Raw genomic sequence first — 118,085 nt, forward strand, 5'->3', positions numbered from 1 at the left:
CAGGAGGCAGCCCGCCCAGCCCACCGCCCTCGCCCTCCCAGGCACGCCCCTGGCCCTGAAGCAGCTGCCCAAGGCCTCCACGTCGCTGCGGGGCTTCCTGTACGAGTTCTGCGTGGGCGTGTCGCTGGGCGCGCACCCCGGCGTGGTGGCCGCCTACGGCATCGGCATCGAGTCCGCGGACTCCTACAGCTTCCTGATGGAGCCAGTGCTGCAGGGCGACCTGCTCCGCCTCATCCGGCCCAAGGTGGGCGCCTCAGCCCCCGGGGGCCGCTGCTGCCACCGCCCCCGCCCTGCCCCGCCCCCTGCCCCCCGCCCCCCGCCCTGCCCCCACCCCCCGGCCCGCCCCCCGGCCTCCCAGAGCCACCCACACCCTCAGACTGGCCAGCCCAACCGGTCCCCACGGGGCACACCGGACCAGCCCTCACCGTCCCCATGGGCCACACCAGACCAGCCCTCACCGGTCCTCATGGGGCCACACTGGGGTCCATGAGGTCACACTGGGTTCCATGGGGTCACGCTGGGTTCCATGGGGTCACGCTGGATTCCATGGGGCCACACTGGAGTCCATGGGGCCACACTAGGTTCCATGGGGTCACACTGGGGTCCATGGGGCCACACTGGGGTTCATGGGGTCACACTGGGGTCCATGGGGTCACACTGGGGTTCATGGGGTCACACTGGGGTCCATGGGGTCACACTGGGTTCATGGGGTCACACTGGGGTCCATGGGGTCACACTGCGGTCCATGGGGTCACACTGGGGTTCATGGGGTCACACTGGGGTCCATGGGGTCACACTGGGTTCATGGGGTCACACTGGGGTCCATGGGGTCACACTGCGGTCCATGGGGTCACACTGGGGTCCATGGGGTCACACTGGGGTCCATGGGGTCACACTGGGTTCATGGGGTCACACTGGGGTCCATGGGGTCACACTGCGGTCCATGGGGTCACACTAGGGTCCATGGGGTCACACTGCGGTCCATGGGGTCACACTGGGGTCCATGGGGTCACACTGGGTTCATGGGGTCACACTGGGGTCCATGGTGTCACACTGGGTTCCATGGGGTCACACTGGGGTCCATGGGGTCACACTGGGGTCCATGGGGTCACACTGGGGTCCATGGGGTCACACTGGGGCTCCCTGGTCCTCACCTATTTGAGACTTGGTTCTCCTGGGTCGGCTCCCTGGGGGGAGGGGGAGAGAACCTGAATTTGCCAGAATCCCCTTCCCTCTACCTGAGGGACAGCAGCCTGCCCTGCCCCTGTACCCCACCCTTGCCCCTGCCCCCGCCCCCGCCTCTGACCCCGCCCCCGCCTCTGACCCCGCCCCGCCCCTGCCCTTGACTCCGCCCTCTCTCCTGCTCTGACCCCGCCCCGCCCCTGACCTGCCCCTGCCCCTGCCCTTGCCCCCGCCCCGCCTCTGACCTCACCCCTGCCCGCAGGAGGGGCTCCCGCAGCCCGCGGCCCAGCGCTGCGCGGCGCAGCTGGCCTCGGCGCTGGAGCACATCCACGCGCGCGGCCTCGTGTACCGGGACGTGAAGCCGGAGAACGTGCTGGTGCGCGACCCGGGCTGCGGGCGGGTGCAGCTCGCCGACTTCGGCCACACGCGGCCGCGGGGCACGCTGCTGCGCCTGCGCGGGCCGCCGCTGCCCTACACGGCGCCCGAGCTGTGCGCGCCGCCGCCGCTGCCCGCGGGGCTGCCGCTGCAGCCGGCGCTGGACGCCTGGGCGCTGGGCGTGCTGCTCTTCTGCCTGCTCACCGGCTACTTCCCCTGGGACCAGCCGCGCGCCGCCGACCCCTTCTTCGATGATTTCCTGGCCTGGCAGGCCTCGCGCCTGCCCGCCGACCGCCCGCAGCCCTGGTTCGGCCTGGCGCCCGCGGCCGACGCCCTGCTGTGGGGGCTGCTGGACCCCGAGCCGCGGAGGCGCAGCCCCGTGAGCGCCGTGCACGCCTACCTGGGCCGGCCCTGGAGGCAGCGGGCCGGGGAGGACGGGGAGGCCGAGGCGCTGGGGGACGGGGAGGAGGGGGGCGGAGAGTGAGGCGCAGCCTGGGGCCCCCGCCTTGCCCTGGAGACTCAGAGGAACGGGGACCCATATCCCTTCTCCTGCGGGGTCTCCGGCTCCCTGTCTGCATGCGCGCACCTGCCTCCATCCACCCCAGGGCCTTTGCACTTGCTGCACCCGCTGCCTGCAGAGCTCCCGGCTCCTCCCCTCGCCTCCTGGGGACCTGCAACGCTTCCCCTGGGCCCTGGGCTCTCCCCGCCCCAGGGGCCCCAGCCTGGCGTCACCACCCCACTGCGCTCTGGCACCCAGTCCCCGCCAGCTGCCCCGTGTGCGCTGCTGGGGCCTGAGCTCCTGGAGGCGGTCCGGCCTGGCCTGTGCTCCTGTGTCCCAGCAGCCGCAGCCGCAGCCGGGGGCAGAGGCCTGTGCAGTGAGGGGGCCCCTGTGGCTTTGCCCGCCTCCCCCCCTCCCTCTGCTGGGGGTGCCCTCTTGGCGGGGTGCCTTGTCCTCACACCCCAGCCCCTCCCTGCAAATAAAGTCCACCTGACCCCTCCGCTCCGTGAGGCTGTTGGTCTGTCAGCTCAGGGGAGGGGAGGACACTGCGCGTGCGTGTGTGTGTGTGTGTGTGTGTGTGTGTCTGTGGGTGTCTGTGTGTGGGTGTCTGTGTGCGTGTGTGTGTGTGTGTGTCTGTGTGTGTGGGGGGTGTCTGTGTGTGTGTGTCTGTGTGAGAGTATATGTGTGTGTCTGTTTGTGTGTGAGAGTATATGTGTGTGTCTGTGTGTGTGTGTCTGTGTGTGTGTGTCTGTGTGTATGTGTGTCTGTGTGTGTGTGAGTGTGTGTCTGTGTGAGTGTGTGTGTGTCTGTGTGTGTGTCTGTGTGTGTGGGAGTCTGTGTGTGTGTGTCTGTGTGTCTGTGTGTGTGTCTGTGTGTGTGTCTGTGTGTGTGTGTGTGTCTGTGTGTGTGAGAGTATATATGTGTGTGTGTGTGTGTGTGTGTCTGTGTGAGTGTGTGAGTGCGTGGGGAGGGGCAGGGAGGGGGCAGCGGCCGGCGCCACGGCCCGTCACCAGCTGGGCCCCGGCCCCTTCACACCTCCCCTCGCATCGGCCCCCTTGGCAGCGCGCTGTGTGCAGACACTCCGTCTTCCTCTCCGCGCCCGCCTTGGCCGCCAGCCCAGCGCGAGGCTACAACTAGAGCTGGATCCGGTGTCACTCCCGCCTGGCCCGGGCCCACACCGGGGCCTGCTGGGCCGCGGCACCGCCGGGGGGGGGGGGGACTGTGTGTGACCCCAAGGGCCCTCTGAATCCAGGTTCAGTTCCGAGGCTGGGACACGGCCCCTGTCCGGGGCAACCCCGGCGAGCTTCCTGGAGGAGGGGGCGTGGGCGTGCACGGCGGAGGGCACGGCCAGGGCCTCCTGCCGCCTTATCCAAAATCTGAAACGGATCCGAAATAGCCTGAGCCAGCGGGCCAAGAATGTGTCCCCAGAGCGGGGGAGGCGGGCGGAGGGTGCGAGGGCAGGAGGGCAGGGGGCAGAGGTGGCGCAGACGGTGTTAATTGGTAGCGGCAGCTGGGGCTTAGCTGGGAGGTGACAATGACAGGGTGGCTGGGGCAGAGGAGGACAGAGGCCCAGGGGAGGCCTGGGGGGGGCAGGCGTGCTGATTAAATATTCGTTAATTCAGTGACACCCCGATGCTCACTGTAATAATACTCAGGGCCCGGGAGGCTCCTCAGCTTGGGGGCAGAATCATTCATCGGCTGCCTCCTGCACGCCCCCTACTGGGGATCGAGCTGAAAATCCGGGCAGGAACTGAATCTGGGACCCTTCAGTCTAGAGGTTGACACTCTAGCCACTGAGCCACACCAGCCAGGGGGAAATATAGGGCCAGGCATGTGCCCTTGACCAGAATCGAACCTGGAACCCTTCAATCTGCAGGCCGACGCTCTATCCACTGAGCAACCCAGCCAGGGCAACATGTAGGGTTTCTTAATTAAAAAAACAAAACCAGCCCAGCCAGTGTGGCTCAGTGGCCTATGAACCAGGAGGTCACGGTTGGATTTGCAGCCAAGTGCATGCCCCTGGGTCCCCAGTAGGGGGCGTGCAGGAGGCAGCCGGTCAATGATTCTCTCATCGGTGTTTCTCTCTCCCTCTCCCTTCCTCTCTGAAATCAATAAAAGATAAATAAAAAATAAAGTGTTTTCCTTCTCCCCTGTCTCTACTCCGTCTCCTCCCTGTCTCTCTGTATCTCTCTCCGTCTCTCTCCATCTCTGTGTGTGTCTCTGTCTCTGTCTCTCTCTGTCTGTCGCTCTCCATCTGTCTGTCTCAGTCCGTCTCTCTGTCTCTCTGTCCATCTCTCTCCGTCTCTCTCTCTGCATCTCTCTGTGCCTGTCTCTCTGCATCTCTCTGTCCCTGTCTCTGTCTCTGTCTCCCTCTGTCTCTCTGCATCTCTGTCTCTCTCTGTCTCTCTGTCCATCTCTCTCCGTCTCTCTCTCTGCATCTCTCTGTGCCTGTCTCTGCATCTCTCTGTCCCTGTCTCTGTCTCTGTCTCCCTCTGTCTCTCTGCATCTCTGTCTCTCTCTGTCTCTCTGTCCATCTCTCTCCGTCTCTCTCTCTGCATCTCTCTGTGCCTGTCTCTCTGTATCTCTCTGTCCCTGTCTTCCATCTGTCTCTATCTCTCTGTGTCTCTCTGCATCTCTCTGTCCCTGTCTCTGTCTCTGTCTCCCTCTGTCTCTCTGTCTCTGTCTGTCTGTGTCTCTCTGTCTCTGTCTCCCCCCCCCCCACATGTATATAATAAATATCAGTTGCTGAGCGCAGCTGTCGCTGGCAGATCCTCAGGGCGCGGGATCGAGGACCGGGCGTCTGCCAGCGGGAGGGAGGCCAGAGCCGCCACCGGCTTCCCTGTCCCGCCCTCGTGCTTACAAAACGCAAAGTCACAAGCCAGCACGTCAGGCGACACCACACCGGCAGGGCACCCTGCTTGCGGGGGAGGTTTGGGGCGCAGGGGCGGCGCCTGCGGGGCCTCTGTGGACGCGCTCTCTGCGGGCGGATCGCGGGGTGCAGTGTGGAGCACAGACTGGGGGTGACCTCGGCTGCAGAGCTCTGAGCCGCGTCCCAGCTACACTGCCAGGGACATGGGCCTCGGGTCCGCTTGATTCTTCGGGGTTTTCTTCTTATGTCAGAGAGGAAGGGAGAGGGGGAGAGAGAAACACCCATGATGAGAGAGTCACGGATCGGCTGCCTGCTGCACGCTCCCCCTCTGAGGATCCAGCCCGCCACCCGGCCATATGGCCTTGACCGGGAATCGAACCCGGGACCCTGCAGTCCTCAGGCGGACGCTCTATCCACTGAGCCACACCAGCCAGGGCTCTGTGGGGTTTCCCATGGGGAGGCCAGGTCCCGGGTGGGGGGCGCGCCCTCTGCCCTCTCCCCCTGGGTGTCTGCTCCGCGTCTGCCCACGGCTGGCTCGCGGGCCGGGCCTGCCTCGCTACTGTTCTCAGGTTGTTGCGAGGTGGCGGGCATGGCCCCAGGGCTCAGCTGTCCCGAGGGAGGTGCCCGGGGCCGGAGCCAGCCGTAGTGGGGGCAGGCCACCAGCCTGGCCGCGGGCCCGGGGCCAGATGTCCGGACTTAGTGGCCTGGCCAAGCGGGGATAGAGTGACCGGCTAATTGAGCACTGCCTCTCGGGGCTGGCAGGAGGTGCCGGGCGGGGGGCCTTGGGCCCGAGTGCCCGCCAGCCGCAGTGACCCCGAATCCTCAGCGGGGCCCGGAACCCACACTCCCCCGCCCCCCGGCGGGGCCGTCTGGGGTGACCCGGAGCCAGGGTTCGCCTGCTCCCCCGAGGCAGGAAAGGGGAGCCTGAGAGTTCCCCAGCTGGGGCGCATCCTGGGCTCCCGGGGGAGCCCGAGGGCCCAGGAGGGCGCGGGGAGCGCGGGCGGGAGCGGCCGGCCCTGCAGGTCAGCGGTTATTTAAGCCTCGGGGCTTAGCGAGGCCCGGGACACGGGAACCCACTGCGTGCTCCTTCGCCTGTTGGCGGGGCGGACGGCCCATCTATCAGGACCCCCGGACAGCACCCCCCCCCCCCAGCATGTAACTGGACCCCGTTGGCCTTTGCAGGGCTGCGGGGCGCCAGCTCCCTGACCTTCCAAGACCTGTGAGCCAGGCTCGGACCAGAGCGTGGAGGAACAGGCCTGCAGCGGCTGCCAGAGGCGGCAGGAGCCAGGCCAGAGGAGGGAGCCCCCCAAGTAGAGGCTCAGGACAGGAGCTGAGGTCTCGGGGAGCACCAGGGGCCACCCAGGAAGCCCATCCCTGGAAGCCCAGGCCGGAGTCCGCGCAGGGAGTCCACGCCCTTGGGGCTGAGTTCCCGCTCTGCTGTGTGGCCTGAGGCAGGAGTACACCCTCTCTGTTGCCTCCTGAGTGGGGGGCTGTGGGGTGCAGCCAGTGTTTGGACAGGTCCTAGCCTCAGACTACTGAGAGGGCACAGTCCTCTCATGGCCATGTGCACGTCCCAGCGTGGAGGGCAGAGCCAACCAGCACCGTGACAGCCAGCAGCTGTGCTTGTGAGCTTGAACCTGTGGCCCCAACACGTGGCCCCTCGTGCTGAGTGATATCGGCTGCAAGTAAACAACGCTGGACCAGGTGCATGTAACGGAGGAGGATGGAAACCCATGGGAACGCTGTAAACATCCTGACCACGCCCTTCCTTTGCCTGGTGGCCTCGGCTGTAAAATAAAGACTCGGCTTGTTGTCCGTCCGTGGCGCTGGCGCTCGCTCTCCATCAGAGAGAACAGGGTCCCACCGGGCCCCAGCTTTTATTTTCTTGTCTGTCTTTTCTCCGTCCTTCACCGGCCCCTCTCAGGCTCACCCTTGGCCTTGCTGGCATGGCACAGGGAGCCAGTCCCTCCCTCCCTGGAAGGGCTGTGGGAGGACAGGGATACGGAGGGCCTGGGACGTGGCCTTGAACCCAGGGGAGCTGGCCTCGGGCACCAACTATCTTCTTACGAGTGAATGCCCTGGGTCAGACCAGCCTGGGTGCCCACGTTCCCCGTGGCCGGAGCTGTGACATAGGGATAAGTACGGTGATGCCGTCACATGATGAGCACACACCCAGCACCAGCTCCGTGTTGAGTGCTCTCAGCAAGCATCCACTCGTCACCTCCTCGTCGCACGAACCCAAGGCTGCCCCGGGTACACTCGGGGAAGCGCTGACACGGGAGTTGAGCCACCGGCTCAGGCTCACACCCAGGAGGGCTCCAGCCCAGGCACTCAGGCACCTTCTCCCACGTTCACACCTCTCTGCTGAGCTGGGGACAGGGCGCTCCTCGGCCGTGTCTACGGAGGGAAGATGACCTCACACGCCGGGCTCAGAGGCTCGGAGCGGCGTCCCATGTGGGTGTGACTCCCGGTCAGGGCATGTGCCTGGGGTGCAGGTTCCATCCCCCGGCGGGTGTGTGTGTGTGTGTGTGAGGCAGCCGGTGGGTGGGTCTCTCACAGTGACGTTCCTCTCTCTCTCTCCCTCCCTCTCTGAAAACAAAGCCACGTCCTGAACGCAGAGCCATGGGACAGGCCCGACGAGCATTCGTCATCGTTGTAACTGATGCTCTCGTGCCTTCCCCAGGCCCTGCAGGGTGTGCAGTTGGCGGCCGGCTCTCTGGCTCACATCCGAGGGTTTCTGCCCTCTGGGAGCTTCTTCAGCTGTTATATCATGACGATCTCCATCATCATCACTGTTACCTCATGGCCATCGCCATCACGATCATCTTCAAGACCAGCGTCACCTTCGTCACCACTACAATCATCTGCACCATCACCACCACCATCACCACGATCATCATCATCATCTCTATCATCATCACCACATGATCCTCACCACCACCACCACCACCACCTTGATCATCATCTCCATCACCATCACCATCATCATCTCTACCACCACTACCACTATGATCATTATCGCCATCATTATCTCCAACATCATCTCCACCATCACCACCACCATAACCATGATCATCATCATCATCACCACATGATCCTCATCATCACCACCACCACCACCACCACCACCACGATCATCATCTCCACCATCATCACCACATGATCATCATCATCACCATTATCTCCAACATCATCTCCACCATCACCTCTACAATCATCTCCACCACCATCACCACCACCATCGCATGATCCTCTTTATCACCATCATCTCCACCATCATCACCAATACAATCATCTCCACCACCACCATCACCACAATCACCATGATCATCATCATCATCACCACCATGATACTCTCTATCACCATCATCACCACTATCTCTTCATCATCGTCACCACCATAATCCTCTCCATCACCATGATCTCCACCACCATTATTGCCACCATGATCATCTTCATCACCATCACCACCATCATCATCTCCACCACCATCATCCTCACCATCACCATGATCATCATTGTCATCATCATCTCCATCATCACCATCATCACCACCATGATAGTCATTTTCATCACATCCCCACTATCATTATCTCCATCACCATCATCACCATATCACCATCATCTCCACCATCATCACCACATGATCCTCATCACCACCACCACGATCATCATCTCCACCATCATCACCGCCATCATCACCACATGATCATAATCACCATTATCTCTAACATTATCTCCACCATCATCACCTCTACAATCATCTCCACCATCACCATCATCATCTCTACCATCGCTACCACCATGATCATCATCGCCATCATTATCTCCATCATCATCTCCACCATCACTACCATCACCATGATCATCATCATCACCATCATCTCCAATATCATCTCCACCATTGTCACCTCTACAATCATCTCCACCACCATCACCACCATCTCCACCACCATCACCACCATCTCCACCACCATCACCACCATCACCACCATCACAATGACCATCATCACCACCATCATCTCCAACATTGTCATCATCATCATCTCCAACATCACCATGATCACCACGATAATCATCTTCATCACCATTCCCACCATCATTATCTCCGTCACCATCATCACCACCATCAACCTCACTAGCATCATCTTCACCATCAGAATCGCCATCATCACACTCATCACCATGACCACCCCCCCCTCGCCACCTGGCCCGGTACCTGTGCCATTCACAAAGGGATCAGCCTTGCGATTCCATCTCTCCGGGGTTCCTCCGGTCCCCCAGAAACGTGACCCACGCCCGGTTTTTAATGTGATTCTTTGGTTTTCCGGTTTCGGTTGGGGGTGCCTCACGCCCCTCCAGTCCCAGAGCGGGTCACACGTCCCCCCGGAGCGGCCTCTCTTCCTCCTCGGGGGTGGTGGTGGCGGGGGCCGCGGTGCTGGGGGGCCAGGCGACCTCGGCCAGTCTCTTCACGACCTCGCCCAGCTGCCCCAGGCCCTGGGCAGCCTCCGCCAGCGGGGCCAGCCTCAGGTCCAGTGCGTGGCGCTCCCGGCGGTCCTGCTCCAGGGCCAGGGTCAGCGCCTGCAGCTGGCTGCCCACGTCCCTCACGGCAGCCACCAGCTCCCGCAGGGCCGGCGGCTCGCAGGCCATGACCCTGAGGGCGGGCGCCGGGGCCTCACAGGGGCCCAGGGGGCCTGGGCTCCGGCCGGGGCCCGGCCCCGGGGACACGCTGTCCGGAGGAGGAGGCTGAGCTACGGGCCGGGCCGTGGGGGGCAGGCGGGGGTCGGGGTTCGCCGTGGGGTCAGAGGCTGCGAGCGGGGTCTGGGGAGGGGGCGGGGCTGGCCCGTGGCGCTGGCTTCGGGGCGGCTTCAAGTCCTCCGTGGACGGGGCGTCCGCGCCTGGGGCGGGCGAGGGGCTGGGGGGGTTGGCCTCTGAGTCCGGAGGGGGCTCTCGGCCCGGCACGGGGGACGGGGAGGGGTGAGGGGCCCCCATGAAGGTGGACTGGGGGTGCAGGCTGGGCTGGGCTGTTGGTGCTGGCGTGGGGGAGGGGAGTCCTGTTTCCGAGGAAGTTAAATGGGACTCAGTGGTGACCACAGGGGCTGAGGTAGGGCCAGGAGCCAAGGCGGGGTGAGCAGTGGTGGTGGGGTGAGGGGTCGTGGTGGGGTGAGGGGTCGTGGTGGGGTGAGGGGTCGTGGTGGGGTGAGGGGTCATGGTTGGGTGAGGGGTCGTGGTGGGGTGAGGGGTCGTGGTGGGGTGAGGGGTCATGGTGGGGTGAGGGGTCGTGGTGGGGTGAGGGGTCGTGGTGGGGTGAGGGGTCGTGATGGAGTGAGGGATTGTGATGGCATTTGGGGTCGATGTGGGGTGAGCAGTTATGGTGGGGTGAGGGGTCGTGGTGGGTAAAGGGGTTGTGGATGGGGGAGAAGCTGTGTCTGAGTGCGTGGTCGTGGGGGTATGAGGGGTGCTGGTGGGGTGTGGGATTGTGCTGGGGTGAGGGGTCATGGTGGAGTGAGGGATCCTGATGGGGTGAGGGGTCGTGGTGGGGTTAGGGGTCGTGGTGGGCTGAGAGGTTGTGGTGGGGTGAGAGGTCGTGCTGGGGTGAGAGGTCGTGCTGGGGTGAGAGGTCGTGGTGGGGTGAGGGGTCGTGGTGGGGTGAGAGGTCGTGGTGGGGTGAGGGGTCGTGGTGGGGTGAGAGGTCGTGGTGGGGTTAGGGGTCGTGGTTGGGTGAGGGGTCGTGCTGGGGTGAGAGGTCGTGGTGGGGTGAGGGGTCGTGGTGGCGTGAGGGGTGGTGGGGGCGGGGCCTGTGGCGTGGCCTGGGGACCCCGCAGGCTCCGGCACTGTGTTGGGGTGCAGAGCTGGGTCAGATCCGGGGCTCAGCCCCGAGGTGGGGGAAAGGCCAGTGGCGGCAGCTGGTGCAGAGGGGTCCGAGGTCAGCTCCTTGGGCACGGTGGGCGGTGGGGTGGGCGAAGGCCCGGGGGTCAGCGCTGGGCCCCCGGCGGCCTCCAGGGTGGACGCCGGCAGGCGGGGGGTCACGGTGAGGTCGGCGCTGGCCCCGGAGGCGGGGTCCGCGGGGGGCGAGGCCGCGCGGGCGGTGGGCCGCGGCGCCGCGGGGGAGGCCACCGGGGGGCCCGGGGAGGGGGCGCGGGGCGCCGTCCTGGCCGCCGTGGGCCGCAGCCGGCGCCCGGGCCCCGGTCTCCTCCCAGGACCTGGGGGAGGGAAGATGGACAGCGAGGTCAGCCTGCCCCGCCCGCCCCACCGCCCGGGCCAATCGGAGAACGCGGGGCCTAGTGACGTCACCGGTCGCCGGCAGATTGGCCCGGCCTATCGCTCCCTCTTCCCCCGCCCCGTCCCCGCCTCCGATGTCTCCACGCGCCCCCTGGCGGCCGGCACTGCGGGAGGATGCCGGGAGGATGTGCAGATGGGGGGTAGGGGGCGTGTGCGGGGCAGGGGCGCGGGTGAGAAGGTGGGAGGCCGGGATGCGGAAGTGGGGGAGATGGGAGGGGGAAGGGTTTCTGAACCTGGGTCACTGGCATTTGGGGTGCTTCCCTGTGACTGGTTGTGGGACACTATCCCTGCCCCCCCCCCCCATGAGGCTCCCGGTCCCGACAGACAGTCCAAACCGTCGTCAGAGCGTGCGCATCGCCCCAGGTGAGGACCCTGGTGTAGGGAGTAGCCCTTGTTTCGGGGTACACCTCTGCCGGGCCTTTCTGGGGTGAGGCTGGGTCTCTATTGGGGAATTCGGGGTCCATCTCGCTGCCCCATCCCCTCGCCCCAGCCACGGGCCTCACCCGCGTCTCCGCGAACCCTTGGAGCTGGAGAGGGTTCCCCCTGGCTCCTGGGGGTGCCGGTGGTGAGAGTGGGCGCAGGCGCGCCTGTGGTGGGGGTCCCCTTGGCCGCGGCCCCTCCTGACGGCGTGCTCGTTACCGAGTAAGACTCAGAGCTGTCCTCGCCGCCTGCGGAGACATGGAGAGCTGGGTGTCCCCACCCGGAGGGAGAGCTGGGTGTCCCCAGCCGGAGGGAGAGCTGGGTGTCCCCCACCCGGAGGGAGAGCTGGGGCCCCCGACCCGGAGGGAGAGCGGGGTGTCCCCCCGGAGGGAGAGCTGGGTGTCCCCGGAGGGAGAGCTGGGTGTCCCCCCCGGAGGGAGAGCTGGGTGTCCCCCCCGGAGGGAGAGCTGGGTGTCCCCACCCGGAGGGAGAGCTGGGTGTCCCCCCGGAGGGAGAGCTGGGTCCCCCCGGAGGGAGAGCTGGGTCCCCCCGGAGGGAGAGCTGGGTCCCCCCGGAGGGAGAGCTGGGTCCCCCGGAGGGAGAGCTGGGTCCCCCGGAGGGAGAGCTGGTGTCCCCCGGAGGGAGAGCTGGGTGTCCCCGGAGGGAGAGCTGGGTGTCCCCGGAGGGAGAGGGAGAGCTGGGTCCCCCGGAGGGAGAGCTGGGTCCCCCGGAGGGAGAGCTGGGTCCCCCAGAGGGAGAGGGAGAGCTGGGTGTCCCCGGAGGGAGAGCTGGGTCCCCCGGAGGGAGAGCTGGGTGTCCCCCGGAGGGAGAGCTGGGTGTCCCCCGGAGGGAGAGCTGGGTGTCCCCCAGAGAGAGAGCTGTGTGTCCCCCGGAGGGAGAGGGAGAGCTGGGTGTCCCCCCCGGAGGGAGAGCTGGGTCCCCCGGAGGGAGAGCTGGGTGTCCCCGGAGGGAGAGCTGGGTGTCCCCCCCAGAGGGAGAGCTGGGTCCCCCCGGAGGGAGAGCTGGGTGTCCCCCGGAGGGAGAGCTGGGTGTCCCCCCCAGAGGGAGAGCTGGGTTCCCCCCGGAGGGAGAGCTGGGTGTCCCCAGAGGGAGAGCTGGGTCCCCCGGAGGGAGAGCTGGGTCCCCCAGAGGGAGAGCTGGGTGTCCCCGGAGGGAGAGCTGGGTCCCCCGGAGGGAGAGCTGGGTCCCCCAGAGGGAGAGCTGGGTGTCCCCGGAGGGAGAGCTGGGTCCCCCGGAGGGAGAGCTGGGTCCCCCAGAGGGAGAGCTGGGTGTCCCCCCCGGAGGGAGAGCTGGGTGTCCCCCCCGGAGGGAGAGCTGGGTGTCCCCACCCGGAGGGAGAGCTGGGTGTCCCCCCCGGAGGGAGAGCTGGGTGTGTCCCCCGGAGGGAGAGCTGGGTGTCCCCGGAGGGAGAGCTGGGTGTCCCCCCCAGAGGGAGAGCTGGGTCCCCCGGAGGGAGAGCAGGGTCCCCCCTGTGTGTGTGTGAGTGGGGGCCGCAGCCACATACACGGACTCAGCCAGACGCGGCCGAGCTGAGTCTGGGGAGAGGACGGCGTCCTGGGCCGGCAGGGTCTCTGCCCCCCGGCAGCGCCCTCCCTCCCTGGTCCTCCTGCAAACCTCACCCCTCCAGCCCTGGGCGTGAGGGTTCCTGCCCAGCTACACCAGCGCCCTGCTGGGCCCGCAGCTGGTGCTCGGTCACAGCAAATCCCTCCAACAGCCAGTGCTCTGCAGCTTCCACACTTCCACACGCAGCGTGCTCACTGCCTAGGGCCGTGGCCGGCAAACTCATCCGTCAACAGAGCCACATATCGACAGCACAACGACGGACATGTCTTTGGAGAGCCACATTCTTTTAAACTTAAACTTCTTCTAACGCCACGTCTTCCAAACAGACTCGCCCGGGCCGTGGTATTTTGTGGAAGAGCCGCACTCCAGGGGCCAAAGAGCCACAGGTGGCTCAGGAGCCGCAGTTTGCCGGCCACGGGCCTGGGGGTCCCCCTGGCTCATCCTCCCGCCTGCTAGTTGTAATCCCGGGGGAGCCACAGCTGAACCCCCAGAGCTGGAGTGCAGAGCTCACGTGTGGAATGACTTCAGTCACTCGGTAATCTTTCCCAGTCCACGGAGCAAAATGTGTGTGAAACCGTTTAAAATGGATCTCAAGTCCGGCCGGCCTAGCTCAGGGGTTGCACGTGGACCTATGGACCAGGAGATCAGGGTTCGATTCCCAGCCAGGGCACGTGCCCAGGTGGCAGGCTCCATCCCTGGTTAGCAGGAGTGTAGGGGGGGGGGAGGTGTGTGGCGTGCAGGAGGCAGCTGATATTGATTCTCTCTCATCAATGATGTTTCCATCTCTCTCTCCCTCTCCCTTCCTTTCTGCGATCGATAAAAATCTATAATCATAAAAGCATAATATGCTAATTAGACTGGACGACCTTCCAGACGAGGGAAGCCCAGGTCCCGGGAGCCAGAGGGAAGCCAAAGACCTACAGTTGCACGAAGTTTGTGCATCAGGCCTCTAGAGAGGAAAGGAGAGAGAGCTAGAAACATCGATCAGCCGCCTCCTGCACACCCTCCACTGGGGATGTGCCCGCAACCAAGGTACATGCCCTTGACCGGAATCGAACCTGGGACCCTTCAGTCCGTCCGCAGGCCGGTGCTCCATCCACTGAGCCACACCGGTTAGGGCGGGGCTCCAGTGTTGTTGTTGTTGTTGTTGTTGTTTTAATAAACCAGATCAGCCGAAATCGGTTTGGCCTGTGGACTGAAGGGTCCTAGTTCGATTCCGGTCAAGGACATGTACCTTGGTTGCAGGCACATCCCCAGTGGAGGGTGTGCAGGAGGCAGCTGATCGATGTTTTTCTCTCATCGGTGTTTCTAACTCCCTCTCCCTCTCCCTTCCTCTCTGTAAAAAATCAATAAAAACATAACAAATAAAATAAATAAACTGGATCTCAAGCGTGGCGCCTGAGTTCAAGTTCATGGTCGCTGAGCCTGGCTGAAACCTGGGCGTCCGGACAGGAACTACGTCACCCTCTCCACGTGCCCAGCAGAGTCAGCGAGCAATCCTGGATCCCCGCCCCCCAACCCACACACACACACACACACACGCACACACACACACACACACACACACGCGCGCGCGCGCGCGCGAACCCTGGAGCTGTTTGCCTCAGGAGCAGACACTGAGGCCCAAAGAGGCGGAGTCCTGCTTTTCAAGGTCACCGTGCTAGTGAGGCTGGAATTCATGTCAGCCTCCTCCCACTCGCTGCTCACCCCACAGCATCCCCGCGCCTCCCTCCAAGTCTCCCCATTCCTGAGCTCGCAGGTGGGGCTGTCGGGGTGTCCCCGGGGCGGGTGCAGCTCTGCTCGGACCCGCGCTCAGCACTGCCTTCTCCCTCCAAGAGTGACAGGGGCTCCCGCCCGCCCGCCCGCTGGGACCACCTCCCGCACCTGTACCCGCCTCCCGCACAGCTGCACGAGCCCGCCCGTGGCCGTCCCGCCGCGAGGGGGCGCTGTGGGATAGGGAGGCGGAGGACAAAGGACCTGCGATCCAGGCTGCACGGCGCCCCCATAGCATCACCTCCAGAAACTGGATCCCAGCATAAACCCTACTTCCCGGTTTGCCCCCATTTCCTCCCCGCACAAACGGCAGAGCCTCCAGGGCTTGCTCCTCTCCCCCTTCCCCTGCACAGCTCCACCCCGGACACCCACGGCCACGCCGCGGGGCCACAGCGCCCTGCGCCCGGCTTCTATGGCCGCGGGCGGGCGTGGCCAGCCGGCCAATCAGAGGTGCAGAGCGTCGGTGACGTCATGGGATGCGAGGCAGATTGGCGCTAGCTCCTCCCACTCCTCCGCCCCGCCCCTCTGGCTTCGGGCTGCAGTGTGCGCATGCGTACTGGGCTGGGAGAAAAGGCGGGAAAGGAACGAGGGGCGTGGTCCTCCGGGAACCGGGAAGCAGCCGCCGGACGGGAGGGGAGTGGCAAGGGTTCGAGGCCGCGAACGGGGACAAAATGAGCTGGAGGCGGAGAGATGCGCAGCCGCAGAGGTGGAGGGAGGGAGACGGGGGACCCTGCTGGCCAGGGCAGGGGTCAGGCTGGGGACAGACCCTCCATGCAGGTGCCCCCGCACCTCTGAGCCACAGCGCCACCCCCACCAGGGCATGCGCTTGCAGAGGGGTCTGAGAGAGCCAAGGCTGGGATGATCACGTGGCCATAGGGTGGCCCCGGGGCCCTGGAGTCCGGCTCTGGATCAAGGGTGCAGGCTTGGGTATCCCAGCAGAACCCCAGAGGCCCCGGTATGTTACTGGGGGGACATGGGCTGGGGCTGGGCTCGGCCCGATCTCTTCTCAGAGGTACACGGGGTCCCCTCTCCCAGGCTCTGGAGGAGAGCCAGAGGCGGGGAAGGTGTTAGGGCCCCTGGAGCCGAGGAGGCATGCCCGCGGTTTCTGCCACCCAGGCCACCCATCAGGAGGGTCTTTGTGGAAACCCTGCAGGGTGGGGGGTGCACGAAGACCCCGCCCCCTGGCCATGCTCCTCACCTCGGCCCGGGAGGCGCCTCCACTCTGGGGAGCCCACCCCAGGGCTCCGGGTGCTGCGCCAGGAGGCCGTGTGTCCGGGCGCCCCTGCAGAGGGGGTCCCCCGGGCCAGGTCCTCCTCGGAGGCGGGGTCCCAGGTCCAGGCGGGATAGTCCTCCTCGTCGGCGCGGCCTGGGGAGAAAGCGGGGAGGTCTGGCCCCGCCCTGCCGCGGAGGTCCCGCTGCGGAGTCTCCGGAGCGCCCCCAGTACCGGTGCAGGCCAGCACCACGTCCTCCTCGTGGCCGCAGTTGTGCCGTCCCCAGGCCCCCGCGGGGCAGTCGCTGAGCGAGGCCTCCGTGCCCTTGCAGCGCACGTCATCCAGCCAGATGGGCCCGGAGCCGGGGCCGTAGTGGGTCTTGCCCACGCGGGGGCGGACGCGGCCGCAGCCCAGCTCCCCGCAGGCCACGGCCGCGTCCCGCAGGTCCCAGCCGTCGTCGCACACCGTCCCCCAGCGCCCGGCGTGCCACACCTCCAGCCGGCCCGCGCAGCGCTCGGGCCCGTCGGCCAGGCGCACCCGGAAGGGGCCTGCGGCGGGAGGCCCCGGGTCAGGAGGGGTCACCCGGGGTCGGCCTCGCCCCTTCGCGCGCCCTCCACTCACCTGACCCCCCGGGGGAGCCCCCGGTGGGGGAGGGGGCTGGGCCTCCGGATGACTCTGGGGTCTCCACCGACGGCTCCCCAGGGGGCGGAGGGACCCTCCTGCCGGTGGCCTCAGGGATCCCCTCTGTGGGATCCCGGCTGGTGGGCGCCGTCACAGTCTTAGAGGTTCGCCCCCACGGGGCTCCGGGGGCCGGCGGGGTGCTGGTGTGGGAGGCCGGCTCGTGGGGGGCCTCGGTGGTCAGGGCTGGGGTGGTCCTGGAGGTCAGTTCCGGGGGGCCCCGCGTGCCCGGGCCCCTGGAGTGTTTGGTGGTCGGCGTCAGGGGGGACGAGGGGGTCGGCCGCTTCGGGTGCTTGGGCGCCCACTTCTTGGTGCTCTTGGGCGTCTTCGCGGAGGCCCTGGTGGTGGTCTCGGGGTCCCCGGGGCTCGGCCCTGCGGAGGGCTTGGTGGCCAGCTCCCCCGGGAGCCAGGCGTCCGGGTCTCTGCCCAGGCCGGGCAGCCAGCTCCAGCTGAAGGGGTCTGAGATGGAGTCCAGGCCGGGGGTCCCTGCGAGGAGGGAGGGAAGGCGGGCACAGCGGCTGACCTCAGGCGCCAAGGACGTCCTGCTGTGCCCCGCCCCTCCTCTCAGCGCCCCGCCCCAGTCAGTCACCAGGCTCCCATTCATTCATTCATTCATGCATTCATTCATTCTTTTATTTTCCTTTTCATATTTTTAAAAATATATTTTTTTTATTGATTTCAGAGAGGAAGGAAGGAGAGAGAGGTAGAAGCATCCATGATGAGAGAGAATCATGGATCGGCTGCCTCCTGCACGCCCCCCACTGGGGATTGAGCCCACAACCCAGGCATGTGCCCTTGGCCGGAATCGAACCCGGGACCCCTCAGTCCGCGTAGGCCGAAGCTCTATCCACTGAGCCAAGCCGGCCAGGGCCTTTTCGTATTTTTTAAATATATTTTTATTGCCGAAACCGGTGTGGCTCAGTGGATAGAGCATCGGCCTGTGGACTGACGGTCCCAGGTATAATTCCAGTCAAGGGCATGTACCGTGGTTGTGGGCACATCCCCAGTAGGAGGTGTGCAGGAGGCAGCTGATCCATGTTTCTCTCACATCAATGTTTCTAACTCTCTATCCCTCTCTCTTCCTCTCTGTAAAAATAAAATAAAATAAAATAAATCAATAAAATATATTTAAATATATATTATTGATTTCAGAGAGGAAGGGATAGAGAGTTCCCTGCCTCAGTCCTTCTGGCTGCCTTCTCTCCCTGTCCCCATGCCCCTGCGTCCCCTTCCTCTCATCTTGGGGAGGACAAAGCTCTCCCTGTTGTGGGAGACTTCCCTGACTCGGGCAACTCTGCCACCTGGTTGCTGTGTGACCTCGTGCAAGTTGCTCAACCACTCTGTGCCTCAGAGTCTTCATCAGCAAACCGGACCTGGTGCCCGCCAGCCTGGCCTTCCTGTGGGGCGTGAGTGCGGCCACGTGTGGGCACACACCCCGCCCGGGCCGTGGGCACGCAGGCGGGTGCTCAGTGGACGTGCCCGGGGACGCTCGCTCCCGCCCCCTCCTCCAGGAAGCCCTCCGGGCTCCTCACCGGTGCACGCGACGCCGACGTCCTCGTTGTGGGCGCAGTTGTGCTTCCCCCAGGGCGCGGCGGGGCAGTCGAAGAGCGAGGCCTCGCTCCCCGCACACCTCACGTCGTCCAGCCAGATGGGGCCGGAGCCCCAGCCGAAGCGGCCGGCGGAGGGATCCGGCTGCCGCGGCCCCCCGCAGCCCAGCTCCCGGCACACCACGGCGGAGTCCCGGGGGTCCCAGCTGTCGTCACACACGGTGCCCCAGCGCCCGGCGTGCCACACCTCCAGCCGGCCGGAGCACCGGCTGGGCCCGGCCACCAGCCGCAGCTGCGGGGAGCCTGGGGCGGGGAGGACAGAGAATCAGGGCGGAGGAGGCCTCTGCTGTCCGAGCCCTCCTCCTCCCGCTGCCCTCCCTCCCTCCCTCCATGCTCCCTCCAGGCAGCAAGCGTTACCGGGCCTGGCTGTGCCATCGGCACTGGCACGGAGATCAGGGGCCAGGCGGGGCGTGGTTGCTTGGCAAGCTCAGCATAGAATCGCCAGGTGACCCGGACACCCCACTCCTAGGGGCCCACCCACCAGGGGAACGTGGCTCTCAAACAGACCCCGGATGCAACGGCCACAGCAGCTCTGTTCACAGCCAGAGGCTGGCAAAGTCCTAAAACGCCACCCGCGGGTAAATGGCCCCCAGAACCGGGCCCGTCAGCACATGGAATATTACGCAGCCAGGAAAAAGGAAGGAGCCCTGGCTGGTGTGGCTCAGCAGATAGAGCGTTGGCCTGTGGACTGAAGGGTCCTGGGGTTTAATTCCCGTCAAGGGCACAAGCCCGGGTTGCAGGCTTGATCCCCAATGTGGGGTGTGCAGGGGGCAGCTGATCCATAGTTCTCTCATCACTGATGTTTCTATATCTCTCTCTAAAAATCAATAAAGTTAATAGTAATAATAATAAGGCCTAGATTTCGAAACACAGCCATGGCTGACCCAGCCTGGCGCCTGCCCCCTTCCCCTCCTCCTGAGACAGCCTCTGAGCAGGGGGAAGGCACTGCGGCCCCTGGGGGCAGGGGTAGGGGCTGGGGAGCAAACAGAAACTGAGACCCTGTTTGGGGGAGCAGAAGTGACTCACCAGCTTCCGGCCCAGGCTCCCACGGGGCCGTGGGGGAGGCCAGCGGCGGGGAGATGTCTGCGGTCCTGGAGGCGGGGTGTGCCGTGGGGGGCGGGGGCCTGGAGGAGGCCTCCCTGGACTTGGAGTTGTTGCTGCGGGCAGCAGAGGCCGTGGGAGGGACATAGGCCAGAGGCATACCTGGGGGGCAGGCAGGGAGGAGGGGTCACCACTCCCCATGAGGCCCGCGGCCTCCAGCCCCTCCGCCAAGGCCCCGCCCCTTTACACAGGCCCCGCCTCCCACCTGGCCCCGCCTTACACCACATGGCCCTGCTTCCCGATAGGCTCTGTCCCACCGCCGCTGGCCCCGCCTCTCCACCCCAGGCCCCGCCTCCCACCACAGGCCCTGCTCCCCACCACAGGCCCCGCCTCTGCACCACAGGCCCCGCCTCCCACCACAGGCCCCGCTTCTCCACTACAGGCCCCGCCTCCCACCAAGGCCCCGCCTCCCACCACAGGCCACGCCTCTGCACCACAGGCCCCGCCTCCCACCACAGGCCCCGCCTCCCACCACAGGCCCCGCCTCCCACCACAGGCCCTGCTCCCCGCCACAGGCCCCGCCTCTGCACCACAGGCCCCGCCTCCCCACCACAGGCCCCGCCCCTCCACTACAGGTCCCGCCCTCCCCCATCACACGCCCCGCCCTCCGCCACAGGCCCCGCCTCCCTGTCACAGGCCCCGCCTCCTACCACCATACCCCGCCCTCCTTCACACGCCCCTCCTACCACCACAGGCCCCGCCTCTGCACCACAGGCCCCGCCTCCCACTACAGGCCCCGCCTCCCACCAAGGCCCCGCCTCTCCACTACAGGCCCCGCCTCCCACCACCGGACCCCACCTCCTCCACAGGCCCTGCCTCCCACCACAGGCCCCGCCCCTCCACTACAGGCCCCGCCTCCCACCAAGGCCACGCCTCTCCACCACAGGCCCCGCCTCCCACCACCGGACCCCACCTCCTCCACAGGCCCCGCCTCCCACCACAGGCCCCATCCTCCTCCACAGGCCCCGCCTCCCACCACAGGCCCCATCCTCCTCCACAGGCCCCGCCTCCCACCACAGGCCCCATCCTCCTCCACAGGCCCCGCCTCCCACCACAGGCCCCGCCTCTCCACTACAGGCCCCGCCTCCCACCACAGGCCCCGCCCCTCCACTACAGGTCCCGCCCTCCCCCATTACAAGCCCCGCCCCTCCGCCACAGGCCCCGCCTCCCGCCACGGGCCCCGCCCTCCGCCACAGGCCCCGCCTCCGGAGATGAGGTCTCCCCGTGGCCGGGCAGGCAGGAAGCGGGAACGGAGGGAGGGGGGCCCCGAGGGGAGCACAGCCCCACGGGGCGCCCTCCGCCGCCCCCCACGGAGCCCTCACCGTCGCACACGGCGCCCGCGTCCTCGCGGTGGTGGCAGTCGTGCTGGCCCCAGGGCCTGGCGGCGCAGAGGCGCAGCGCCGTCTCGTTGCCGCGGCAGCGCAGGTCGTCCAGCAGGATGGGCCCCGCGGCCTCGCCGAAGAAGGCGCCGCCGGGCGCGGCCAGCGCGGCGCCGCAGCCCAGCTCGCGGCAGGCCACCGCGGCGTCGCGCAGGTCCCAGGCGTCGTCGCACACGGAGCCCCAGCGGCCGCCGTGCCACACCTCCAGGCGGCCGGCGCAGCCGTGGGGCCCGTCCGCCAGGCGCAGCCGCGGGGCCGGGCCTGGCGGGGACGGGCGCACCGTGAGGCTGCCGCCCGGAGGCTGCCTGCGGGACAGGCTCCCCGAGGAGGCCCGGCTGAGCGCCCGCCTCCCCCTGCCTGCCGGGCGGGGGCCGGGGGCTGGCCGGGCTCCCACCCCCCGCCCGGCCACCCCAGCGGAGGGCACGTCCTGGGCGCCGTCCAGCACGTCTGCCCGGCAGCCCCGGCGGCGCCCAGGTGCCTGAGGCCGGCGGCTGCAGACCTGGCTCCCGGCCCGCCCCCTCCCCCTTCTCCCTGGGAACGTGCGGGTCCAGACAGCAGGGATGCTGGGGCCAGAGCTGGACGCCACTGGGGGCGCAGCGCATCCCTATTCCTGCCAGAATGGGGGCGGGGGGTCACCCCCACTCAGGGCTCCAGGGCAGAGAACGCCTGCCTGCAGCGTCCGGGAACTGGAGGTGTTCGGGCACCTGTGGCTCCCTTCCCGCCCCTCCTCCATGGCATAGCGGGAGCCTCGACTCCCCTCCCTTCCCCGGGAGGGGCCCCCTTCCCACCCGGGGCAGGTGGAGGGACCTCTCATCCTCCAGCCCCCCGCCTGGCTGGCTGGCCTCGGCCCCCCCACCCCCCCATCCCCGATGCCTGAGGCCTGGCTGAGGGGGGAAGGGGCCGGGGGCAGGGGGAGGGGAGGGGGGCCCAGGCTCCCGCCGCGCACGCACCTGTGCACACCAGCCCCGCGTCCTCCGTGTGGTCACAGTTGCTCCGGCCCCAGGGGCTCCGGGGCCAGTCCCGCAGGGCCTGCTCGCCGCCCCCGCAGCCCACGTCGTCCATCCACACGGGCCCGGAGCCGGGGCCGAACCGGGCGCCCCCGGGCGCGGCCAGCGCGGCGCCGCAGCCCAGCTCGCGGCAGGCCACGGCCGCGTCCCGCAGGTCCCAGCCGTCGTCGCACACGGTCCCCCAGCGCCCCGCGTGCCACACCTCCAGGCGGCCGGCGCAGCCGTGGGGGCCGGCCGCCAGGCGCAGCCGCTCTGGGGGACACACAGGGGGCGGGCGGGTGAGGCAGCCGGAGGGTGCTGGCCTGAGACCCCACCCCACCCCCGCCTGCCAGGCCCTAAGGACAGCGGGAATCTGAGTGGGGGTGGGGGTGGGTGCTGGGGGCAGACACCTGGGGGCGCTGGCCCATCAGGAAGGGCCCCGGCCTGCCTCTGAGTCCCAAGGGCCACCGGTTTTCGTTGGTTTGCTTTTAGCAGTTTTTATTTTTTATTTTATTATTATTATTTTATGTTTTTTTTGTTTTGTTTTGTTTTTACAAAGAGGAAGGGAGAGGGATAGAGAGTTAGAAACATCAATCAGCTGCCTCCTGCACACCCCCCACTGGGGATGTGCCCATAACCAAGGTACATGCCCTTGACTGGAATCGAACCTGGGACCCTGGAGTCCGCAGGCCGGCGCTCTATCCACTGAGCCACCCCGGTTTCGGCTGCTTTTAGCAGTTTTTAAATGGGATTTTAGAGAAAAGAGGAAGGGAGAGGGAGAGAGAGACAGCAACATGGACCTGCACCACCCTCCCCCCCCCTGCAGTCCAGTCATGTGCCCTGACCGGGGATCAAACTGGCAGCCCCTGGGTCCCACCGCCAGGGCCGGAGGCCGCTGGTAAGCAGGGATCACCTGCCCCCCCATCTGGGTCTGCGGGGGCTCACCCTGGCGGGGCCCTCCGGCCGTCAGCAGCGGGGCCCTGGTGGACTTGGCCTGCTTCGGGGGGCGGGGGCTCTTCCTCCGGGGGCTGGTCTGGGGGGTCCCAGCCGGGCGGGGCGCTGGGAGGGAGGCAGCAGGGAGGGCGGTCAGAAGCCTCTCACCCCTCCTGCCGGGACTGTGAGGGGACCCCCGGGCTGGGGGGCCCGGGCTCCGTCTGTCCCAGGCCGTCCGGGAAGCCCCCCCCCCCCCCCCCGTAGCTGAGCAGAAGCGGGGTGCGGGCCAGCGGGCGGCTCACCCTGCGTCACGGGGGGCTCCTCAGAGCTGGGGCCCAGCTCCCCGGGCAGCCCTGGCCAGGGGTCCCCGGCCAGGATCGAAGGGGGGTCGTCCGTGTCCCTGGAGTTGGCCACACGCTGACCTGCCGAGAGCAGAGTCGTGGGTCTGTGGAGGGCGGGCAGGCCCTGGGCCCTGGAGGGAGAGCCCAGGGGTGTGTGGGGGGGCGGACAGGCTCTGGGCCCTGGAGGGAGAGCCCAGGGGCGTGTGGGGGGCGGGCAGGCCCTGGGCCCTGGAGGGAGAGCCCAGGGGCGTGTGGAGTGTGGGCAGGCCCTGGGCCCTGGAGGGAGAGCCCAGGGGCGTGTGGGAGGCGGGCAGGCCCTGGGCCCTGGAGGGAGAGCCCAGGGGCGTGTGGGGGCCGGGCAGGCCCTGGGCCCTGGAGGGAGAGCCCAGGGGCGTGTGGGGGGCGGGCAGGCCCTGGGCCCTGGAGGGAGAGCCCAGGGGTGTGTGGGGGGGGGCGGGCAGGCCCTGGGCCCTGGAGGGAGAGCCCAGGGGCATGTGGGGGGCGGGCAGGCCCTGGGCCCTGGAGGGAGAGCCCAGGGGCGGGTGGGGGGCGGGCAGGCCCTGGGCCCTGGAGGGAGAGCCCCCCCCAGTGACGGGCCGAGACGCGGGGCCTCACCTGCACACACGGCCCCCGCGTCCTCCTCGTGGGAGCAGACGTGGGCCTTCCAGCCGCGGTGCGGGCACAGGCCCAGCCGCCCCTCGCCGCCCCGGCAGGCCAGCTCGCTGAGCCACACGGGCCCGGCGCCCTCCCCGAAGAAGGCGCCGCCGGGCGCGGCCAGCGCGGCCCCGCAGCCCAGCTCGCGGCAGGCCACCGCGGCGTCGCGCAGGTCCCAGCCGTCGTCGCACACGGAGCCCCAGCGGCCGCCGTGCCACACCTCCAGGCGGCCGGCGCAGCCGTGGGGCCCGTCCGCCAGGCGCAGCCGCTCTGGGGGGCGGGGCGGGGGAGGGGCTGTGACCGGGGGCGGAGGTGGGGGCCCTGGGGCCGGGCTGTCCTGGGGCGGGGCTGCAGACCACCCCCTTCAAGGCGCAGGCATCAAACCCCACCCCGTTTGTGCGGGGCCCCTGTCCTGAGGAGCCCTCACTCTTGGGGGTCAAACTGGCTGCTGTGGGGACCCCCATCCTGGGGCCCAGGAGAGCTGGGTGAGCCCCTGGTCCCTGTTGGAAGTGGGTGCCGGGTGCCTGGGTGGATCTGGGGGGACAGGGGCCTGAGGTCGCAGCCGGATGGGGGGACAGGGTCCCGGGGGAGGGCAAGGCCAGGAGCGGGGGCGGTGAGGAGGGGACACTTACCAACCGCCTGGATCCCCATCAGAGCCGCTGGGAGGACGGGGAGGGGGTGACACGGTGAGGGGCAGGCCCAGGGTGCTCCCTCCGCACAGGGCCCGGCCACACACACACACACACACACACACGCATGCACACGCATGCACACGCATGCACACGTGCACACCTCGGAACCAGCCTCCCGCCCGAACTCTGGGCTAAGGCAGGGCCCAGGCGCCAGGTCAGGGCTGGGGCCCAGGTGAAAGGTCGGGTGGTGGGTAAGGCTGGGTCCCCGGGGCCAGGCGGGGAGGCACGTGTGTGTCCTGCACCCCCCAGCACCAGGGCTGGGCCCCGGAAGTCTGGTCCCTCCAGCAGTGAGCTCAGGGCTCAGAGGGCGGGGCCAGGCCCCCCTCCCGGGGCCCCCCCGGGAGAAGGGGTCACTCACCCAGGAGGCAGGCCAAGACCCTCATGTCTGCAGAGCCCGGGGCAGGGATGGGGCGCGAGGGGGTGGGAGTGAGCGGCGAGGGGAGGTCGGACGGAGACGGGGAAGACGGGAAGACGGGACGGGCCGAGGCGCCCTGGACCCGGGAGGAGCAGGCGGGAGCCGGACGCTCTGCCAGGAGCGAGAGAGGCTGCCCGGGCGGCAGCCGGGGACAGGAGGGGGCGGGGAGGGGGCTGGCCCGGCCGAGGCCTGCGGAGGAGGGGGGTTGGGGGGCGGGAGGGAGGCTGTCCAGCTGCAAACACCCACACAGACGCCGGCCAGCTCCCGGGCGGGCGGGCGGGCGGGCGCAGAGCCGCTCAGGGGCCGGCTGGCCGCAGGGAAGGGATGGACGGAAGGACAGAAGGACGGCCAGGGAAGTGGGGGGGGGGGGGGGGGGGGGGGCCGGAGGCCGGGTTCACAGGGGCTGCTGAGCTCGGGAGTCAGCAGCATGAGGGCTTCCAGCCAGACAGCAGGAAGGACCTCCTGGCTGGGGACTGGGAAGCCCTCTCCACTCCGGTGCAAGCCGGGGGACCTCTGTGCACCCTCCCCGCCCCCCCCCGCCCCCGTCCACTCCAGGAGCACCGGGCGGTGGGCGGCGGACGCAGGGAGGGAGGTCGAGGCTGGGCGGGGAGGGCGGCTGCACTCACCCGCAGCGGGCGGGCGGGCGGCGGGGGGCGGGCGGAAAACTTGGGTAATGGGGAGCGTGAGTCAGCCGGCTGGCTAGGAGCGGGTGCTGTGAGCTCATCACCTCCCCGGCTCCCAGGCCAGCACCCCCCCCCCCCCAACTCCGACGATTAATGTCAACTCGAGAGGAAGGAGGAGCCAGACAGGAGAGGGCGCGGAGACAGCCTGGAAAAGGCATCAGAGAGGGAGCGGGCTTTATTAACAGCGGGTGTAAAAACCAGATGGGTCCGGCCCTGCTCCCACCTTGGGGGGGTGGGGCGAGTGGAGAGGGGGGGACGCTGGGCTGCGCTGTCTGTCGCCGCCTCCTCCTCCTCCTCCTCCTCCTCCTCCTCGCAGCCTCTCCAGGAGACGGCTCTGCTCAGCTGCTTCAAACACGGGCATCAAACCCCACCCCGTTTTGGGGGGAACCCCTGTCCCAAGTCCTAACTCTTGGGGGGGTCACACTTGTCCGGCTTCCTCTCCTCCAGCGGAGCGGCTCCCAGGCCGAGGGCTGGGGAGGTGCAGACCTTGCAGTGAGACAGGCGGGCGGGCTCTCGGCACAGACGGAGGCGGGAGGCGGGCAGGCCACCCTCTGAGTTCACACACCACACACGGGCCTCTGCCTGGGGTGGCCTGTCGGCCTGAGCTCCCGGGCCCCGGGCGAGGCTGGGGACGCGCACAGGGAGGAGGTGACCGTGCCCGCGCACAGTAGGTGGTCACGCGCACAGTAGGTGCTCGGGCCGGAGTCACAGGTCCTTGCTGAACTCCCTCACCAGCGCGTAGCCCATGCAGCCCCAGCTCCCTTCGGCCTGGTAGCCGCAGCCCTCCAGCATGCCCGCCACGCCCCAGGCCACCACGGCCACGGGGACCACCAGGCGGGCCCGGGGCTCGCCGGCGCCCCCCGCCCAGGCCCGCGCCCGGGACTCGGCGAAGGCCAGCAGCCGCCGGCCCACGCCCTGGCGGCGGTGCCAGCGGGAGACGGAGAGGCGGGTGACCCGGGCCCCGGCCCCCGTGTGGGAGCCGGGGGCCAGGGCCAGGACCCCGCACACGTCCCCCGAGCCGCGCACCGCCACCCAGGGCCCCCCCAGGCCGCCCGGCGGGGGCAGCGAGCCCCAGCGGGCCCGCAGGCCCAGCTTCAGGGCCACCACGGCCAGCAGCACGGGCAGCAGCAGGGCCAGGGCGAAGGAGGCCAGGACGAAGCGCAGGCCGCTGCTGGCCGCCGCCAGGAGCAGCAGGGTGGGCGGCCGCGTCAGGGCGTGCAGGGCCACGCGGTTCTCCGTGTCCCTCACGCCGGCCTGCGGGGGGGAGGGGTGGTCCGTTACACCAGGGTCCCTGTGGGCACCGGGACTAGGCGAGGGGGCGCCTGAGAGGGGGACCCGAAGGGGAAGGGAAGGCAGAGGGGTGGGCAGAGGAGCCCGCGCACAGTAGGTGGTTGTGCACACAGTAGGACCACCTGCTCTAGGCACCCGCCAACACCACACGTGACACACTGGGCTTGGCGTGAGTGAGCGAGCCAGATGAGCCGGGAGCTCCAGGGACACCCACATCCGGGGAGGGTCAAACAGGAGGCACCAGGGAAGGCCGAGGTCAGGACGGGACAACTGGACAGGGGACTGTCCGGGCCAGAAACCGCGCATGCTCTGGACACGGGAGAGGAGCCCGGAGCACAGGGCTGAGGCCCAGCCGCTGCTCTGAAGAGTGCGGGGTGGGAGGCGGGGTCCCCCAGAGCCCGGGCGTTATTACAAGCTCCGGACGGGAGGGAAGGGAGGCGCCAGAGGGAGAGGGGGCCGCGCTGGAGGCGCCTCGGGAGGAGCTCGCCTCTCGGGCCGGGCCGGGCCCTCACCTTCAGCATCTCCAGCACCAGGGCCTTCTCATCCTCCCTCATCTCCCGCACCGACAGGTGGCTGGGGGCCATGGCAGCCCGCGCCCGGGAGCAGGCGCGCACCTGCTGGGAGCAAGGTCAGCATCAGGCAGGCGCTCTGGTCCCCACGCGCCCCCGACCAGGGCGCTGAGAACCCCGGGGGACCCCCCTCCGCCCAGCGACCTTCCTGACGTCTCCCGGGGTCCTGCACCCCCACTCAGGGGCCGTGGTGTTCAGCGATCCGCCCCCAAATGTCTCGCCACGTGGACGCCAGCACGGAGCTCCCTCCAGGGCTGCCCTACGGGGGGGGGGGGGGGGTGTCGGCGAACCCCCGCCCGCGGCCGGGCAAGGACCGCGCTCCCCACGCCCCTCGCACAGTCGCCCCAGGACAAGGACCTGCAAACACCCCCGCGAGCCGCTCTGATCCTTTAAGGTGTAGGGGTGCAGGGTTGAGAAGGGGGGTGGGGGGTGGGGGACCGCTGGCGGAAGTGACGTCAGACTCGCGCACTGTGGGGGCGGGGTGGTACCTACAAGGCCTTAGCAACTGTTGCCAGGCTGCCCGGCACCTGTGCGCGGCGGAAGGGCTAAGGCGGCGAGGAGCCTCCGCGGGGATGGGGTCGGGAGGGACAGAGAAGGGATCAGCCCGCGGGACGATGGGGGCGGACACCAGCGGGGAAGCGGTACTTACCGGCCGTGGAGGGGGTTCGCACGCTCGCTCCCGGGTTGCTAAGCAACCGGAGCGTGGTGTAGGGGCGCTGACGGGAGTGATGGATGCTCATTGGTCATCCGTCCCGGGCTGCGTCACCCTCCTGAGCTCACTGGCTCCCGAACTCGCCCACCCGGGGCCCTCCGTCCCCGCCCGCTGTGCTCAGCGCCCTGGGGTGCAGGCATCCTCCACGCACCGCTCCGAGGGGGGGTGTGGGTGAGGAGCAGGTGGGCCAGGGTTCCAGAGTCCACACACCCCCCCTTCTAGTGACGGGCATCCTTAGAGGGTAAACAGCGAGCCGCAGGCAGGAGTGAGCCTCCAGGTCCCCCCGCCCCCCGGACCGCCCCACCCCGCCCCCGCCCCCAATAAAGCAGCGCGCAGGCCAGGAGACTCTGGTCTTTATTAGCGGCCCGGTCCGGCCCAGCCCGTGTGCCCGGGTCTGTGAGAGGCGGGAAACGGACCAGTGGTTCCGCTTAAAATGTGTGCACCAGCTGGACCGCGGGCAGGGTCTGGACAATCTGGATGGAGGGCAGGCCCTGCGCGGCCATGCCCCCCGGCGCGGCCCCGGAGGGGACCACGTGCACCATCTGGGAGGCGGGAGCCCCGGGGAGGCCGGCGGGGGCCGGGGCAGCGCTGGGCGGCGGCGGGGCCAGCAGCTGCAGCGTGGCGGCCCCGCCCCCCACGCCGCTGTGGTCCAGCAGCTCGGAGGCCGGGGCGCTGCGGATGATGAGCAGCTTCTGCCCGGGAGGCCCCGGGGCGGGCGGCTCGGCCAGCCCCGAGGGCAGGGTCTCCACCTCCTGCACGCACAGCTGGGTCTGCTCCCCATCCGCCCCGCTCAGCACCAGGACGCTCTGCAGGCCCTCGTCCGTCTGCAGCGTCTCGAAGAGCACGTCCTGCACCACCCCCGCGGCGGCCTCGCCCTCCCCGGGGTCCCCCGGCCCGGGGCCCGCCAGCAAGTCCTCGGCGGCCCCACTCTGGACCACCAGCAGGTTGGGGGCCTCGGTGGTCACGGCCCCGCCGCCGGGATTAGACAGCTGGCCCGCCACCGGCTGGAGCTGCACCGTGGTCACCTCCTGCGCCGGCTGGAGCTGGACGGTGGTCACCTCTGGGGCCGGCTGGAGCTGGACGGTGGTCACTTCCGGGGCTGGCCGCAGGGGCTGGAGCTGGACCCCACTCAGTTCCGGCGGCCCTCCGTCCCCACCGCCCACATTCTGCAAGAGGATGAGGCTCTGCCCACCCCCGTTAGCCCCCACGCTGCCCCCTCCCTGCACCGCCAGCCCCCCAGGGCCGGGCAGCCAGACTACTCCAGGCCCCGGCCCGGTCTTCCCCATCGCCCGCAGGCCCTGCCGCGCCTGGCCACCCCCGGCCCCCGCACTGGGGGAGGGCAACAGGATGAGCTTGGGGGGCGGGGGCGGGGGTGTGGGGGGCTGCACGCTGCTGGGGATGAGCTGCAGGCCCTGGGCGGTCTGCACCAGGAGGAACGTCTGCGAGTTGGGGGGTGCGGGGCCCAGGGGCGGGGCCTGGCCCGGGCCCCCGGCCACCTCCAGGGACAGCGTGGCCTGGAGGTGGGGGAGCACGTGCACGTCCTGGGTGGCCGGCGGGGCCGGGGCAGCGGCCAGCGGGGCGGGCGCGGGGGGGCCGGCGGCGGGCGCGGCGGGGGCCGGCGGGGCGTGCGTCCTCAGGTGCCGCTGCAGGTAGGCGGCCATGACGAAGCTGCGGCCGCAGACGGGGCAGGAGAAGGGGCGCTCGGCCGAGTGGGTGCGCTGGTGCAGCAGCAGGTTGGAGGAGTGCGTGAAGGTCTTGGGGCAGAGCGGGCAGCGGAAGGGCCGCTCGCCCGTGTGCACGCGCTGGTGCTGCCGCAGGTTGGAGGTCTGCGCGAAGCTCTTGCCGCACACGCCGCACGCGTGGGGCCGCTCGCCCGTGTGCACGTGGCGGTGGCGCCGCAGGCACGACGTGTTGCGGAAGGCCTTGCCGCACTCCCCGCAGGCGTAGGGCCGCTCGCCCGTGTGCAGCCGCAGGTGGTACTGGTAGTGCGACGACCACTTGAAGGTGAGGCCGCACTGGCCGCACGTGAACGCGCGCAGGCCCGTGTGCACGCGCTGGTGGATGGCCAGCAGCGAGGAGCGCTTGAAGGCCTTGCCGCACTCGCCGCACTGGTAGGGCCGCTCGCCCGTGTGGTCCCGCAGGTGGTAGCGCAGCCCCGAGGAGCCCTTGAAGGCCTTGCCGCACTCGGCGCACTTGTAGGGCCGCTCGGCGGCGGCGGCGGCGGGCGCGGGCGGCGGGGCGGGCGGCGGCGGGGCGGGCGTGGCGGGGGCCAGCGGCTCCTGCGGGCAGGTGACCTCGGCCGCCTCGGCCTGCGGGGGCGGGCGCCCGGCCGCCGCCTCCTCCACGTGGCACTGCTGGTGCGCCAGGAGGCTGGCCAGCTGCGGGAAGGCGCCGTCGCAGCTGCCGCAGCGGAAGGCCTGCCCGCCCGCCGCGCCGTGGCTGTGCTGGTGGCGGGAGAGGCCGGCCACCGTCCGGAAGGACTTCCCGCAGGGCAGGCAGGCGAAGCCGGGGGCGGCGGCGGGCGGGGGCTGCGGCTGCGGGGCCGCCGCCGTCGGGGCCGCCTTGGGGGCCTCCGGGGGCGCGTCCTGGGGCGCGGGCGGCGCCTCGGGCCCCGGGCAGGGCTGGTGGTCCAGCAGCTGGTCCTCGCTGCCGAAGCCCAGCTCGCAGCCGGCGCAGCGGTACACCAGCTCCACCGTGGTCTCGGCCGCGGCCAGGAAGAGCTCGGGCAGCGCGGGCGGGGGCGCGGGCGGCGGGGGCGCGGGCGGGCTGGGCGCGTGCAGGGCCGGCTGCAGGTAGGCGTCCGGGAAGACCTTGGGCGGCGGGGGTGCGGGCGCGGGCGCGGGGGCGGGCGCGGGGGCGGGCGCGGCCCCGTGGGTGCGCTGGTGCAGCTGCAGGTTGGAGGAGTGCGTGAAGGTCTTGGGGCAGAGCGGGCAGCGGAAGGGCCGCTCGCCCGTGTGCACGCGCTGGTGCTGCCGCAGGTTGGTGCTCTGCGTGAAGCTCTTGCCGCACACGCCGCAGCTGTAGGGCCGCTCGCCCGTGTGCACGTGGCGGTGGCGCCGCAGGCTGGACGAGTTCTTGAAGGCCTTGGGGCAGTCGGGGCACGGGTAGGGCCGCTCGCCCGTGTGCTGGCGCAGGTGGTACTGGTAGTGCGACGACCACTTGAAGGCCTGGCCGCACTGGCCGCAGGTGAAGGCGCGCAGGCCCGTGTGCACGCTGCGGTGGATCTGCAGCAGCGACGAGCGCTTGAAGGCCTTGGGGCAGTCGGCGCACTGGTAGGGCCGCTCGCCCGTGTGGCCGCGCTGGTGGTAGAGCAGGGCGGACGAGCCCTTGAAGGCCTTGGGGCAGTCGGGGCACTTGTAGGGCCGCTCGCCGGTGTGCGTGCGCTGGTGGTGCAGGAGCCGCGAGGACCAGCGGAAGGACTTGCCGCACTCCCCGCACTCGTACTGGGCGGCCGGGGCCGGCGCGGCGGGGCCCGGCTTCTCCCCGGCGCCCTCCGCGGTGGAGGCCGGCGCCATGTCCGCGTGGGAGCCGACCATCACACCTGGGGGGGGGGGGGGGTCCTGGGTGAGGGGAGGGTGCTTCCCCCCCACCCACACGCAGGGTCATCTCCGCTCCAACCCATGCAGGCCCCGCCCACCCACCGCAGTGCAGGGCCGCCCTTGCAATCAGGGCTCCGCGTCCCCGTCTGCCCCGGGATGCGAGACTTCCGGTGCTAAACTTCCGGCAAATTGGGACCCGGGGGGACCCCCGGCCTTAGGTCAGCCATCTCCGGGGGCTGGGCCTGGCCTGCAGGGCTGTGCTCAGTGTCCTTAAAGGCGGGGTCTCCCCAGCACTCCCCAGGCTGGGACTCCTCAGACCCGGGGTCCCTCTCCCTGAGAGGACTCCTCCCTCCCCCCACCTCTGCTCTGCCCCCCTCAGAGTGCAGGCCCCCTGCGAGCTCCGCCCCCTCCACCACCGCCCACCCGCCCAGCACACCCCTCGTGGTCCCGGCCAGAGTTCCCTGCACCCGCAGCTCTGCCGTCCACTGACTGCAGGCTGTGCCTCCGCCCCCCCCCCCTCGGGCCTCCCTGCCCCTCTCCCAGCATCAGGGCTGCCGGCTCCCTTGCAATCATGCCCTTGGGTTCCTGGGGCTCCTCCCCATCCGGAGACCCCCTCTCCCGGTGCCCTGGCCCAGGCCACACGGGCCATGCCTGCTTGTGAGGTTGTGGGCGGGACGGGCAGGCGCTCCCAGCAGCTGGAGGGGGAGGCCAGGGATGCTGCTGGGAGCGCCTGCCCCACGGCAGAGTGACGCGGGCCAGTGCCAGCGGGGCTGAGGCTGGGAAGCCCGCACTGTCCACTCCCACCGCTGCCCACCGGCCCTGAATCCCCACGTATCACAACGTTCCTCATGGCCTGGGCCTGCCCATCCATGTCACCACCAGCTGTCACTCACCTTCTTCAAAAACAGATATTTGTACTGATGTCAGAGAGGAAGGGAGAGGGAGAGGAAACGTCAAGGATGAGAGAATTATTGATCCGCTGCCTCTTGCATGCCACCCCGCCCCAAGTCTGAAACCCAGGCTTGTGCCCTGACCTGGAATCCAACTGTGACCTCCTGGTTTGTTAGCTGATGCTCAAGCACTGAGCCACATTAGCCGGGCTGTCTCTCATCTCTTAAAACCATCACCCCTTGCCCCACTGCCCAGCTCGTGTGGCTCAATGACTGCGTGTCAACCTGTGAACCTGGAGGTCAAAGTTCGATTCTGGCTTGGGGCACAGAACCTGAGTTGCAAGCTCAATGGCCAGTGGGGGGCGTCCAGGAGGCAGGCGATTCTCTCTCATCATTGATGTTTCTATCTCTCCCTTCCTCTCTGAAATCAACACAAATATGTTTTGTTTTGTTGTTTTTTTTAAAACCTTCGGCCCTGGCCGGTGTGGCTCAGTGGATAGAGCCTCGGCCTAAGTACTGAAAGGTCCCAGGTTCGATTCCAGCCAAGGGCACATGCTGGGTTGCAGGCTCGATCCCCAGTAGGGGGCGTGTAGAAGGCATCGAATCAATGATTCTCATTGTTGATGCTTCTATCTATCCCTCTCCCTTCCTCTCTGAAATCAATAAAAATATATTTTAAAAAATAAAATAAAATGTAAGCGTGTCCTTTTAAAGCGACAGTTCTCCCAGGATGCTGCCCGTGCGGTTCAGAAGGGCCGGCATGCCTCAAAGGAGAGGCATCCAGCTCTGGAAGGGCCGAGGCCCAGCTTATCCAATAAAGAGCGCTCCTTGCAAAGGCTCGGACCACGCCCTTCCATCAGGCCTGACTTCCCCTTTAAGAGGGTGTTCCTACTGCACCCCAATCTCCATCTTTGATGAGCTAAACTAGGGGCTGCTTTGAAGCCATCTCGATGCACAAGCCTTTTCTGTAAATGTCTGCGCCACTGTCACAGGCCTTTGATAATCCTTTCTTGGGGGGCAGGAGGGTAGTGAAAGCAGGAAGCTAAGGATCTGCCCCGCCCCTTTTAAAAGCAGCCTCTTGCCCTTTAAGTGGGCGGAGCCGGCCCGGCCGATAAAAGTCGGAGGTGAAGTAGCGCCCTTCCCTTTAAAGCATCCCTTCCGGTTTCACGCTCGCCGCTTCCCCAACGTCTCCGCCCTCCGGTCCCTCCCCCCACCCCACCCCTCCGGTCTCTCACCTGCGGTCGGGACCCGGGGAACGAGCGGAGACCCAGAGACCTCCCGCGGGGGCCGACGGGAAGGCGGAGCCCCGGGCGGCGGCGGTGCAGGAGTGGGGGGCCGGGGAGGGGGGCGGGGGCGCGCGCCCTCCCAACGGCCCCCGGCGCGAGGCACCCAACCTTTATCGGCGGCCACTCGCGCACACAAACCCCGACGTCGCCGTTGGTGCGTCACGACGCCACGTGCACCGAAGCCTCATCCTCGCCCCTCCCATTGGCTTCTGGCCTTGGCTGCCGCTTCCCGGACTCCTAGGGCGCAAGGCATCCTGGGAGTTGTAGTTCTTCTCAGACCCCGACTAACGGGTCTTGGACAGAGGTCGTGGGGGTCAGCCCAAGGAAAAGCAGGGTCTGGGTGCAGGATCAGATGCCCCCCCCCCCTTATCAGTATTGATCCCTTCTCGTCTGTGACAAGAGACCCTCCCCCGAGGTGTGGCTCGGGCAAGCCTCGCCCACCAGGGGTGTGGTCAGTTGTGGTCACTGGTCACCACGCCCAAGCCCTGGGGCTCCCTTCCGGGATCTGAGACAAGCAGGGATTGCCGCCTGCGGAGGTCACCCGAGTTCAAGGTCCCGACCTCCCGCTGCGGGCCTGGGTTCGGTTGTGCGGAAGCCCGCGCCCTGCAGAGCAGGGGGGGCGGCCCAGGCACCGAGTCCGAGCCCCAGACTTCTCCCTGCTTCCCAAGCTCAGCCCCCCGCGGGCCTCGGCTTGCAGCCACTCGGACGGACTTTGCTGCGGGTCATGCAACAGGGTGTCTCTGCCGGGACAATAGTGACATTTGGGCTCAATCAGTGCTTGCTGAGGGGCGCCTATAGGACCCTAGCCAGTTTGGTTCAATGGATAGCGCGTCAGCCTATGGACTGAAGGGTCCCGGGTTCGATTCCGGTCGCGGGCTTTACCCCCAGTAGAGCACATGCAGGAGGCAGGCAATCAACGATTCTCTCTCGTCATTGATGTTTCTATCTCTCTCTCCCTCTCCCTTCCTCTCTGAACTCAATAAAGAGATATTAAAAAAAAAAAAAATACAGCTAATAGCACCCCCCATCCATCCGGCTCCCCTGCCCCATACCTGACAGCTGTCGCCACCCTAATGACTGCCACTGCTCCCAGGCCTTCCCCTCAGCCAGAGGGCTGTCCCTTAGACCCAAAGGCTCTCCTACCTCTTGCCCAGTGGTCGGCAAACTCATTAGTCTGCAGAGCCAGATATCAACAGCACAACGACTGAAATTTCTTTGGAGAGCCACATTTTTTAAACAAACTTCTTCTAACGCCACTTCTTCAAAATAGACTCGCCCAGGACGTGTTTTTTGTTTGTTTGTTTGTTTGTTTGTTTGTTTTGTTTTTATTTTTTATAAAGAGGAAGAGGAAGGGAGAGGGATAGAGAGTTAAAAACATCGATCAGCTGCCTGCTGCGCACAACCCCCCACCACACACACACACACACACACACACACACACACCCCACTGGGGATGTGCCCACAACCAAGGTGCTTGCCCTTGACCGGAATGGAACCTGGGACTTTTCGGTCCACAGGCTGACGCTCCATCCACTGAGCCACACCAGTTTGGTTCCTCTGTACGTTTTTACAAACGGAGTCTGTCTGCGGCTGGGGGAGGGACGCCATACAGAAGCAGGGTGGAGGCGGGAGGGTCAGGCCTGGGCTGGGCTTCGGGCTGGTCCTGATGCCTGGGCGTCCCCCTCCCCAGATTGGAAGGGGATGAGGGGTGGGGTCTCCCGCAGTGCGGCTCTGTTCCCGGTCCCCGAGGGGGTGTGCAGAGACAGTAATTCAGTGATTCTTCATCATGGATGTTTCCCTCCCTCCCTCTCCCCTTCCTCTCTGGAATCAATTAAAAAATAAAAAATAAAAAGATGCAGAGCCAGGGAGGGCGCCTCTGGAAGCCGGAGAGCTAAGGGCACGGTCTCCCCTGGCGCCTCGGGAAACACCTGGGTTCCAGCCCCTGAGCACCCCCCCCTCCTGACCTGAGAACTGGGGAGGGCTGTGCGCTGAGCCCCAGGTGTGCCACAGCGTTCACCCACCTCCTGACCTCCCCCCAAACCTTCCCTCCCCTGACCTCCCCCTTCCTGAGCTCACACCCCTCCTGGGCTCCCACACCCCCTACTGCCTCTCAGAGCAACAGTGGCCAGGACAGCTGCCACCCGCCAGCACCCTACACCTACCACCCAGAGGCAAGAGGACCCCATCCCTGCCCAGCCTGCACCCCAGCCCCCTCCCTTCCCAGCCTGCACCCCAGCCCTCCTCCCTTCCAGCCTGCACCCCAGCCCCCCTCCCTCCCAGCCTGCACGCAGCCCTCCTCCCTTCCAGCCTGCACCCAGCCCCCTCCCTTCCCAGCCTGCACCCCAGCCCCCTCCCTTCCCAGCTGCACCCAGCCCCCCTCCCTGCCCAGCTGCACCCAGCCCCCTCCCTTCCCAGCCTGCACCCCAGCCCCCTCCCTCCCCGCCTGCACCCCAGCCCTCCTCCCTTCCCAGCCTGCACCCCAGCCCCCCTCCCTGCCCAGCCTGCACCCCAGCCCTCCTCCCTTCCCAGCCTGCACCCCAGCCCCCCTCCCTGCCCAGCCTGCACCCCAGCCCCCCACCCCCTTCCCAGCCTGCACCCCAGCCCCCCTCCCTTCCCAGCCTGCACCCCAGCCCCCCACCCCCTTCCCAGCCTGCACCCCAGCCCCCCTCCCTCCCAGCCTGCACCCCAGCCCTCCTCCCTTCCTAGCCTGCACCCCAGCCCCCCTCCCCCTCCCTCCCAGCCTCCACCCCTGCCTCCCCCGCCCCCGCCCCTAATCGAGGGCCCTCCACGCTAACCGCTGCGGTTGACTCAGCCCTGCCCTCGCCTCCTCCACGCGAGCCCTTTGTCACCTTAATTGGCATCTCCAGGCGCCTTGCTCTGCGCCACCCGCCACGGGCCCAGATCCCAGATCCCGGGGCCAGCTATGTGCTAATTGGGCCCTCCCTGCTCAGCGCTCAGGCCCCCGCCCTATGTCACCACACACACACACACACACACACACACACACACACACACACTGTCCCTCCGACCCGGGCCAGCTCCCAGGACCAGGGACAGGAGGGCACAGGGGGACACCCCGTCCTCATTCCCTGGGCCCTGCCCCCTCTCCAAGCCCACCCCCACCCCCCCACCCCCCTGCCAGTCCTCTCCGTAGCCCTGAGCCCAAGCCTGGGCGCCCGCCTCTCCACTCCGATTTGGGGGAGCTCTCTGATCAACCGGGACACAGAAGACAGTCACCCCGGGGCGCCCAGGCCATGCACCCCGGGGCGCCCGCCGCCCCTGGAGTGTCGGAGCCCACCCCCCGTGAGCTGTGCGCCTTTGTGAGCAGGGCGGCCACCCACATGCTGCGGGCCCTGCACCCCCGGCGGGCCCGGCCCCCCAAAAGGAGGCCCAACCACCGGCGGTTCCTGCACAATCAGGTCTGCAGGTGAGCGGGCGGGGAGAGGGGGCCGGGGGAGGGGCCGGAGCCCTGAGTCTGGGGACAGGAGCGGCCCCCAGGGCTGGGAGCAGTCAACACTCAGGGATTCATTTATATATATTAAAATATAGCTTATTGATTTTGTACAGAGAGGAAGGGAGAGGGACAGAGAGTTAGAAACATCGGTCAGCTGCCTCCTGCACACTCCCCGCTGGGGATGTGCCCACTGAAAGATGAAACAGAGGGGGCCGGAGACCGGGATGGCAGGACACAGGGCCTTATTGAGAAGAGTACCAGAGCCGGCTGCTTCCAGAGAGACAGAGAGGAAGAGAGTGAGGGCCGGGGTCCACGTACTTTTAAGGGGAGGGGAGGGGATGGGGCTTAGGGCACTCAGCACCCGCTAATTGGTGATTAGGGACCTACGGACTTAGGGTATTTGGCCGGTGCTGATTGGTGGTTCAGAGCTCAGGAATGTCTGGCTGCAGGTGGGGTTTACATCCCTCCATCAACTGGAGGAAGGAGGACCCATCACCCCCAACCAAGACACATGCCCTTGACCGGAATCGAACCTGGGACCTTTCAGTCCACAGGCTGATGCTCTATCCACTGAACTAAACCGATTTCGGCGAATTTAAACCTGAATGGAAATCTGGCCTCCTAATGCCGCTGTCGGCAAACTGCGGCTCGGGAGCCCCATGCGGCTCTTTGGCCCCTTGAGAGTGGCTCTTCCACAAAATACCACGGCCTGGGCGAGTCTACTTTAAAGAAGTGGCGTTAGAAGAAGTTTAAATTTGCCCTGTCCGGTGTGGCTCAGTGGATAGAGCCTCAGCCTGCGGACTGAAGGGTCCCGGGTTCGATTCTGGTCAAGGGCATGTATCTTGGCTGCCGGCACATCGCCAGCAGGAGGTGTGCAGGAGGCGGCTGATCGATGTTTCTAACTCTATCCCTCTCCCCTTCCTCTCTGTAAAAAATCAACAAAATATATATTTTAAAAAATAAGTAAATGTCAAAAGTGTGCAGGTGCTGGCGGAGAGGGGCTCACATATCTGGACCTGCCGGACCCCAGAGGAGGGACGGGGGGCAGGGAGGCAGCACAGGGGAGGAGGGCGGGGGGAGCAGGGAGGGACCCCCGCTCCCGGGCTGGGGGCCAGGAGGCGCTCCCCCAGCCGATGCCCAGATGCCCGTCTCCCTCCGCAGGCAGTTTGCCAGGATCGAGGCTGCCACCCAGCGCCTGGCCCTGTCCATCCTGTCCCAGGAGGCGCCTCCCCGGAGACCGCTGCCCCGCAGACCGCCCCCACCACCCCCGTCTCCCTTCCTGGGCGTGGCCCGCGCCCTGGCCCCCAGCGAGGAGGCGCCCCGGGCCGGCCCCCGCCTGAGCCTGGCCGCGCTGGAGGCCTCCGGCCTGGACCTCCTCCCCAGCATCGCGCTCTCCCCGGAGCCGGAGCCGCCCCCGGTGCCCGCCGGCCCTTCCCGGCCTGCAGGCGGCCAGCCAGACCTCCCTGGGGGCCTGCGTCCCTGCGACCCGCTGCCCCTGCCCCTGCCCCTGCCCCTGCCCCCGCCCCCGCCCCCGCCTGGCCTGCGGGGAGGGCCCCAGCTCCTGGCCCCCGAGGGCGCCTGGGGAGGCAGGTGGGAGGTGATGCCCTGTGCTCAGCATGCTCAGGGGGTCCCAGAGGGCTGGGGGGCCCCTGAGGACTGGGGCGCCTCTGAGGACTGGGAGGCCTGGTTCCCATGACGCCCAGACACAGCCCAGCTCAGGCCCTGCGCAGACCCGAGGCTCCCCCAGGACAGCTCGGCAGCCCCCAGCCCCTGCCAGGGCCTCCTCCCACTCCTCTCCTGGCGACTTCTGGGAAAAGGGCCCAAGGCCAGACCCCCCACCCCTCCCAGCCTGGGCCTCACCTCTGCTCTTCCAGGCAGGCCCCTCCTGCTGTCCCCCCTCCACCTCCTCGCTTCCTTCTCCCCAACCCCACACCAGCCCCCCTGTCGCCCCGGCTCATCTCTGCCTGACGTCTGGTCTCATCTCATTTATTCGCAAGGATGCATGGAGTACCTACTGTGTGCTAGGGATTCAGCTGTGAATAAAATAAAGGAGATCTTTGCGTTTGTGGAGTTCACATTGGGGGGGAGGGAAGGGAGATCAGGGGACCGACAAAAATTAAAGCATGCTTACTTTTAAAAAAATTCTTTTAAATATATTTTATTGACTTTTTACAGAGGGAGAGGAAGAGAGAGTTAGAAACATTGATCAGCTGCCTCTTGCACACCCCTTACTGGGGATGTGCCCGAAACCAACGTACATGCCCTTGACCGGAATCGAACCCGAGACCCTTGAGTCCACAGACCAACTGGTATCCGCTGAACCAAACTGGTTTCGGAAAGCATGCTTACTTTTTAAAAATATATATTTTATTGATTTGTTACAGAAAGGAAGGTAGAGGGGAGAGACCTAGAAACATCGATGAGAGCCCTAACTGGTTTGGCTCGGTGGACAGAGCGTCGGCTTGGGGACTGAAGGGTCCTGGGTTCGATTCTGGTCAAGGGCATGTACCTTGGTTGCAGGCACATCTCCAGCGGGGGGGGTGCAAGAGGCAGCTGATCGATGTTTCTCTCTCATTGATGTTTCTAACTCTCTGTCCTTCTCCCTTCCTCTCTGTAAAAATAAATTAAATATAAAAAAAAAGAAAAACATCGATGAGAGAAAAACACAATCAGCTGCCTCCTGCACCCCCCCCCCCCCACTGGGGATGTGCCCGCAACCAAGGTCCATGCCCTTGACTGGAATCAAACCCGGGACCCTTCAGTCCGTAGGCTGACGCTTTATCCACTGAGCCAAACCGGTTATGGCTACTTTTTAAAAATATATATTTTTGTTAATGTCAGAGAGGAAGGGAGAAGGAGAAAGAGAGGTATATATATAGAAGCATCAACGATGAGAGAAAATCACTGATTGGCTGCCTCTTGCACGTCCCAGGCTGGGGATCAAGCCCACAATCCGGGCATGTGACCAGAATCGAACCCAGGACCCTTCAGTCTGCTGGCCGATGATGCTCTATCCACTGAGCCACACCTGCTAAGGCTGTGCATACACTTTTAAGCGCGAGATAAATCTCCAATTTCAGATTGGAATCAGGGCTCTGAAGAAGATAAAAAAAACTTCGACCTTACTGAGTGGTATCTGACAGCGGGTGGTCAGGGGAAGGCTTGAAGGACAAAGAAGAAACTGCCGGTGAGAAGGTCTGGGTTCCAGGCAGCAGGAACAGCACATGCAAAGGGCCTGGGGTGGAGCCTTGGGGAACAGCAGTGGGACCAGCGTGGCTGGAGTGGAGCGAGTAGGGGACAGGGGGGGAGGGGAGAGGGGAGAGGGGGAGGGTGACAAAGACAGGCCGTGAACTAGGAGTAATTTGGATGTTATTCCAAGAATGAGGGGAAGTTCTCTCTGTGTCCCTCTCAACCCCATTTCCAAGCAAAAAGTCTACATACTAGGCCTGGCTGGCGTGGCTCAGTGGATGGAGCCTCGGCCTGAAGGGTCCCAGGTTCAATTCTTGCCAAGGGCACAGGCCCGGGCTGCAGGCTCAGTCCCCAGTGGGGGCCGTGCAGGAGGCAGCTGATCCATGATTCTCTCTCACCATTGATGTTTCTATCTCCCTCTCCCTCTTCCTTCTTTTCTGAAATCAGTAAAAATATTTTTTTAAAAAGTCTACATACTCTGACCCCCACCCTAGGAGGCAGGTGCTGTACTGATCGGGAAACCGAGGCTGCAGAGAACGCAGATTGAGGGGGATAGGGGCTGGGAGGATCTTTTTTGTTTGTTTTTTAATCCTCCTGCTTTCAGATAGAGTAGAAAGAGGCGGGGAAGGGGGAGAGAGAAACATCATGTGAGAGATTGGTTAGAGAGGCTGGTAGCCTCCCCCACATGCCACGACCGGGGCCAAGGATCGTAGGTGCCCTTGACCTGGACTCGAACCCGAGACCCTTCAGTGCTGGGTCGGGACCGGCGCTCTAACCACTGAGCCACCGGCCAGGTACTGAGAGGATCCTAAACTCCAGGCTTCCTCGCGCCTTTAACCTTTGGCCGGAAAGTGCGTGGGCCGCGATAAGCTTCTGTGCAGACAAGAAGGCGGGGGTTGGAACCCCCCTCGTCCAGGGCAGGGTCCCCCCCGCTCCTCCCCCAGCCTCCGGGGTCCGGTCTGTGCAGCGCGGCGGCGCCGCCACCCACCTCCCAGCTGGATTCCGGCTTCTCCGCACTCAGCGCGCTGCCCCGCCCCGCGCCCGCCACTCACGCCCTATCTAGCCTCCCATTGGTCAGGTGCTGGCTTCCCGCCCCTCGGCGTGGGCCAATCACGCTTTCAGGACTGACACGGAGCGGCGCTCGCGGATTGGCCAGGCGCGGGGGCCGGGCAGAGCTCGGAGAGCGCCGATTGGGCAGTTCTGCCAGAGGGGGCGGGACGCGACGGCGCGGGGGCTGGGCCACGAGTCGCGACCCCGCCAAACGGTGACCGGGGCTGGCGCGGGGCGGGGTGGGGCGGCCCTGGCGGCGGAAGTCCGGGCCCCGAAAGGTGAGTGACTCCCGGACGCCTGCGGAGGGCGGAGGGCGGAGGGCCGGGCTCGAACCCAGCGCCCTCGGGGACGGGCCCACCCCGCCCGGGGGGAGTCTGACCTTCCCGCCTCGCAGGTGGGAACCGGACGCCCCGAGAGCGCGGCCGGGGGAGGCCTCCCGACCGCACTGCCCAACCGGCCCTCGAACCCTCCGCGGACACGTTTCCCTTCGTCCCAGCGGAGTGGGTGGGTTTGACCCCCACTTCCTCCTCCTCCGAGGAAACGGGGGTTCAGACCGAGCGGGAAACTTGCCCAGAGTCACCCAGCCGTCCGTCCGTTCGGTGCTTGGACGTCCCCGAGGCCCCGTGGGGATCTAAGCAGCCCCCCGCCTGTAGCCCCCCCACCTGTTCCCCCTAAGTTGCTGCCCACCTCGGGCCGCCCCTCCTCTTCTAGCCTTGGGCTCCCCCTTCGATCTGGACCGTCCCCGTCCCTCCCCCACGGCACCCCCAAATCTGTCTCCAGCTCAGACTCTCCACATTTACACACACATCCTCCCCCAACTTTTCCTCTTCTCCCCAAAACCGGTTTCCGGTCCCTGCCTGTCATGGGCCAGGAACCTGGGGGTCTCCCCTCCCTTGTCCCGCAGCCAGGGCCCCAGGGCCCCAGCCCAGCCCCCCAGGAGCCAGCAGGGCATCCCTATTTTATTTTACATTCTGAAGATTTTATTTTCTTAAAATATATTTTACTGAATTTTTATAGAGAGGAAGGGAGAGAGAGAGTTAGAAACATCAATCAGCTGCCTCCTGCACCCCCCCCCCCCACCGGGTATGTGCCTGCAACCAAGGTACATGCCCTTGACCAGAATCGAACCCGGGACCCCTCAGTCCTCAGGCCAACGCTCTATCCACTGAGCCACACCAGCCTCGGCACGTTCTGTAGACTTTAAATGGAAGGATACCATATATGCAAGAAAGTGGCCGCATCACCCACACACGGCTGAAATTCCTTCACTCACACAGTGAGCGCCCTGGTGCAGAGTCACATGCAGATTTACAAGTCCACCACCCCCCAGCGCCATCCCCCCCAAGCCCCCTGAACCCCTCTGCCACTGCCCGCCCCGGGGGTCAGCCACGGGCAGGTTTCCCTGAGTTCTCACTTGACTGCGCCGATGTGTCCCCGGCCACACAGCCCGTTGCGCACTGTCCAACAGTCAGAAGGAGCAGCACAGCGAGAACCGGGCCTTTGCACTGTCCCTGACACCCCCCCGCCAAGCCCCTGCTGCCTCCGAGCCTGCCCGGGGCAGCTATACATAGCACAGGACACAGTCTTTCCCCCTTCTTTTTTGGGGACACAAATGGAGCACTGGTACACCAGTACAGGCTGTTCTGTGTCTCCCGCCCCCGCCCCCCACTGTTAGCATCGTTTGAACGCCTTTCCGTATCCTGACTGTCCTGGCTGCCCAGAACCCCGCCGGGCAGATGTGCCAGAGCTTACGTAACGGGACCCTGAGCTCGGGCACTTAGAGCGACTCCGGTGGAGGCAGCCGCGGGGCCCAGGCGGGCCATGGCCAGGCGGACGCGGGGGCTGTGGGCTCCATCCCAGTGGGCGACATGCAGGAGGCAGCCCATCCATGATTCTCTCTCATCATCCATGTTTCTCTCTCTCTCCCTCTCCCTGCCTCTCTCAGATCAGTAAACATATTTTAAACAAACTAGAAAGGTGTGTTCCAGCCCTGGGAGCAGCAGGTGGGAGCTGCGGGTGGGGATGGAGAGCGGGACGCTGGGCAGAGAAACCACACCCCGCCTGACCCCGGCCGCCCCCTCCCTCCCTCAGGACATGGCGGCTGCCAAGCCCAGCCTGGGCCGGCTCCTCCCGGGGTCGTCCATCCTCTTCCTGTGTGACATGCAGGAGAAGTTCCGCCATGTGGCCTACTTCCCCCAGATCGTCTCTGTGGCCGCCCGCATGCTCAAGGTACTGTCCCTCCTCCCTCAGACCCGGATCCAGCACCTCCTCCCTCAGACTGGGGATCCAGCCCCTCCTCCCTCAGACCCCGATCCAGCCCCTCCTCCCTCAGACTGGGGATCCAGCCCCCTCCTCCCTCAGACCAGGGGATCCAGCTCCTCCTCCCTCAGACCAGGGGATCCAGCCCCCTCCTCCCTCAGACTGGGGATCCAGCCCCTCCTCCCTCAGACTGGAGATCCAGCTCCTCCTCCCTCAGACTGGGGATCCAGCCCCTCCTCCCTCAGACTAGGGGATCCAGCCCCCTCCTCCCTCAGACTGGGGATCCAGCCCCTCCTCCCTCAGACTGGGGATCCAGCCCCCTCCTCCTTCAGACCCGGATCCAACCCCCTCCTTCCTCAGACCAGGGGGTCCAGCCCCTCCTCCCTCAGACTGGGGATCCAGCCCCCTCCTCCCTCAGACCAGGAGAAACAGCCCCCTCCTCCCTCAGACTGGGGATCCAGCCCCCTCCTCCCTCAGACTAGGGGATCCAGCCCCCTCCTCCCTCAGACCAGGAGAAACAGCCCCTCCTCCCTCAGACTGGAGATCCAGCCCCTCCTCCCTCAGACTGGAGATCCAGCCCCTCCTCCCTCAGACTGGGGATCCAGCCCCCTCCTCCCTCAGACTAGGGGATCCAGCTCCTCCTCCCTCAGACTGGGGATCCAGCCCCCTCCTTCCTCAGACTGGGGATTCAGCCCCTCCTCCCTCAGACCAGGGGATCCAGCACCCTCCTCCCTCAGACTGGGGATCTAGCACCCTCCTCCCTCAGACCAGGGGATCCAGCACCCTCCTCCCTCAGACCAGGAGATCCAGCCCCTCCTCCCTCAGACCAGGAGAAACAGCCCCCTCCTCCCTCAGACTGGGGATCCAGCCCCTCCTCCCTCAGACTGGGGATCCAGCCCCTCCTCCCTCAGACCCCGACCCAGCCCCTCCTCCCTCAGACCCTCACCCAGCCCCTCCTCCCTCAGACCCCGACCCAGCCCCTCCTCCCTCAGACCCCGATCCAGCCCTCCCTCAGGCTCGGGCCTCTGCCCCCTCCCGGCACAGGTGGCCCGCCTGCTGGAGGTGCCCACGGTGCTGACGGAGCAGTACCCGCAGGGCCTGGGCCCCACGGTGCCCGAGCTGGGGGCCGAGGGCCTGCGGCCCCTGGCCAAAACCTGCTTCAGCATGGTGCCCGTGGCGCGGCAGGAGCTGGACGCGCGGCCGCAGCTGCGCTCTGTGCTGCTCTGCGGCATCGAGGCCCAAGTCTGCATCCTGGTGAGGCCCCGCCGACCCGGGCCTGACCCCTGACCCTGACCCTGACCCTCCCTCAGGACTCCGCGCGCTGGGGGACCCCATTGTAACCCGGGGGCAGCGGGGAGGGGGGCTTCTGCCTGCTCTGAGCTGCCTCATCCCATCCCAGCGTCCCAGTCCCCAGTCCCCAGTCCGCACCCGGCACCCCGTCCTTGTCTGGGCTCGGCCCTCACCTCTCTCTGCCCCAGAACACAGCCCTGGACCTCATGGATCGGGGGCTGCAGGTCCACGTGGTGGTGGACGCCTGCTCCTCCCGCAGGTGAGGGGTGGTTGCACGGGGGCGTGGCCGGGGCGGGGCCGGGCCGGGCCGGGCCGGGCCATCCACGGGCTGACCCCCCGCCCGCAGCCAGGTGGACCGCCTGGTGGCACTCGCCCGGATGCGGCAGAGCGGCGCCTTCCTCTCCACCAGCGAAGGGCTCATCCTGCAGCTCGTGGGGGACGCTGCGCACCCCCAGTTCAAGGAGGTACGGGCACATGTCTCCGGCGCCCACCTCGTCTTCCCGATGCATCGGGAACAGGCACGTCCCGAACACAGAAGGCTGCCGCCTCCAGGGCTCAGCTCCTGGCGTCACCCCGTCAGTCCTTATCAATAAGAGAAGCGGCTGGTGGGCAGTGAGGGCTGGAGAGAGGGAGAGGGGGAGAGGGAGAGGAGAGTGAGCGAGGGAGGGAGGGAGAGAGAGGAGGGGAGGAGGCCGCAGGCAGCGAGGGGCTTGCACAGGACAGTCTAGGAAGCCTGGAGAAGGTGGCTGAGGCCTGGAGGGCGCCAGGCAGACACGGGAAAGTCAGCCCAGCAGGGGCCCTGGAGGTGGGGCCCCCAGACCCTCCACCGCCCCCCTCCCCCGGCCACTGGCACGCAGGTCCAGCCTCCACGCCCACCTCCCGGGGCTTGGCTGGCATGTGGGCCTGACCAGGCGGTTCCCATGAGCCCGCCCTGGGCCTGCGGGGCACAGGCAGGACATGCCCGATTGGACACCCCTGGCCTCTGGGCTCTGCCCTCCTCTCCTCTCAGTCCTGAGCCTTTATGGAGCGCCTACTGTGTGCCAGCCACTGGGACAGGCCTGGGGCAGCAGCAAAAGCCAGTCAGTGCCCCTTACACACTGTGGCCGGAGCTGGCGGGAGCGTGGGGAGAGTGAGAGAAACCTGATAGAAAGCAGCGGGAGGCCCTTGGGGGTGGGGTGGGGCCCTTGAAGTGGAGACCTGCAGGGAGAGGAGCAGCCGGTCATCCGGAAAGTGGTCTTGGCAGAGGGACAGCTGGGGCAAAGGCCTGGCGGGACACACACACACACACGCACGCACGCACGCACGCGCGCGATGGACTTGCCTCATCCTGGGACTGTCAGGCGCTGAGTGCTGGGCTGTGGGGGAGGGGAGCCTGGAGGAGCCAGGCCAGGTCCTCAGGGTCCAGGCTTTCAGCGAGGGGCAGCCAGGGCCCCGTGCTGTGGTTGGGAAGGTGCGGGGACCGGGGGACGCCGTCGTGGGTGCAGTGAGGACGCGGGCTCTGCCTTTCCTGCTTGCTTTCTGCCGGCCCCTGGGGCTCACTGGTGGGTGCAAGGTGGGGCTTTGGGAGAGGGCACCCAGGGGGGGCCTCCAGGCTGGTACCTACCGAGGGGCTGAATTGAGAGAGCGGTCCCGGGGCAGCCAGCACCCAGAGGCAGCGGATAAATGAGTCCGGAGTGAGGGGCCAGGCGCGGGCTGGGTTTGGAGATGGGGCATTGAGATGACTGAAGAAGAAGAAAGTATAGATGGGCCCCAGGACAAAGCCCATCATCCAACAGAGGGCATGTGTCCATTGATTTTTTAGAGAGAATGGGCGGGAGGGGCAGAGACAGAAATGTCAATGTGAGAGGGACACACTGATTGGTTGCCTCCTGCACATGCTGGGGGGGGGAGGGGGGAGCCCATAACTGAGGTAGGTGCCCTTGGCTGGAATCGAACCCAGGACCCTTCAGTCTGCCTGCCGCCTGATGCTCTATCCACTGTGCCATACCAGCTAGGGCCAAGGCCATGGCTCTCAGCAGCCCAAGCCAGCAAAGCAGGCAAATGGCAGGCGATCGGGCGCTGACTCGGGCGGGCGGTGAGAGGGAGGCCCAGGAGAAGTTCTGAGAAGAGGGAGCGGTTGGCATGGCCGTTTGCTGCCCAGAGGGCAAAGGCGAAGAGGGGGCAGTGCCCCTCGGATCCGCCCTGGAAGCGGGGACCCTGGGCACTTCCTGACACCCTCCTCCCTCTGCAGATCCAGAAGATCATCAAGGAGCCCGCCCCGGACAGCGGGCTGCTCGGCCTCTTCCAAGGCCAGAACCCGCTCCTCCGCTGACGCCCCCTCCGCCCGGGACACCTCCCCTCCTGTCACCGGCCGCGCTGGAAGCGCCCTCCCCCATCCCTGGACCCCAGGAGTGGTGCAGTCCGCCGGGAGCGCCGCCCCTCGGGAGCGGAGGCGGGTGCTGCCTTGCTATTGGGCGGCGGCTCCCGGAAATGCAAATGAGCCCCTGGAAGCCGCCGGCCGTTGGCTGAGCCGAGCTGGGGGCGGGGCTCGGGCCGGGCCCCTTCAAGGGCCGGGAAGGGGGGGGAGGCGTGTCACGGGCTGTGTGGGACCCGGGCTCGCGGAATAAACCCGATGTGGCTGTGGACCGAACCATTCTTGGGCTTGGGGGGTGTCCCGGGGGCGGCGGGGGGCTGCGGGGGGCGGGGAGAGGGGTCCCCAGCAGGTGGAGAGGCGGCGGCGCCTGCTCACAGCTCCCAGCGGGCGCCGGGGGAAGGCGAGCGCCGCCCGGCACAGCTGCTCCGGGAAGCAGCGCCCGCGGGGCCCCCGCGCGCCGCCCGCCGCCCGCCGCCCCCCGCCTGCGCGCAGCCCGCCCGGCGGCTGCGGACACGCGCTCGCGCCGCCGCCCCCGGCCGGTCCCCCACGTCGCCGCCCCAGCTTCCCCGAGGGTCCCGCGTCGGAAAGTGAGGTGAGCGCGGAGGGGGAAACTGAGGCACGGGGTCGTGGGGACGGGAGGGAGGAGGAGACTGGCATGCGGGTGGACGGATGGGAGGGAGGACAGACACCTCTCTGAGTGGTCCCTGCGCCCCTAAGGCGCAGGGGGCAGGGGGCAGGGGACCCACACGGGGGCCCCGGGATTCTGCAGCTCCCTTAGAAATCTGGGAGCGGGGATTCTACCGACACCCCCCCCCAATCAAGGCCCTCAACCCCTCGAGATTCGCAGTCCTTGGTCCCATCCGCCCCCAACCTTGGGGACCTAGGAAGGCAACCGAGTCCCCCGAGAACCCAGGCATCAGCGCTCACAGCCGGTCCGCCCCCACTGGGGAGCCAGAGCCCCCTGGCCCCGAACCGAGACCGCCGCCCCCCACCCCCCTCCGCCACCCGAAGACCCGGAGCCCGCATCCCAGCACCCAGCAACCCCCTCCCCAGGGACCTAGGAGTCCCAGCTCTTCCTCCGGGAGCCCCTGGCGCCCCTGGCCCCCGCCTTCCGGATCCAGGTCCCCCCTCCTCAGCCCCAGCCGGGAGCATCGCGTCCGGGAGGCCGCGCTCGCGTCGCCATGGCAACAGGAGTCTATTTTGCGCCAGGAACACAGCCCGCTCCGCAGCGCCCCCCTGCCCGCGCCTGCAGACCGGGCGAGGGAGAGAGGGGGACCGGGAGGGAGGCTGGGGTCCGCAGGGGGACACACAGAGACATGCATAGGGACCGATCTGTAGACAGCACACCTGGGCAAGAGGCACAGAGACGGGCGTGTGCAGACGGAGACACAGACAGGACGGACAGGCGGACAGAGGGCAGGGGGGATGCTGGCGGCCGGAAAACACTCAGGCGCAGCCCGGGACCTAGACAGACGCAGAGTTGCGGGCGAGGAGACGCGTCTAGACACCCCAGAGACCAGGACCCAGGGCGCATCCCGCCAGAGGCCGCCCCGCGGCGGGTGGACCAGGAGGCACGGCCCCCGGAGGCCCAGGGACGCGGGCTGCAGGCGGGGCCGCGGGGCCGGGGTCTGGGCCGCTGCGGAGTGCTGTGAGCCTGAGTTCCCTCTCTCCCCCAGTCCCCGCCTCCATGGGGAGGGGGCGGCGGAGTGGGGGCAGCAAGCCCAGGACTCCTCCAGGTCTCCCTCCGCTCCCCCCAGAACCCCCGATGTCTCCCTCCACTCCCCCCAGGACCCCTCCCAGGACCCCTCCATGTCTCCCTCCGCTCCCCCCAGAACCCCCGATGTCTCCCTCCACTCCCCCCAGGACCTCCCAATGTCTCCCTCCACTCCCCCCAGAACCCCGCGATGTCTCCCTCCACTCCCTCCAGGACCTCCCAATGTCTCCCTCCACTCCCTCCAGGACCTCCCAATGTCTCTCTCCACTCCCTCCAGGACCTCCCAGTGTCTCCCTCCGCTCCCTCCAGGACCTCCCAATGTCTCCCTCCACTCCCTCCAGGACCTCCCAGTGTCTCCCTCCACTCCCCCCAGGACCTCCCAATGTCTCCCTCCACTCCCCCCAGGACCGCTCCAAGGACCCCCCAATGTCTCCCTCCGCTCCCCCCAGGACCCCCCAATCCGCTCCCCCCAGGACCGCTCCAAGGACCCCTCCATGTCTCCCTCCGCTCCCCCCAGGACCCCCCGATGTCTCCCTCCACTCCCCCCAGGACCGCTCCCAGGACCCCTCCATGTCTCCCTCCGCTCCCCCCAGAACCCCCCGATGTCTCCCTCCACTCCCCCCAGGACCGCTCCCAGGACCCCTCCATGTCTTCCTCCGCTCCCCCCAGGACCCCCCAATGTCTCCCTCCGCTCCCCCCAGAACCCCCCAATGTCTCCCTCCACTCCCCCCAGGACCCCTCCATGTCTTCCTCCGCTCCCTCCAGGACCTCCCAATGTCTCCCTCCACTCCCCCCAGGACCGCTCCCAGGAGCCCTCCATGTCTTCCTCCACACCCCCATATCTCCCCCCCGACCCCCCACCTGCTGGACCGCCTCCTCTTGGCAGCTTTCCATCTCCCAACCCCAAACCGCCCTCACCCCCTTCCTAGGCGTTAGGACCCCTGTCCAGCCCCTGCAGACCCCTCCAGCGCCCAGCTCCCCGGGGCCGGGCCGCTTTTTCTCTGAGTCTCTGCCCCCGTCTGGGGGCCTCTGTCCCCCCTCCCGCGGTCCTTCTCCCTGTCCTCCCGGGTCCTGCTTCATCTCTCCTAATCACCCCCTCCAGGCTCCTCCCAGTCAGCTCACCTGCCCCCCAACACCCAGCCCCCCAGCCCCGGCTCCCCACTCCAGCCGGCAGGGGCAGGAGGGGGTGGGGCCAGAGGTTGGGGCAAAGTGCTGTGCAGGGTGGCAGGTGGAGGAGGGGTCTCCAAGGACCAGTGGGGCCTGCTGGGGGAACCCCCCCAATCCTCCAGCTGGCTCCTCTGTCCACCCATCTATATCACTTAGGGCTGGGGGGGCCTGAGCCGCTGGGCATGCGGGGTGCAGGGAGTGGGGAGATGGGGCTGGGGGCCCCCATCTCTCCACCTGTGGGGGAGAAAAGTGTGTGTGAGTGAGCAGGGGTGCGGGCAGGGGCGCAGTTGTGTGTGTGGGGGGGGTCACATGCCTGCTTCCCAAATCTCTTCCACTGGGGAGGGTGTGTGTGCACGTGTGTGTGTGCACCCCGAGCTTGCATGACTTGGGGCTGTGATGCTGTGGCTGCGTGTCCGTCCGCGTGAAGCTGGCTGGGGCAGGGCCTTGCCCGTGTTCCTGAGCTGTGTGTGGCCCCGGTGTGGCATGGTCGGGTCCGAGTTGTGTCCGGGTCTTGCGTGCTGGGGCCGAGCATGCCGACACGGGTGGCCGTGTCCGCGTGGGGCCGGTGTGCTGAGAGCAGGCTCAGGAGGGCCCTCCGGATGCACACGTGTTGTGTCTGGGACGCTGTGTGGGTGCCCTGTGCTGTCTCCTTTGTGTGAGTGTGAGTGTGAGTGTGAGTGTGAGTGTGAGTGTGTGTGTGTGTGTGTGTGTGTGTGTGTGTGTGTGAGTGTGTGTGTGTGAGTGTGTGTGTGAGTGTGAGTGTGTGAGTGTGTGTGTGTGTGAGTGTGTGTGTGTGTGAGTGTGTGTGTGAGTGTGTGTGTGTGTGTGTGTGAGTGTGTGTGTGTGTGTGTGTGTGTGTGTGAGTGTGTGTGGGTGTGTGAGTGTGTGTGTGTGTGAGTGTGTGAGTGTGAGTGTGTGTGTGTGTGTGTGAGTGTGTGTGTGAGTGTGTGTGTGTGTGTGAGTGTGTGAGTGTGTGTGTGTGTGAGTGTGTGAGTGTGAGTGTGTGTGTGTGTGTGTGAGTGTGTGTGTGAGTGTGAGTGTGTGTGTGTGTGTGAGGTCTGTTGTATGAGTTTTAAGGACAGACTCTGTCCCCTGTGTCCCGGGTCTGCTGGCCACTCTGTCTACCCCGAGGTGTGTGTCCCCTTCCCACCAGTAGGTGGTGCCCTGCACACATCCGGAGGCATGACCTGTGTGTGTGTGTGTGTGTGTGTGTGTGTGTGTGTGTGTGGTGTCTGGGTCTGAGGGGCTGTGTCACTCCTCCCCGCCCCCCCTCCCCCAGTTGTCAGTGGCTGGCGCTGTCCTGGGTGTGAGCAGAGATGCGCAGTGGGGAGGCAGTGGGGTCTGTCAGCGGAGGGAGAGTGTGTGTCCCTGCAGCCGGGGGGGGGGGGGGCACTGCTGGCCTTCTGGGCCTTCCCACAGGTGAGGCATCTGCCCCACCCCATGCTGCTCCCCCGGCTGGGGGGGGCAGGTGGCTGGCACCCTTGCGTGAGCCTGAAAAGGATGCTCCTTCCCCCAACGCACAGCCCAGTCCTCACTTCTGAGGGAGGAGAGCCCCTCTGAGTCCCAGCCGGCCCCTTGCCCAGCACCCTAACCCTAACCCTAGCCCTAGCCCTAACCCAGCACCCTAACCCTAACCCTAGCCCTAACCTAGCACCCTAACCCAGCACCCTAACCCAGCACCCTAACCCTAACCCTAGCCCTAGCCCTAACCCTAACCCTAGCCCTAACCTAGCACCCTAACCCAGCACTCTAACCCTAACCCTAGCCCTCACCCAGCACCCTAACCCTAGCCCTCACCCAGCACCCTAACCCTAACCTAGCACCCTAGCCCTAGCCCTAACCCAGCACCCTAACCCTAGCTCTCACCCAGCACCCTAGCCCTCATCCAGCACCCTAACCCTAACCTAGCACCCTAGCCCTAGCCCTCACCCAGCACCCTAACCCTAGCCCTAACCCAGCACCCTAACCCTAGCCCTCACCCAGCACCCTAGCCCTAGCCCTAACCCAGCACCCTAGCCCTAGCCCTCACCCAGCACCCTAACCCTAGCCCTCACCCAGCACCCTAACCCTAGCCCTAACCCAGCACCCTAGCCCTAGCCCTAACCCAGCACCCTAACCCTAGCTCTCACCCAGCACCCTAGCCCTCACCCAGCACCCTAACCCTAGCCCTCACCCAGCACCCTAACCCAGCACCCTAACCCTCACCCAGCACCCTAGCCCTAGCCCTAACCCAGCACCCTAACCCTAGCTCTCACCCAGCACCCTAGCTCTCACCCAGCACCCTAACCCTAGCCCTCACCCAGCACCCTAACCCTAACCTAGCACCCTAGCCCTCACCCAGCACCCTAACCCTAGCCCTAACCCAGCACCCTAACCCTCACCCAGCACCCTAACCCTAGCCCTAACCCAGCACCCTAACCCTAGCCCTAACCCAGCACCCTAACCCTCACCCAGCACCCTAACCCTAGCCCTAACCCAGCACCCTAACCCTAGCCCTAACCCAGCACCCTAACCCTAGCCCTAACCCAGCACCCTAGCCCTAGCCCTAACCCAGCACTAGCCCTAACCCCATGGCAGGCGGCAGCCTGCAGCGAAGGAGGGTCCATGGCCTGGGTGCCGGGGGTGGGGGGGTGGGGGCTCCAGCAAATGAGGAACCTGCTGGAATGTTGGTGTCTCATTTGGAGACAGACAGACTGACAGACAGACACCTGACATCTGATCATGAGGTCTAGCTCAGGGAAAGACACAGCGTGTGGGGCGACTGAGGACCACAGGGTCTGAGCCTGAGGTTCCCCACGGGGCCAGCTGTGCCCGGGACCTCTGGGGGCGCCTGGGCATCCTGTCGTCCCGGACGCGCTGCCCCCACACCCAGTGCTGCTGCTGCACAGCCGGCCCCGTGGCCAGCAGCTCCCCCCCCCCCCCCGGGACCCACGCCCTCTCCCCACCTGCTGGGCTACAGCTTCTCACCGGCAATCTCTCTCCCCTTCCCCGCCTCCCCACCCACTCCTCTCCTGTCTCCCTCCCCTCCCCTTCTCTCTCACCCCGGCTGCCCTCTTCCTCGCCGTCATTCACTCCCGTCCTGTCCGTCCTATTTCTCATCCGCCGTCTGACGCCTCCTTCCCGATCTTTCCTCCCATCCATCACCCCGCGGATCCTTCCGTTCCACCCTGTCATGTCTCATTCTGTTCGCCGCCTGGTGCGCCCCTCCTCCTCCATCGCCCGTGGGTCCCCCAACGTTGGGCCCATGCCTCTCCCCCCTCCACTCATCCTGTCTCCCTCCCCTCGCCCCCCTTCCTCATCCCTCTGCCCACCCGTCCCCACACTCCGCCCTCCGGACCTCCCTCTCCGCCCTCCGCTGCAGCCCCGGTTCTCCGCTCAGCCTGGCGGCCCGGGCAGCCTCCTGCGCACCCCATGCCGGCCCCGCTGCTCCTCGGGACCCTGCTGCTCCTGGCCTCGGCCGCCGGCCCCGCCGCGGCGCGCCCGCCCAACGCCACGAGCGCCGAGCCGCCGGGCCCGCTGCCCGCGCTGCTGGCGCACCTGCGGCGCCTCACCGGGGCGCTGACGGGCGGCGGCGCGGGGGGCGCGGGCGCCAATGGCACGCGGGCCGGCCCCGCGGGCGGCGCGGGCGCGGCGGCGCGGGCGCCCCCTCCGGCGGAGCTGTGCCACGGCTACTACGACGTGATGGGCCAGTACGACGCCACCTTTAACTGCAGCACCGGCTCCTACCGCTTCTGCTGCGGCACCTGCCACTACCGCTTCTGCTGCGAGCACCGCCACATGCGCCTGGCGCAGGCCTCCTGCTCCAACTACGACACGCCGCGCTGGGCCACCACGCCGCCGCCCATGGCCGGGGGCGCGGGGGGCGCGGGGGGCGCGGGCGGGGGGCCCGGGCCCGGCCAGGCCGGCTGGCTGGAAGGCGGCCGGGCGGGGGGCAACGGGATGCGCGGGGGCGAGGGCCCCGGGGGCAGCACGGCCTACGTGGTGTGCGGGGTCATCAGCTTCGCCCTGGCCGTGGGCGTCGGGGCCAAGGTGGCCTTCAGCAAGGCGTCCCGCGCGCCCCGGCCGCCCCGGGACATCAACATGCCCAGGTGTGTGCGCCCCGGCAGACGGGCTGGGGCGGGGCCGGGGCGAGGGGGTGGAGCCATTGGGGAGGGCTTTGGGGTGGGGGCGTGGTCTCGAGAGCCTGCGGACGCCCTGCTGTTGAATGGGGGAGTCCCAGGCCTCATTCATTCACCAAATGTTTCTGGGCGCTTTCTGGGCGCCAGGGCCTGGGGATGGACACACGAGCGAAGGAAACAAGGCCCCTGGCCTGATGGGTAAGCCCGGCTCCCCGCACCCCAGGCCTGCTGCCTCCTGTGCGCTGAGTGGCCACCCCAAGCAATTGGCTTAACCCCATCCGTGCCTCAGTTTCCCCGTCTGCACAATGGGGCTAATCAATGCTCCCCACCCATTCGGCCTGCAATGAAGATGAACTGGGTTGATTCCCAACGAGGCCTGGCCCACGGAAAGCCCTCGGTAAACGGTGGCTACCGTTGTCATGAAAGTTAGGGCCCAGTGCACTAGCCAGTTTGGCTCAGTGTATGGAGCGTCCCTCTGCGGACTGAAGGGGCCCGGGTTCGATTCCGGTCAAGAGCACATTCCCAGTGGGGGGTATACAGGAGGCAGCTGATCGATGTTTCTCTCTCATCGATGTTTCTGACTCTCTATCCCTCTCCCTTCCTCTCTGTAAAAAATTAATAATGTATATATATTCCATGTGGGAGCTGCTGTGGAGGTCGGTTCTGCAAACTTGCAGAGGAACGTGAGAGGAAGGGAGAGAGAAAGAGAAACCCGGGGTGGCCCTAATTTGGGGCCTGCAGCGCTGGGTGAATGGGGCGCCTTTACCCCCGCGGGGAAGCTGCAGAAGAATCAGGATGGAGCTCCAGGCCAGGGCGGGGCGGGGCCACGGGAGATGTGGGCGGGGCCCCCATGGATGGGGAAGGGGCGCGTCAGGCGGGAAGTGTGGTCCCAGGAACCTTTGGGGGGGACTGAGCTCAGGTTGCCCTTAGCGAGGGGCGTGGCCAAAGGCGAGAAGCCCCAACCGAGCTGAGTTGACAGATGCCCCCCCAAAGGTGAGAGCAGGGAGGGAAAGCCTGAGTCCTCCCTCCCGCGCCCCCATCCTCCGGCCACTGACCATCCCTCCGCCCCCTCCAGGGCGCTGGTGGACATGCTGAGGCATCAGGCGGGACCCGGGACCTGTCCGGACCGAGCTCGGAGCAGCTCCTTGACCCCGGGGGTCGGGGGTCCCGACAGTATGGCCCCGAGGACGCCCAAGAACCTCTACAACACCATGAAGCCCTCCAACCTCGGTGAGCGGGACCTGGGGCTGGGGGGGGGCTCTGGGCAGAGTGCGGGCAGCAGAGGGGCAGGTGGGGCGGAGGAGCAGCGGGTGGGGCTGGCCTGGGCACGGTGGGGCGGGGCGATGGTGGTGACACCGCCTCCCTCTTGGCCCCACAGACAACCTGCACCACAACTACCTGCACCTGAACGTCAGCAGCCCCACGCACCACGCCACCACGCTGGGTAGGCGCCAGGGCCGGGCGGGGGACACAGGGCCCCTCTCCATCTGCCCCCCGAACGCCCTCGAGCGGGTGCCTGGGACGGAGCAGGGGGTGAGGCCCTGGGAACCGGCCCTCACAGCCTCCGCTTCCCACATGGACACCCCAAGCGGCCATCTCTCCCCAGCCCCGTTGGCGGGGAGATGCAGGAGTCCACCCCCCAGGCTGGGGCAGGGCACCCAGTGGGCGCTGAGCCAGGGCCTGTTGCCCCTCCTCCTGCGATGTGTCCTCCTTCCCTACGTCTCCTGGTGTGGGCAGGGACAGCCTGGACAGCGGGAGCTCTGAGGGGCTTGGATCCCAGAAATATAACTCCCTAAGGGGCTGGGGCCTGGGCTCCTGGGTCTGAGGAAGGAGGGCTGGGGCCTGGGCTCCTGGGTCTGAGGGAGGAGGGCTGGGGCCTGGGCTCCTGGGTCTGAGGAAGGTGGGCTGGGGCCTGGGCTCCTGGGTCTGAGGGAGGAGGGCTGGGGCCTGGGCTCCTGGGTCTGAGGGAGGAGGGCTGTGGGCCTGGGCTCCTGGGTCTGAGGGAGGAGGGCTGGGGCCTGGGCTCCTGGGTCTGAGGGAGGAGGGCTGGGGGCCTGGGCTCCTGGGTTTGAGGGAGGAGGGCTGGGGGCCTGGGTCTGAAGGAGGAGGGCTGGGGGCCTGGGCTCCTGGGTCTGAGGGAGGAGGGCTGGGGGCCTGGGTCTGAGGGAGGAGGGCTGGGGGCCTGGGCTCCTGGGTCTGAGGGAGGCGGGGGGTGGGGGGAACTGAGCCCAGCTTGCTCTCTGCCCCAGACTGGAGGGCCGCCCCACCGCCCAGCCCCAACCTGCATTACTCCACGCTGTCCTGCTCTCGGTCCTTCCACAACCTCTCGCATCTGCCCCCCTCCTACGAGGCTGCGGTGAAATCCGAGCTCAACCGCTACTCCTCCCTCAAGAGGCTGGGTGAGTCCCCGGAAGGGCGGGGTCGGGGCCCCGCGGAGGTTCAGGACCGCGGACAGTGGTCCGACCGCTGTCCAATGGCTTAGCTTCCCTCTGTAAGCTCGTCCCGATTACGGGAGCACGTTTGCATCAGAATTACCTGGGGAGCTTTTTAAAATGCAAATTCATGGTGTGCCATCCCAGGACCAGGATCTACTGCGTTTATCAGGACTTGCATTTGCAATGAGCAGAAATAAGACTTTAAGCGCATGCACCCATGCCCGCGCGCTCTCTCTCTCTCTCTCTCTCTCTCTCTCTCTCTCTCTCTCACACACACACACACACACACACACACACAGCCGAAAACAACATGGGAACCAGCCCCCTCACTCCCTTCGGATGGGGGATGCCTTCTGGTGAATAGAATTTTCTGTGTTTTTCAATCCTCACCCTCGGAGTGAGGTGTGTTTTTTTCCTATTGATTTTCAGAGGGAGTGGATGGGAGGGGGAGAGAGAGAAACATTGGCATGAGAGAGACACATCGATGGGTTGCCTCCTACACACACCTCAACTGGGGGCTGGCACTGAACCCCCAACCGGGGCACCTGCCCTTGACCAGAAATGGAATCTGAGACCCTCCAGTGGGCAGGCCAAAGCTCTAACCACTGACCCACCCTGGCCAGGGCGCTATTTCATTTTTTCAAAATGCTGGTCACTATCCATAAAACTGACTTCACAGCACGGACTGGGGCGGGAGAGGGAAGAAGAGGAATGCTCCCCCAAAAGCAGGCATTGGGCCCTGGCTGGTGTGGCTCAGTGGATGGAGCGGCTGCCTGCAGACTGAAGGGTCCCTGGGTTTGATTCCAGTCAAGAGCAGAGGCCTGGGTTGTGGGCTCGATCCTCAGAGGGGGTGCGTGCAGGAGGCAGCTGGTCAATGATTATCTCAGTCTCATCGTTGATGTTTCATTCCCTCACTCTTTCTCTCTGAAATAAAAAAAAAAAATTGTATTTTTTTAAATTTTTTAAAAAGCAGGCGGTGGGTTCTGCTCCCAAAAGAGCTACTGGGAGGCAAAATAAAAGTCCCCATGTAAAAAAAAATAAAAGTCCCCATGCCTGGGCGTCTGTGTTTTGGTCACCATCGCTAGCCTGGTTGTTCTTTATTTTCTTTTTTTTTCTTTTTCTATTTTATTGATTTTTTTACAGAGAGGAAGGGAGAGGGTTAGAAAGTCAGAAACATCGATGAGAGAGAAACATCGATCAGCTGCCTCCTGCACACTCCCTACTGGGAATTGAGCCGGCAACCAAGGCACATGCCCTGACCGGAACCGAACCTGGGACCCTCGAGTTCCTAGGCCTATGCTCTAACCACTGAGCAACACCGGTCAGGGGCGAGCCTGTTAGATCTGATTAAGTTGTGCCCCTGCCCAGGCGGATGACCTGAGGGTCCCCGTGGGGGTGGAGGGGTGGGAGTGCAGGTGCAGCGCTGGGGGCTGGGATGTAGGGGAGCAGGGGGAGGGGAGGCGCCGGCCGGGCTGGGGCTGGGGCTGGGGCTGGGGCTGACCTCCGCCCCCTCCACCCTCCGTCCCCAGCCGAGAAGGACCTGGACGAGGCGTACCTGAAGCGCTGGCACCTGGGGGACGTGCCCCGCGGGACGCTGCCCCTGCACACGCTGCGGCGCCCGGGCACCGGCGGCGGCTACCGCGCGGACTGGGGCGGCGCCGACGAGCTGGGCCCGGCGCCCGCGCCCCACCCGCGGCGCGTCATGTCACAGGAGCACCTGCTGGGCGACGGCGGCCGCTCGCGCTACGAGTTCACGCTGCCGCGCGCGCGCCTGGTGTCGCAGGAGCACCTGCTGCTGTCCTCGCCGGACGCCCTGCGCCAGAGCCGCGAGCACCTGCTGTCCCCGCCGCGCAGCCCCGGGCCGCCCGACTCCGCCCGCGCCGGCCTGGCCGCCTCGCACTCCAACCTGCTGCTCGGGCCCGGCGGGCCGCCCACGCCGCTGCACGGGCTGCCGCCCGGCCTGCACGCGCACCACCACCACCACCTGCACGCGGCGCAGCCGCCCTGGCTGGCGGACGCGGGCGGCGGGGGCGCGCTGGCCGGCCGGCCGCCCTTCCAGCGCCAGGGCACGCTGGAGCAGCTGCAGTTCATCCCGGGCCACCACCTGCCGCAGCACCTGCGCACCGCCAGCAAGAACGAGGTGACGGTCTGAGGCCGGGGGCGGGGCTGCGGCCCGGCGGGCCCTCCCCTCCCCTCCCCTGCCCCGCTAAGCCCGGATCCCAGACGCACCCCAGGGCCCGGACCGGATCCGCCTGCGGCCTCTGCGGACACTGCTTTGAATGGACTCGTCACCCAGCGGAGACCAGGCCTCTTCCTAGAATGTCACAGCAGCTGAGACCCCTCCTCCTATGTCACTGTTTGAGGCAAGAGCTCCTTCCCATGACGTCATCACAGAGGAAGAGGCTTGCCCGTGAGGTTGTGGCTGGCCACAAGGTCAACACCGGGGCCAGACCTTCCCATGAGGCCATCGCAGGGGAAGAGGCCCAGCCCTGAGGTCATCCCTACAGGCCATGTCCCATGATGTCATCACACACTCCCTTCTTGTGACGTCATGGCTGGCGGAGACAACGCCTTGTCCTATGGCGTCATCCCTGGAGACTGAGCGTTCCTTCCTGAGATGGCAGTGCAGAGACCAGTCTCGCCCCATGACATCCCTTCTGGCCCCCGAAGGCCTCTCTTGACATCAGCATCGTCCGCAGGAAAACCCTTTCCTCCAGGGAAGATGCCTCTGCCTGTGACGTCATCCTTCAGACAAAGCCATCTTGCTGGTACACGCTCCGCAGGGGCCGGCCTCGAGGCCCCGCCCTTCCCGTGACGTCATCACAGGACTCGCCTCCTTCCTGCCTGTGATGCTACCACCAGAGAAGGTGCCTTCCCGAAGACATCATCCGAGGGACCGTGCCTCTTCCGGGGGATCTGTCGCCAGAGCTGAGAGCCCTTCTGTGATGTCACCCCAGGACCCTGCGGCTCTGAGCGTGAGACCCCTCGCTGCCGGGTGTGCCCGGGGTCCCTGAGGAAGTGCTCCGACCTGAGGGGTCACCAGAAGGCATGCCATGGCTGGGGAGGCTGCCTCACCTAGAGGTCTCCCCAAGGTGTTTGCAATGAGGACCCCCACTCCCGTCTGAGGCTGGGTCCCCATGCTGTGATGTCATCACCAGAGACACTGCCCGCCCTGGGGGGCCGTCACCCGTGATGGCGTCACCAGTTTCTGCCTTGTCCCGCCGAGGTTGGGCGGGGTCCCAGCCTGGGCAGTGACGTCATTTCCTGTGTGGTTCCCAGAAGCCCGGATGTCCAGGCTGGCGCCTCTGGCCCACCAGCCTCGGGGTCCTGAGACAGCGGTGTCCGCAAGGCCGGCGTCACCCCTCTGCCATACTAGAGACGTCACTGCTTCTGTCATCGAGGCCTTGGCCGCCTGCTGGGGCCAGGAGGGGGTGCCCGCTGCTTCTGCTGCTGATGACATCCTCCCACCACTCGTGATGGCGTGCACCTAGGGTCAGGCCCGTGACATCATCCCCTCTGACCTAGCGTATCTGCATCTCCCAGGATGCAGCACGGCTGCGTGTCCTCCTCTTCCCATGACGTCATCACACACACGTGGCCACGGAGGGTCGCCTCCGCCCGCGCTTCCTCGTGGCCAGCGGCATCTCCACCTCCCATGCTTCTCCGCAGCCACTGTGCCGTCCTCCCAGGCTCCCCGCCGCTGGCGGGGTCTCTCTCCGAGTTCTCCGTGACCAGTGACGTCATTGCCTTCCAGAACCCACTGCGGCCGATGGCGGCGTCCTCTGCCAGGACCCGCGAGGCCTGGTGATGCCACATTCCCCAAACCCCGGAACTGCGGTGCCATCAACCTGTGGGATCCACGCCAACCATAGTCCACGTCTCTGTGCCCCAGGATCCACCCCGCCATGGTGTCACCGCCTCCCAGGATACACTGCAGTCATGGCGTCACCCCCACAGCTCCAGTGCTGTCCCAGGACCCGTGACTCAATAGTGTCATCTCCCAGGAGCCATTTGACCACGGGGGCATCATCTGCCGGGGTCCACCACAGCCATGACACCCCTTCCCCGGACCCAGGAACCCCAATGGTGTCATCATCTCCCAGAATCCACCACAGCCATGCCACCATCTCCCAGGACCCACCACAGCCATGCCACCATCTCCCAGAATCCACCACAGCCATGCCACCATCTCCCATAATCCACCAAAGCCATGCCATCATCTCCCATAATCCACCACATCCCTGCCATCATCTCCCATAATCCACCACATCCGTACCACCATCTCTCAGGACCCACCACTGCCATGCCATCCTCTCCCAGGCCCCACCACAGCCATGCCATCATCTCCCAGAATCCACCACAGCCATGCCATCATCTCCCATAATCCACCACAGACATGCCACCATCTCCCAGGACCCACCACTGCCATTCCATCATCTCCCAGAATCCACCACTGCCATGCCATCATCTCCCAGGATCCAGGACCCCCAGTGGTGCCATCATTTCCCAGGATGCACTTCAACCTTGGACCATCTCCCAGGACCCCTCATCTTGGGAGTCAAGTCCTGCAGCAGCTGTATTCCAACTGTCTTCTAGGTCAGGTGGCACCGACGGCTGTTCCCATGGGAACCCGGCTCAACGCAGGCCATTCTCCCGTTGCCTCTAGATTAGGGTAGGGACCCCTCCGATGACACCACGCCTACTCCGGCCCCCTTGATGATGTCACTGCCTCACTCCAGGCTTAGGCTGATGCCTACACCAACCCCACCACAGACTTGGCCTTGACTGCCCCCCCCACCCCTCTGTGAGGGCATCCAGGCCCCCCTGACAACTCACTGACCTTCACCCAACTATCTGTTCAGTGACGGGTCACCATGGCGACCTCTTCTCAGCAGAGGGGGTGAGCTTCCCAGCCCTGGGCAAGGTCACTGCCCTGGCCCGGCCCCTCCTGCCTGTCCCCACCGGCCTGGGACTCGCCCACCCTCCTGAGTCTCCTGGGGGCTGGGCCACAGCTGCTACCCCCGGGCCTTCAGTGATGTCCTCCGTGGCCTGTCCTGGGGCAGGCACAGCTGGACAGCCCTGCCACTGCCCACGCCATGTGTGGGGGCCCTCACCCTCCCTGCGTCCTCTCCTCCGTCTCCCCATGCACCCCGAAGGGCCCCAGGGCTTTCGGGATTAGCCAACACCCATGCACAACACCCCCCCCCCCCCCGTTTTCTTTGTACACAGCCATGCTGTGGGGGAGCAGCCATTCCCCTACTCTTAAAGGGCTACACGTCCCCTCCCCAGCCCCCAGGGCCAGGCAGGAGGGGCTATTTTCCCTCCTCTGGGTCCTTCCCTCCTCCTTGTCTCCCCTGGCCCACAGGACTGGCACCTCCGTTCACCCCTACCCAGCCTCTGGCTCCCACAAACACGGAGGGAACACGGGGAGCGCCCCCCCACCTCCCTAGGCCCAGCGCCAGTTTTTGATGCCATGCTTACAGCTCCTCCCGCTGACCCCCCCATCCCTTCCAGGGGCCCCCATGCTGGGGCCCTGAGCAGACTGTGACTTCCCCCAGACAGAGCCAGCTTGAGCCCCTGCCCCCCCCCTCACCACCTCCAAGCGCTCCGCTTTCTGCAGCCCCCCACCCCCAATGGGGGGCTCCGGGCCCTGCAGCTTTTGTATGCCTCCCTCGACTTGCTCTCTTCTGCACTCCAGCTATAATATTTCGCCCCCACTCTGGGGCTCTGGCCTCTTATCTCAAATAAGCCATAGTGAGGAGAGGTCCGAGGAGGCGAGGAAGTGGGCGTGTCCCGCCCAATCTCTGGATGCCTCTGGAGCCGGGGCCTCACCATCTGAGTCTTCCCACGCTCCCACGCACAGGCACACACACCCCTGCCCTTCCGATCGCGGGCAGTGGGGGGCGCTGCAGAGACAGGAAGGTCCTGGACCAGAAGACCCTCCAGCGCTGCCTCCTCCGCCCCCTGACTGGCACCGGACTACCCCCCCCCCCCAGGTCCTGGTAAGGACAGCCAGCTGGGCTGCAAGCTGGTATTTTTGGAATAAACATGTTTTCCTGACCCCAGGCTCACAGTCTCTGTTGGGAAGGTTGGGGTCTCCACCTGCGTGCTTATGGGGACTCCCTGAGCGGCGCAGGGGAGGGGTGGGGCCCAGTGTGGCTTATAACCTGCAGCCTCTGCACACCCTTCTGGTGGGGCGTGTGGGCAGTGCTTTTCGGTACCCTAGCTGGTCGCTCAGTGGTTAGAGCATTGGCCCTGCACTGAAAGGTCTCAGGTTCCATTCCAGGTCAAGGACAGGGCGAGTACAGGAGGCAACCAATCAATGGGTCTCTCTCGCATCTATGTTTCTCCCGCCCTTCCATTCTCCCTAAAAAAATCAACGGAGCCCTGGCCAGTCTGGTTCAGTGGGTGGAGTGTCGGCCTGCAGACTGAAGGATCCCGGGTTTGATTCTGGTCAAGGGCTCATGCTTGGTTTGCCGGCTTGATCCCCATTGGGGGAGGTGCAGGGGGCAGCCAATCAATGATTCTCATCATTGATGTTTCTATTTCCTCTCCCTCTCTGAAATCAATAAATGTATTTTTTTTTTAAACAACCAAACAAAAACCTTCCTCTCTAGTGCATTTAAATGCATCCTGGAGCGATGAGCTAAGGCACATGTGTCAAACACAAGGCCCGCGGGCCAAATCCGTCCCGCCAGGCCTTGCAATGTGGCCCGCACCGCGCTGTCATCACTGCACTCGGCTGCGTTTCCATCACAATGACAGTTTATGACTGTTCAGTAAACCATTCGGCCCTCGATTTAGGCTGGATTTTAGATTTTGGCCCCTTCTCTGATTGAGTTCGACACCCCTAAGCTAAGGGGATGGGCATGGAGGACCAGGCTCTGTGGCCAAGGGGAGAGCTCCCCGGAGCCCAGCGAGCCAGGAGTGGCTTTGCTCCTCACATGGAGGCTCCAGCCCCGGCTGCTGGGCACAGGCCAGGCGTGGGGGACGTGGGCCCTGCCAAGGCCCCAGCTTCTGACTGCACCTCGGTAGGTGGCTCTGGGCCTTCCTGCCTCCTTGTCCACAATCTGGTCGCCATTGGTCTCTTCGGGGCGGCTTTGCTGGGCTGAGAGGCTCTGGCATGGGCCCCCGGCCCCACTGCTCTGATGAACCGGGAAGCCACTTGGGCCTCCTCTCCCGGCGGCACCACAGGTCCCCCTTTCCAGCCGCTGGGCCATTTTGTAACTGAGGCCTGGAGGTGCCCCCCTGTCCCTGCAGCTACACATCCACTTCCGGGACAGGGAAGGCGAGTTCCGGTGCAGACCCGGAGGCCGAGACCTGGGAACGCTGCCTTCTTCCTCCAGCATCGCGAGAGTTCACCACACACATTTCCCACGACCGATAACTGAGACCTGGCGTCGTGCGTGACGTAGGCCTGGCACGTCACACATGGGAGGGGCAGGCTTCCCAGGCTTCGAGGCCGCCCTGACTGGACTCCACAACACGGGACACACAGGTCATAGGTCATTCCCAACACAAAATGGCGCCGGGGGGGGGGGTTGTAGATCGACCCCAGCGCCCACCCTCTCCGCAGGCTGAGGAGGCGGGGGCGCGGGAATCCCCCCCTCCGGCGCGCACCTCATTTGCATACATAAAACGGATGGAGTTAATTGGCAGTTAGCGGCTTGGTCCGTGCGGGGCAGGGCCCCATTGGTCGCTCTCCATCTTGCCCGCCCCCCGGCACCGCCTTTTCCTACCAGAATCGGCCGGTGTGAGCCTCGTGACGCCATCCCGCGATCGCTCGTTCCTATTGGCCAGAGCGCCGCTCATCATCCGTTTAAAACCCCCGAGCACCGCCTGCCTTCGCCCCGCCCGGACGCCCCTGCCGGCCGTTAGTCGCGTGCGCAACCTCCGGAGCGTAAGGGCGTGCGTGCGTACGCCGGCGCTGGCGGCGTCGCATTCAAACGGACCAATCAGCGGCCGCACCACCTCTCGCGTTCTTTCCCCCTCGTCCACCCCTTTCCATTTCCTCTGCAGTCTGAGGGTCCCCATTGCGACCCCCCGAGTCCCAGCTGGCCGGCCCGCTCCGGGCCCTCTCCCCAGCGTCTCCCGCTTCCGCTCTAAACTTATGGGAAACCGGGCAAGCGCGCCTAACGCGGAGGACCGTGCGCGCTGACGTCACGGGACGAGGCCCCGCCCGCCGGAGGCGCGAGGGGGCGTGGCCTCGGGCAGCTATAAAAGGGCGGCTGCGCGCGCGGCCGGCTCAGTGCGGCCGGCACCTGGGGCGAGCGTACCTGCGGACCAAGTGCGCGGCGGCGTCGGAGGCGGCGGGGAGCGGAGCGGAGCCGCCGGGTCCTCGCCAGGGCCGCAGCGGCAGCAGTTGGGCCCCCCGCCCCGGCCGGCGGCCCGGAGAACGCAGGAAGGGGGCCGGGGGGACCCGCCCCCGGCCGGCCGCAGTCATGGTGAGCTCCGCGGCCAGGCCCGGAGGGGCGGTGGGAGGCCCCTGGAGGAGGAGGCGGGGTCTCGGGAGCCCCTTTGCGGGCGGCCTAGGGGGTTGGGGGGCCTGCCTGGGGGGGTCCCGAACCGGGGATGTGCCCACCGGCCTTCCAGTAGGTGGGGCAGGAGCCCGGGCCCGCAGGTCCCTTGGAGGGAAGGCCTGGCTGAGCCGCGGGGCGATGGGGGCTGCCGTCCGGGCTTTGTGGCCCGTCCGTGGGTGTTCGGGGAGCAAGCACGCCCCGCTGCCGTCTCCAGGCCCGAGCCGGGGTTTGCGGGGATATTTTACCGAGATTAGGTGGGGAAGGCGGCCAAGGTAGGCCTCGGCTTAATCCAGAATCATTGGCGGCCGCTGCGGGGCTACGGACGGGCTTTGGGGGCTCCCGGGGGGCCATGGAGCCATCCGCTACCCCCCTCGGAGGACCCCCTTCGTTGCGGGGGCGCTCAGCCTGGGGCGGCCGACTGCAGCACCCCAGGAGGGGGGTCTGCCAACCGCGGGTGGTTGAAAGCCTGGGACGGCATCCGGTAGGGGTCCCAGGTCTGCAGGCCGCTCACCTCCTCCTCCTCCTCTCTGCCCAGAACTCCAACGTGGAGAACCTGCCCCCCCACATCATCCGCCTGGTGTACAAGGAGGTGACCACGCTGACCACAGACCCTCCCGACGGCATCAAGGTCTTCCCCAACGAAGAGGACCTCACGGACCTGCAGGTCACCATCGAGGGCCCTGGTGAGTGCGGGGCGGGCAGGGAGGGGCCCTGATGGCAGCCGGGACAGGCAGGCCTCTCCCCCTGCAGGCGCCCGGGCTGCAGGGCAGGACAGCACGAGTGACAATAACCGCGGGCACGTCTGTAGGGAGACAGCCTGGTGGCCACGGGAGCATTTGAGGGGACCTTCCCTGGGGCGGGGCAGGGCTGTCAGAGGATCCCCAGGACCTCCAGGGGGCTGGAGTCCAGGGGGGTGGCAAGAGGCTGCCCCGGGGGTGAGAGCAGCAGCACAGCCTGGAGGACCTGGTTCCGTGCGGTGACAGGCGCTGGGGCGGTCAGGGTCACGGGTGACAGGAGGTACACATGTCTCAGGCCCACTGCCTTCCTGTTCCCGACTTCCACAGGGGGAGGTGGCGAAGGGCCAGTCAGGAGTGGAGGGGGCACAGTGGGGGCGAGTCCTGCTGTGCTTCATGAGGATGGCACTGGGGGCACGGACACTCCTGGAAGCAGAGAAGGAGAGCCCCTGAAGCTTTTAGGGAGCAGAGCCTCTAGGGCCTCTCAGAGGAAGCTGTTGGCGGGTGTGAGGCAGGGGTGACGGCCCTGCAGCGCTCACTGTGGCTTCAGGGGAGGGGGGATAGGAGCTGGAGGCGGGCGGCCACTGCGGGCACCGGTGTGGAAGCCCTGGAGGCGGGCTGCTCGGTGCGGAGGTGTCAGATGTTGGGACTGGGCAGGAGGAAGGCCCTGGGTCCGAACACCCACGGCCTTTTGGCTGGGCGGAGTGCGTGGCCTGAGACCGGCTGTCCCTCGCCCTCGGGGCTTCCAGGTGGACACTCGGGGAGTGAGGCTGGGGCTGCACTTGGGAGAGGAGAGGCGTCAGGGTGCAGACCGGGACTCTGGGTGACGCCAGGGTGAGGGGGCTGTCCTGGTCCCGTCTGGAGGCGGCGGCAGGGTGCTTGCGTCACAGCCAGACGGCTTTGGGGGTTCACCGGGGGCTGGGGGTGCTGTCTGCTTCCTGACCCGGCCCCTGCGCGCTCCAGAGGGGACCCCGTACGCCGGAGGCCTGTTCCGGATGAAACTCCTGCTGGGGAAGGACTTTCCCGCCTCCCCGCCCAAGGGCTACTTCCTGACCAAGATCTTCCACCCCAACGTGGGCGCCAACGGCGAGATCTGCGTCAACGTGCTCAAGCGGGACTGGACGGCGGAGCTGGGCATCCGGCACGTGCTGCTGGTGAGGCGGGCGCGGGCCCGGGGGCGGCATTGCTGTTCCTGGGGGGGGGGGGGGGTGCTGTGTGGGGAAACCCAGGTCCCCCCTTTCCCGGAAAAGCGGGAGCTGGCCCAGCCGGGGGCCCGGCACCCGGACACTGCCCACCCCGTACAGGGTGGTCAGGCCCGGGCACTCCGCGGGAACCCGTGGTGGGAGGGACGCGATGTGACCCTTCTGAAGGGCACAGTTGGCTGGCTGTTTGGTAGTCAGCAAGTCTGTGCAGTCCCCAGCCATTCCAGAACATTCTCACAGACATCGTTTCTCAGCCAGGGGATGGTGCCCCGGGGACACGGGTAATCGTGGCGTGTGGTGGGGGAGAGCAGGGACAGGCCCAGGGACAGGCCCAGATGGAGGTGGCCTGGACTGCACCTGCCCCAGGGCCTGGCGGCTGCTGCCTCCCCACCCGCCAGGAGGTTAACGAGCCCCAGGGGCCTGGTTGGGAGGCCGGGGAGGCCGAGCGCCAGGGTAAACAGACCTCAGCCCCTCTCCTCCTGAGAGTCGGTGCTGGCTTCCCGGGGCTCGGATGACCCTCTGATGACCCCCAGGGCGTGTGGGGCGCAGGGGCCCGTGAGGGCCAGGCCGGGTGCCTGCTCATCTATCTCAGTGCAGTGATGTCTGCGTGATGGGCCAGGCCGGCCGCGCCTCTCAGAGGCCGGGGAGGGCCGCTTACCCCGGGGCCTGTCTTGGCTGTGGCTGCTCTTGGGGTGCCGGTTCAGGCCAGTGACCGCGCTGGTTCTCGCCTCTTCCCGTGGTTCCCCAAGAGGAGCTGGAGCCTCAGACGGCCCCTCGCTCCCGTCCGGGAAGCCCCTCCCTCCATGGCGGGTGTTTGGCTCTGCCCCCTGACCGGGCCCTCTCCCCGCAGACCATCAAGTGCCTGCTGATCCACCCCAACCCCGAGTCCGCCCTCAACGAGGAGGCGGGCCGCCTGCTGCTGGAGAACTACGAGGAGTACGCGGCCCGCGCCCGCCTGCTCACCGAGATCCACGGCGGCGCCGGCGGGCCCAGCGCCAGGCCCGAGGCCGCCGCCCCCGCGGCCCCCGGGGGCCCGGGCGGCGCCGAGGGGCCCATGGCCAAGAAGCACGCGGGCGAGCGCGACAAGAAGCTGGCGGCCAAGAAGAAGACGGACAAGAAGCGGGCGCTGCGGCGGCTGTAGGGGTGCAACCCTCTCTGTCTCTAAGTTATTTAAGTTATGGCTGGGTGGGGGAGGGGGCCCGGGACTGGATTTGTTTTTCTAAATAAAGTTGGAAAAGCAAGCAGCAGCGGCGCCTCTTAGTGCCCGGATCAGCCCTGCCGGGGCTCAGAGCAGCCGCCGGCCCACCCTCGGTGCCACATGGGGTCCACGCACAGGACTCTCAGCTCCGGGGGCCCTCAGCGAGCTCTGGGGCACCTCTGGTCTCTGGCGCTGGGGGGAGACACAGCCCCTCGTCAGATCGCATCTTGAATGGGGAGGGGAGGGGCCCGGGGCCTGCCCGGCCAGGTGACAGGTGTAGGGAGCCTTGCTCTTCCTGACAGGCCTTGTCTGTCTGTCCACTGAGCGAAGTTCTGCCCGCACACCCGGACCCAGCGCTGGCCTTACGGTTTGTAACTAGAACGAGGCACGTGTGTCCTGTCCGTGTGCAGAAGTCACCGAGCCTGGCAGCACAGCGGACACGTCTCCCGGTCTCTGTGGTCAGAGCCCGGAGTGCTGGGAGCTGCTGGGTGCACACAGGTGAGGTGCCGGCCTCCACAGGCCCTTCAGTCCCTCCTTAAGGTCATGGTGGGTTTCAGGTGGGGGGGGCGTGTCCTGGCCTCCAGTGTTCGGCCCCAGGGCCGGGTCCGCCCAGGCTCAGCTGACCAGGCGATGTGACCGCAGGAACTGCCCCATACTTCAGGCTTTGCCCCCGTTTCCTGTCCATTCTCCATAATTCTGTGGGCGTGTGTAGGGCCCCCAGGAAACAGTGTCAGAAATGACCATAATCGCTGCCAGGTGGCCATGCACCAAAGGCTGCGGGTTCGATCCCCAGGCAGGGCATACAGGAGCCCGACCGCTGACCTAAGTTTTCCCCTCTCCCTTTCCTCTAAAGTCAATTTTAAAAACATCCTTGGGTGAGGATTTTAAGAAAAGCTGCCATAAAATGCAAAAATGGAATGACCCATTTGTTCACTAGTTGAATGAGAAGGAATTGTGAACTCATACAATGAAATCTCAGCGAACACAACGGATGAGTCTCACAACTATTAATGGGCTGAAAGTAAAACATGCAGTGCTCTTTGTATGACATTCTAGAGGAGGCCAGACTAACCTCGTGGCTGAAAGCAGGTCGTTGGCAGTGTGGGATCGGGGATGCTCGAAGGAGGGGCATGGGGATGCTTTTTGGGGGGAGGTCCTTTTAGAACGTTTTTAAAAATTTCAGAGAGGAAGGGAGAGAAACATCAATAAGAGAGAATCATTTATCAGTTGCCTCCTCCTGCATGCTCCCCACAGCATGTGCCCTGGACCAGAATCGAACCTGGGACCCTTGAGTCTGCAGGCCGATGCTCTACCCACTGAGCCAGGGCTGATTTTTTATTATTTTTTTAAGGCAAAGACAGCCCTGGCCAGTATGTTTCAGTTGCTTGGAGCATGGCTCCCAGCACTGGGAGGTGTGGGTCAGGGCACATAGGTTGTAGGTTTGGCCCTTGGTGGGGGCACACACAGGAGGTAACCAATCAAGTTTCTCACATTGATGTTTCTCCCCTTTCCTCTCCCTGAAATACAAAAAGCAAAGAATTGTTCATTTTAAAGGCAAAAGTTTCTACCAAGAAATAGCTCCCTTACCCTAGCCAGTTTGGATACAGTGTCGGCCTGCGGACTGAAGGGTCTCAGGTTGGAATCCAGTCAAGGGCACATGCCCGGGATTCCAGGCTGGATTCCCAGTAGGGAGCATGCAGGAGGCAACCGATCATTGATTTTCCTCATTGATGTTTCTCTACTTCTCCCTTCCTCTCTGAAATTAATAAATATACATCTTTTTAAAACAGGGCTCCTTCTCAAGTCCTTTCTTCCCAACACCCAGTACTCTTATTTTTTTTTTTTATTTGATTTTTTTATAGAGAGGAAGGGAGAGGAATAGAGTTAGAAACATCAATTAGAGAGAATCGAACCATGACCTCTTGGCTCATAAGTCAACACTCAACCACTGAGTTACATACACCGGACAGACAGCAGATTTAAATGTGTTCCTCTGGCCCTGGCTCAGTTGGCTAGAGCAGCGTCCCAATACCCCAGGGACATACAAGAATCAACCAGCCGCCAAAACCGGTGTGGCTCAGTGGATAGAGCGCCGGCCTGCGGACTGAAAGGTCCCAGGTTCGATTCCGGTCAAGGGCATGTACCCTGGTTGTAGGCACATCCCCAGTGGGGGGTGTGCAGGAGGCAGCTGGTCGATGTTTCTCATCGATGTTTCTAACTCTCTATCCCTCTCCCTTCCTCTCTGTAAAAAAAAAATATATATATATTTTTTAAAAATCAACCAGCCTTAGCGAGGTTGGCTCCACAAATAGACCAAGGGGTCACAGGTTTGATTCCGGTCAAGAGCGTGTACCGCAGCTGCAGGCTCCTGCCTGGTCCGGTGCGTGCAGGAAGCAACCAGCCGAAGTGTCTCTCTCATATTGCTCTTTCCCTCTCTAACACTCTTCTAAAATTTATGGAAAAATATTCTTCGGTGAGGACGAACAAAACAAAGCTAGTTCCAATATGTTTGTTTTTAAAAAATCAACCAATGAATGCATAAATGGGTGGAACAGCAAATTGATGTTTCTCTCTTCCTCTTAAAAAAAAAAAATATATATATATATATATATATATGCAGATACATACACATATATATTGGTATATACATATATTCTAATCAACAAGCAGGATCCAGTACCCTGTAAGGGTCCCCATCAGCCGACAGCCCTGCCCCACCCTAGCTGCCTGCCTGACACCCATAGCAGAGGTGCGCTGTCCTTCATATCACGTGTCCTGGACCCACTGGCCATACTGTCAAGGAAAACCTTCCCAGTGCAGATGCCCTGGGCGGGCACCTGGGTGCGGGGAGGTGAGGCGGACATGGCGCTGCTGGGTCTGCTCTTCACTGGCAGGTGTGGGAACTGGGAGGGCTGTGGGCCAGGTTGCAGGCTGTGTCCAGGCAAGACGTGGGCAGGGTCACCTCCCCTTGGGAGGGCTGGAGGCGTGGTCAGCCCCCAGCCCAGCAGGGGTCCTCAGCGGCCCTTGGCCAGCGCTGTGGAGTGGGACAGGAGCAGGGTTCATCTCCCCACTGGTCCCTGAGGGCAGGGACAGGGTGTGTGTGTGTGTTTGTGCGCGCACACACACACGCACGCAGCCTCTGATGGTAGGTCCTTGGCCTCCGGCATAGTGGCTGGCGCAGAGCAGGTAGGAAAAAACCGTATCAGGATGTGATGTCAGCGACCGTCCCCCAATACAAACCTGCTGCTGTGTTTAGTGGGGATGCCATCTGCTTTGGGCTGTCTGGGGCACTTGGATGAGCCATGGCCACTCCACACATGTATGCATGTATGTATGTACGTACACACACACAGGGCATGTAAGAGACAAGGTCCAGCTGCTCCAGTAAAAGCCAGAGCACTCGCTATGTGCAGGCTCTGACCTCAGCACTGTGTTCGCTAACCCTCTGGATTTTGACAAGATGCACAGAGAGGTCTAGTACTTGCCTGTGGACACACAGCTGGTGGTGGACACCTGTGATCACAGGCTGATAAACACCAAGAGACTTGAGGCCCGCAGGCAGAGAGTAAAAACGGAGGAGTGGTGAGAGGCCAGAAGAATATTTAAAAATACACTTTGTATTTCAGAGGGAGATAGAAACGTAAACAATGAGAATCACCCACCGGCTGGCTCCTGCACACCCCACACTGGGCAGGAGGCCACCAGTTGGATTCCCAGTCAGAGCTCATGCCTGGGTTGCAGGGTCCACCCCCAGGAGGAAGCATGCAGGAGGCAGCCGATCCACGATTCTCTCTCATCAATATTTCTCTCGCTCCCTGAAATCAATAAAAATAGAAGACCCGGATGGTAGCCACTCCTCCCTCCACTGGCCACACAGACGGGGCCGGAGTGGAGGTGCAGTGAGCGGAGCTGACCACCCCGTGTGCTGGCCTAGTTACTCGCTAGGGTCTCCCTGCCCCGATCCGGCCCCTCCAGTCCCAACACGCTGCCCGGCTCCCGTGGCGTGGGGGCCCCCCCCCCGAGACAGCTGACGGTTGCAGCCCCACGGCCGGGTCACACACATACACACACACTGGAGGCCGGAGGGGGTCGGAGGCGAGCAGTGCTGCCTTTATTGTCTGGGGGAGGGGGGGCGCTCAGGAGCTCTTGGTGGGCCGCGCCCGCTTCCTCTTCACCACCACGGGCTTCTGGCTGCGCAGGATGGCGCTGGCCCGGCGGATGGCCGCCATGCGCAGGTCCGGCCGGTACTTGTTCTTGCGGATCATGTGCCGGATGCTGCTCAGCGTGGCCCGCGCGTTCTTGTTGATGGTGGTGCGCACGTAGGAGGTGGCCGGCTTCCGCTGGCCTGGGGGGTGGGGGTGGACAGAGTCCGTCAGATGGCCTGGGCACTCCCGGGGGCGAGGGCACACGGCACCCCGAGAACCGAGAGCCCTGGCTGTGAGCCTGGCAGGCAGCCTGCTCCATCTCCACAGATTCCCGGACAGCCTGGCAGGTTTGGCTCAGTGGATAGAGCACTGGCCAGCAGACTGAAGGACCAATGGTTCAATTCCAGTTAACGGCACATGCCCGTTGTGAGCTTGACCCCCAGGAGGGGGCATGCAGGAGGCAGCCAATCAACGACTCTCATTATTGATGTTTCAATCTCCCTTCCTCTTTTTTTTTTTTTAAATATATTTTATTGATTTTTCACAGAGAGGAAGAGAGAGGGATAGAGTTAGAAACATCGATGAGAGAAAATCATCTATCAGCTGCCTCTTGCACACCCCCTACTGGGGATGCACCCGCAACCAAGGTACATGCCCTTGACCGGAATCGAACCCGGGACCCTTCAGTTCCCAGGCCGATGCTCTATCCACTGAGCCAAACCGGTCCCGGCTCCCTTCCTCTCTTAAATCAATTAGAAATATATACATATATATTTAAAAACCATAATCCCTGACCAGTGTGGCTCAGTGGATAGAACCATGGCCTGCAGACTGAAGGGTACCTTGGTTGCGGGCACATCCCCTGTAGGGATTGTGCAGGAGGCAGCTGGTCAAGGTTTCTAACTCTCTATCCATCTCCCTTCCTCTCTATAAAATATCAATAAATATATTTAAAAGTATATGTTAAAAAATAAATTTTTCCGGGACACCCCACCAGGTACGGCAACTCCTCCTCTCTGTCTGAGACACAGTAACGCCCACCATCTCGCTTGAGCAGATGCGGGAGGACTCCTGTCCAGTCACACACACAGCAGTTGTGGGAACCCAGGCCGCCTGAGCCTGGGCACAGGGTGAGGCGGGCACTGGGCACCGAGCTGGCCAGTTACTGCCCGTCCCTCCTCTGCACTGCAGCGCCTCCTCCCCGCCCGCCCCCGGGCCCAGGCACCCGCTCTGGACGAGGGTCTGAGGCCACGCCCAGGCCTGGCCCTGACGCTGGGGAGACCTGGCGCAGAGGGAGTCCGGCTCCCGGCCCAGAATTCAGCCATGGACCCCATGCCAGGGGTATGGCTAAGTCACTGCCCCAGAGCACGCCCCACAGTAGCTGCCCAGGTCGGTCTAGCTCCCGACAGCCTGGGAAAGGCCACTCGGCAGTCCGAGGGGAGGTTTTAGGACCCACACACCAGAATGAGGAGCATGGACACCTGAGAAGCCACTGGGCCGGGGACTGGGTGCTCTCCTCCTCCTCCAGGACCGGCAGGGTCACTGCCACCAGGAGCTGGCAGCCCAAGGCCACGGCCACTGCTGACCGTGAACAGGACGCTGAGACCTGACCCCAAACAGAGAGTGGCCCTCGCCGGGACCTGGGACAGCTCGTTCCTCTTAAAAACCTCCGCAAGGAGCAGCCCTGCTGGCAGCCCGAGGCCGTGACTCTGAATTCCCGGAGCTCCTCCCAGACACTCGAACGTCTACGAGGCAGTTTCTGGGGTGGATTCTCCCCTTGAGCCCAGAGAAATGGGGGGGGGGGGATCAAACTGCTGTTTCCAATCAGCCTGTCACCTACAAGTGGGAGCTGGCGGGAGGCTTGCCAGATTTACCTACATTCTCCCACAGGCATTGAGATGGAGACGCCCACCACCAGCTGGGCTGTTTGGAGGACTTAACCTTAAAACTCTGGGTCCTGAGCAACCCTGTAACTTTTTTTTTTTTTTTTTTACAGAGAGGAAGAGCGGAGGGATAGAAGAGAGTTGGAAACATCAACCAGCTGCCTCCCGCACATCTCCTACCGGGGATGTGCCCGCATCCAAGGTACATGCCCTTGCCCTGAATCAAACCTGGGACCCTTCAGTCCGCAGGCCGGTGCTCTATCCACTGAGCTAACCAGGCTAGGGTGGCAGCCCTGTAATTTCATCCTAATCACTACCACCAGGACACACAGGGCAGGACCTGTGAATTCTTCCACTTTGCAGAGGACAAACCAAGTTAAAGACCCGGCCAGCTCACACAGAGGCCGGGCAGCTTCCCCGAGGAATACACCCTGACCCCCGGAGTGCCAGGGGCACAATTCCTCCGCTTGCCCAACACCGACCACCCACAGCTCCCTGCCGCGATGTGGGCCCGGGGCCAGGGCAACGCTCACCGGACCGGCGCTTCATGATGACCACCACGCCTTTGCCGTCAGGCGCCGGCTCCACGCCCACCGTCTTGCGGTGGATCAGGCCGTTGTAGCGAAAGGAGTTGCGGGCCTTCAGGTTATTGGGTTCCTGGGGAGGGAGGGCGCATGGCGGGTGGTGGGTGAAGTGGGGGGGGGGGGGGGGTCCCGGAGCCCGGCCAAGTGCCTCCCTCCGCCCCACGAGTCCCGGCCGCGCTTACGGTGCTGTAGGTCTGCTTGTTCCTCTTGATCAGGAAGCTGGAGCAGTTCCGCACGATCATCCATTGCAGGTGGGCGGACATGGCGGCAGCTGCGGGGAGAGGGGGCGCGGGATGGTGTCCAGGGGGGCAGCAGGCTGACGCCGGGCCCCCCCAGGACAACAGAGGGCGGATGTGAGCCGGGACCTGGCGAAAGCAAGACCAGCGGAGGGCAGGCAGCGCTAAGCGATCTGCCAGGCGGGGCTGGACGACCCAAGGCGGAGGCGCTGAACTTGGGCGCCGAGACTAACTCCGGGGGGAGAAGGGGACGGGAGAATCCGCAGCGGCTTCCGGTGGCGGGGTCGGGGGGGAGCCAAGGACGCGAGGGGCACGATGAGAAAGGCCGAGGGGGGCAAACACGGGGCGGGGGGCGCGGGACGCGGCCACGCGGGGAGCACAAGGCCTCCGCTCACCTCCTCGCGCCGCGGCAGCCGGAGACGGAAAGAGGCTCGCGAGGGGCGGGGCGACGCCTTTAATACCGATACGCATTTCCGTTTCCTCTCTGGGGACGCGCGCGCGCCGCCTCCTGACCCCGCCCCCAAGGCGGCTCGGCGACGTTCGGCTACTTCCGCCAACTTCGTTCGGGAGCTTCGGAACTCTTCGGCGGGAGACCCCAAGGCGTTCCGGGGCCGCTCGGTTGTTTCCGGAACTGTACGGCTGGGTTTCCGACGGGGCCAAGCCCTTTCGTCAGCGGTCCATCCTCTCCCCCTAGGATGGCTCACCCAGCGCTTGGCACAGGGTGGGCGCTCAGCAAACATTTGTTTTGGGGTTTATGTTTATGAATGAACGTGTGAGTGCGTGAACTCTTTAAGCCCAGCCCCGGAGTCCCCGGCGCTTCCGGCCTTCTCCGTGAGCGCTCGGCTGTAGCCGGAAGGCCCACTCGGGCGCCTTCGGAACTCTCCGGAAATGCTCTTCGGAGAGGGTGGCCGCCCTTCGTTTGGGCCCCTGCCGGGTTCGGGTCTGTTCGGGCACTTGGGGACCCTTCAGGCCCCTCGTTTCCCCCCTCTTCGGGGTCCTTTTGGAATAAAGTCTTCAAGCGCTGGGCCTAGAGAGAAGCCAGACCTCAACTCGTCGCAGACACCCCCCCACCTCGGGGAGCGCGGGTTTCCCCTCAGGGCGACCTGTTTGCAGGAAAAGGGATTTGCCTGGGAAAGCCCTTGGTCCCTCCCTTTAGGGGTCCCACACCTGCCGCCCAGCCCCCTGCCCATCCTCCCCTTGAGCCCACTATGTTGCACCCCATAAACTCCCTGCGAGTCTACTTTCTGCGTATTTCCTTCTTTAAAAAATATTTTTTTATTAATTTTTGACAGAGAGGAAGGGAGGAGAGAGCCAGAAACATCGATGAGAGAGAAACACCCATCAGCCGCCTCCTGCACACCCTCCACTGGGGTCCCGCCCGCCACCAAGTCACACGCCCCCGACCGGAATCGAACCTGGGACCTACCCCCTCACCCCTCATCCCCAGTCCGCAGGCCGACGCTCTATCCACTGAGCAAACCCGGCTTCGGCTGGCCCCTGGCGTTGACCCCACCTGGCCTCGCCGTGGGTGCACGGAAGGCGCTGGAGGCGGAGAGGACACAACGGGGCCCCGCGCCCCGCGCTCCCGGACTCCGTTAGCGCGTCCTGAGCGCTGGCCACGTGTTGCTCCTGCTCCTTGGGGGTGCGGGAACCCTCTGGGTCCCCCTCCTGCCCCAGCGGGGTTCCCCTCACCCCCAGCCCCGGGCCCCGCACCGGAAACCCCGGCCAGAGCCGGCCCGCCGCCGCCGCCGGCTCCGATGACCAGCTGGCCGGCTGCGGGGCGCACCTGGCGCCGGCCCCGACCCCGCCCCGCCGGGCGGGCGGCGCCGGAACAGCCGGCCCGGAGCCAGCGCGGAGCCCGGCATGGCGGCGGCGGCGGCCGTGAGCGTCCCGCAGGGCCCCGCGCCCCCCGCGCCCGCCGCGCCCGCGCCCCCCGCGCCCCCCGCCGCCGGGCTGGGCCGCTGCCGCGCGGCGCTGCTGCTGGCCGTGGCGCTGGACGTGGCGGGCATGGCGGCGCTGCTGACCGGCGTGTTCGCGCAGCTGCAGGTGCGCGGCCGCGACTTCGGCGACCTGCTCATCTACTCGGGCGCGCTGCTGGTGTTCGTGAGCCTGCTGGGCTGGATCCTCTGGTACACCGGCAACATCGAGATCTCCCGCCAGGAGCTCGAGCGCGACTACGGCCTGCGGCCCTCGGCGCTCGCCCGCCTGGCGCGCAAGCTGTCCCGCCGCTGGTCCGCGCCCGCCGCCGCCGGCCCGCGCGCGCCCGGGGCCAGGGGCGCCCGCCGCGCCCCCCGCGCGCCCCCGCCGGGCGCCGGCTCCCGCCGCGTGCGCCTGCAGCTCGCCACGCTCGAGGCCGCGCCGGGGTCCGCGGGCGCCGGCCCCGACTGAGCCCCCCGAGGTGAGCGGCCCGGGGGCGGGGCGGGGCGGGCGGGGAGGGGATGGAGGGCGAGGGAAAGAGGGAGGGGCCCCGGGGAGGAGAGCGGGGCTTCGGGGGAGGTGGGAGGAGGGATGAGGGAGACCCAGGGGGAGATGGTGTGTGTGTGTGAGAGAGAGAGAGAGGGAGGGAGGGAGGGAGGGAGAGACCATGCCCTGGCTGGTGTGGCTCAATGGTTAGAGCGTCGGCCTGCGGACTGAAGGGTCCCAGGTTCGATTCCGGTCAAGGGCATGTACCTTGGTTGCGGGCACTTCCCCAGTAGGAGGTGTGCAGGAGGCAGCTGCTCGATGTCTCTAACTATCCCTCTCTTTTCCTCTATAAACAATCAATAAAATATATTATTTTTTAAAAAGAGAGATAGAGACCATGCAGCGAGAGACACCCAGGCCCAGACAGAGCAGCAGAGACCCTGGGGATGGGGGGGGGGGGGGGGGCAGGCAGGAGTGCAGACGTGGGAGGCACCTTGAGATAGAAAGCTAGAAACACAGAAGAGAGAGAAACCTCGTTCAGCTGAGCTGCCCTCTGCACACGCCCCACTAGATATGTTTCTGCAACCAAGGTACACACCCTTGACCAGAATTGAACTTGGGACCCTTGAGCCCACAGGCGGAAGCTCTATCCACTGAGCCAAACCGGTTAGGGCTGGTGCCACCTCTTGCCCAAGGGCACACAGCTGGGATTCTCCTGCCCAAAGGTGTAAGGAGAGCCCTAGCTGGTGTGGCTCAGTGGATAGAGCACTGTGCTGTGTGTGGACTGAAGGGTCCCAGGTTTGCTTCCGCTCAAGGGGACATGCCACGGTTGCAGACTCAATCCCCAATAGGGGGCGTGCAAGAGACAGCCGATCAACGATGAGAATGTTTCTCTTTCCCTCTCCCTCTCTGAAATCAATTTTTTATTTTATTTTTTAAGAAATATATTTTATTGCCGAAACTGGTTTGGCTCAGTGGATAGAGCGTCGGTCTGCGGACTGAAGGGTCCCGGGTTCGATTCCGGTCAGGGGCATGTACGTTGGTTGTGGGCACATCCCCGGTAGGGGGTGTGCAGGAGGCAGCTGGTCGATGTTTCTCTCTTATCTACATTTCTAGCTCTCTGTCTCTCTCCCTTCCTCTCTGTAGAAAATCAATAAAATATATTTTAAAAAAAGAAATGTTAAATATATATATATATAAAAAAATATATATATATATATTATTGATTTTGTACAGAGAGGAAGGGAGAGGGATAGTTAGAAACATTGATGAGAGAGAGTCATTGATCAGCTGCCTCTTGCACACCCCCTACTGGGGATATGCCCGAAACCAAGGTACATGCCCTTGACTGGAATCGAACCCGGGACCCTTCAGTCCCCAAGCCTACGCTCTATCCATTGAGCTAAACCGGTCTTGGCTGAAATCAATTTAAAAAAAAAATTTCCAAAAAGAAAGTCTCGCCCTAGCTGGTTCGGCTCAGTGGATAGAGCACCGGCCTGCGAAACAAAGGGTCCTGGGTTCGATTGGGGTTCGATTTGGGTCAGGGGCACGTACTCCCGTAGCAGGCTCCCCCCTGGCCCCAGCCCTGGTTGCGGCTCATGCAGGAGGCAATCAATCCATTGTTTCTCTCTGTCTCTCCCTCTCTCTTCCACTCTCCCTAAAAATCAATGGAAAGGTATCCCCGGGCAAGGATTTTTTTAAAAGAAAAGAAAAAGAAAGTCTAGCCCTGACGGGAGTGTTGGCCTGCGGACTGACAGGTCCCCGGTTCGATTCCAGCCCAGGGCATGTACCTTGGTTGTGGGCACATCCACAGTGGGGCGTGTGCAGGAGGCAGCTGATGGATGGGTGGATGGATGGATGGATGAATGGATAAGTGGATGAATGGGTTGATGGGTGGGTGGCCGGGTGGGTGGATGGATGGGTGAATGGAAGGGTGGATGGACAGATGGGTGGATGGGAAGGTGGATGAATAGATGGATGGATGGATGGATGGATGGATGGATGGATGGATGGATGGATGGATAAGTGGATGAATGGGTTGATGGGTGGGTGGCTGGGTGGGTGGGTGGATTCCAGACACAGAAATCCTCCTCAGTGGGAGGGTGAGGTGCTCCCAGCTCATGAATTTTAACAGAAGGACCCACAGGTCCTGGCTCCAGTGCCTCTCCTCCCACTCTGGGACCAACATTAGTTGCGTGGCCATGCACTTACCCTTTGTCACTTGTCCTGTCTTCTCTCTCTCTCTCTCCCTCTCTCTCCCCCCCTCTCCCTCTCTCTCCCCATGTCTCCCACATCTCTGTCCCCCTGCACCTGTCTCTCCTGGTCTCGGTCCCCACCTGGACCACGTGTCCGTGAGTGAAAGCCACCTGGGCGCTGCAGCCACCAGGGCGTGGAGGGGTGAGGAGACCTGGGCCGGCCTCAGGCAGAGGGAGAGGGGCTGATGCGGGGGGACGGCTTCCCGGGGTGCCCTGGCCGCTGGGCGGTGAGTGCAGAGAACTCAGGGCTCCGGGGTCCCCAGCAGCCACTGACACCTCCCTCCCGCCCTCCTGCAGACAAAGCCAAGGATGCCCCTGTGAGGACCGGACTGAGACGCAGCTGGCCCCCTCCCGTGGCCTCAGGACGCCTCCCCACCAGGATGCTCCCTGTCGCCTGCATAAAGGACTGCCTCCCAGCTCCGCTTGTCTCTCTGGGCGGGCGCCTCCGGGGCGGGGCGGGCGGCTGAGGGGACTGGGTCCGGCCACATGCACGTGAGCATGCCAGGCCCCGGGGACAGGGCGCCCAGCTCTCCAGCCCAGACCACCCTCTGGGCCCAGACGCCCCCACCCGGGACCCTCCGAGAATCAGGTGACCAGACGTCCCGCTGGGGGCGGGACAGTGCCCATGTCTAACAATCTGTCCCACGTCCCACGCGTTTAAAAACCAAAGGACTTGGTTGTGCACGCCGATGGGCCTGGCCAGCGGCCGTAGACAACAGGGGGGGTGGGGGCATCTGTGGGGAGGGGTTTGGGGTGGGAATGGGGGGATGAGGACAATGGACAATGATGTGAGACCATAATCAATAACATTTTTAAGAAGTAAAATAGTCTCGATGTTTGGAAGAGTCTTTCCAAACATCGGGACTGTTTTTAAAACCCTGCGGGACAGATCGTTAAAAATCAGGACGTCTGGTCACCTTATCCTAGAAGCAAAGAGAGGGGCAAATCAGACCTGCAAAGATGCTTATTGGGGGGGGGGGGGTACAGAGAGGGGAGGTGGGTGTGGCTCTGGTGCTGGGAGGGGGAGGGGGACGGGGCCAGGAGAGTCAGGGTTCGGTGGCTGATGGAACTGTATCCCGGGTCCCAGAAAGCGTCTGCTGGACCCCGGGACTCTGAGAGGTCAGGTTGTTGTGGGGGGGGGGGTGCTGGGGGGGGGGGTGCAAGAGGAGGCTCACGTCCTGCAGGGACCCCCCCCACACACACACACACACACTGTTCCCACTGGGGAAGCCTGGGAAATGCTGGGAGGTCCCATGGCGGGAGCTGGGGTGTCAGCCCGCCTCAGCCTGGTTCACACCACCCCTAACTCCCTCCTCCCAGACCCCCTTCCACAGCCCAAGCCCTGCCACTCACCCCCCCACACACACACACACCCCGTGCCTCCAGTTCCCTGGCTCTCAGCAAAGAGAGCCAGGTGTCTGTATGCTCTATCTCTATCCTTTTTTCTTCTCTTTTTCTAAAACTATTTTTTTATATTGATTTCAGAGAAGAAGGAAGAGGGAGCGAGAAACATCAACGGTGAGAGGATCATGGATGGGCTGCCTCCTGCACGCCCCCCACTGGGGACGGAGCCTGTACCCTGGGCAGGTGGCCTGACTGGGAATCGAACTGGGACCTCCTGGTTCCTAGGTTGATGCTCAACCACTGAGCCACACGGGCTGAGCCATCTTTATTCTTTTTTTTTTTTTTTTTTTTTTTTTTTTTTTTTTTTTTTTTTTTTTTTTTTGCGGGGGGAGAGGAAGGGAGAGGGAGAGAGCGAGAGAAACATCCGCGACGGGAGAGAATCGAGGACCGGCCGCCTCCTGCACGCCCGAGCCCTGTGCCCCTGCCGGGAATCGAACCCTTACCTCGGGTTCCAGGGTCGCGGTCAGCCGCGGAAGCACGCGGCCGGGCTGCATTCTCCATCTTTATTGAGGGGCCCTCGGGCGCCCTACCCCTCCCCCGCGGTGTCCTCCGCCTCCGTGGCCGAGGCCCCCCCTCGCAGACTTGCTGGCCGCCTGGCTGCTGGCCTGGGACTTGGCCTTCGACCTCTTCGCCTGCGCGGAGCTGGAGGGCCAGGGCGTGGGGCGCCGAGACATCCCCTTCGCCGGGAGGCCCAGGGCGTCCCGGCTCTTCACCCACCTGCAGGGAGCACGCTCAGCCCCGCCCGGCGCTGCCCGCCTCCTGCCCCTGCCCTCCTCCCCTCCTCCTCCTCTTCCTCCCCCTCCTCCTCCTCTCCCTTCTCCTCCTTCCCTCCTCCTCCTCTCCCTTCTCCTCCTTCCCTCCTCCTCCTCTCCCTTCTCCTCCTCCCCCCTCCTCCCCCTCCTCCCCCTCCTCCTGCTCCTGCCCTCCTCCCCCTCCTCCCCCTCCTCCTCCTCCTCCCCCTCCTCCTCCTCCTCCCCCTCCTCCCCCTCCTCCCCCTACTCCTCCTCCTCCCCCTCCTCTCCCTCCTCCCCTCCTCCTCCTCTTCCTCTCCCTCCTCCTCCTGCCCCTGCCCTCCTCCCCTCCTTCTCCTCTTCCTGTTCCTCCTCCTCCCTTCCTCCCCCTCCTCCTCCTCTCCCTTCTCCTCCTCCCCTCTCCTCCCCCTCCTCCTGCTCCTGCCCTCCTCCCCCTCCTCCTCCTCCTCCCCCTCCTCCCCCTCCTCCTCCTCTTCTTCTTCCTCCCCCTCCTCCTCCTCCTCTTCCTCCTCCCCCTCCTCCTTCTCCTCCCCCTCCTCTCCCTCCTCCCCTCCTCCTCCTCTTCCTCCTCCCCCTCCTCCTCCTCCCTCCTCCTTCCCCCTCATCCTGCTCCTGCCCTCCTCTCCCTCCTCCTCCTGCTCCTGCCCTCCTCCCCCTCCTCCCCCTCCCCCTCCTCTCCCTCCTCCTCCTGCTCCTGCCCTCCTCCCCCTCCTCCCCCTCCCCCTCCTCCTCCCTCCTCCTCCCGCTCCTGCCCTCCTCCCCTCCTCCTCCCCCTCCCCCTCCTTCCCCTCTTCCTCCTCTCCCTCCCCCTCCCCCTCCCCTCCCCCCTCCCCCTCCCCCTCCCCTCCTCCCCCCTCCCCCTCCCCCTCCCCCTCCCCCCTCCCCCTCCCCCTCCCCCTCCTCCCCCTGCGGCCCGGCCTCCCCAGCCCCACTCGCCAGTACAGCAGGACGCTGAAGATCACGAACAGCAGCGCCGCGCAGGTCCAGCTCAGCGCCCACAGGTGCTTCAGCCGCATATTCTCTGGACAGACACGGCCGTGAGCCCGCCGGCCCCGCCCGCCCCCCGCGCCGCCCGGCACTCACCGTCCGGCCGCTGGTGGTAGCAGATGCCGTCCCGGTAGCAGCATCGCAGGCGCAGACACAGATTGGGGTTCTCGATGGCCGCCTGCCCCCCACAGCTCTCCCGGTTCCACACATCTCCCTCACAGCCTGGCGGGCAGGGGCTGTCAGAGCCCCCCAGGGCCGCGGCCCAGGAGCCCAGGCTGACACCCAGCTCTGCCTGGTGCGGGCTCCGCCTGGACCCCAGCCTCCGCCCTCACACCCAGGAGCCCAGGCCCAGCCTCCGCCCTCAGACCCAGGAGCCCAGGCCCCCAGCCTCCGCCCTCAGACCCAGGAGCCCAGGCCCCCAGCCCTCCTCCCTCAGACCCAGGAGCCCAGGCCCCCAGCCACCTCCCTCAAACCCAGGAGCCCAGGCCCCCAGCCCTCCTCCCTCAGACCCAGGAGCCCAGGCCCAGCCTCCGCCCTCAGACCCAGGAGCCCAGGCCCCCAGCCCTCCTCCCTCAGGCCCAGGGGGTCCCCCAACCCCTCCTCCCTCAGACCCAGGAGCCCAGGCCCAGCCTCCTCCCTCGGACCCAGGAGCCCAGGCCCAGCATCCGCCCTCAGACCCAGGAGCCCAGGCCCCCAGCCTCCTCCCTCAGACCCAGGAGCCCAGGCCCAGCCTCCGCCCTCAGACCCAGGAGCCCAGGCCCAGCCTCCTGCCTCAGACCCAGGAGCCCAGGCCCAGCCTCCGCCCTCAGACCCAGGAGCCCAGGCCCCCAGCCCTCCGCCCTCAGACCCAGGAGCCCAGGCCCAGCCTCCGCCCTCAGACCCAGGAGCCCAGGCCCAGCCTCCGCCCTCAGACCCAGGAGCCCAGGCCCCCAGCCCCTCCTCTCTCAGACCCAGGAGCCCAGGCCCCCAGCCCTCCTCCCTCAGACCCAGGAACTAAAGCCCAGGCTCACCCTCCGCCCTCAGACCCAGGAGCCCAGGCCCCCAGCCTCCTCCCTCAGACCCAGGAGCCCAGATCCCAGCCCTCCTCCCTCAGACCCAGGAGCCCAGCCCCCAGCCCTTCCTCCCTCAGACCCAGGAGCCCAGGCCCCCAGCCTCCTCCCTCAGACCCAGGAGCCCAGACCCCCAGCCCTCCTCCCTCAGGCCCAGGGGGTCCCCCAACCCCTCCTCCCTCAGACCCAGGAGCCCAGGCCCAGCCTCCTCCCTCGGACCCAGGAGCCCAGGCCCCCAGCCCTCCTCCTTCAGACCCAGGACACCAGCTCCCAGCCCTCCTCCCTCAGACCCAGGACCCCAGGCCCCCAGCCTCCGCCCTCAGACCCAGGAGCCCAGGCCCAGCCTCCGCCCTCAGACCCAGGAGCCCAGGCCCCCAGCCTCCGCCCTCAGACCCAGGAGCCCAGGCCCCCAGCCTCCTCCCTCAGACCCAGGAGCCCAGGCCCCCAGCCCCTCCTCCCTCAGACCCAGGAACTAAAGCCCAGCCTCCGCCCTCAGATCCAGGAGCCCAGGCTCACCCTCCGCCCTCAGACCCAGGAGCCCAGGCCCCCAGCCTCCTCCCTCAGACCCAGGAGCCCAGATCCCAGCCCTCCTCCCTCAGACCCAGGAGCCCAGCCCCCAGCCCTTCCACCCTCAGACCCAGGAGCCCAGGCCCCCAGCCTCCTCCCTCAGACCCAGGAGCCCAGGCCCCCAGCCCTCCTCCCTCAGGCCCAGGGGGTCCCCCAACCCCTCCTCCCTCAGACCCAGGAGCCCAGGCCCAGCCTCCTCCCTCGGACCCAGGAGCCCCCGCCCCCCGCCCTCCTCCTTCAGACCCAGGACACCAGCTCCCAGCCCTCCTCCCTCAGACCCAGGACCCCAGGCCCAGCCTCCGCCCTTAGACCCAGGAGCCCAGGCCCCCAGCCCCTCCTCCCTCGGACCCAGGAGCCCAGGCCCTCAGCCCCCCTCCCTCGGACCCAGGAGCCCAGGCCCTCAGCCCTCCTTCCTCGGACCCAGGAGCCCAGGCCCCCAGCCTCCTCCCTCAGACCTTGGAGCCCAGGCCCCCAGCCCTCCTCCCTCAGACCCAGGAGCCCAGGCCCTCAGCCCCTCCTCCCTCGGACCCAGGAGCCCAGGCCCCCAGCCCCTCCCCGCCTGTGGGAGCCCAGGCCCTCAGCCCCTCCTCCCTCAGACCCAGGAGCCCAGGCCCCCAGCCCCTCCCCGCCTGTGGGAGCCCAGGCCCCCAGCCTCCTCCCTCAGACCCAGGAGCCCAGGCCCCCAGCCCTCCTCCCTCAGACCCAGGGGGTCCCCCAGACCCTTCTCCCTCAGACCCAGGAGCCCAGGCCCCAGCCCTCCTCCCTCAGACCCAGGAGCCCAGGCCCCCAGCCCTCCTCCTCCCTCAGACCCAGGGGGTCCCCAGCCCTCCTCCCTCAGACCCAGGAGCCCAGGCCCCCAGCCTCCTCCCTCAGACCCAGGAGCCCAGGCCCCCAGCCCTCCTCCCTCAGGCCCAGGGGGTCCCCCAACCCCTCCTCCCTCAGACCCAGGAGCCCAGGCCCAGCCTCCTCCCTCGGACCCAGGAGCCCAGGCCCCCAGCCCTCCTCCTTCAGACCCAGGACACCAGCTCCCAGCCCTCCTCCCTCAGACCCAGGACCCCAGGCCCAGCCTCCGCCCTTAGACCCAGGAGCCCAGGCCCCCAGCCCCTCCTCCCCCGGACCCAGGAGCCCAGGCCCTCAGCCCTCCTCCCTCGGACCCAGGAGCCCAGGCCCTCAGCCCTCCTCCCTCGGACCCAGGAGCCCAGGCCCCCAGCCTCCTCCCTCAGACCTTGGAGCCCAGGCCCCCAGCCCTCCTCCCTCAGACCCAGGAGCCCAGGCCCCCACCCCCTCCTCCCCCGGACCCAGGAGCCCAGGCCCCCAGCCCCTCCCCGCCTGTGGGAGCCCAGGCCCTCAGCCCCTCCTCCCTCAGACCCAGGAGCCCAGGCCCCCAGCCCCTCCCCGCCTGTGGGAGCCCAGGCCCCCAGCCTCCGCCCTCAGACCCAGGAGCCCAGGCCCCCAGCCTCCTCCCTCAGACCCAGGAGCCCAGGCTCCCAGCCCTCCTCCCTCAGACCCAGGAGCCCAGGCCCAGCCTCCTCCCTCGGACCCAGGAGCCCAGGCCCCCAGCCCCTCCTCCCTCGGACCCAGGAGCCCAGGCACTCAGCCCCTCCTTCCTCGGACCCAGGAGCCCAGGCCCCAGCCTCCTCCCTCGGACCCAGGAGCCCAGGCCCCCAGCCCCTCCCCGCCTGTGGGAGCCCAGGCCCGGCCTCCGCTCACTCCACGGATAGAAGAATCCCTGGATCCCGTTCCCATCTGTGGAGGAAAGAGAGGCCTCAGGCGCCTGTGGGGGCGGCGGCGCCCCGCTCAGCCCCTGCCCCTCTCCGGCCCCTCACCTACTGAGCCCTGCATCGCCAGGAAGAGGCTCAAGGCTGGGACCCCCCAGCCCACCATTCTCCTCCCCGGACGCCTGGGGCCTCTGGCAGAGACCCCGAGGGCCATCCCCCAGCAACAGCGGGGCCCGCCTGCCTGCCCGCCCGGCGCCCGGGTTCCAAGTTCTGTTGCCAGGGGGCCCCTGGGCCCCGGGAGGGCAGGAAGGGGTGTCACAGTGGCTGCTTGCTGAGGAGCAGGTGGAAGGGCCTCTGGGGTGGGCGGGACTCCCAGGTCTGGGTGCCGGGGGAGAGCGGGTGGTTGGGGTGTCAGCCTCCTCCTGACCCACAGGGGCTTCCTTCCAAGGACTGGGCCCAGAGCCCTCACCACAGAGCCAGGGGTCAGTACGCTGAGGCCGCCCAGCAAGCTGGGGCCTGGACCCCTGGGTCTGAGGGAGGAGGCTGGGGGCCTGGACCCCTGGGTCTGACGGAGGAGGAGGGGCCTGGGCTCCTGGGTCTGAGGGAGGAGGGGCTGGGGCCTGGACCCCTGGGTCTGAGGGAGGAGGAGGGGCCTGGGCTCCTGGGTCTGAGGGAGGAGGGGCTGGGGCCTGGACCCCTGGGTCTGAGGGAGGAGGAGGGGCCTGGGCTCCTGGGTCTGAGGGAGGAGGGGCTGGGGGCCTGGACCCCTGGGTCTGAGGGAGGAGGAGGGGCCTGGGCTCCTGGGTCTGAGGGAGGAGGGGCTGGGGCCTGGACCCCTGGGTCTGAGGGAGGAGGAGGGGCCTGGGCTCCTGGGTCTGAGGGAGGAGGGGCTGGGGCCTGGACCCCTGGGTCTGAGGGAGGAGGAGGGGCCTGGGCTCCTGGGTCTGAGGGAGGAGGGGCTGGGGCCTGGACCCCTGGGTCTGAGGGAGGAGGAGGGGCCTGGGCTCCTGGGTCTGAGGGAGGAGGGGCTGGGGGCCTGGACCCCTGGGTCTGAGGGAGGAGGAGGGGCCTGGGCTCCTGGGTCTGAGGGAGGAGGCTGGGGCCTGGACCCCTGGGTCTGAGGGAGGAGGGCTGGGGGCCTGGACCCCTGGGTCTGAGGGAGGAGGGCTGGGGGCCTGGGCTCCTGGGTCTGAGGGAGGAGGGGCTGGGGGCCTGGGCTCCTGGGTCTGAGGGAGGAGGGGCTGGGGCCTGGACCCCTGGGTCTGAGGGAGGAGGAGGGGCCTGGGCTCCTGGGTCTGAGGGAGGAGGGGCTGGGGCCTGGACCCCTGGGTCTGAGGGAGGAGGAGGGGCCTGGGCTCCTGGGTCTGAGGGAGGAGGGGCTGGGGCCTGGACCCCTGGGTCTGAGGGAGGAGGAGGGGCCTGGGCTCCTGGGTCTGAGGGAGGAGGGGCTGGGGGCCTGGACCCCTGGGTCTGAGGGAGGAGGAGGGGCCTGGGCTCCTGGGTCTGAGGGAGGAGGCTGGGGCCTGGACCCCTGGGTCTGAGGGAGGAGGGCTGGGGGCCTGGACCCCTGGGTCTGAGGGAGGAGGGCTGGGGGCCTGGGCTCCTGGGTCTGAGGGAGGAGGGGCTGGGGGCCTGGGCTCCTGGGTCTGAGGGAGGAGGGGCTGGGGCCTGGGCTCCTGGGTCTGAGGGAGGAGGGGCTGGGGGCCTGGACCCCTGGGTCTGAGGGAGGAGGGCTGGGGTCTGGGCTCCTGGGTCTGAGGGAGGAGGGCTGGGGTCTGGGCTCCTGGGTCTGAGGGAGGAGGCTGGGGGCCTGGACCCCTGCTCTGAGGGAGGGGGCTGGGGGCCTGGACCCCTGGGTCTGAGGGAGGAGGAGGGGCCTGGGCTCCTGGGTTTGAGGGAGGAGGGCTGGGGGCCTGGACCCCTGGGTCTGAGGGAGGAGGAGGGGCCTGGGCTCCTGGGTCTGAGGGAGGAGGGCTGGGGGCCTGGACCCCTGGGTCTGAGGGAGGAGGAGGGGCCTGGGCTCCTGGGTCTGAGGGAGGAGGGCTGGGAGCCTGGGCTCCTGGGTCTGAGGGAGGAGGGCTGGGGGCCTGGACCCCTGGGTCTGAGGGAGGAGGGCTGGGGGCCTGGGCTCCTGGGTCTGAGGGAGGAGGAAGCTGGGGGCCTGGACCCCTGGGTCTGAGGGAGGAGGAGGGGACTGGGCTCCTGGGTCTGAGGGAGGAGGAGGGGCCTGGGCTCCTGAGTCTGAGGGAGGAGGGGCTGGGGGACTGGGCTCCTGGGTCTGAGGGAGGAGGGGCTGGGGGCCTGGACCCCTGGGTCTGAGGGAGGAGGGCTGGGGCCTGGACCCCTGGGTCTGAGGGAGGAGGAGGGGCCTGGGCTTCTGGGTCTGAGGGAGGAGGAGGGCTGGGGGCCTGGCTCCTGGGTCTGAGGGAGGAGGGCTGGGGGCCTGGACCCCTGGGTCGGAGGGAGGGGGTCCGGGAGTGTGTCTGAGGGAGGAGGGCTGGGGGCCTGGGTCTGGAGGAGGTGGGCTGGGGGCCTGGGTCTGGGGGAGGGGAGGCGGGAGTGGGTCTGGGGGAGGAGGGCTGGGGGCCTGGGCTCCTGGGTCAGAGGGAGGAGGCCGGGAGTGGGTCTGGGGGAGGAGGCCGGGAGTGGGTCTGGGGGAGGAGGGCTGGGGGCCTGGGTCTGGGGGAGGAGGCCGGGAGTGGTCGGAGGGTCACTCCCAGAGCCCGGCCTGTCTGGGGAAGCCCCAGGCTGACTGGCCGGCTCTGTGAACATCCTGGGGGAGCTGAGTGGGCCCGGTGCCTCCGTCAGAGATGACACAGGTCAGAGGGGGCTCCGCGGGGGGCCGGGGGTGGGGGTCAGAGGGGTTGCGGGGCCGAGGCCGGGCAGCTGCTGACCATTTCCTGTGTCAACATCATCCGGACCCGCTTCCAATTCCCGGGATTCCTCAGGGATCAAGGAGGGGGTGGGGGCGGGGCTGCCGGCCGGCCGCGGCCGGGGACTGGGGGGGCCGCTCCACGGCCCTCACCGCTAATGACAGGTTTGGGCTGCCTCTGCGGCCCGCCTGCCCCGTCACCCCCCAGAGGCCAGACAGGACCCCCCAGGGACAGACAGACGGACACACACACTCACACACACAGCCTCGGACCTGCTGACCTCACACGCCTGTCAGCCCGGCCTGGCCCGGGGCCTGGGGGCCGGCACAGGAGCAGGGACCCCCGGCACCCTCCGGAGGGCGCCCTGACCCCCATCAGGGCCTCAGCCCCGTGGCCCCCAGCCTCCAGGCTGGCCTCTGCGGGTGCAGTCTCCTTGGGGTGGCATCCGTCTGGTCCTCACCCAGGGCTCCGTCTCCACTTCTGCCTGGGACTTCCCAGTCCTGCCTCTCCTTTAAAAAAAAAAAAAAAAATTTTTTTATTGATATCCTAACTGGTGTGGCTCAGTGGATAGAGCTTCGGCCTGTGGACTCGAGGGTCCCGGGTTCGATTCCGGTCAAGGGCATGGACCTTGGCTGCAGGCACATCCCCAGTGTGGGGTGTGCAGGAGGCCGCTGATCGATGTTTCTAACTCCCTATCCGTCTCCCTTCCTCTTTGTGAAAACTCAATAAAATCCATTTTAAAAATAAATACATAAATATTTCTATTGGTCTCAGAGAGAAGGGAGAGGGAGGGAGAGATAGAAACATCAGTAATGAGAGAGAATCACTGACCGGCTGCCTCTGGCACACCCCCACTTGGGATTGAGCCCTCAACCCAGAATATACCCTTGGCCGGAATGGAACCTGGGACCTTTCAGTCCGCAGGCAGACGCTCTACCCACTGAGCCACACGGCCAGGGCTGCCTCTCTTTCTTGCCCTCCTTTCCGTGTGTGTGTGTGTGTGTGTGTGTGTGTGTGTGTGTGTGAGTGAACGCGCAGTGTTTTTTATTGACTTTCAGAGAGGAAGGAGGGAAATGTGAGTGAGAGGGGAGCATCAGTGATCGGCTGCCTCCAGCACACCCCCTCTTGGCGATCGAGCTGGCCACCCCAGCCTGTGCCCTGACCAGGAATCCAACCATCCACCTCTTGGTTCCGGGGTTAAAGCTCAACTGCTGAGCCACCCAGCTGGGCTGTGCATTTTTTTTTTTAATATATCTTTATTGATTTCAGAGAGGAAGGGAGAGGGAGAGAGAAACATCAATGATGAGAGAGAAACACTGACCGTCTGCCTCCTGCATGCCCATCTCCTGGGGATCCAGCATGCAACCCGGGCATGTACCCTGACCAGGAATTGAACTGTGACCTCCTGGTTCATAGGTCAAAGCTCAACCACTGAGGCACGCCTCTTCTGTACCCCCCCTCCCCGCCCCCTTCTCCCTCTGCCTCCTGCGGCTCCTGGGAGATGAACCCTCAGCCCAGGGTGCGGGTTTAGGCGGATGGGGAAACCGGTCTCCATCCAGGGACCACTGACCTGCCCAGCCTGCAGCCCCCACCCCCAACAGAGCATCCCCCAGACTGCCCTGCGGTAGCACCTTCCTCCGCCCTCTGGACACTAGGGTTTAGGGCCTGGGCTCCTGACACCTGGGACTGAGGGAGGAGGGGCTGGGGGCCTGGGCTCCTGGGTCTGAGGGAGGAGGGGCTGGGGGCCTGGGCTCCTGGGTCTGAGGGAGGAGGGCTGGGGGCCTGGGTCTGAGGGAGGAGGGGCTGGGGGCCTGGACTCCTGGGTCTGAGGTAGGAGGGGGGCTGAGGGCCTGGACTCCTGGGTCTGAGGGAGGAGGGCTGGGGGCCTGGGCTCCTGGGTCTGAGGGAAGAAGCTGGGGGCCTGGCTCCTGGGTCTGAGGGAAGAAGCTGGGGGCCTGGCTCCTGGGTCTGAGGGAGGAGGCTGGGGGCCTGGCTCCTGGGTCTGAGGGAGGAGGGCTGGGGGCCTGGGCTCCTGGGTCTGAGGGAGGAGGCTGGGGGCCTGGCTCCTGGGTCTGAGGGAAGAAGCTGGGGGCCTGGCTCCTGGGTCTGAGGGAGGAGGCTGGGGGCCTGGCTCCGGGGTCTGAGGGAGGAGGCTGGGGGCCTGGCTCCTGGGTCTAAGGGAGGAGGCTGGGGGCCTGGGTCTGAGGGAGGAGGCTGGGTTCTGGCTCCGGGGTCTGAGGGAGGAGGCTGGGGGCCTGGCTCCTGGGTCTGAGGGCGGAGGCTGGGGCTGGGCTCCTGGGTTGATTCGGGGGGTCTGGGGCTGTCCCCCCCGGGTCTCTGTGGGGCAGGAGGCTGCTGGGGGGACCCGGTCCCTATTGTTGCTGGCACGCTGGCCCCAGGCCCAGTCCCCATCCCCTCAGGCCCGTCCACCCCCCAGGCTGGTGGCCTGAGTCACCTTGGCTGCCCCCCCGTCTGGGGGGGCCTACGTCAGTTCTCCCCTCACTGACGCAGCCGGGGCCCCCCACGCTGACTCAGCCGGAAGTAGGCCCCCTGAGGGGTGGAAACCTGGTGGTCAGGGGCTGGGAGGCCCCGGGGGGGGGGGGGCATGGCGGACCCACAAAGAGCAGAGCAAGCCTGCCTACCTGCGGCGATGAGGTCACCCCACCGGGGGGCGCTGTGACCTCACCTCCCCGGGGACGGAGGCGCTGCCCCCCAGCGGTGGGATGACTCCAGCTGCCATCACGCGAGCCCCCCGCCGGCCGGGCCCAGGCTGGGGCCCAGGGGGGCGGCCGGGCCCTTTGCACTGAGGACTCATCACCTGGTCTTCCCCTCCCGCCTCTCTGTCGCCGCCCCCCTCCCCCCTCCCCCTGCAGGTGGGGTGCTCCGGGACCTGGCTTCTATCTGGGTCCCTCGCTGGCTCTGCCCGGGACCCAGGGCCACCTCTGCCCGCACCCCTGGGGCTCCCGCCCGCCCGCCTGCCTGTCAGCATCTGCCCCGGACCCGCCTCCTCCCCTGAGCCCCAGCTGCGGGGTCCTCCCTGCAGGCGCCTCCCTGCCATCCTGCTCCCAGCTCCCCCTGCAGCCGGGGGCACCCCCTCCCTCCACCTCGCTCCCCACGGGCCACATCCGGGCCTCCCAGTCGCCCCATCTTGTCCTCCCCCCGCCCCCCCCCGCAATGTGTGAATAAAAACCCACCCACCCTCGGCAGAGGTGATCTGAGCGTGTGTGCGTGACATGAGCGAATTCACTTCTGTGCACATGGAGGCGTGGGTGGGGGGGGGCGCAGGGGGTACAGGGCCCTCCCCTGCTGCACAGGGAAACTGAGGCACTGAGCGGGGAAGCCAGGCGCCCGAGGTCCCACTGCTGCTGCCTTCAGGTTCTCGCTCACCCTCCCTGTCCCCGCTGGCCACCCTTCCCCTCGTCCCTGACTGCGGGCGGCCCTGGTCCTCTCTGCCTGCACCCCTGGATTCCCTCCCTCTCTCTCTCTCTCTCTCTCTCTGTCTCTCTCTGTCTCTCTCTGTCTCTCTGTCTCTCTCTGTCTCTCTCTCTCTCTCTCTCTCTCTCTCTGTCTCTCTCTCTCTCTCTCTCTCTCTCTCTGTCTCTCTCTGTCTCTCTGTCTCTCTCTCTCTCTCTCTCTCTCTCTCTCTCCCTCTCTCTCTCTGTCTCTCTCAGACTCTGCATCGCCCCAGTGACCCCCTCTGTCCGCTGTGGCTCCTGGGTGCTTGCCTGGGTCCCCGTGTCTCCATCTCTCCCTGTCTCTGTCTGTCTGTCTGTCTCTGTCTCCGTCCCAGCCCCTTGGAGTCCTGGGTCCCGTGTCTCCATCTCTGTCAGTCTGTCTGTCTCTCTCCATCCCCCACCCCCAGCCATCATTTCCCCAGGCCCGCCCCCCTGGCCCCTCGGTAGCCCCGTCCCCCCTCCCCGCAGCCTCCCCATCTCTCTGCCTGTCGGGGGTCTAGCTAGCGGGGACCCCCCACCCCGCCTGCCTGCAGCGGCCCCCCAGCTCCTGCGCCTCGTGTGTCTGCCCCGCGGGCGGCGCGGCCTGGGCGCGGAGGGCGGGAGGGAGGGGCGCCAATGACCTCACCAGCCCCTCTCCGACCCCCCCCTCCTTTCCCTTTCAACTTTTCCAACTTTTCGGCCCGGGCCTCCTCGGAGCGGCGGCGGCGCGCGGCCCCGGCGGAATGGAAAAGGCGGCGGGAGGTGAGTCAGGATGTGTCAGGCCGCCTCCCCTGCCGCCTGCCCCCCGCGCCCGCCGCCGCGGGCCCCTATATAACCCCCTGGGCGCCGCTGCCAGCGCCGCACATGCCGCCCGGCCCGGCCCGGCCACTGACCCCGGGCCCGGCAGCGGACAGGCGCGGGTTCGAGGCCCCGGCTCCTTCCCTCTGCCCTGGGCAGCCCCGACCCGGCGGGGACATGAACAGTGAGTCTGTTCAAGCGGACGGGGAGGAGCGGAGGGGAGGGAGGGACCGCCGACGGGAGGGTGCGGAGCAGACAGACCCACAGACAGACAGACAGGCAGCGGGATGGGATGGGACGGGGCGGGAGCGGAGAGAGCGGGGAGGACGGAGGCTCCGGCCGGGACGGGCGGAGGGAGGAGGGATGGACAGACGGACGCCCCGAGGCGCGGAGACCTGGAGACGCACGGACGGACCCATGCAGGGAGGGGACCCCCGAGGGCCCAGGACTCCCGGGGAAACTGAGGCAGAGGCCCCGAGGAGAGGAGGTGAGAGCCAGGAGGAGGAGGAGGACGAGGAGGACGACGACGACAGAGGCAGGGGTGCAGACAGAAGCCGGAGCCGGATGGATGGACGGACGGACGGAGGGCGGCGGAGCGCCGGGGGCGGGCTGGGGGTGTGCGGCGGGACCGGGCGGCCGGGGGGCGCTGATTGGCTGCGGGAGCGGGGGGTGGGCCCGGGGGGGGGTCCCGCCCAGGTGAGCGGGCATCCCGGCCGCGCCGGCCCCGGGGGAGGGGGCGTCTCCCGGGGAGGAGGGGGGCCCGCGCCCCGGCCCGCGCGGAGCTCCCTCCGCGGCGCTCAGGGCGCCGGGTCCGGGCCCGGGAGGGGGCAGGTCCTGGCCTGTGCCGCCCCCTCACGCCCCGCCCCGGGGCCCAGATTCCGGCGTCCGGGGGCGGACGGGAGACGCCCGGCCCGTCTCCCCGCCCGGGGCCGCGTCTGCTCCGACGGGCGGGGCAGCCGGAGCCGGGGCGGGAGAGGGAGCAGCGGGAACCCGCCCGCCCGCGGCGCCGGCCCCGCGCCCTCCGCGCCCCCAACCCTCTCCAACCCCAGTCCCCCCCCTCCCTCCTCCGGCCTGACCCCCGCCCCCCGCCCGCAGGTGTGTGCTGCCTGGTCCTGGCCGCGCTGAGCCTCTGGCCGGACCGCGCCGCCGCGCCGGGGCCGCCGCCCGGGCCCCCGCGGGCCTCCCCGGACCCCCGCGCCGAGCTGGACGGCGCCGTCCTGCTGACGCGCTCCCTGCTGGCCGACACCCGGCAGCTGGCCGCGCAGCTGGTAGGAGCCAGACCGGGGGTCAGGGGGCGCGGACCGGGGAGGGGGTGCGGGGACCCCCAGGGCCGGGCAGGGGCGCCCCCTTATAGCCTTTCCCCCCTCCATGACCAGAGAGACAAATTCCCAGCCGACGGAGACCACAACCTGGACTCTCTGCCCACCTTGGCCATGAGCGCAGGCGCGCTGGGAGCCCTGCAGGTAGCGGCCGGGGAGAGGGAGGACCCCGTGTCTCCATCTCTGTCTGTCTGTCTGTCTGTCTCTCTCCATCTCCACCCTCCCCCCAGCCATCATTTCCCCAAGCCCAACCCCCTGGCTCCCTCCGTAGCCCCGTCCCCCTCCCCCTGCTTCCCCATCTCTCCCCGGGGAATGGGGGGGCATGGGCCCCCGGGCGCTCCTGACCCCTGACCCCGCACCCCTGTCCCCCAGCTCCCCGGCGTGCTGACGCGGCTGCGGGCCGACCTGACCCCTGACCCCGCTCTCCTGACCCCTGACCCCGCACCCCTGTCCCCCAGCTCCCCGGCGTGCTGACGCGGCTGCGGGCCGACCTGCTGTCCTACCTGAGGCACGTGCAGTGGCTGCGCCGGGCGGGCGGCCCGGCCCTGCGCACCCTGGAGCCGGAGCTGGGGGCCCTGCAGACCCGCCTGGACCGGCTGCTGCGGAGGCTGCAGCTCCTGGTAGGGCGCCCCTGCTCCGCGGCCCTCACCCTGCAGCCCCCCAAGACCCTGGGGCCTGAGACCCCCCACCCCCCGCAGGCCCAGACTCCCCCATCCTGCCTGGAAACGCTTAGGCTCACCCCCAACAGAGAGCGGGGAACTGGGGACCCCAGAGGTGATGGAGGCCCAGGGGGGAGACCCCGGCCCAAGACAGTGCATTCCAGATTCTGAACCCCAGAAACGGAGCCCCCAGCCCCCCGAGATTCCCAGGCCCCCGGGCGAGAGGCGCCGGCTGCCTTTGCAGCTGGACTCTGAGGTGGGAGACTGTGAGACCCCCAGGCCTCGCCCTGGCCGGTGTGGCTCAGTGGATAGAGCGTCGGCCTGCGGACTGAAGGGTCCCAGGTTCGATTCCGGTCAAGGGCATGGACCTTGGTTGCGGGCACATCCCCAGTGGGGGGTGTGCAGGAGGCAGCTGATTGATGATTCCCTCTCATCGATCTTTCTAACTCTCTATCCCTCTCTCTTCCTCTCTGCAAAAAAATCAATTTTTTAAAAATCCCAGAAAAAATAGACGCTGCCCCGAAGATAGAGACGCTCCGCAAATGCGCAGCCTGGACCCCCAATCTGCAAGCACCCCTCGCCGTCCCCCCTCCCCTGCTGCACCCCAGGCCTGTGGCTAACCCTCCGTCCTCTCCCAACAGATGGCCCGCCTGGCCCTGCCCCCGGCGCCCCCAGACCCGCCGGCGCCCCCCCTGGCCCCGCCGGCCTCAGCCTGGGGAAGCATCCGGGCGGCCCACGCCATCCTGGGGGGCCTGCACCTGACGCTGGACTGGGCCGTGCGGGGCCTGCTGCTGCTCAAGACGAGGCTGTGACCCGCTGACCCCGCCCCCTGACCCCTGACCCCACCGCGCCCTTCACCGCCAGACCTTATTTATTTTATTTATTTCGGGACTGGGGGCGTGGCAGCCAGAGGTCTCCTCCCCCCTGTACCCCCAATTTAGAGACAGTCCCTCCAGGGGACACCTGTGCCTTATTTATACTTATTTATTTTGGGGGGGTGGGCGGGACGCAGGTGGACTCAGGGGGTCCCCAGCGGAAGGGGCTCCGGGTCCCCATTCTTGGGTCCCTCCGTCTGGCCCCCCACTCCTCTGGGGCCTGAGAGGGGCATATGTTATTTATTATTAATAAACTATTCCTTTTTGCGACGGGGTGGGGAGGGAGGGAGGGAAGGGGGAGGCAGGCCTGGATTTTTGTACGAACGCGTGAGACGCCGTTGTGAGCTGGAGGAGGAATTAAACCTGTCACACACATCCGCTCGGAGGCTGTTTCTATGGGGTGGACGCCGGGGCCCCGGGAGGCGGGGGAGAGGGAGGGACCCTGAGTGGACAAGGCCAAGGTCAAGGCCTGGGAGGGGAGACCATCCGCGACCCTGAACCCTGAGGGGCAGGGTAATGGGAGACCCTGGCCGGGGGCGGGGGCTCAGTTGGTTGAGCATGGTCCCTGTGCACACAAAGGGCGCTGGTTGATTCCGGGTCAGGGCCCAGGCCCGGGTTGTGGGCTTGATCCCCAGTGGGGGCCGTGCAGGAGGCAGCCAATCGATGTTTCCCTCCCTCTCTCCCTCTCCCTTCCTCTCTAAAATCAACAAAAACTGCCCCAGCTGGTGTGGCTCAGTGGATAGAGCGTCGGCCTGCAGACTGAAGGGTCCTGGTTCAGTTCCCAGGTTGGGGGCTGGATCCCCAGTAGGATCCCCAGCTCGGGGCTGGGCCTCGGGGGCAGGGTTTGACTCTGACCCCCCCAGGGTCCTGATACACCCATTTTACAGGGGAGGGAAGTTGAGGCTGGGGTGCCTGTGGCTCAAGGTCATGCAGCTAGAGAGACCACGGCAGTTCTGCCACAGCTCTGGCTCATGGCAAAGGGCGGGTTCCTTTCCTTATCCTAAGAGGGAATATGCAAATTGACCATCACTCCGTCACAAAGACAGCTGCACCCACAGCTGAGGCCAGGTTCCCATAAGGAGCCTCAACGAGCAATCAGCAGGGACCTGAGGCTACGCCCTCCCCCGCCCCCATGGGGCTTGACCGGGGACTTCAGGCCTCGTCCCCTGCCCTGTGTCAGGCTGGGGACTTCAGGCTGCACCAGAGCCCCAGCACCAAGCCAGGGGACCTGGGGCCGTGCCCCCCACCAGGTGGGGCTTGACAGGGGACATCAGGCCACACCCGCATCCCGGCACCAGGATGGGGGACCTCAGGCCGCGCCCCCCACCCAGCAGGGCTGGACGGGGGACCTCAAGGAGCACCCCCCACCCCAGTCTGGGCTGAGGGACCCCCATGCCCCCCTATCCTAGTGCTGGGCCAGGGGATCTGAGACTATGCCCCCTGCCCAGCAGGGCTTGACAAGGGTGGGACTGGCTGGGTCTGGATCTAGCCCAATTCAGGGGGGCCAGCTGGGTCTGAGTATCATGCAATTTTGAGGTGCACGTGGGTGGGCAGAGACTTGATTCTCAGTCCCATGGTGAGCCCCGGACTCTGACAGGAGGAAGGTTTTCATATACATTTTACTAATTTTCTTTCATCTCCGACACTTCTATTATAGAGAAAGGGCAAATAGCAACGTTAAATTATTTCCTCTAATCAGTCCCCTTTTCATGTGCACGGATTTCGTGCACCGGGCCACTAGTAAGTCCACAGACCGCAACCGTGACCACAGACGCAGTGCATTCCCGATGGGGAGACCGAGGCTCTGTGGGCAGCCGGGTCTCACAGCGTCCAGAGCAGGGTCCGTGGTGAGCCCGACTCCCCTCTTATGAGCCAGAAACCCCTTGGTTGGCCGTGGCCGGTGTGGCTCAGTGGTTGGGCATCAGCCTATGAACCAGGAGGTCACAGTTCCATTCCTCCCACCTCGTCAGGGCTCAGGCCTCCCCGGGTTGCAGTCCATCCCCCGTGGGGGGCGTGCAGGAGGCAGCCGGTCCAAGATTCTCCCTCATCATGGATGTTTCTCGCTCTCCCTCTTCCTTCCTCTCTGACATCAATGCAAATATAAATATATATATATATATATATATATATTTTTTTCTTAAAGAAGCTCTTTGCTTAACTATCTGTTTGCAACATCACAGACAGGCCCTCCTGGGGGTTCCTATCTTGTGTCCAGGTGGCGTCTGGGCAGGGTCTCGGGGTGCACCCCACCTCCCCGCCCTCAGACCCAGTCTGCATGTACAGGCGGACCAGAGGAGCCGTGGCCGTGGCCGTGGCCGTGGCCGTGGCCGTGGCCGTGGCCGTGGCCGTGGGCGTGGCCGGGGAGATGTCCAGGAAGAGGCCTCAGAGGGTCCGATGAGGTCACAAAGGGCCTCCAGGGAAGGCTCCTCCCCCGGCCAGGCGGGGCGCCCCGAGGGCCAAGGCAGCCCCTCCCTCTGCGCCCCCTCTCTGCGGCCGCCATGAACAGGCTCTGGAACCTGTGGCGTGTGGAGCCCCCGCCGGGCCCCCCGATGTGGGTCCCCATCCTGGGCCAGCTGCAGAGGACCCTGCGCCAGGGCGACTACCCGCCCCTCCGCCCGCTGCCCATGTTCGAGAGTGACTTTGTCCAGGTCCCAGCCCCTGGGCCGGGGGTGGGGGGTCGGGGCCCCTGGGCTGGGGGGCCGGGGCCCTGGGCTGGGGGTCAGGGCCCCTGGGCTGGGGGGCCGGGGCAGCTGGTCTGGGGGGCAGGGCCCCTGGGCTGGGGGGGCCGGGGCAGCTGGTCTGGGGGGCAGGGCCCCTGGGCTGGGGGGGCCGGGGCAGCTGGTCTGGGGGGCAGGGCCCCTGGGCTGGGGGGCCGGGACCCTGGGCTGGGGGTGCAGGGCCCCTGGCTGGGGGGGCCGGGCAGCTGGTCTGGGAGGCAGGGCCCCTGGGCTGGGGGGCCGGGGCAGCTGGGCTGGGGGGCAGGGCCCCTGGGCTGGGGGGCCGGGGCAGCTGGGCTGGGGGCAGGGCCCCTGGGCTGGGGGGGGGCCGGGGCAAGCTGGTCTGGGGGGCAGGGCCCCTGGGCTGGGGGGCCGGGGCAGCTGGTCTGGGGGGCAGGGCCCCTGGGCTGGGGGGCCGGGGCAGCTGGGCTGGGGGGCAGGGCCCCTGGGCTGGGGGGGCCGGGGCAGCTGGGCTGGGGGCAGGGGCCCCTGGGCTGGGGGGGCCGGGGCAGCTGGTCTGGGGGGCAGGGCCCCTGGGCTGGGGTCCGGGGCAGCTGGGCTGGGGGGCAGGGCCCCTGGGCTGGGGGGCCGGGGCAGCTGGTCTGGGGGGCAGGGCCCCTGGGCTGGGGGGCCGGGGCAGCTGGTCTGGGGGGCAGGGCCCCTGGGCTGGGGGGCCGGGGCAGCTGGTCTGGGGGTGCCCGGGGGGGGGGGGCGCAGGGAGGACCGGCCCCAGCCCCCGCCCCGGCCCCCAGGTCACCAGCAGAGGGGCCCCGGTGTACGTGCACCACAGCAGCAACCACCTGACCATGGGCGTGGCCGCCTCCCTGCCCAGCGCCCCGCTGCCCGACCTCCTGCTCATCGCCCGGCCCTCGGAGGACAGGGACTGCCCCCACCTCCTTCTGTCCAGGTGCCCCCGGCCCAGCCCTGCCAGACCTCCCCCTCCCCACCTCCCTTCTCCTCTCCTCTCCTTTCTCCCCTTACCCCTTCTCCTGCTCCCCTTCCCCTCTACCTCCTCCCGCTCCCCTCTGCCTCCTCCCCTTCCCCTTGACCTCCTCCCCCTTCCCCTGGACCTCCTCCATCTCTCCCTCTACCTCCTCCCCTCCCCTCGGTCCTCACCCCTCCCCTCTAACCTTCCTCCCCCTCCCCTCGCACTCCTTCCCCCTTCCGCTTGGCCTCTCCTCCCCTCCCCTCTACCTCCTCCCCCCCTCAACCACTCGCCTCCCCTTCACCCCCTGACCTCCCCCCATGCTCCCCTCCAGCCTCCTCCCCCTTCCACTTGACCCCCACCCACCCCCTCTCTCCCCCTCCCACCTCCCTCCTCCTCCCCTCCCCCTTCCACCTTCCCTCCCCCCTCCCCTCTAGCCTCCTCCCCCTCCCCTCAACCTCCTCCCCTCCCCTCTGACTCCTCCCAACCCCCCCCCTCCCCTCTTTGCCTCCCCTCACCCTCACCTAACCCTCCCACCACCCCTCGCCTCCCCCTCCCCTCTCCTGCCCCACCTTCCTCTCCTTCCCCCACCTCCTGCCCCCCCACCTCCCCTCTCCTGCCTCCTGCACGCCCCCGTCCCCTCTCCTGCCCCCCACCGCCACTCGCCCTGCCCCCCCCTCCCCTCTCCTGCCCCCCCCTCCCCTCTCCTGCCCCCACCTCCCCTCTCCTGCCCCCACCTCCCCTCTCCTGCCCCCCCTCCCCTCTCCTGCCCCCACCTCCCCTCTCCTGCCCCCCTCTCCCTCACCCTCCTGCCCCCCTCCCCTCGTATTCCCCACCCTCCTTCTCCTGAAGACCCCCCACAGGGACTCCCCTCTCCTCCCCCACCTCCTCTCATCCATCCACCCTCCTACCTCTCCCCTGCTCCCCCCACCCTCCTCCCGCTCCCACTCCTGCCTCCTCCCCCCCCCTCTACCTCCTCCCGCTACCCTCTGCCTCCTCCCCCTTCCACTTGACACCTCCTCCCCCTTCCCCTGGACCTCCCTCCATCTCCTCCTCGACCTCCTCCCCCTCACCCTCCCACCTCCCTGCCCCCCTCCCTCTCTCCTCACTCCTCCCACCTCCCCCCCCACCTCCTCCTCCTGCCCACCCTCTCCTCTCTCTCCCCCCCTCCTCTCTGCCCCCCCTCCCCTCTCCTGCCCCCCCTCCCTGCTCTCCTGCCCCCACCTCCCCTCTCCTGCCCCCACCTCCTCTCTCCTGCCCCCCCTCCCCTCTCCCGCCCCAGGATGATCCCGCTGGCCCTGGTCCGCCTGTACGTGCACAACCAGCCGGCCCGCTGCCTGAAGCTGTGCCTGCTCACCGGCCGCTACTACTACCTGGAGCTGAACGCCCCCGACCGGGAGAAGGCCTTCCTGTTCCGCCGCTGGGTGCGCCTCATCAGCCTGCTGCGGGAGGCCCCCGCCCCCGGGGCGCCCGGGGCCCTGAGCACCCCGCCCTCCGAGCTGGCCCAGGCCACCCCGCCCGCCTCCACCTGGCAGCTCCAGGTGGGGCTGGGGGCCTGGGCTCCTGGGTCTGAGGGAGGAGGCTGGGGGCCTGGGCTCCTGGGTCTGAGGGAGGAGGCTGGGGCCTGGGCTCCTGGGTCTGAGGAAGGAGGGCTGGGGGCCTGGGCTCCTGGGTCTGAGGGAGGAGGCTGGGGGCCTGGGCTCCTGGGTCTGAGGGAGGAGGGCTGGGGGCCTGGGCTCCTGGGTCTGAGGGAGGAGGGGCTGGGGGCCTGGGCTCCTGGGTCTGAGGGAGGAGGGCTGGGGCCTGGGCTCCTGGGTCTGAGGGAGGAGGGCTGGGGGCCTGGGCTCCTGGGTCTGAGGGAGGAGGGCTGGGGGCCTGGGCTCCTGGGTCTGAGGGGGGGGGGGCTGGGGGCCTGGGCTCCTGGGTCTGAGGGAGGAGGGCTGGGGCCTGGGCTCCTGGGTCTGAGGGAGGAGGGCTGGGGGCCTGGGCTCCTGGGTCTGAGGGAGGAGGCTGGGGGCCTGGGCTCCTGGGTCTGAGGGAGGGGGGGGCCTGGAGGCTCAGTCCCGGCACTGAGGGGCTGTGGAGCCAGGAATCGGTGGCCCCCTGACCGCGCCCCCCCCCCCTTGGCCCACAGGACCAGCCCCACAGCAGACGCTCCGGTGAGCAGCGCTGCATCCCTCGGGTTTCCGCATCCACCTTCTCCTCCCCGCGCCCGGCGGGGCTGGCGGAGGGTGGGTGGGAGGTGGGGTGGAGGTCTGGGGGTGAGGGGTGGGGGTTCCTGCGCTCCGGGCCCTGGCCCAGCCCTCCCGCGGCCCCTCCGCAGCAGGCACCCCGGCCCAGGCCTCCCTCCCGTCTCTCCGCAGCCACGGCCGCGGGTCCCCGCAAGATGCTGGCGGCCCCGAAGCAGAAGGCCCAGGCGCGCAGGCCCGGGCCGGACCGCGGGGCGCTGCGCCCCGAACCCTCCGCGGCCGCCCCGCCCAGCCGGGGCCCATTCCGGTCCCGGGCGGTGGGCGACTCGGTGCCTCTGGTCTGGTCGCAGCTGGAGGCTCTGGGCTCGGGGAAGAGAGGCGGGGAGAAGAAGTAGGCCTGGGGTCCGGGGGCCACGGGGTGGGGGGGTGGAGAGGAGGGGGACGCCGCTGAGTCCCACCCCCTGTGCCCGCAGGTCCCACCCGGACCCCGGCCACGGCTCTCAGACCACACCCTCCTCTGGTGAGCACCTCCTCCCCTCGCCTCCGAGAATGCACCCCGAAATTCCGGTCCTTTCCCAGGGCTCAGGCTGCTCTCCCTGCCCTCCCCGCCCCCCCAGCGCCCCCACTGACCGGCCGGGAACCCTCCGCCCCAGCGAGGCCCAGCGTCACCATCAGGACCATCTTCAGCATCTTTTCCAGATCCTTCAGCCCATCGCTGTCCTCCTCCCAGGCACCTATTCACGGGGGGCCAGGACCCCACTCTTAGATCTGAGGGAGGAGAGACTGGGGGCCTGGGTCTGAGGGAGGAGGGGCTGGGGGCCTGGGTGTGAGGGAGGAGGGGCTGGACTCCTGGGTGTGAGGGAGGAGGGCTGGGGGCCTGGGTGTGAGGGAGGAGGGCTGGGGGCCTGGGTGTGAGGGAGGAGGGCTGGGGACCTGGGTGTGAGGGAGGAGGGGCTGGGGGCCTGGGTCTGAGGGAGGAGGGCTGGGGACCTGGGTGTGAGGGATGAGGGCTGGACTCCTGGGTGTGAGGGAGGAGGGGCTGGACTCCTAGGTGTGAGGGAGGAGGGGCTGGACTCCTGGGCTCCTGGGTCTGAGGGAGGAGGGGCTGGGGCCTGGTCTGTGTCTGAGCGGCTGCAGCCCTGAGCCCGTCTCCCTCTCCTCCTTCTGTCTCCAGGGATGCTCAGCGGACAGGGCGGCCATGCCTGGCGGTTTGGCTGAGGCCCCTCCATGCTGCCTCTCGCACGGCCCTGAGGCCTCCCTGCTGGTCTCCTACAAGCAGCTGTACGTGCAAGAGACCCTGGGAGGCCTGGCAGATCCCGACTCCTGCTCCCTCGGCCCTGCCGCCTACCCGCCCGGCTCCTACCCGCCTGCCGGCCCCGCCTCTGGCCCCAGGCAGGATGGCCAGCCCAGGCCCCCGCGCCCCGTGCAGACACCGCGGCCCCCGCCCGCCCAGAGGGCCCCCCTCAAGCGCCCCCAGAAGGCCCCGGCGAAGAAGACCCCGGTTGTGGCCTCCGCCCCCCGGAAGGCCCCAGCCCCTCCGCAGACCCCACGGGTCCCCGCCGCTCCCCAGAAGACCTCGTCCGCTCCTGTCCTCTGCCCGGAACCCCTGTCCCTGCCGACCCCATCGTCCCAGGCGCTGACGCCCCGCACCCGCTACCGGACGGCCTGGGACTCCGCGGCCTCGGGCGCGGGGCCCGCGGGCAGCCAGCCCTCGGGGAAGACGGAGCCCCTGATGCTGGTGGGCGCGCAGGAGGCCGAGGTCCCGGAGGTGCGGGCCCTGGACGGCCTGAGGGGCAGGGGGCAGGTGGAGGACCGGGTCCGCAGCTGCAGGGAGGAGCGGCGGGTGGACCTGCCCGGCTTCCAGTCCCAGGCCACGGGGCAGCGGGGGGAGTGGGTGAGGTCGCAGCAGCTGGCCGTGGACGGGGCCCCGGGGCCCAGACCGATGGGGCTGCCGTCCTGGCTGTTGATGTCCCAGGTGTCTGCGGGGTCAGCCCGGGGCCCGGAGTCCCTGGGCCGCAGACGGGTGTCCATGGCGGAGGGATCCCCGGGGGGTGTTCGGGGAGCCCCGACAGCGCCCCGGGTGGGCTCCTGGGTGGAGGGGGGCGTGGGTCTGTGGGTGGAGGAGACGCGGAGGGCGCAGGCGTCGGAGGCGGAGCCCGAGAAGCTGCCCTGGGCCCAGAGGGGCCCTTTCGCGCTGGACCCCCGCGCCCCGAGCACCCCCAGGAGCTCCAAGGTGGACAGAGTCTCGGAGGCCCCCATCCCCCTGCCCGCGACGAGGTGGGAGGACCTGGTGCCGCCGTCGCCCACCGTGCTGACCCCCATCTCACAGATGGAGGCGGCCAGGGCGCCCCTGAAGCTCAACAGAGACGCTGTGGGGACCCAGGAGGGGGGGTCGGGCCAGGGCCCCGTGGCCAAGGCGGGGCTGCCCCCGGAGACGGGCGTGCCCAAGCTCCTGGAACTGGAGAAGATGGGGAGCGTGGCCGGCTGGATGCGGCAGAGCAAGGAGAGCCCGCAGGTCCTCAGGCCCTGGCCCAGGCATGTGGGGAGGAAGGACGGGGAGGGGGGAGGGGGGGACTCTGAGCAAGGTGACATGGGTAAGCTTAGGGCGCATGGGAGGCAGGGACTCGCGCTGCATCCCTTGCAAACAGGACGCCCAGCCCTGACCAGTGTGGCTCAATGGATAGAGCGTCGGCCTGCAGACTGAAGGGTCCCGGGTTCGATTCTGGTCAAGGGCATGTACCTTGGTTGGGGGAGAGACCTGGGAGGGGCGCGGGGCGGCGGTGGGAGCTCGGATTCCGGCTCAGGCCTGCCTGTTCTCCATTCACTGTGCTTACTGAGTGCCTCCTGCCCTCTCCCCAGCAGGCACTGAGCCCAGCGCCTCCCGTCGCAGGATCCCAGATGCCACTCAATCCCTACGTGGTCCAGAGTGATCGAGTGTGGCCAGGTAGCCCCCCGACACCCCCAAACCCGCCTTTCCCCCCTTGGCGCCGGACCCACCCGCGCGCTTGGCTCTTCCCGGCAGGCCCCAGGCGCAGTGCGCTCGACTCCAAGAATCCGGAGGCTGGCCAGGCCGAGCGGAGGGCCTCGGGGCTGCCGTAGAGAACAGAGTTATTTATACATTTATATATTGGGGGGCGGGGGGCGGGCCGGGGGGACATCCCGAGGGGTGGCCCAGCTTCAAGGAGATTAAAAGCCTGCGTCCGAGCCGAATCCGGTTTGGCTCAGTGGATGGAGCGTCAGCCTGCGTACTGAAGGGTCCCGGGTTCGATTCCGATCAAGGGCATGTACCTTGGTTGCGGGCACATCCCCGGTGGGGGTGTGTGCCGGAGGCGGCTGATGGATGATTCTCTCTCATCGATGTTTCTAACTCTCTGTCCCTCTCCCTTCCACTCTGTAAAAAATGAATAAAGTGTATTTAAAAATAAAATAAAAGTCTGAGCCTGAGACGCGGCAAAAGTCGGGAGCCTGGAGCCTGTGTGCACACGGGTCCCTGGTGCTGGGCTGGAGGCGGGGCGGGAGGGAGGGCGCGTGTCCACGCGGCGCAGCTGCTCCCATTGGCTGGGGCTCCGGAGTCTCAGCCAATAGGGCGGAGCCGCGGTGTGCCTGGGCTGGGACCCTCGAGACTCCGAAACGAGGGGCGTCGCGGACGCAACCAGAGGCGTCAGGCGACCGCTCAGTCTAGTGAGGACAGGACGGGGGAGCCGGGGGGACCGGGGCTGGGTTTCGGGGTGAGGGGGGCGCCAGAAGTTATGTGCGATTCGAAGCAAGGGGCTCCCCCTCGGCCCCACGAAGCCCCTCCTCTTCGCAGGAGCATGTTCGACTCGGACAAGCCCAAAGCGCGAAGGCCCACGCCGCCCTTCGACCCGCGCTTCCCCAACCAGAACCAGACCCGCAACTGCTACCAGAACTTCCTGGGTGAGCACTGGGGGCAGGGGAGGGCAGCGGGGAGGCGGGGGGGGGCAGGAACGGGGCGCACCCCAACTCCTGAGGACGCGTGAGGGGCCCCGACTCCCGTTGGGAGGGGAGACCGTTGGGTGGGGGGCGGAGCGAGCCCGGCTCGAGGGGGCGGGACTACCGGTTAGGGGCGGGGCTTGGCCGGGTGGGCGGAGCCAAGGAGGCAGAAGGAAAGGAGGGTGAGGCCGGGTTGTGAGTGGGCGGGGCCTATGATGGAGGCGTGGCTGAGTCGCGTGGGGGCGGGGCCATGGAGCTGGGGCCTGGCAGGGAGGGGTGGGGCCGGATCTTGGAGAGGCGTGGCCTATCCTGGAGGCACGTGACCAAGTGGTGGCCAGGGCGGAGTAGAGATTGGGTGTGGCAGGGAGGGGGCGTGGCCTATCCTGGAGGCACGTGACCAGGTGGCCAGGGCGGAGTAGAGATTGGGTGTGGCAGGGAGGGGGCGTGGCCTATCCTGGAGGCACGTGACCAAGTGGTGGCCAGGGCGGAGTAGAGATTGGGTGTGGCAGGGAGGGGGCGGGGCCTGGTTCTGAGAGGATGTGGCCGGCTGTGGGGCGGGGCTTGGGGCGGAGCTGGTAGGGACAGAGGGTGGAGAAGGGGGCCCTGTCCTGGGGTGAAAAGAGATGCCTTTATCAATAAAGAATTTTTTTTTTAAAAAAAGAAGGGATCTGGTGGGGAGGAGGAGGGACCTGGTCAGGAGGGGCGGGGACCTGCTGGTGTGGCTCAGATGGTTGAGCATCAACCTCTGAACCAGGGGGTCACGGTTCCATTCCGGGTCACGGCACAGGCCTGGTTGTGGGTTCATCCCCAGTAGGGGGCGTTCAGGCAGCAGCCAATCAATGATTTTATTTTCTTTTTTTTTTTTAAAGTATTTTGTTATTGCCCTGGCCGGTTTGGCTCAGTGGATAGAGCGGAGACAGATGGACTGAAGGGTCCCAGGTTCGATTCTGGCCAAGGGCACATGCCCTGGTTGCGGGCTCGATCCTCAGTGGGGAGCGGGCAGGAGGCAGCCGGTCAGTGGTTCTCTCTCATCGTTGATGTTTCTGTCTCTCTCCCCCTCTCCCTTCCTCTCTGAAATAAAATATATATATATTTCAGAGAGAAAGGGAGGGAGAGACAGAAACATCAAGGATGAGAGAGAATCACTGATTCACTCCTGCACCATTGGAGACAGAGCCTGCACCCCAGCCTGTGCCCTGACCAGGAATCCAACCGTGACCTCCCGGTTCATAGGTCGATGGTCAGCCACTGAGCCACCGTGGCCGGACAGCATGGTTTTCTTTCATCACTGATGTTTCTATCGGGCTCTCCCTTCCTCTCTGAAATCAATTATTTATATATATTATAAATCAATTATATATATATATATATATATATATAGAGAGAGAGAGAGAGAGAGAGAGAGAGAGAGAGAGAGGGGGGGGAGAGAGGGAGAGAGGGAGAGTGCCAAAACCGGTGTGGCTCAGTGGTAGAGCGTCGGTCTGCGGACTGAAAGGTCCCAGGTTCGATTCCGGTCAAGGGCATGTACCTTGGTTGCGGGCACATCCCCGATGGGAGGTATGCAGGAGGCAGCTGGTCGATGTTTCTCTCTCATCGACGTTTCTAGCTCTCTATCCCTCTCTCCTCCTCTCTGTAAAAAGTCAATAAAATATATATTTTTAAAAAATATTGAGAGAGAGTGAGAGAGAGAGAGAGAGAGAGAGAGAGTGTGTGTGTGTGTGTGTGTGTGTGTGTGTGTGTGTGTGTGTCTGGTCGGCAAGGGGCCAGACCAGGTCAGGAGGGGCGGGAGCTTGGCGCGGTCGCACCCCCGCACCCACCGCCCGCCTCGCCCCCCTCCCCGCAGACTTCCACCGCTGCGTGCAGAAGATGAACCGCCGCGGGAAGAGCACGCAGCCCTGCGAGTACTACTACCACGTGTTCCACTCGCTGTGCCCCAGCAGCTGGGTGAGCGGCGGGGCTGGGGCGGCGGGGCGGGGCTGGGGGCGGCGGGGCGGGGCTGGGGCCGGCGGGGCTGGGGGCCGGCGGGGCTGGGGGCCGGCGGGGCTGGGGGCGGCGGGGCTGGGGGCCGGCGGGGCGGGGCTGGGGGCGGCGGGGCGGGGCTGGGGGCGGCGGGGCGGGGCTGGGGGCCGGCGGGGCGCGGGGCTGGGGGCCGGCGGGGCGCGGGGCTGGGGGCTGGGGGCGGGGCTGGGGCCGGAGGGGCGGGGCTGGCGGGGCGGGCCTGGGCCCGGCGGGGGCGGGGCTGGGGGCCGGCGGGGGCGGGGCTGGCGGGGCGGGCCTGGGCCCGGCGGGGGCGGGGCTGGGGGCCGGCGGGGGCGGGGCTAGCGGGGCGGGCCTGGGGCCGGAGGGGGCGGGGCTGGGGGCGGCTGGGCGGGCCTGGGGCCGGCGGGGCGGGGCTGGCGCGGCGGGGCGGGGCTGGGGGCGGGGCTGGGGGCCTGCGGGGGCGGGGCTGGGGGCGGCGGGGCGGGCCTGGGGCCGGCGGGGGCGGGGCTGGGGGCGGCGGGGCGGGCCTGGGCCCGGCGGGGGCGGGAGCTGAGCCGCCCTGCCCGCCCTCAGGTGCAGCGCTGGACCGAGCAGATCCAAGACGGCACCTTCGCGGGGAAAATCTGACCGGCTGCCCGCCGGCTCCTCCGGGGGCCCGGCCAGTGGCCCGTCCCTTCGTCTCCCGGAGACCGGGCGGCCCCCACCCGGGCCTGAGCCACAAATAAAGCCGTGCTGTTGTCGCCGGTCCTTCCTTCCTTCCGTCCGTCCGCTCACTGCGCGGCCTGCCCCTCGGGGCTGGGGTGAAGGGGGGACCGGCAGATCTCTGGGGTGGAAGCGAACCCGCCGCCCCCACCTGCTCCCCCGCAGCAGCCGCCAGCTTTCCCGATGCAACACTCGCCCACCAGCTGCTCCCGCCTCTCAGCCGCCACACCTTCCCGGCACCTGCACCCCAAATCCTCCTCAGCATCTTCTCCTCTTACCTGGACAGCCTCCCGGCTCCCCAGGCTTTCTGCCCTCTGCCCCAGGCCACCCGCCTCAGGCCCACCCAGCGCTAAGAATCCCATCCCCCCCCACACACACACACACCCCAAACCTTTCCCGGCTCCCCTGCCCCCGCGTGACTCCACTGCCCCCCCCATGTCCATCCCATCCCATCCCCGCAGGTGAGCCCTCCCCACAGGCTCCTCCCGCTGCGGCCTGGTCCCTCCCGCCCTCTCCGGACCTCACTCCGCTCCTCCCGCAGAGCCCTGCAGACTGAGCTCCAGGGCGCTCAGACGCCCCACCTGAATTACTTTTAAAAGGTATTTTTATTGTTTTCAGAGAGGGTGAGAGAGAGACATCAGTGATGAGAGGGAACCATGGATCGGCTGCCTCCTGCACGCTCCACACTGGGAATCGAGCCCACAACCCAGGCATGTGCCCTGGCCAGGAACTGAACCGTGACCCCCCCGGAGCCAGCCGGCCGGGCCCCCTGAATTGTTCTTTGCTTCCCACAGCCAGGCTCAGCTGACAATGCGGAGATTCCCCGACTTAGACACCCCCTCCCATGTCACCTCCGGCCCCTTCACCCCCCGCCCCAGGCGGAGGGGGACCCTGGCGGGACTGGGCGTGGCCCTGCCCGGCGCCCGCAGCCCTGCCCGCCAGCCCCGGCCCCAGCAGGGGATCCTGGAATCGCAGTTTCTGCCCAGAGCGGTCACCTCCTCAGAGGCCCTTCAGCCCCAGCGCTCAGAGGAGGCTGCTGCTAGTCACACACCCTCCGGGGTGACCCCGGACAGGCCTGCCCACCTGCACCCTCACTCCCCAGCTGTCACCGAGATGGGCCAGCCCCATGGTCCCAGAGACAACGGGCCGGGCCGGCTGGGTCAGCTCAGGGCAGAGCCAGCTCCGTCCCACCCCCTCACCCCCTCACCCCCTCCATGCCCTCAGCACCCCACCTGGGCACACCTCAGTGTGCCATCTCCCAGATGCCCTTCCCCAAGACCTTGGCCCCCAGGGATTCTCTCTGGGACCAGGACGGGGGAGGCAGGAGGACGTGGCCGCCCGGGAGGGGCCTCCTGGGGCCTCGGCCTCAGGAGCTGGCGGCGGGGCCACGTGGTCAGGGCAGCTCTGAGTCAGGGGCCGGGTGCGCGGTCTGAGCGCCGTGAGGTCACCCAGGTGGCGGCCGAGCGCAGGGCAGACACCTGTGCACCCAGCCCGGCTCCGGGCCAGAGCACCAGCCTCCGGCGCACTCGGCCCCTGAGCCACTGCCCCTCCCAGTCCCCTTCCTTCACCCCCCCTCCATCCCTCCATCACCTCTGGGACATTTTAATTAATCAGTTTTAAAGTGATGTACTTTAAAAAGATATTTAAAACAATTTTATTGACTTCAGAGAGGCAGGGAGAGGGAGAAACATCACCGTTGAGAGAGATCGGCTGCCTCCTGCACGCCTCACCCCGAGGCTCCAGCCCACAACCCGGGCAGGTGCCCTGACTGGGAGCCGAACTCTGACTCCTGGTTCAGAGGTCAACGCTCAGCCACTGAGCCCCGCCGCCAGGCTGAGCTAAGATGTGCTGCTCTCACGTGAATGTTTCTCTCTTCCCCCCTCCCTTCCTCTCTGAAAATCAATAAAAAATGTTAAAAACATTAAATGTTTCACCTGCTCAGGGGCGGAGGGGGGAGGGTTTGGGGCATCCTCTTGCAGGGCCTGTGGGGTCTCCATCCAGACAGACAATGGGAGGCACTCAGCATGTGTGGCCCCAAACCGCATGCGATGGCGGAAGTCACCTGGCCGCAGCCCCAGGAGGACTGGCCCCTTCGACACGCCCCTCCCTCTGGGCGTGGGCTACCAGCTTCCCGGGGACCCCCAGATCCTGCCAGCGCAGGGGAGCGGACCTGAACTCCCCACACTTCTAACCTCTGTTGGACACCGTGTGCCCAGGGGCCACACCAGCGGTGCGACCTGGGTAATCCCGGCCGGGCCGTCATGTCCCGGAGACCGGCCCCGGGTGCAGGCGGCAGGCGGTGGCTGTCCGCTGCACTGCAGGTCCCTCCCGAGATCAGATCCCTCCGGCCGGTGGGAGGTCTCCAGAGAGGTTTCGGCCCCAGCTGAGGGGGTGCTACTGACATCTAGTGGGCGGAGGCCAGAAGCGTGCCCTCCGGCTGGGAGGGGGGCCCCCGGGAGCATGCTTTCTCAGAGGGATTCCCAGGGGAATGGCCGGTTCACACCCCGAACTCAGGGCCCAAAGCCTGGGCTGCCGCCTCTGGCCTGGCCCCCCGGCCGGGCTGAGGGCCGCCTGCGCCCTCCTGATGGACACACCCTCAAGGCAGAGATAAACAGGAGGAGCTCCCACGGGTGAAGCTTGTAAGAAGGTTTTAATAAAATAAAAAGTTCAAGTGCTTCCAATCCCCCAACAAACATACCCCGTTCCGGTGTGGGGGAGGGGAGGCGCCCCACACCCCAGTAGCACCAGGGATAGCACCATGAGAAAGATGAGGTCACACCGGCCTCCCTGAGACCCGCGGGGGCGGCGAGGGCGGACCCCCGCCTCGCCCCACCTCAGTCAGTCACAAAGCTGAGCAGACCCACCCCCCGCGTGGGCCAGTCCCCCTCCTCCAGAGGCTGGGCTTCTGGGGAGCCGCCAGGGGTGCCCCCACCCCTATGGCTTTGCTCCCTGGGCAGGAGGAGGGGGCGGGCGGGCATGGCATCGGCAGTCCTGAGGCTGGGGCGGGGGCAGCAATGGCCAGGGCTCCCTGCTGGGGTTGGGGTGGCTCAGGGGTCAGCAGTCACAAAGGGTCAGGGGTCCGATCCCTGGGGGGTGTCCAACGCAACCGCACCCCCTGGGGTCAGAGCTGTGCTGGGGTCAAGGGTCAGGGGCCTCTCAGAGGCCCGAGCGCCCCTTCTGGAGATCAGCGAGTCCCGAGACCCGGGCCCCTCAGGGCCCGTCGCCGTTGACGTCCAGGTCGATGGAGCCGTGGCTGACCACCAGCCGCAGGCGCTTGGGTGGGGAGAAGGGGGCAAAGGCCAGGGCCTGCTTGGGGACGGGGAGGGGGCCTGGGGGCCTGGCGGGGGCGGGGCTGGGCGAGGAGGTGGGGGGCGGGGCTGGGACCACGCGGCTCAGGTCCACGCGCAACACGTAAGGCAGCCCGTACCGCCGGGCCCAGTGCCAGTCCTGCCGGGGCGTCCAGCGGGTGCGGGGGGCAGGGCCCAGGGCCACCAGGGCCTCCGCCTGCAGGCGGCAGTGGGGGCCGCAGCCCCCCCACCGGTGCAGGGACACGCGGGCAGCGCGGAGAACAGGGGGTGCGGGGGCCCGCCGGGCCGGGGGGCGCCTGCGCCTCCGGGGGCGCACCCAGAGCTGGGGCTGCGGCAGCCACTGGACCCAGAGGGGCGCAGCGTCGGAGCCGGCGCCGCAGGGCAGGGGGTGCAGAGGCTGGCAGGCAGCTGTGGAGGCGGGGGAGGGAGAGACAGGGTGACCCTGTGAGCCGGCCCGGGGGAGGGGAGGAGGGGGGAGGGGAGGAGGGGGAAGGGGGAGGAGAGGAGGAGAGAGAAGGGAGGTCCGGGTCAGGCCACACCCCACCCCACCCCCCACCGGGCCGCCCAGGAACAGGACAGGAGGGCAGGGGGGTCTGTTGGAGACGGGCCGGCAGGAGGGGGCTGCCCCGTGCTCACCGCAGAACGGGTTCTGGCGCAGCGGCGACGAGTGGGCGCAGGCCCAGGGGCTGAGCCGGCCGCCCAGGCTCTGCAGCAGCCGCCGCTTGGTCTCGCGGAGCTGGTACTTGTCCAGCGGCTGCGGCGGGAGGGGCTTCCCGGGCCTCAGGCGGAAGGCTCCTTCCCCTCTCCTGCGGGGCAGAGGCCTTGAGGCTGAGCTTCCGGCTCCGGGCTCCCCGCTTCCCCCGCCGGCCCGGCCCCCCGCCCCGCCCCGCCCCGCCCCGGCCCGCACACCTCTCGCAGGTGTAGCATTCACAGTGCTCGTTCTTTTCGCCAAAGAAGCCTTCACCGTAGAAGCAGGTCACCTCGTCCCCGGGCTCGATGTCCCGCAGCACCTTCACGCAGGCCGCGTTCCCATCTGCGGGCACAAACTGGGGGCCAGGCCGCTCAGCGCCCTGGCCCGCGGGCCCCCTGGTCCCCAGGGTCCTCCCCTGGCACAGACAGGGGCCAGGAGCCCGCGGCAATCTCTGACATTCCTCCCCTCCCGCGGGAGGAGGCTCTGACCCCCGGGCTGTGCTCAGGCCCCGGGCCCTCCCACACACCGGCCCTCCCACACACCCGCCCCCTCGCTCCCTGCCAGCCTGCACCCTGCGGCCACCCGCTTCCTGGAAGCCACCCCACAGCCCCTACCTGCCCGCTCCTGCCCCCAGGGGCCTGTCTGTCTGTCCACCACCCACCCCCCTCCAGACTGTCCAGGTCTTTTGGATCCCTGAGACCTGCCCCCCCTCCCCCCAATCACCTCTCACTCAGGACAAACCAGGTCGCACACCAGCGTCCCCGTGCGGCCCAGCCTCCAGCCGCCCCCAGTCCTTATTCACAGAGTGGGCGCTCCCAGCAGGCAGACCCGAGCTCACCCAGAACAGACCGGAGTCGCCTCACTCGCCACACACACCCTGACCTTCCCATGACGTGTCCTGTCTGGGACACCCTAACCTGCCCCCGTTTTCCTGAAACCTGGACCACCCCGCTCCCGGGCCCCAGGCGGCTTCGGACTGGGCCCCATGTCACGCACCCCGAAACCTATGTATAACTGCGGGGGGCCTGCAGAATCAGAGCAACACTGCCAACACCACGCCTGTGCCCCGCGCACCTGCCCCTCACAGCCTGCGAGGAGGCACGCTCTCACTGGCCCATCTCAGAAAAATCAACCTCAAACCCAGCTCTGACGCCGGCACCTGGGACCCCCCACAATGCCTCGGGGCTCCTGCAGGGGCCCAGGCTTGGCAGGGAGCCCCCCAGGGGCTGTCTCCCCTCCACTCCCCACTCCCCTGGGCTCCACTGGAACAGCAGCCACGAACCCCGCCCCACCCCCAACCTCCTCCCCTGTGCAGGGGCCCCTCCCACACGCCCCCCACCCCCAAACTGGCCCGGCCCCCAGCGCAGCGCAGAGGGAAGGACACCGCCAGCAGGTGGCAGCCCTTGTCCCAAGGTGACTCCAGCCAAAGGCCCCCTCCCCCATCCAGAACCGGCTTTGGGGAGACAGTGGACAGTCTGGGGCGATTCACAGACCAGAAAAGCCCTCCCCCCTCACTCCCCGCTGCCCGTTCCGCCCGGCGGGCCCCAGCTCTCACCTTGCAGTTGGGTTTGCAGTCTGCAGACAGCGGGGTGCGGGCGCAGGGGGGAGAGCAGAGACTGTGAACGGAGCCGGGAAAGGGGGCGTCCCCCAGGCCCCGCCCCGCAGGCCCCGCCCCGCGCGCACCGTGGTTGATGAAGGCGGCGGGCCCGAGCCACAGCTGGGCGCTGCGCTTGCGCGTGGAGTACATGATGCTGAAGTCGTTCTCGCCGGCCCGGAGCAGCCCCTCGTCCGCCTCGCGCAGCTCCGCGATGCAGCCCACCAGCAGCTCCAGCTTCTCGTTCTTCTTCCTGCCGAGAGGCCGGCTGTGGGCGCCGTCTCCCCGACCTGGGCCGGGCCAGGCCGCCCGCAGGCAGCCGCCTCCTAATCTTTCACCTGCGGGTGGGGCGGGGCTTCCCGGCCCTACCGCCCACGTGGGCGATATCCTGCATCTGCTCCCGCTCCCCTCGCTCCTCCAGACCCCCCTCCCTCCCTCCCTCCTCAACCCCCTACCCCCATCCTGCCTGGGGCAGCCGGTCCTTCTGCCTGGCCTCAAGGCCCCGCCAGCCACTGACAGCCGGTCTCCACCGGACCCTCATCCCTGGGGTTCCAGCTTAAGCAGGGCTCCCCTGGACACCCCCAATTCCTTGGCTCCTGAAGCTCGAGGCAGCTGTGGCCAGTGTCTGCCTGTCCACTCTGCCACCATCTACCTTCCGCTAGGATGAGCGAGCGGGCAGGGCCCCCTCCCCCCCACCTGCTCCACCAGCTCCCGCCTGCCCCGCAGCACCTGCTGTGCGCCAGGGCCCAGGGCTGGCCCCCCAGCCGGGCTGTGGGGCTCAGGACCGACCGGGCCCGGCCCCTCCTCCTCTCCCGGGAGACCTCCTGTCGCTCCGCCCTCTTACCAAGCCCGCGTGGACACGATCTTGGCTCCGTTCCTCTCCATGGAGTAGCGGGTGCAGGGCAGGATGGTAAAGCCGCTCTCAGGCAGGAAGGCGCGGAGGTAGCGAAAGATCTGGGGGAGGTGAGGGGGTGGGCAGGGTGAGGTGGCGGGGCAGGGCCGTCCTCGGCGCCCCCTCTCTCCTGGGCTCTAGTCCCCGTTCTGCCACTGACTCGCTGAGTGGTGGTGGTGGTGGTGGGGGACTCACGCCCCCTCCTCGGGGGCCTCAGTTTCCCCATCTGTCAAATGAAGAGGTCAGACGCCGTCTCAGAGGGCCCGCCGGCTCTCCTCTCCTAGGGGTGCTCTGAGCCCCCGTCTCAGGAGGACCCCCAGAGCTAGGAAGTCGGGGGGAGTCGCCCCCTGCGGGCTGTGCTGCGCGGAGGGGCGCAGTGCCCGGCGGTGGGGGGGCTCCGAGGTGAGGGGCGCGCACACACACGGGTGGGTGAGTGAGCGGGGGAAGGAAGGGCGCCCTCACGTGGGTCTTGAGGGCAGCCTCCTGCCGCGGGCCCCGGCTCTGGAAGTAGTGGGCCATCCAGCCTCCCAGCGTCAGGGCCCGGTATGCAGCCTCCAGGTCCCGCTGCCTCAGGAAGGCCTCCAGCGCTGAGCGCAGGTGGTGCTGTCGCCGCAGGGGGGGCACAGGGCTGGGGGAGAGGGCATGCCTGGGTCCCAGGGCCTTGGCCTACTCCCTCCGGGCCTTCCCGGGCCCGCCCCCACCCGCGCCGGGGGGAGGGGGCGCAGCGGAGGCGGGGGAGGGGGCCCGGCCCGCCGTCCGCCCCGCCCGGCGGCCTCACCTGACGTTCATCTTATGCGTGCGGAAGCCCAGGTAGGGGTCCAGCACCAGGCTGGTGGCCAGGTCGTCGTTCTCGCACAGCTCCCGCGCGGTCACTCTGTCTGGGCCCATGGTGCCGCACACACCATGCTGCCGCGGCCGGGGCGCGGGGAGGGCCTGCGCTGGCGCCGGGCCGCTGCGGCGCCCGTCCGGACCCTCATCTGCACGTCGGGGGAGAAGAAGAGCAGCTCAGCTCAGCGCCGGCCCCGGTGCAACAAGTGCGCCTGCCAGGGGGGGCGCCCCCAAAACGAGGGACGGTCCCCTTCACCGGCAGCTCCTTCGCACGCTCCGGAGCGCAGACACAAAGGCCCCGCCACGCACACACACGCACGCACGCACCCGCACTCACATGCACACACACACATGCACACGCACACACACGGAAGGCTGAGCATGATGGGACTGCAAGGCTGAGGGGACCCTGAAGGCTTACAGCCCTGCAGGAGCTGGGAGTCATGAGGCTCACCCCGCCTCTGGCCCTCCCCGAGGGCAGGGGACCCCCCCCTCCACCCACAGTCCCCACCTCCCTCCCCAGCAGCCCAGGGAGCCGCAGGAGGCCCTGGGTGAAGCCCCAGGCGGCCTGCAGGGGGGTGGGGGGGGAGGCGGAGGAGGGATCCCAGCACCTGCTCCCTCTCCAAGGATTCCATTCTGGGGGAAGAGGGGGGGCTCAGAGGACAAAGCGGGGGCGGGGGGTGCGGAGAGAAAAGGCAGGGCACAGGGAGGCAGAGGAGGAGCGAGAAGGGGGTTTGCGATCCGAAACAAAACATGACCCCTGACCCCGTCCGCGGGAGGCCTGCGGGGCACCCACCCCGCGGGGCTGCGGGGAGGCGGCGAGGAAGGGCGCGCGGAGCGGCGGGCGGGCGGGCGCGCGCGGGAAGGGGGTCAGCGCGGAGGGCGCGGGCCGGGCGGAAGCTGCGGGGCGGCGGCGCGGGGGGAAGGCGGGGGAAGACAGGTACGGGCGGGGCCGGGAGGACAGCCGGCGGGATACCTGGGGCGCGGGGAGAGAAGGCGGAGAAGGGCGTGGGGTCAGGGAGGGTCCCGGGAGGAGCTGGGGGCCTTGGAGAAGCAGCGAGGCGGCGGGCGTCCTGGGGATCCCGGAGGAGCGTGGGGAGCCCCGGGGACGGAGCCTGGGGGCCCCCGGCAGGCAGGCAGGCAGGGAGGGTCCGGGGAGGAATTGGGGAAGCGGGCGGGCGGCTCCCGGGACCTGGGCCGGCGGGGAGCGTGCAGGGCAGGGCCTGGGGCGTGGGGGAGCCCCGGGAAGGCACGGGGCGCGGGAGGGGCCTGGCGAGGAGGCACCGGGACGGCTGCGCCGAGCCCCGCGGGGCGCTCACTGAGGCGCTGTGCACGCGGGACCGGGCCGGGCGGGGGGACAGTCGGGGCCGGGGGCGCCCGGGAGCCAAGGCGGCGCGGGGCGGGGGCCGAGAGGGAGCTCAGACGTCGGACCCCGCGCCGCCCCTCACCCGCTTCTCCTCCTCCGCCTCCGCCTCTGGCGCTCGCGCCGCCGCCGCCACTACCTCCCACTGCCTCTTCAGCGAGCCTCAGGCTCGGTCGCCGCGCCTCCCGTCTGCCCCGCCGGGCCCGCCCCGCCGCGGCCGCCGCGGCCTGCCATTGGCTGCGGCCGCCGCCCACTCTGCAGTTGCCGAGGCAATTTCGCGCCTCTCCCATTGGTCGAGCCGCGCTCTGGCCTCTCCGCCCGCCCCCACAAAAACCCCGTCAGTGCCCCCACCAAAACCCCGCCACGCCCCGC

General features: G+C 66.9%; 15 protein-coding genes across 27 annotated transcripts in view; 9 read left to right on the forward strand and 6 right to left on the reverse strand.

The window, feature by feature from the left end:
- Window positions 1-2,507, forward strand: part of SBK2 (SH3 domain binding kinase family member 2) — a 7,068-nt gene extending 4,561 nt beyond the window's left edge. For all 3 annotated transcript variants that reach the window (XM_045581181.1, XM_036436410.2, XM_036436409.2), the window contains exons 3-4: window positions 42-244; window positions 1,445-2,507. In XM_045581181.1, coding sequence (XP_045437137.1) covers window positions 42-244; window positions 1,445-2,041 — 800 coding nt within the window. In that variant the 3' untranslated portion in view covers window positions 2,042-2,507. The remainder of the gene's footprint in view (window positions 1-41; window positions 245-1,444) is intronic.
- A 6,667-nt stretch (window positions 2,508-9,174) lies between these two features.
- On the reverse strand, window positions 9,175-25,154 carry SSC5D (scavenger receptor cysteine rich family member with 5 domains). 5 transcript variants are annotated; one of them, XM_036436421.2, is made up of 14 exons: window positions 24,925-25,150; window positions 24,507-24,533; window positions 23,836-24,144; window positions 23,182-23,301; window positions 22,892-23,005; window positions 21,911-22,219; window positions 20,904-21,221; window positions 19,507-19,683; window positions 18,406-18,723; window positions 16,817-17,359; window positions 16,429-16,743; window positions 16,183-16,350; window positions 11,711-11,875; window positions 9,175-11,128 (listed from the first exon to the last, which is right to left on the reverse strand). In XM_036436421.2, the coding sequence occupies exons 1-14, from the start codon at window positions 24,947-24,949 to the stop codon at window positions 9,300-9,302; spliced, it is 4,737 nt and encodes a 1,578-aa protein (XP_036292314.1). In that variant the 5' UTR covers window positions 24,950-25,150; the 3' UTR covers window positions 9,175-9,299. The 5 variants fall into 5 exon arrangements, with proteins under 5 accessions (XP_036292314.1, XP_045437138.1, XP_045437139.1 ...); XM_045581182.1 differs by having other exon boundaries at window positions 24,667-25,150; XM_045581183.1 differs by lacking the exon at window positions 16,429-16,743.
- Window positions 25,155-26,024: 870 nt separating this feature from the next.
- Window positions 26,025-34,004, reverse strand: NAT14 (N-acetyltransferase 14 (putative)). 3 transcript variants are annotated; one of them, XM_045581187.1, is made up of 3 exons: window positions 33,900-34,004; window positions 27,467-27,568; window positions 26,025-26,918 (listed from the first exon to the last, which is right to left on the reverse strand). In XM_045581187.1, the coding sequence occupies exons 2-3, from the start codon at window positions 27,536-27,538 to the stop codon at window positions 26,370-26,372; spliced, it is 621 nt and encodes a 206-aa protein (XP_045437143.1). In that variant the 5' UTR covers window positions 27,539-27,568; window positions 33,900-34,004; the 3' UTR covers window positions 26,025-26,369. The 3 variants fall into 3 exon arrangements, with proteins under 3 accessions (XP_045437143.1, XP_045437142.1, XP_045437144.1); XM_045581186.1 differs by lacking the exon at window positions 33,900-34,004 and adding an exon at window positions 28,173-28,391; XM_045581188.1 differs by lacking the exon at window positions 33,900-34,004 and adding an exon at window positions 27,881-27,924.
- ZNF628 (zinc finger protein 628) lies at window positions 28,588-34,025 on the reverse strand. Its single transcript, XM_036436426.2, has 2 exons — window positions 33,900-34,025; window positions 28,588-31,776 (listed from the first exon to the last, which is right to left on the reverse strand). Exon 2 carries the CDS (start codon window positions 31,769-31,771, stop codon window positions 28,664-28,666), a length of 3,108 nt encoding a protein of 1,035 aa, XP_036292319.2. The 5' UTR covers window positions 31,772-31,776; window positions 33,900-34,025; the 3' UTR covers window positions 28,588-28,663.
- A 3,124-nt stretch (window positions 34,026-37,149) lies between these two features.
- On the forward strand, window positions 37,150-43,214 carry CUNH19orf85 (chromosome unknown C19orf85 homolog). Its single transcript, XM_045581194.1, has 3 exons — window positions 37,150-37,377; window positions 38,566-38,907; window positions 43,112-43,214. The coding sequence occupies exons 1-3, from the start codon at window positions 37,205-37,207 to the stop codon at window positions 43,212-43,214; spliced, it is 618 nt and encodes a 205-aa protein (XP_045437150.1). The 5' UTR covers window positions 37,150-37,204.
- Window positions 41,784-47,814, forward strand: ISOC2 (isochorismatase domain containing 2). Of its 4 annotated transcripts, none has more exons than XM_045581190.1 (6): window positions 41,784-41,921; window positions 43,735-43,872; window positions 44,947-45,156; window positions 45,302-45,451; window positions 45,539-45,656; window positions 47,423-47,814. In XM_045581190.1, the coding sequence occupies exons 2-6, from the start codon at window positions 43,738-43,740 to the stop codon at window positions 47,698-47,700; spliced, it is 891 nt and encodes a 296-aa protein (XP_045437146.1). In that variant the 5' UTR covers window positions 41,784-41,921; window positions 43,735-43,737; the 3' UTR covers window positions 47,701-47,814. The 4 variants fall into 4 exon arrangements, with proteins under 4 accessions (XP_045437146.1, XP_036292307.1, XP_045437147.1 ...); XM_036436414.2 differs by having other exon boundaries at window positions 45,381-45,451; window positions 47,423-47,638; XM_045581191.1 differs by having other exon boundaries at window positions 41,914-42,037.
- Window positions 47,815-53,745: 5,931 nt separating this feature from the next.
- On the forward strand, window positions 53,746-60,205 carry SHISA7 (shisa family member 7). Of its 2 annotated transcripts, none has more exons than XM_036436403.2 (5): window positions 53,746-54,514; window positions 55,620-55,774; window positions 55,923-55,988; window positions 56,794-56,943; window positions 58,509-59,258. In XM_036436403.2, exons 1-5 carry the CDS (start codon window positions 53,838-53,840, stop codon window positions 59,129-59,131), a joined length of 1,671 nt encoding a protein of 556 aa, XP_036292296.1. In that variant the 5' UTR covers window positions 53,746-53,837; the 3' UTR covers window positions 59,132-59,258. The 2 variants fall into 2 exon arrangements, with proteins under 2 accessions (XP_036292296.1, XP_045437145.1); XM_045581189.1 differs by having other exon boundaries at window positions 53,788-54,536; window positions 58,509-60,205.
- A 4,798-nt stretch (window positions 60,206-65,003) lies between these two features.
- Window positions 65,004-68,675, forward strand: UBE2S (ubiquitin conjugating enzyme E2 S). The gene is made up of 4 exons (XM_036436419.2): window positions 65,004-65,423; window positions 66,034-66,181; window positions 67,196-67,386; window positions 68,285-68,675. The coding sequence occupies exons 1-4, from the start codon at window positions 65,421-65,423 to the stop codon at window positions 68,573-68,575; spliced, it is 633 nt and encodes a 210-aa protein (XP_036292312.1). The 5' UTR covers window positions 65,004-65,420; the 3' UTR covers window positions 68,576-68,675.
- Window positions 68,676-72,724: 4,049 nt separating this feature from the next.
- RPL28 (ribosomal protein L28) lies at window positions 72,725-76,011 on the reverse strand. Its single transcript, XM_036436418.2, has 4 exons — window positions 75,876-76,011; window positions 75,427-75,515; window positions 75,194-75,317; window positions 72,725-72,977 (listed from the first exon to the last, which is right to left on the reverse strand). Exons 1-4 carry the CDS (start codon window positions 75,949-75,951, stop codon window positions 72,769-72,771), a joined length of 498 nt encoding a protein of 165 aa, XP_036292311.1. The 5' UTR covers window positions 75,952-76,011; the 3' UTR covers window positions 72,725-72,768.
- A 1,302-nt stretch (window positions 76,012-77,313) lies between these two features.
- On the forward strand, window positions 77,314-80,554 carry TMEM238 (transmembrane protein 238). The gene is made up of 2 exons (XM_036436417.2): window positions 77,314-77,878; window positions 80,436-80,554. Exon 1 carries the CDS (start codon window positions 77,344-77,346, stop codon window positions 77,866-77,868), a length of 525 nt encoding a protein of 174 aa, XP_036292310.1. The 5' UTR covers window positions 77,314-77,343; the 3' UTR covers window positions 77,869-77,878; window positions 80,436-80,554.
- A 630-nt stretch (window positions 80,555-81,184) lies between these two features.
- On the reverse strand, window positions 81,185-86,781 carry TMEM190 (transmembrane protein 190). The gene is made up of 5 exons (XM_045581195.1): window positions 86,724-86,781; window positions 86,608-86,643; window positions 83,378-83,503; window positions 83,227-83,315; window positions 81,185-81,283 (listed from the first exon to the last, which is right to left on the reverse strand). The coding sequence occupies exons 1-5, from the start codon at window positions 86,779-86,781 to the stop codon at window positions 81,185-81,187; spliced, it is 408 nt and encodes a 135-aa protein (XP_045437151.1).
- Window positions 86,782-93,783: 7,002 nt separating this feature from the next.
- Window positions 93,784-96,841, forward strand: IL11 (interleukin 11). Its single transcript, XM_036436415.2, has 5 exons — window positions 93,784-93,904; window positions 94,816-94,988; window positions 95,097-95,183; window positions 95,498-95,659; window positions 96,340-96,841. Exons 1-5 carry the CDS (start codon window positions 93,787-93,789, stop codon window positions 96,508-96,510), a joined length of 711 nt encoding a protein of 236 aa, XP_036292308.2. The 5' UTR covers window positions 93,784-93,786; the 3' UTR covers window positions 96,511-96,841.
- A 2,230-nt stretch (window positions 96,842-99,071) lies between these two features.
- Window positions 99,072-105,503, forward strand: GARIN5B (golgi associated RAB2 interactor family member 5B). The gene is made up of 10 exons (XM_036436429.1): window positions 99,072-99,221; window positions 100,043-100,197; window positions 101,498-101,756; window positions 102,350-102,374; window positions 102,579-102,795; window positions 102,878-102,924; window positions 103,022-103,134; window positions 103,579-104,939; window positions 105,230-105,348; window positions 105,427-105,503. The coding sequence occupies exons 1-10, from the start codon at window positions 99,072-99,074 to the stop codon at window positions 105,501-105,503; spliced, it is 2,523 nt and encodes an 840-aa protein (XP_036292322.1).
- Window positions 105,504-105,993: 490 nt separating this feature from the next.
- LOC118718057 (cytochrome c oxidase subunit 6B2) lies at window positions 105,994-109,090 on the forward strand. Its single transcript, XM_036436420.2, has 3 exons — window positions 105,994-106,319; window positions 108,199-108,299; window positions 108,909-109,090. The coding sequence occupies exons 1-3, from the start codon at window positions 106,154-106,156 to the stop codon at window positions 108,960-108,962; spliced, it is 321 nt and encodes a 106-aa protein (XP_036292313.1). The 5' UTR covers window positions 105,994-106,153; the 3' UTR covers window positions 108,963-109,090.
- A 2,578-nt stretch (window positions 109,091-111,668) lies between these two features.
- KMT5C (lysine methyltransferase 5C) lies at window positions 111,669-117,938 on the reverse strand. Its single transcript, XM_036436408.2, has 9 exons — window positions 117,799-117,938; window positions 116,301-116,499; window positions 115,985-116,150; window positions 115,475-115,584; window positions 114,720-114,883; window positions 114,592-114,611; window positions 113,255-113,391; window positions 112,982-113,151; window positions 111,669-112,753 (listed from the first exon to the last, which is right to left on the reverse strand). The coding sequence occupies exons 2-9, from the start codon at window positions 116,408-116,410 to the stop codon at window positions 112,248-112,250; spliced, it is 1,383 nt and encodes a 460-aa protein (XP_036292301.1). The 5' UTR covers window positions 116,411-116,499; window positions 117,799-117,938; the 3' UTR covers window positions 111,669-112,247.
- Window positions 117,939-118,085: the final 147 nt, after the last annotated feature.

The sequence above is a fragment of the Pipistrellus kuhlii genome, unplaced genomic scaffold (genome assembly GCF_014108245.1).
Source record: "Pipistrellus kuhlii isolate mPipKuh1 unplaced genomic scaffold, mPipKuh1.p scaffold_m20_p_136, whole genome shotgun sequence".
Classification (NCBI taxonomy): domain Eukaryota; kingdom Metazoa; phylum Chordata; class Mammalia; order Chiroptera; family Vespertilionidae; genus Pipistrellus; species Pipistrellus kuhlii.

What these genes read in the sequence shown, in the direction of transcription:
- ISOC2 (XM_045581190.1), top strand. Translation starts at nt 43,738, where the DNA reads ATGGCGGCTGCCAAGCCCAGCCTGGGCCGGCTCCTCCCGGGGTCGTCC. An exon ending in AGGCCCAAGTCTGCATCCTG is followed by an intron (nt 45,157 to 45,301) that starts GTGAGGCCCCGC and finishes ATCCCATCCCAG; the next exon opens with CGTCCCAGTCCCCAGTCCCC. An exon ending in CGCACCCCCAGTTCAAGGAG is followed by an intron (nt 45,657 to 47,422) that starts GTACGGGCACAT and finishes CTCCCTCTGCAG; the next exon opens with ATCCAGAAGATCATCAAGGA.
- RPL28 (XM_036436418.2), bottom strand. Translation starts at nt 75,951, where the DNA reads ATGCGTATCGGTATTAAAGGCGTCGCCCCGCCCCTCGCGAGCCTCTTT. An exon ending in GGCTGCCGCGGCGCGAGGAG is followed by an intron (nt 75,516 to 75,875) that starts GTGAGCGGAGGC and finishes CTCTCCCCGCAG; the next exon opens with CTGCCGCCATGTCCGCCCAC. An exon ending in ACAAGCAGACCTACAGCACC is followed by an intron (nt 75,318 to 75,426) that starts GTAAGCGCGGCC and finishes CTCCCTCCCCAG; the next exon opens with GAACCCAATAACCTGAAGGC.
- SSC5D (XM_036436421.2), bottom strand. Translation starts at nt 24,949, where the DNA reads ATGAGGGTCTTGGCCTGCCTCCTGG. An exon ending in CGCGGGGCTGGTGTGCACAG is followed by an intron (nt 21,222 to 21,910) that starts GTGCGTGCGCGG and finishes CGTCCCCGCCAG; the next exon opens with GCCCGGCCCCGCGGCTGCGC. An exon ending in AAGGGTTCGCGGAGACGCGG is followed by an intron (nt 11,129 to 11,710) that starts GTGAGGCCCGTG and finishes TCCCTCCCCCAG; the next exon opens with GTCCTGGGAGGAGACCGGGG.
- KMT5C (XM_036436408.2), bottom strand. Translation starts at nt 116,410, where the DNA reads ATGGGCCCAGACAGAGTGACCGCGCGGGAGCTGTGCGAGAACGACGAC. An exon ending in AGGCTGCCCTCAAGACCCAC is followed by an intron (nt 115,585 to 115,984) that starts GTGAGGGCGCCC and finishes CACCTCCCCCAG; the next exon opens with ATCTTTCGCTACCTCCGCGC. An exon ending in GAATGCTACACCTGCGAGAG is followed by an intron (nt 113,152 to 113,254) that starts GTGTGCGGGCCG and finishes TCTGCCCCGCAG; the next exon opens with GAGAGGGGAAGGAGCCTTCC.
- TMEM190 (XM_045581195.1), bottom strand. Translation starts at nt 86,781, where the DNA reads ATGGTGGGCTGGGGGGTCCCAGCCTTGAGCCTCTTCCTGGCGATGCAG. An exon ending in CTACCACCAGCGGCCGGACG is followed by an intron (nt 83,316 to 83,377) that starts GTGAGTGCCGGG and finishes GTGTCTGTCCAG; the next exon opens with AGAATATGCGGCTGAAGCAC. An exon ending in GCGTCCTGCTGTACTGGCGA is followed by an intron (nt 81,284 to 83,226) that starts GTGGGGCTGGGG and finishes CCCCCCCCCCAG; the next exon opens with CACCCCCCCCCCCACAACAA.
- IL11 (XM_036436415.2), top strand. Translation starts at nt 93,787, where the DNA reads ATGCCGCCCGGCCCGGCCCGGCCACTGACCCCGGGCCCGGCAGCGGAC. An exon ending in GGCAGCTGGCCGCGCAGCTG is followed by an intron (nt 94,989 to 95,096) that starts GTAGGAGCCAGA and finishes CTCCATGACCAG; the next exon opens with AGAGACAAATTCCCAGCCGA. An exon ending in GCGCGCTGGGAGCCCTGCAG is followed by an intron (nt 95,184 to 95,497) that starts GTAGCGGCCGGG and finishes CCTGTCCCCCAG; the next exon opens with CTCCCCGGCGTGCTGACGCG.
- TMEM238 (XM_036436417.2), top strand. Translation starts at nt 77,344, where the DNA reads ATGGCGGCGGCGGCGGCCGTGAGCGTCCCGCAGGGCCCCGCGCCCCCC.
- GARIN5B (XM_036436429.1), top strand. Translation starts at nt 99,072, where the DNA reads ATGAACAGGCTCTGGAACCTGTGGCGTGTGGAGCCCCCGCCGGGCCCC. An exon ending in TCGAGAGTGACTTTGTCCAG is followed by an intron (nt 99,222 to 100,042) that starts GTCCCAGCCCCT and finishes CCCGGCCCCCAG; the next exon opens with GTCACCAGCAGAGGGGCCCC. An exon ending in CCTCCACCTGGCAGCTCCAG is followed by an intron (nt 101,757 to 102,349) that starts GTGGGGCTGGGG and finishes CTTGGCCCACAG; the next exon opens with GACCAGCCCCACAGCAGACG.
- CUNH19orf85 (XM_045581194.1), top strand. Translation starts at nt 37,205, where the DNA reads ATGCACCCCGGGGCGCCCGCCGCCCCTGGAGTGTCGGAGCCCACCCCC. An exon ending in CTGCACAATCAGGTCTGCAG is followed by an intron (nt 37,378 to 38,565) that starts GTGAGCGGGCGG and finishes CTCCCTCCGCAG; the next exon opens with GCAGTTTGCCAGGATCGAGG. An exon ending in GACCCGCTGCCCCTGCCCCT is followed by an intron (nt 38,908 to 43,111) that starts GCCCCTGCCCCT and finishes ACTGTCCAACAG; the next exon opens with TCAGAAGGAGCAGCACAGCG.
- UBE2S (XM_036436419.2), top strand. An exon ending in GGTCACCATCGAGGGCCCTG is followed by an intron (nt 66,182 to 67,195) that starts GTGAGTGCGGGG and finishes TGCGCGCTCCAG; the next exon opens with AGGGGACCCCGTACGCCGGA. An exon ending in GCATCCGGCACGTGCTGCTG is followed by an intron (nt 67,387 to 68,284) that starts GTGAGGCGGGCG and finishes CTCTCCCCGCAG; the next exon opens with ACCATCAAGTGCCTGCTGAT.
- ZNF628 (XM_036436426.2), bottom strand. Translation starts at nt 31,771, where the DNA reads ATGGTCGGCTCCCACGCGGACATGGCGCCGGCCTCCACCGCGGAGGGC.
- LOC118718057 (XM_036436420.2), top strand. Translation starts at nt 106,154, where the DNA reads ATGTGCGATTCGAAGCAAGGGGCTCCCCCTCGGCCCCACGAAGCCCCT. An exon ending in CTGCTACCAGAACTTCCTGG is followed by an intron (nt 106,320 to 108,198) that starts GTGAGCACTGGG and finishes CCCTCCCCGCAG; the next exon opens with ACTTCCACCGCTGCGTGCAG. An exon ending in CGCTGTGCCCCAGCAGCTGG is followed by an intron (nt 108,300 to 108,908) that starts GTGAGCGGCGGG and finishes GCCCGCCCTCAG; the next exon opens with GTGCAGCGCTGGACCGAGCA.
- SHISA7 (XM_045581189.1), top strand. Translation starts at nt 53,838, where the DNA reads ATGCCGGCCCCGCTGCTCCTCGGGACCCTGCTGCTCCTGGCCTCGGCC. An exon ending in GTGTGCGCCCCGGCAGACGG is followed by an intron (nt 54,537 to 55,619) that starts GCTGGGGCGGGG and finishes CGCCCCCTCCAG; the next exon opens with GGCGCTGGTGGACATGCTGA. An exon ending in CATGAAGCCCTCCAACCTCG is followed by an intron (nt 55,775 to 55,922) that starts GTGAGCGGGACC and finishes TTGGCCCCACAG; the next exon opens with ACAACCTGCACCACAACTAC.
- NAT14 (XM_045581187.1), bottom strand. Translation starts at nt 27,538, where the DNA reads ATGGCCCCCAGCCACCTGTCGGTGCGGGAGATGAGGGAGGATGAGAAG. An exon ending in TGGTGCTGGAGATGCTGAAG is followed by an intron (nt 26,919 to 27,466) that starts GTGAGGGCCCGG and finishes TCCCCCCCGCAG; the next exon opens with GCCGGCGTGAGGGACACGGA.